The sequence below is a fragment of the Paramormyrops kingsleyae genome, chromosome 6, assembly GCF_048594095.1.
Source record: "Paramormyrops kingsleyae isolate MSU_618 chromosome 6, PKINGS_0.4, whole genome shotgun sequence".
Lineage (NCBI taxonomy): Eukaryota > Metazoa > Chordata > Actinopteri > Osteoglossiformes > Mormyridae > Paramormyrops > Paramormyrops kingsleyae.
The window spans coordinates 10050676-10191717 of NC_132802.1; the positions used below are offsets into that span (position 1 = coordinate 10050676).

The 141042-nt window shown below is 42.9% G+C and overlaps 5 protein-coding genes across 14 annotated transcripts; 3 read left to right on the forward strand and 2 right to left on the reverse strand.

Annotated features, from left to right (window-relative positions):
• Nucleotides 1-8983: 8983 nt before the first annotated feature.
• olfml3a (olfactomedin-like 3a) lies at nt 8984-16933 on the forward strand. Its single transcript, XM_023834896.2, has 3 exons — nt 8984-9344; nt 11971-12256; nt 14174-16933. Exons 1-3 carry the CDS (start codon nt 9243-9245, stop codon nt 14956-14958), a joined length of 1173 nt encoding a protein of 390 aa, XP_023690664.2. The 5' UTR covers nt 8984-9242; the 3' UTR covers nt 14959-16933.
• A 3990-nt stretch (nt 16934-20923) lies between these two features.
• syt6a (synaptotagmin VIa) lies at nt 20924-55891 on the reverse strand. 3 transcript variants are annotated; one of them, XM_072713623.1, is made up of 8 exons: nt 55617-55889; nt 36116-36497; nt 34400-34964; nt 29261-29381; nt 26962-27133; nt 24861-25011; nt 24659-24682; nt 20924-24289 (listed from the first exon to the last, which is right to left on the reverse strand). In XM_072713623.1, exons 2-8 carry the CDS (start codon nt 36292-36294, stop codon nt 24218-24220), a joined length of 1284 nt encoding a protein of 427 aa, XP_072569724.1. In that variant the 5' UTR covers nt 36295-36497; nt 55617-55889; the 3' UTR covers nt 20924-24217. The 3 variants fall into 3 exon arrangements, with proteins under 3 accessions (XP_072569724.1, XP_072569725.1, XP_072569726.1); XM_072713624.1 differs by lacking the exon at nt 24659-24682 and having other exon boundaries at nt 55617-55891; XM_072713625.1 differs by lacking the exon at nt 55617-55889 and having other exon boundaries at nt 36199-36321.
• Nucleotides 55892-107934: 52043 nt separating this feature from the next.
• On the forward strand, nt 107935-119910 carry klhl21 (kelch-like family member 21). 3 transcript variants are annotated; one of them, XM_023834943.2, is made up of 5 exons: nt 107935-108120; nt 114871-115935; nt 117544-117949; nt 118070-118142; nt 118254-119910. In XM_023834943.2, exons 2-5 carry the CDS (start codon nt 114909-114911, stop codon nt 118569-118571), a joined length of 1824 nt encoding a protein of 607 aa, XP_023690711.1. In that variant the 5' UTR covers nt 107935-108120; nt 114871-114908; the 3' UTR covers nt 118572-119910. The 3 variants fall into 3 exon arrangements, with proteins under 3 accessions (XP_023690711.1, XP_023690710.1, XP_023690712.1); XM_023834942.2 differs by lacking the exon at nt 107935-108120 and adding an exon at nt 114386-114518; XM_023834944.2 differs by lacking the exon at nt 107935-108120 and adding an exon at nt 114525-114661.
• A 37-nt stretch (nt 119911-119947) lies between these two features.
• On the reverse strand, nt 119948-127219 carry zbtb48 (zinc finger and BTB domain containing 48). Of its 4 annotated transcripts, none has more exons than XM_023834940.2 (11): nt 127050-127219; nt 125734-126464; nt 125100-125368; nt 124502-124610; nt 123721-123813; nt 123463-123549; nt 122918-123072; nt 122352-122488; nt 121078-121242; nt 120555-120643; nt 119948-120463 (listed from the first exon to the last, which is right to left on the reverse strand). In XM_023834940.2, exons 2-11 carry the CDS (start codon nt 126448-126450, stop codon nt 120122-120124), a joined length of 2163 nt encoding a protein of 720 aa, XP_023690708.1. In that variant the 5' UTR covers nt 126451-126464; nt 127050-127219; the 3' UTR covers nt 119948-120121. The 4 variants fall into 4 exon arrangements, with proteins under 4 accessions (XP_023690708.1, XP_023690705.1, XP_023690706.1 ...); XM_023834937.2 differs by having other exon boundaries at nt 124499-124610; XM_023834938.2 differs by lacking the exon at nt 127050-127219 and adding an exon at nt 126561-126895 and having other exon boundaries at nt 124499-124610.
• Nucleotides 127220-127689: 470 nt separating this feature from the next.
• nol9 (nucleolar protein 9) lies at nt 127690-139279 on the forward strand. 3 transcript variants are annotated; one of them, XM_023834934.2, is made up of 13 exons: nt 127690-128094; nt 129099-129664; nt 130407-130626; nt 132274-132404; nt 133404-133545; nt 134157-134253; nt 134360-134457; nt 134767-134928; nt 135010-135262; nt 136000-136114; nt 136434-136608; nt 137160-137293; nt 137792-139279. In XM_023834934.2, the coding sequence occupies exons 2-13, from the start codon at nt 129140-129142 to the stop codon at nt 137915-137917; spliced, it is 2178 nt and encodes a 725-aa protein (XP_023690702.2). In that variant the 5' UTR covers nt 127690-128094; nt 129099-129139; the 3' UTR covers nt 137918-139279. The 3 variants fall into 3 exon arrangements, with proteins under 3 accessions (XP_023690702.2, XP_023690703.2, XP_023690704.2); XM_023834935.2 differs by having other exon boundaries at nt 129103-129664; XM_023834936.2 differs by having other exon boundaries at nt 129127-129664.
• Nucleotides 139280-141042: the final 1763 nt, after the last annotated feature.

The window sequence follows — 141042 nt, forward strand, 5'->3', positions numbered from 1 at the left end:
AATGGCGCCATCTCGTGGTTCAAAAAAACCTTACAGCTTCGTTCAGGTTAACTTAACTGTCAGTCACCAAGGACTTCTCTAGAAACACAGTGAGTTAATGTTACATATAGGGACAAGTGAATTAGTGCCTCGTAGGAGCAGAGCCGCCGGTAAATGGTGCAGAGAATATCAGTGCCGAATAACTTCCACAACAAGGGCTACAATCTGACACGAAGTGGACGGAAAAGCTATCTGTCCTTATTCTCTTTATCCAGAACAACATTTCTGGGGGCTTGGAAACCTATTCCAAGGTGCACGAGACAGGAGGCAGGGGGACACTGGGAGGGGTGCCAGTCCATAACAGGGCACATATGGGTGATTGTACCTAATTGCATGTGTTTGGACTGCGCAAAGAAACCTGCATGACACAGGACTAACATGCAAACTGCACCAAAGAGCGGAGGGCGAATTCTCGCCCAACCTGTTTGTTGATTTATTATTTTTTAATTTATTTTAAAATCATCTAAAAAGTTTTTGCTATTGCTACTGGAGCAGGTACCGGTAGATCAAAAATGAAGTTGCACTGATATTTTTACTGTAGTTCTGTTCTAAGCTCCAGCTGCCATGTACTGAATAAGAAACTAGAAGACGGATGGATGAGATATTTTGTCATTTTAAAGATCATTTTCAGATCATGAACTCCTATGTTAATGCTGTGTATTAATTCCTATGTACCTGTACATGTACAAATAACAAATAAATAAATCATTATAAAATGAAAGTGTTTATTGTACATATATTTAAAAAGGAGCATTAAAAGGAAAGGATTATACTCCTTGGCTTTGGTTTGCGATCCAAGCCGAGGAGGATCCATCGTATTTCCAGCAGGGGGCAGCAGGGAGCTACTGAAAGTATGTGGTTCTATGGCGTAGCTGTGAGTGGCTACATGCATTTTTCAAAAATGCCATTTGCTACACTTCTTCATTTATTTTACGTGAATTTTATTAGTGAATAATTTGTTTCCACCTCCAGTTCATATTCTGTTATTCATTTTCTGTGGCTGTTGTTTTTTTTTTTTTGTTTTTTAATCAGGTAAAATAAGTTTAACCCAAGTATTTACATTTTATTTATTTATCAGGGTCAGACAGTACCTGGAGCAATTGGGGTTAAAGGCCTTGCTTAAGGGCCTAGGAGTGAAACCACTTTGCCAGTTGGGATTTGAACCGGCAACCTTCCGATCACAGATACAGCATCCAGACCTGTCAAGAAACACACCTCCCCCTAAGTCAGAACAGGCCCAGGGATTTTAATTGGTTTGAAGTGCCCCTTCTAACCACAAAATGAATATTTCACTGATGCACAATCAAGCTACGGAACAACATTACCAGAACAGCCTATTTTTTTAGTAATTATGCCAATTTGTTGCTTACTTCATTTAATGTCCATAAGATGCCTTCTGCATGATCTTGTTTCTATATCTGCCGACCGCTGTGGCCTCGAAATAGCTGGCATCTCTCCCTGTGCTGCTTGCAAGGTGCATGCACCATCATTAACTTGGGGGACGCGTTTGCTTAGAGACCCTGGGAGAGGAGGGGTTTGCTTTATCTGTTTGTACTTTGTCAGACTGAATCCTCACTCCTAGAGGTTCAATGCGCGTATTTTAATTAATGTGGTTCTATTATTAACACGAGATGAGAAATGTAGTTAAATGTGGAATAATTACAACTAGCTGAATATTCATGGCTGGCCCTGGATTCTTGCTGATTAAAAAATCTGCCCCCTCCTCTTCCTAGACTAGAGAATAATATTGTAGCCGATGAAGCAGGACAGCTGGAACCCAAAGTTCATGCTATACTGGATGCACTGGCCACTGGATAAATTGCAGAGTCAGTGGAGATATCTTTTCAGCAGTCGAAAGGTCAGCTGATTCCATAGCTCACACTGATATTGCGGAACAGTTTGTAATGACAAAAAAGGCTTTGGAACCATTTTTAATTCCACTGAAATAGACTGAGGATCGTCTCCTTTGGTAACAAATGCACAAGCTTTGTGCAAATATAATTTCTATAGTATTATGCTCCCCGGAAAATTTTAAATAACGGTACCAGACGATACTACTGGCGCTTTCAGTTCTTTCACTTATAACCACATTGACTATTATTACCTTAATGTTTAAAATAACTGAACATTTTCTTGGAGTTAACATAAATGTTATATCAAGCTAGCTATCTTATGACACACATATGCAGAGCCATGTTAAATTTGCTGCAAGAGCAAACGTGAGAAAACGCTCCATGACACAGTGATGAAATTAACTCCCGCGTTGAAATAAGGCGTTTAGAGCTGTATGGTCTTATAACAGACTGATGCTGGATTGCAGTTCGCAAATATTGACATTACTAAGGCCACATCTGTTTTTCATCAAGAAAATGCTCTCACAGCAATAGATGTTTTCCTGTCAGTACAGAGCACAGGAAAGTACTACGATTTGCAAAATTAAACATATTAGATGTGCTCTAAATTACATAAGACAGGTCTAATATAAAGAAATTCAAGCTAGTTACAGAAGACACATTGTTCTATGAATTCACATGGCATTTGTCATAAAATAAAGCTCCTGAGGTAATTGGATTTTCAGCAATAGATTTCATTTTGCAAAAAGGAACAAGTTACTTCTAGGAAATGTCCTTAATAGGGTGATGTAGGCAATTGGAAAATTAAGGGATTGAGGTAGTTTCTTCCCTGTCTATCTTATTTCAAATGGACCAGGAAGATTGTCAGAGAAAAGTCACAAAATATCATGCGTTAAAGTTGTTTCTTGTAACATCTGAGATAAAAAGAAACCACAGTGTCATGCACTGGTATTGAGACTTGTAGAAACGTCAGAAAGCACGAGTCTCACTGGGAAATCATGAGCCTTGGTAGCTATGTTTGTCGTAGTCTGTGCAACGTACGTTATCAAATGCTGAAATGAAAAGCACAAGCCTGGAAAATCGCAGCACACTGTGCACGAGTGTGAATATGTGTGCCTGTGGTGTGAATATGTGTGCCTGAGTCACTTCATAGTTCCTGTTAAGCGCAAATGTGCTATGACATAAGCATCTGGATCTATGAGGTCACACCCAAGCACTACCTGAAGCAGCTGCTGATGCGGTCATATTGGAATCTGCTTCATCAACGTGAAGGACCTCGTTGTGCTTGACCCTTGAATCTAATTCCTCGGCAACAAATGACATTTAAACACTGAAGAACAATGCCAAGAACTGTTTCACTGCAAAAAGAGCCAATACTGTCTTCCAAAACTAACATGTTCACTGTTATACATGGAAGGTCACTTTATTGAATATTTACTAGAGCTGATTCGTGGTTCTGCCTTTTCCTCATTACACCAAATAAGCATGGGATAGGTGGCCCTTCTCTCCGCTTCCAGCTCTTGAACATTTCATTATCTTATTTAATTTGCGCTGCCCTTCAGGCAAATGTCATTTCCTATTAAAACTCTGTCCATTATGGTTACGTCCTGTTCAGGAAAAACCAACTACTACCCTATGGTGCTGTTTTGATTTCAGGCCATCAGTATAGTAAGTATTAAATGCATTGTACAATATTTTACGTTAAAAAAAAAAACAAAAAAAAAAACACGAAAGATACTTTCATTCTGACGTTGGTGGCACAGAAGTATGGTTGCACTTGTCTTCTCCTGCTGCACTATGAATGCTGCTGTTTGAGGTTTATAGGGTGTGAAATGTCATTTAAAAACCGATGGAAGAAAACTAATTTTTTCCCATTGTTTTCTTTAAATCTCATGTCTGTTTTTCTGTCTCTTAATATATATGAATAGAACTGTAATCAAAACACTCTAACTGAGGCATTGTAACCACAACTATAAATACCTTATACAAAATTTCTCTTTTATTAGATAACATGAATGTAATTTAATACTACAGTAAAAATGCTCATGACCAATAAAGTATCCAAGCCTAAATTTATTGGTATCCTAAAAATTAAAAAAATGCTTTACAAAAAACAGAATAAGTGGCCTTCTTTCATTAGTTTCATTTATTAAACAGCAAATCATATCAATATATTACAGTGTACCTATGGAATTAGAGAGCTGTCGTTTTTGCTTAGATGCCAAACAAAAAAAAAAAAAGCTTGGAGAAAATTATTGGGACTTCATACCTAAAATTTGGAATCATGGCCTTTCAAAAAATGTATTACCTCTAAATGCCTTATAGAAAACCTGTTAGTTTGCTGTACTTTTCTACCTAAAATTTGCCCAACTCTCTCTGAAAATCCATGCAGTTCTTCAGTGTTAGAAGGATGCCTTCGTCCAACTGCTGCTTGCAGATTTCGACACAGGAGAAAATGGACAATGAAATAAACACTTCAGTGGTGAACGGTGCCATTCATCTGAGTGACCACTAATGAAAATGATGTCTTTGAAGTACGTGGGCATAGAACAATGCAACACACCATAGTGACCCTCACTGTACATAGAAAACAAATGCTGACATTTAAAAAAAGAAGTTGCATTGTGCCTATTGAACTGAAAGGTTAGAGTAATTAAATAAGAATGCAAATATCTAAATTCTATTAAATCTCAAGTACATATTATGTAAAATTTCACATAATTGTGTTTATATGCTGCAGTCTTCAGTTTGGTCATGGTAATGGGTTGTCAAAGAGCTGTGCGATGATGATCGATGATGGACCATCATGGTTTAGTTTAAATGTAATATATGGGAAAATGTTCTGTGAAATTTCAGTAAGAACAGTTTGTATATTTGCATACAGCCTGCTCTGGGTGCCCTCTGTCCTGTGTTTCCTGGCATTGAATCCATACTCTCAACGATCATGCATTGGATAAGCAATTAAGGAAAATGGATGGATAGATTGATTAAATGTGAACGTTTGGCTAAAGAGACAGGAGACTGTTACTTGTGAATAATTTGAACTGTAACTTTTTAGTAACAGATCTCAAGGCGTAACGGTAAAATGATATGAACTCTAATTTATGTAATTGTGTAACATGTTGTAAGATAAAGGGAAATCAGGTGACAAGACCCTTTCAACTACAATGCCCATCATCCTGTCTGGCCAGGCCTTCTGTCCTGTCAGGCATGGTGAAACTACACTTCCCAGAATTCAACATCTGTCTGGTTTCCCCAGCCTGTTCCCCTTTGCTTGTGTTTCACCCCTCAGTCTTATAAAGCCAGATCCTTCCTCTGATCCCACTGCGACGATGGATCAGTTTGTCATCTCAGCTGAAACAAGTCTTACATTTCCTATGCAATAATGGGGGGAAACATGACAAAAACTATACAAGGTTTTACAAACTCTGTAAAGCAGCCCCTGGGGTTAAGGACCGTGGTTATGGACCCTACAGTAAAATCACTCTGCCCACTGCGGACTTTGAAAAAGCAGCTTTTGCAATAACAGACACAGCATCCACGAAAGCTACGCTACGTCTTGCCCCACAAAATAATTTTGCACACAATGCAATGTCCTCATAGTATCAACCTAACTGTAGGCCTGTCTACTTTGATAAAAACCACAATGAAGTAAAATAATATGCGCCCATAATTAATACCAACAGCTAGATGAAAAATAAAATTGCTACCTGTCCGCAAACATTGCAATTTAAGCCCCAGTGCAAAAATTGCATCTTGTGGGAAAATTATAGGGATTTAAACAAGCTAAAGTGAAAATACTAAATATTGTTGATGTATAGTTGATATAATAGGACTGACTAAATAGACCCCATAAATTCACAATCCTCACAACGCAGATTATTATGGCCAGTCCATGTACCTTTTTTGCTCCCTCCCAGCTCCCAACCCAGTCCTCGGGACCCCCAGACAGTGCATGTTTTTGCTCCCTCCCAGACAGTGCATGTTTTTGCTCCCTCCCAGACAGTGCATGTTTTTGCTCCCTCCCAGCTCCCAACACATGTGTACAGGAATATTTTGTGTCTGTGATTGCTTGGTTCAGGTATTTGCTGCTCTTCATGGTTTGATTCTTGTTTGGTACAGCAACCTACCCAGTACCTCAGATGCTTGCGCCTTAAGCTGTCATTTTTTTATGTAATTTGTTTTGTAACTTTGGTGTTTTACAGTTTTCAGCTGCACTGAGCACAGTCTCCGAGGATTTATGTTGAAAATGGATATCTAGCGTCTCCTCAATAATTCAAACAAAAGCACTCATCTGTGTGATCTAATCATCGGCATTATGCACCGCTGACTGCACATGGAGTGATACACCATTTATTGTGTTGGTTCTATTAAGAAACAAAATCTCTAACATGGTATAAAGACATGTGCAACCACTGGAACAGAGTAAGCCACACAGAGTGCAGGATTTGTAGCACATGGTTGCTATGCTTCATAAAGACAAACAATGTCATGGTAGCATAACAGCACCGCAAGATCGGTAATGTATAAACAGTTTACAAAGAGGAAATGTAGCATCACAGATTAAACATACCCTTCACCAGGTCTCACAGAGCAGTCTGGGCATTGAAATGTAATTTTCGGCAGGGGAATCCAAAAGAGGCGGAACTGTGGCTCCAGTCTTCCGTTGTTGTGGGTTTAATTCTATCCATAAGTTTGTAGTTTTTATGTTATTCCCACGATTGTGTGGGATTCCACCTGCTGGTACTAAACACAGCACTGTGCAAAAGTCTTAGGGCTTCACGTTGGTATAAAACTATTATAATATGTCTGTCAAGTTTGTTAACTTGGCTATTTCAAAACCTTGACCCACTTAGCTAAAGGGTACCTCGTAGAATTATTTAAAATAAATAAATAAATTAATTGAGCTGGTGTGAAATTTAATAAATACATGTAATGGATGTTTTGGCCCTGAGGAGAAGTTCGGGAACTGAAGCGGTGTTCATGTAGCCTTATCAATAATTAAATCAATTAATTTAATTAATAATTAATAAACAGAAGAAATTCTTGTTAGTTTTTATTGTGTTACCGTTAATTTGTATATGTTCTAATCCACGATGCCGCTAACAATATTGGGCCCGAAGAAAGCATATCATATTGGGCCCACAACCAAGATCAATCCAATCACATTTCAAATTTATCAGCCCCCCCACCACACACACACACAGACATTTTACTGGACCCCCGATTGTAATGTTAAATTCTGTTTGTTTTTCCTGAGAAAGTATACATATATACATTTACTATCTACTGCTAATTTTCTTTGCCTTTTCTTTGTAGAAAAGAGTCTTGCACCCCACTGTATGTATCCTGAAGAACTGATGTCCCTCGGTGAGTATGTGAGTGTGTGAGTGTGTGCTCTCTGATGGACTGGCATTGCAGCAGGGGCTCCCCCTATCCCCTGCCGTGTGATTTTGCTCCCTCCCAGCTCCCAACCCAGTCCTCGGGATCCCCAGACAGTCCATGTTTTTGCTCCCCCTAACCCCTGCCGTGTGATTTTGCTCCCTCCCAGCTCCCAACCCAGTCCTCGGGATCCCCAGACAGTCCATGTTTTTGCTCCCCCTAACCCCTGCCGTGTGATTTTGCTCCCTCCCAGCTCCCAACCCAGTCCTCGGGATCCCCAGACAGTCCATGTTTTTGCTCCCCCTATCCCCTGCCTTGTGCTTCCTGGGCCCCACTCTCTCAGCAGGCCCGTAGCCCCGTAATGGATTAGCACTTATGAAAGATAGATGGCACCCAATACAAATGCGGCTTTATCAGGAAATACGGTTCCATCAATTTTCACAGCCTGTCAAAGTTTTCATTCCCGGATCTCAAACATCGCTGCGTGCAATATTTATAACGTTATTGTAGTTTGCTACTCCATTGTTCAAAGTGAAAACAGGAAACAGGTGTGATACTGATAGCGAGACATATGGGTAAAAACAAATTATGGATATGGACACTTTTACAAATGATATTAATTTAAAAACTTTGCAGAATCAGTGAATGGTAACTAATGTCTCATTTTTTATAATCGTGGTGGTTGTTGGAAGAGGAGTGGAATTAGAAAATAACTCCCACCCAGATCTGTGTATGGGGGGGGGGGGGGGGGGGCAGTGTCTACACTGGTTTCCTGGTACTCTGGTTACCTGCAGCAGTTCAATAACATGAAGTTAGGCAACATGGTGTCTAAATTTCAGTTGTGCACATATGTTCTCTGTCACGGACGCGGTGTGTTTTCCACACTGCATCTCCTGACTCCAGGCTCACAGGACTCTGCACTGAATAAGCAGTTGGAAGACAAATGGATGGAAAAGTACATGGATTCAATACATAGTGCAATCTGTTTATCACCCGATGACGCTATTGGTCATGTTGCATTAGTTGGATTATTTCTGTTCTCAGACTCCATAGCCAGCAGATTGTTCTTCTGATTGGTGACACTGATAAGTTGGCAATCAGCATCAGCTTATCATTAAGCTACTCTTCCCTACTTTTTTGTTTGTTTAGTTATAAAATTATCTCCAATCAGCTGTGATATATGCAGCTGGGATGACAACACGAAGGGATTTTAGCTGCTTTTTTTGATTTCACCATCTGCAAGAATATGATTATGCAAATCGGGCTTTTTTTTTTTTTTTTTTCCGCCAACTGCGATCCAACAATTTGAGAGCTGTGGCTGGCTTGGCTGCTTTAAAGCAAAACATGCATCCATTCAATAAAAACAAGGATGCCTTTGTGGAATATTTCTCTTGCCACCAATTTCTTAAGCCAGGGACTTTGGAAAGGAGGGCTTTGGTTTTGCCAAGATACATTTTCAGCTACAAAACTGCACATTCATCTAAACCATATGGAAACTGAAAAGTAAAACCGCCAGGATCTAGACAAAAAAAAAAGACCAAACGGAGGTTTTCAAAAGGAAAAGTCTTGGTTGACGCTTGTAAATTTGGATAAACATGAACATTGTTTTCACTTTTTTCATATGAAAGTCTAATCATTCAACACATAGGCCTGCTGGCTGGAAAATCCCGATGGAACACGCTCCCGTGAGAGAAGACAGAAACCTCCACGCACAGAGCCATCTGCTGGACGTGTGGCACAAAGCGAACCGGGCGGCAGACAAAGAGGCCCCTACTGCTCCTGTAAAAACATTCCTGCCAAGTGACTGGGCCAAGGAGAAACTCCAGAAGAAGTTTCTTCACCCCTCCCTCAGCTTCTCCCTCACTCACAGGCATACGGGGGCCACATAGCAGCAGGGACAGGAGGCCAGGCTGCAGCTGTTGGCCATCTGAATCGACCAGACCTCAGTGTCCGCTATTCAGCCTCGCCATGAGAGCCCTAATCCTTATCACTGCTGCCTTAATCAGTCTTGCCAGTGGCCAGAACCAGGCCCTGATGGATTACCTGGAGCGCAGGATGCTGTCCATCGAGGTAAGTGGTGCTTTACTCCCCTGGTCAAACATTACTTTCTCTAATCGCTCTGCTTTCAGCTTTTGTTTGGTGGGAGGTTCATTTCCTTCCCCCGTGGAAGCAAATTCTACGTAATCATCACTGATGCACTGTTTTAAGAGGACTAGAGACAAGGAAATGCTTTCATTTTTCAATGGGAGTAGAAATGTAATATCATGCCCTGGCTATTCCTAAGCTAACTGCCGCAGCAACTGACCGGGGAACCGTTTCGTACTGGCAGAGATGACAAAAGGCAAATTGGAAAGGTGGCAGTGAGGCAAACATAGTTAAAAGACTGCTGTACAGCCTTCAGAATCCCAGTGTTTAAGAGGTTTTCATTGCACTGCACATTAATGATACTTCTCACTGATTGTCTCTGTCAGTCAGTGTAGTCTCACTGGAAGGGCTGTTATGTCTCTAATCTCCCCTGCATTCTCCTCCCCCCACCCATGCTCTCTCCCGTAACCTGTCTTCAGATTTGCTGACTCCACACTAAAACCACCACAAACAGGGCCGCTTCTGAGACGGCGCTCCACAGCCTGCTATTTCCATTCCAACACTTGGCTTACTCAACATGATTAAAAAAAGAGGAAAAAAAAAACCTTCCTTCCTCAACCCAGAAATGAGTCACATGATGTCTTACATCACCACAATGCATAATCTCTGCTGCACATTAACTGGTAGTAATGCAAGAACATGGCAAATATATTTTGAAGAGGTTGTTGCTTAATTTAGAAGTATTACCCACCTATTTCAATTTCTAAATATCGGCATGAATTTTATGGCACCAAACACTTTTGTGCCTTTTACAGTGTGTTACAGTTCTTAGCTGGATCATATGTATCATGTTATATGTCAGTCGGACATTAACGTTTGCCGGTGTTATTAAAATGCATCCATTTGGGTGGTGAATGAATGTGCCCAAATGGTCTGGCCATTCAGTTGTCACATTTATCGCACGTAATGGTCACGGATCGCAACTGAACAGCAATTTGGCGAGTGTTTAGTAAGATAGATTAAGAGTGACAAATGGATTTTACCAAGCAGTCCTCTGCTCAAACATGTAGCTTAACGAACTTCACTTTTGAATCAGCACTTCAGTTGCTTTCACTGAAAAGTATGCATATTAAAGTACAGTATAGTATTTCATGGAATATAATTTCTGCTAAGAGCAATGAGAAAATGACTAGAAAATATATCTAAAAACTATTATAAGTTTCAAGCTTTCTTGTGCAGTAAAAAGTATTCGGTAATAGGTACAACATTCAAAGTCTACTATGAAGTACAATAAATCAAAGTTATGTTGATAAATGTACATTGTAACACTGGTTTAATTAAGAGTATGAAAAATGGTTTAGAAGTGTTGGGCATGAATATGGGTTTCATTCTTATTCTGAGTGTAAAATGATTAAACATGTCTGAAAATATTTGTTGAATTCAATACAGCAATTATAATGCTACAGCTCGAGATTGTGTCTTAGTTTTTTCACAGTAAGAACTTATATCATGTTAACTAGAATCGATACATATCATTCTAGGAATCAGAATGGAAAAATAATTTACAACAGGAAGACTAGAAAGAAAGCCTATTCAGAGAATATTGTATTATCCTCATATATCACACCGCATTGATAGATATTTTTTCTTATACCAAATTATATGATATTTTGCAGCATCCAGGGACAATTTATAATGTCCCAGGCAACACAAAATTTAATTTTTCAAATACTTGCACTTATACATCTGGAGTCATTAGCAGTAGTAAGTCTTTTAAATTGCTCTCATAGCTACAAATTGACCATTTTACCAGCATGGCAATCAGTCAGGCCACATGCCACTAAGGCTTCTGGGAGAAAATGGATGTATTCTTTTATGTTAATGTGGTTTTTGGAAATGAGCATATGTTGTATACTCCATCTCAGCTAAAAGCCTGATTCTAACCAATAGAAAACTTACTAGTAACTATATCTAGGAATCATGGATCTAAGTGAATGAGAAAAGTCTTTCATGTGTTATTTTCATTAGTGTTGCCTAAATAATGAATTCAGCAGGCAACACAGCAGTTAATGGACTGGAGCAGGTGGGAAAGTTGTGAGAGAAATTCTGGAATTCATTCAACTAAACTCTTTATGAAAGGATGGAGACTCTCTTGCGATCTGCTTTCTTCCCACACAGCCCAGTAAAGTCCTACTCACCTCCATTTCTGCTTCCCAGCAGACAGCTTTTTATGTAACGCAACGGTTTTCCCCAACATGCCCAACATGACTGCTTGAAAAATGTAAGACTTATTGAGCACAGGGACTTCTTCATATTTGGAAAAGTATGTAGAAAAGGAACAAAACCATAATCAGTTTCTTTTGTTTCTTGACAAAAAAAAGTTCCCTTCTTAACCCACTCTCCCCTACTGAGTGGAAAACGTTATAGTCCTTTAAAAGTGAGCAAAGATGCAGTTATTATTAAGCATAGAGAACAGGGAAAGTCCAGGGAAGCACATTTTATCTACTCATTGAAAAAGCATGAATGTACATGCAACACAATGGCATTTACTGCATTTTGTTTAGTTTCTGGGCTATCACTGAATAACCAGAAGAGGCTTCTTGCCTTCTAGGAACGTATCTCTCTCTGGCAGGATCAGACCAACCGGCAAGCCTCTGAGCTTCGAGAATTCAAACAGCAGGTGTCGGCGCTCCTGGAGAGCATCGAGAAGCAGAGGGAAGATCTCCGCTCTGACCTGACCAGTGTGGTGTCCCGCGTGGATCGCGTAGAGCGTGAGATGGACTATCAGGAGACCCAGAACCCCCAACCTCCCTGCGTGGATGTGGACGAGCATCTGGTGGAGCAAGAGGTGGCCACTGTGAAGGAGAAGAACAAAGTGAAGTACACCAAGCTCTCAGGTGAGTTGAGGGATCCACATGAACCTGTGCGAAGGCAAATGACCCCCCCACCCTGGACTGGGGAATGCATCTGAAGAATGGGAGGGACAGGTCAGGTTGGGGAGCATATGCACTGGTACAGTGTGTTGCCACACCCCCCACATGACAAAACATCTCAGCCAACATGTGGTCCAATCCCACCCTCCGGCAATGACAGTCGAGCTGCCACAGCCAGGTGTTACGTGGGTGTAGCCTTGGCCGGGTCCAGCTGTTCGGGTCCTCAGCAGTGAGGATCCTTCGAGTTGTATCACCCTCAGGGAAACGCGCCACATGGCTGTAGTGCCGTAACTGACGCTCCCTGACAATGCAGGTAATGCGCCTCATTCGGGACTCCTTGAGCAACCACTCATTCGACACAAAGTCAAACCAGCGGTACCCAAGGATTCTCCAAAGAGACACAGTACCGAAGGAGTGGGGCAGGTGGACATAAAGTCAGCCACTGAAAAATTCAGATATAACCTTTTGTTTTGAAAACACAGATATAATCAAATTCATACCCTTATGAATGGAGTTTTATCAGTTTGCATTAAATTATTTGTAGGTAATATCTTCATGATTGTTCGCCACTGCATTCTCAATGATGCTTTAAGGGTAGCCCAGGGTGCCCCCAGGGTGCCCCCCCCCCACAAAAACAGAATGATAGTACAATCCCACAAATGCTCTCGTATTTAGCCCTCTTTTGCCAAGCATAGTTCTCTTGATTAGAGGCCCATAGCTAGTTAGATATTTCCTTGACAGATTTTATAGATGCTGTACGTTTTCTTACTTCTCATCAAGTGTAGAATAAAATGCTCATGATGACTGTGGTGTTTCGTTTACTACCTGATTCTTTACTGCAACGGCAGTTCCGCTCATAGCACTATAACAATGTTTTACACCTTCTTTGAAGGCTTCCGATGCCCGGAGGGCCCAGCTGCTGCCAATTATCCCATGTACCTTTAAAGAACATAACCTGCTCTGTGGGGTCTTTCCTTTTCTGCTATGATATATGTGCTCTTTTTTTATTGTACTTCATTTTTTCTAGATATTTTTTTTCCTGGTAAAAACTGGGGCAACTTCAAAAGGATACAATTTAACTTGTTCACCAATTTGTATTAAATCACCTGTCGTAGATATACCGTATATTTTATGGATTTTTAGTTTTAGAACCTACTGCTAGAGATGTGAATGTGACGCCAGTTTTCAGCTTTTTATTACTCATTTAATTTCATATATTTTTTCCATAGAAAGACACTTAAGAGGTACAAAACAAAACAAAACTGACCAAATACCTTATGCTGGACACTATGCTGGTTTGGTTTGATTTGAAATATATTTGTTTAGAAGCAATGCAGAAAACAATGATTTTTTGGGTTCTGCAGAGCTAGTTCAAAATTAATCCAGAATCATAATGAGGTGCAAAATCTATACGTTTTTCCTGTCATACTGTGTTTAATCTGGATCCATCTCTGGCCTCGGTCTTGCTGTCCCGATCCTCATTACAAGCTTTTCCATGTGCTGACAGCTGCTGGTTTTCTCCCTTGAATTTGTTACGTTCTTTTCGATTTTTTGGGCTTTGAAAACGACGACTAAGCTATACACCCTGAATTTTGAAGATGGACCTGAAACAACGTTTTAGGTTCACGACTTAATACTCCTGAATGCTAATTAAAAAAAGACTAGAAATATCTGTTGAAAAAGACTGTTCTGAAGCAGGCACAAGAAAATTAAATTTAGATGCAAATCTTCTTAATCTTTCTTTTATACTTGTATGAGAATAGGGGGAAAATATTTTTTTTGCGATGCAGTTCAGTGTAACTGTACAGGGATACCACAGTTCAAATGCGATAAAGTTAAAACAACTGAACTCGCACTAAGACACCTGTGCTTGCTCCACAGATTGCCGTGACATGATCTCTAGTATCAAAGCCATGAAGATCTTGAAGAGAGCAGGCAATGCCAAGGGCATGTGGACCAAAGACACCTCAACTAGATCTAGCAAGGTCTACCTCTTCAATGGAGTTTCTGAGGACACCTTGTATGAGTTTGATTCAATTCGGGACCTGACAGCTTCCTCCAAGTTGTCCAGGGGTAAGATGATCAAGCTGCCTTCTTCTTGGGGTGGAACGGGACACACTGTCTACAATGGGTTCATCTACTTTGTGAAGGAAGGTCAGGAACTTCAGGTGATCAAGTATGACCTGCGGAATGGCTCAATAGCCGACAGCGTGGTTTTCCCCGCCGAGAACCCTGTGCCGGTCTACAGCCTGACCAGCGAGACCTATATCGACCTGGCGGCCGATGAGGAGGGTCTCTGGGCCCTCTATGCCACACAGGAGAATGACCGCAACATCTGCCTGGCCAAAATGGACCCCAACACACTGGACATCGAGCAGATGTGGGACACACCCTGCCCCCGTGACAACGCCGAGGCGGCCTTCGTCATCTGCGGCACCGTCTACGTGGTGTACAACACCAAGCTACCCAGCCGCTCCCGGGTGCAGTGTGTCTACGATGTCAATGACATGGTCTCCAGCGACAATGCCCCTCTAGTCTACTTCCCCAAGCGCTACGGCTCGCACTCCAGCCTGAAATATAACCCGCTGGAACAGCAGATCTATGCCTGGGATGATGGCTATCAGATCCTTTACAAGCTGGTCATGAAGAAAAAACTAGAGGTCTAAAACGAAACATCAAACGTGAGATGCACAAGCCCCCAGACGGCAACATTAGGGACTTTTTGGGATTAACTTAGTGAGCCGATACTCGTACACTGCCTTGTGAGTTTCAAATATGTATATACACTCACCTAAAGGATTATTAGGAACACCATACTAATACGGTGTTTGACTCCCTTTCGCCTTCAGAACTGCCTTAGTTCTACGTGGCATTGATTCAACAAGGTGCTGAAAGCATTCTTTAGAAATGTTGGCCCATATTGATAGGATAGCATCTTGCAGTTGCTCCAGGGCACGAAGCTCCCGTTCCACCACATCCCAAAGATGCTCTATTGGGTTGAGATCTGGTGACTGTGGGGGCTATTGTAGTACAGTGAACTCATTGTCATGTTCAAGAAACCAATTTGAAATGATTCGAGCTTTGTGACATGGTGCATTATCCTGCTGGAAGTAGCCATCAGAGGATGGGTACATGGTGGTCATAAAGGGATGGACATGGTCAGAAACAATGCTCAGGTAGGCCGTGGCATTTAAACGATGCCCAATTGGCACTAAGGGGCCTAAAGTGTGCCAAGAAAACATCCCCCACACCATTACACCACCACCACCAGCCTGCACAGTGGTAACAAGGCATGATGGATCCATGTTCTCATTCTGTTTACGCCAAATTCTGACTCTACCATTTGAATGTCTCAACAGAAATCGAGACTCATCAGACCAGGCAACATTTTTCCAGTCTTCAACTCTCCAATTTTGGTGAGCTCGTGCAAATTGTAGCCTCTTTTTCCTATTTGTAGTGGAGATGAGTGGTACCCGGTGGGATCTTCTGCTGTTGTAGCCCATCCGCCTCAAGGTTGTGCGTGTTGTGACTTCACAAATGCTTTGCTGCATACCTCGGTTGTAACGAGTGGTTATTTCAGTCAAAGTTGCTCTTCTATCAGCTTGAATCAGTCGGCCCATTCTCCTCTGACCTCTAGCATCAACAAGGCATTTTCGCCCACAGGACTGCCGCATACTGGATGTTTTTCCCTTTGCACACCATTCTTTGTAAACCCTAGAAATGGTTGTGCGTGAAAATCCCAGTAACTGAGCAGATTGTGAAATACTCAGACCGGCCCGTCTGGCACCAAACAACCATGCCATGCTCAAAATTGCTTAAATCACCTTTCTTTCCCATTCTGACATTCAGTTTGGAGTTCAGGAGATTGTCTTGACCAGGACCACACCCCTAAACGCATTGAAGCAACTGCCATGTGATTGGTTGATTAGATAATTGCATTAATGGGAAATTGAATAGGTGTTCCTAATAATCCTTTAGGTGAGTGTAAGTGTTTATTTTTACTCATCTAGAGAATATACTATATTACACTAATCATCCACATAGAAAAGCACAATTCATTTTTATTACATTATTTTATTTACATTTTTGTTGATAATTACAGTAATATAAAACCTTTTTTCAGCAATTTCAATAATTTTGCTACATGAATTAATTCATATACAGTACTTGCTTTAAGTTCAATAAGGAGAAGAGAGGACAAGTATAGACATGAATACAAAATACATTAAAACTTTAGCAGATTTCAGATGTTCCAGAACATATATGTTGTTGTAATTTACGTATTATTTTCCATCTCCCGTACATTTTTTCCATGTGCATCATGTATATGTCTCATATGCATACAGTATATTCTATTTATTGCATTTCCTGTGACCTTCAATAAAATCCCCTAAATCACTACAGTAAATCAGTTTTCTGTTACAGGATTCCAAAAGTGTTCCGAAGAAGTTTTGCTCTCTATATATAGAAATAATGGATTTCATTGGGAGCTGTAAATGTTAACCTTTATTGTACTTGAACTTTTAAACCTTTAAAATTAGAATCACAATTCACCTTATTGGCAAAATACACCTGCATGTTCTCGGAATTTGTCTTGGCTGTATACTTCACATGGAAATAAATAAATGGAAATAAAAATGCCAGGGTTGTCAGTCTACATGCATCTCCACAGACGTTTTCGGTAATTAAATTTACCAAGATTTATCTGTCTGCCATAGGGATTTTAGAATAAGAATAAATTTTTGAAGAATCAAATTTCATTTTTCATTTTGTTAACAAGAATAATCAGTTCTGAAATGAAGCTTAAACAGGGCTTGCAAATTTGAGTATTTTTAAAGGAACCCAGGGTTTTAGCTTCCGCTACACTAGCAGGAAGACTATTCCATACTCTAACTACATGCTGTGTAAAGTGCTTCCTCAAATCCTTTTAAAATGTTCTCCTGCTAATTTCCACTTATGACCACGAGTTCTAGTATTTAAACTAATATTGAAATAGCCATTTGGCTGAACAGCATCCAGACCTGTTAGAATCTTATAGACTTGGATCATGTCCCCCCCTTAGTCTCCTTTGCTCAAGGCTAAACAGATTCAGCTCAGCTAACCTCTCCTCATAAGACATTCCTCTAAGACCAGGAATCATTCTCGTAGCCCTCCGTTGCACCTTTTCTAAGGCAGCAATGTCCTACTTAAGGTATGGTGACCAAACTTGCACACAATATTCTAGGTGGGGTCTTACCAAGGAATTATACAGTATAAATGTAACATCACCTCCCTTGACTTAAACTCCACACACCTAGAGATATAACCAAACATTCTATTGGCCTTTTTTATTGCTTCCCCACACTGGCGAGAGTGAGACATGGAAGCATCAACATACACACCAAGATCTTTCTCGTAATCAGCTACCTTTATTTCAGTGGAACCCATAAAATATCTGTACTTTATATTTCTGCTCCCTGCATGGATTACCTTACATTTATCTGTGTTAAATTTCATCTTCCAAGTATCAGCCCAGTCGCTAATTAAATCCAGATCCCGTTGTAGCCTCTCTGCTGCTAGATTAGTATCTGCTACACCACCCACCTTGGTGTCGTCTGCAAATTTAACCAGTTTACTGTATGTACTGTATTGTTGTCAATATCATTAATGTAAATTAAGAACAATAGTGGTCCTAAAATTGAACCCTGCGGTACCCCACTATGAAAGCAGGCCCACTGCAACGTTGTGCTTCTATATAACTACTCGCTGCTTCCTCTCAGTTAAGCAGTTTTAGATCAAAGCTGCCACAGTTCCTAAAATCCCTGCAGCTTTGAGCTTTAGCAAGAGCCGTTTGTGGGGGACAACATCAAAGGCCTTCTGGAAATCTAAGTAGATCACATCGTAGGCCTTTTTGTGATCAATTTCACTTGTAGCTTCCTCAAAGAACTCAAGCAGATTCGTTAAACAGGATCTACCTCTCCTCTCCTGGCTATCTCAGAATGTTATTTGCATCCAGGTAATCTACCATTTTCACTTTGATTATAGCTTCCATTATTTTTCCAGTAATACTAGTTAAACTGATTGGCCTATAGTTTGCTGGATTACTTCTATCCCCTTTTTTGAATATGGGTGTTATATTAGCATGCTTCCAATCTGAAGGTACCACACCAGTAGATAAGGATTTCTAAAATAGTAAAGTTAAAGGTTGGCTAATAATATCCCTCATCTCTTTTAAAACTATAGGTAAGATGCCATCAGGGCCCTGCGATTTATTTATTTTGAGTTTAGCTAGGCTTAGTACCACATCAGCCTCAGTTATACATATATTGGTCATAGACGACGCTGTATTCGTACTAATTGGTGGTAAGTTACTCATGCTCTCTACTGTGAACACTCGTGAAAAATAATCGTTAAACTCATTTACTATATCAATTTCATTTTCAATTATAAGGCCCTTACTATCCTGCAAATTAGTGATTTCAGCTTTTAGAGCTCTTTTGGAGTTAAAATATTGGAAGAAACTTTTATTTTCATCCTTAGCCTCCAATGCAATTTTTCTTTCTACATCCCTCTTGGACAGTCTAATGTTATTTTTTAACTCTACCTGTAGACTTAGATACTCCTGCTTAATTTTGTAATCATTAGTTATTTTCCAGTTGTGGAACAGAGCCCTTTTCCTCCTGACTTTATTCTTAATTTCCTCAGTAAACCACCTTGGTTGTCGTTTCCTAGATTTAGTTTTGCTGGAAACAGGTATGAAGTCCTCTTGCACTTGCAACAATGTGCTTTTAAAAAAATTCCCATGCCTCTTCAACCGTTTTGCTATTTAACTCCATCCAGTTTACAGGTTCTACTTTCAGTCTCATACCATTAAAGTTAGCCTTCCTAACATTGTATACTTTTAATTTCGACTTTGCTCTTCGGACGCTAAAATTAACCTCGAATTTAACCATGTTCTGATCACTACCGTCCAATGGTTCTAAAACCTCTAATTTTCCAATCCTATCCTGTTTATTAGAGAAAACAAGATCAAGAAGGGCTTCTCCCCTGGTAGGGGTATTAACAAACTGAGTAAAAAAACAATCCTGTACTAATTCCACCATCTCAAGTTCATTTACAGAAGAGCCAGAGACTGTGTCCCACTGTATCCCAGGTAAATTAAAATCACCCATAACCACCACATCATTTTTATTACTCATAATCCTGATATCATCATATAATATTCTGCTTTCCTCTGCAGCTACATTAGGTGCTCTATAACAAACCCTGACAATTAGACCATTTGAGTTTTTAGCATCAAGTTTTATCCATACAGCTTCTGTACTTTTATTTTTATCAGTGAGATCCCTTGCCTGCAAGTTCTCTTTTACGTATACTGCAACACCACCTCCCTTCTTGCCTATCCGGTCTCTACGGAACAACGTATAACCATCCATATTATATTCATCACCATCATTGTCACTCATCCATGTTTCAGATATTCCTATAATGTCGTAAGTGTCCGATGAAATTAAAGCCTCTAAATCATTAATTTTGTTTCTAATGCTCCAAGCATTTAAATACAGACCACAAATAGTAGGCCTTTTACAGTGCCCACTTTTAATATTTATTGGGGCTTTCCGTCTCTCCCCACATAAATTCGTAACTAACCTCCCTGTCCAGCTTATATTTCAATGAAACATAATATGCAAAATTTACCGTACAATTCTGAGACTCTCTGAGCAAAGGGAATTCATTTAAAAATCACGGTAGGTGACACAAGGCAGGCATTTTGTGGCAAAGCTGATTTTGTCAGTATTGCTTTGAAGAGGACAGTTCCCGAAGTGTGAAGGTGCGCACCTGAAATCAAAAGCTCGGTGGGAACTTCCTTCAAACAATAGCAGTAGATTTTATTGTATCAGACATGCAAGCCACCATATGCTGAATTAACCTGTCTGTCTGATGTTGCTATGCAGCAGATTTTAATGCAGCACATGTAAATCTCACCAATGTCAACTGCATGCAAATATTGTATATCCCGGAGATATATCACTCCTTATATTTTAGATAGAACCATTATGCCCAACAGCTAAAATTCATATTGGAGAGTTTGGTATCTTTATTAAATAATTAATAAATAGTCTACCTTAATTTGATGGCTCTTTCTCAGAATTCATTTCAAATTGGTCACCTCCTCACCAGTTTCTGAAACATTTCCTCCCCTTCAGCAGATTCTTAACAAGGCTTCCTGTCAGTGGCGATGAAATGCTTTAGACACGTTTGCCTGTGCAGTCGCCTAAAATCTTCATTTAAGCTGGGCACAACTTCATTGCCCCAAGATGTTTTCCTTCAAAATTCATAAAGTGCATATGCATTAATAAACAGATGCAAATTTCCAAAATCTGTAATGATTTACTATCATATCTACCTCTATGCCTGCTTTTACCTAGCCATTCAAGATGCTACAGAATCTGTTGAAAATATTCTACGTAAGATGCACTTGCGTATTCTGAGCACATCAGTAATACTATTAAGTAAAAAATTTCTCATTGTGAATCAATTCCCTGTCGTGCGGAGTTTAACAGTTCAGTATGAACTGTTCTCTTTTTTTTATCAGACTTGGAGCCATGGACAATATTTTATAGCAGGGAATTAAAAACGCAGTGAAGCAGATTCATTGAGAACTGAGATTTTTTTTATTGTGCCTTTTTTAAAATACACAGACAAGTTTCAAACAGCTATATTACAAATACAAAGTTTCAATACAAAATCTGAAGGCCAGCAATTTACATGATAAATGTAAGGAATACATTACTCATATTAGGAAACACTACACTTATTATAGTTGAAGGAATAACTTCCCAAAGTAAGTTACATTTACGTTAAAGTAAGTCTGCCTACGACACTTATAATTTCTATGTGGTTTACTATCAATCACACTGTAGGTAAAAATAAATAAATGAACAAAAGAGCCTCAGACTGCAAAGTTTGAAATTACAGATCCCACAGTTTATACGCAGTCTGTGTCGCCACAATTACTCCACATCGACTTGACGCAGTGATATCTTCCCGACTGGGCATGCCCTCCCCTTCATTTTAGAGCTAACAAGTGCCAATTAGTGAAATGCCACAGTCTTCAGAGGTACAGAGTTGTCTTCTCGCTTGGTAAACCCCTGGAGCAGTCTTTACATCTTGTGGGGGAGGGAACACAAGGACACCTTTGTGAAGTCTCCCCGGAAGAACTCCATTTGGTCTTGTAATTATATGGTTTTGAGTGGACATCTATTCAGTGAAACTGTCTCCAAGAGAGACTTGATTAGCTGAAGAGAGTTTTGATGTTCAGTTGTGTTAATTTGGGCTACCTGTGGCCTCCTCTCAGTGTACACATGCTATAGTGTTATCTCAGCAAAAACAGGGGCTGACAGGGCAAATAGATCTTATGCTGCAACTAGCAGTTTGATACTAATACCTGTTAGGTGGCCAGGGTAGGTCATATACATACAGCTTCCTGAAGTGACCTTGACAAACAGGACTGCAAAACAGGATGGGAAACATTCAGAGTCAATAATCAATTTCACATTTTTAATACACATACACACACACACAAACGGCTGCATGACACTCTTCCTCAATACTCGGTGTGTGCTGATCAGAAATTTCCTCCGGAGACCTTGCTGCTGAAATATCCTCATCCACCCTGAACACTTTTTAGGGGCCAGTTTGGAGTTGGAACCGTGCCAGAATCAGATTCATTCAGCCATAGAAAACAAGCACTCATGATATGGACCGAACACTTAATCTTTCAGTCTAGGGCCAGATTGCTATTAAAACTTCAAAGACAAATTGTGTCAAATAGTTTCTGTTAATAAAAAAAATCATACTAGTTTTGCAAAAGATATGCTTTGTTAGTCTGTATTTAACTGTAAAACTGTAATAAATGGCTTACATGTCACTTTATATCAAGCCATGGTTACAAAAGCATATTTAAAGAGTATTAGAAAGAGGATTTCTTATAGTAGATGTTACATTAGGCTCTTACTACTTGGGTTATTGAATACAAAAGCTAACATCCTCAGTAAAAAGCAGGGAATCATACATGACGGCTAGTAATGTATCTGGGGGAGTTACTTCCGCCATATCAATAAAATGTTTACAGGCTGGGGAGCATAAAAATGGATCATTCATTGTGACAAATACAATTTCAAAATCTTGCAACTTTAGCCAATGACTATGACATTAAACAATATTAACAGCAACTACTTCTTCAACATAAAAGCGATGTTTGTGTTGGCTTTTACTACAGGGCAAAAATCTTCACCTCAAATATCTGGCAAAAAACAGAAATACCTGTAGTGTTACATGACTAAAGCAATTTGAAAGCTCGAAAGAAAGAAAAACACTGCGTTCTTGCCAGTGTAGTCCAGTAGTGCTTTTCCATTTTCCAGCAGATTTTCCAAGGGAGTTTCAGAGTTACTGGGTTTAATAGTACTTCACCAGACCTCACCAAATTTCACATGAACGCTGCAGCTGAAACATAATAGGTAACATTCATTTTTTAGCCTTGGAAGATAATGAACCTATACTGACGTATTCACACTAAAAACAAGAACCGTAATATTTAGCTATGTATAGTTTTATAAACACATGTATCAGTGTATTTGGTTCAGACATTGTTTCTGAATTTAAAATGGTTTGGTCTCAAACCATAAAAGATACCTTCTACTTTCTGATGACTGCACAAAAGAAACAGAAGAAAAGAACATTTGGACATAATCAAAGCATAATCAGATCATATGTAGAGTAAAAGGACAATGTGTGCAATCAGTCCAAGGTTGCAAAAAAAAAAAACATCCATGGAAAATACAGAGGAAGTAAAAACTGGCCATAAAATCGATTTGGTAAAATTATCAAAGATCCTGCACTTGCCTATCAGATGAGCCCAGAAAAAAACTGAATTTTGAACAAAACTAATCTTAAAAGGGAATTTCAAAATCATCCAGCAGTGGATACTAAATATCCACTTTTGCATTTAGTTCAAGGGTGCCATGTGTTTTTAACTATCTTTGTGCTCTTTATATGATGTGTGTTTATAAACAAACTCGAAACGTCTGTTAAACAACTTCAATCTTTTGTTTACAGCAATTTCCAAGTATGTCCAGGTATGTTTATTTGGCTCTTGTGCATTTTATTTTAGGTTCATCCTCACAGTTTTGTTTCACTAACAAAAGCCTTGAATGTTGTAACAAATCAATCCTTACTGCTACCTGTTACCTTCAAAGGTAACCAGAACAGTCAATTGGTGTAAGTATATAGTCCATTGAATGCTCAGTTTTTGAGTTCTTTTAACCTTTGCCTAATTTTAACAAAAAAACCATATAAGAAAGTTGTTCCCCTTGTCATGTCCAAGATAATCTCTCAGTTTTGTCACTGAGATGTTCGGCTTCCCTTAACGCAGCTGTGCTACAGAAGATTACGGTGCTTAGAAAAGGCTTCAGTGGCGTCTGATTCCGTATCAATTAGATTTTTGTTCTCTGAATTAGCCACAATCTTTTTTTTTTTTTTTAATTCTGAGTAAAGCCAGCAAAGAGCTCTGCTGTGCAAAATGGTGCTTCGGGATGCTTTGAAAGATCTCGGTCCAAAGAGGCTCCGAACATCTATAATTGCTTCATCTATTTCCAGTTCGCTCTGGGGCTGTTGAGGTACAACTTTTTATGTACAATGACATTGCAGCTCCACCAGATCCTCAGCTGGCTCTGGATCAGGTAGCCAGACGTTAACACTTGCCCCAGCCATTATTGGCAAAAGAGAAAATAAATAAATAAAACACTGATCCAGGATCAGTGTTAGGGAGTGCCTTCAGTAGGTGAGCTCCGCAGATGGACAGACAGACAGCAAGTTGTTGGGAAATGCGCAGGTCCCACAGTGGAGCTGAGTTGTTACAAATGCAGGGGGGCGGGTGGTTCCTCCTCATGGGCTAGGTGGGGGTTTGGGGGAAGGACAGGAACCCTGGCTGTCGAAGCTGGCTGCCCGGGCCTTCCACTGGAGAGGAACACACAGGCAGAGCAACACTGTAGAGCAAATTCCACTGCATTCATCCACTGCATTCATCCACTGCATTCATATACTGCTTTCATCATCTGCACAGAAACGAAACTGATCTTGAAACATACACACATACTATGGCGAGGTAGTTAGCAGGGTCTATATAGTAACCAGTCAACAGGGAATCATGTTTCATACATTCACAGTGGATTAGATATACATAGATTATGTGTTAAATTGTGTAATGAATGCTTATGCCACAGTAATTCCTTTAGCAAAATGGAGTGGGAGATATGGGTGAGATGGTTGGGAGATGAATGACGAGCACATGGAAAGGAAATAAAGTCATTTCAGTAGGACCCTTACCACATGGGCCAATGAGTTTGGAGCCTGGAAAGGGAAACATTCATTATGAAGCTGATGAATGACCCGTGACTGGCTATCAAGCAAGTAACTTTCACAGCAGCGACGCTCCCGTCTGAATGATACATCTGAATACACAGTACAATGCCTATTAACATTTTAGCATATTGATGCAGGCTGTGTAAGTAACACTGTGCACACCAACCTCCTTTTCCGATTTTTTGGCCTCCTGCAGGGGGTGCCAGTGAGCGATAGGTTTGCGTGGGTACGCAAGCATCTCGTTCCAGTGGTCTCTACCCAACCCCTCAGCACTGCATCCAACACGGCACACCCCGATGATCTCATTGTGGCCCACCCTGGAAATACAGAAACAGGGAGTACCATTAGACTTTAACAGAATGTATTTACATATTCCAGCTCTCACAACGATGTACTGAGCCCATCCATGTACATGAGACCAGCTGTTTAAGCAGCATGATGAATAAACAGTATATGGAACTCATGAGCAGAGCGTAATTAACATTTAGGAGGTCTGCATTAAATTATCAGTTTTGCTGGTAAAATTGATCAGTTTAAGCTGTTGATGTATGCAAAATGCACGGGTTGCCAATTTAAAAGATCCCGCAATGACTTGCTATAAGATAATAGCACACTAACTGTTTTACTGGTCAGTGGAGCACCCAAAGAGGCCACCAGGCATTCTGGGATGCATTCTGACATTTAGCCAATGTCCATGCTTATCACTGGCTTCTGTCCGCTTATCTTCTGCTTTACAGGATGAAAATGAAACCAGACAGGTCTATTCGTATTAGGCCTAAACCTCACATTTCGGTAAGCCTTTTAGGTGCGTGGGTGGGGGGGTGGGGGTGGCTGAGAGTGCAACCATATAATGGATTGCAGAGCCAGGAAGGTTCACCCCGGGTAACTTTTGGAGCATCATTAGGAGCACAGTGATGAACAAGGATGAAAAAACGACCTACAGATAATTTAATACAGGTCGAGAAAAGAGTATTAATAAAAGTGAGAATTCTTTTTGTAAAAAAAAGAGGTTAGGTAACATCTTAAGGCCATGTTTTTAGCAATTTATAAACACATTCATAATGCATTATAATACATTCACGAAGCATTATAAACATGGATATAAATAATTAGTAACGCTCTACATTAACTGCACCATCATAATGCTTTTATATTGCATTCATAAAACGATCAGTACACCGTCATAATGTATTCATTAAGTATTCCTAAACATCCATCCATCCATTTACTTCTGCTTATCCAAGGTCGGGTCGCGGGGGCAGCAGTCTCAGCAGGGAAACCCAGACTTCCCTCTCCCCGGCCACTTCCTCCAGCTCCTCTGGGGGAATCCCGAGGCATTCCCAGGCCAGCCGAGAGACATAGTCCCTCCAGCGTGTCCTGGGTCTTCCCCGGGGCCTCCTCCCAGTGGGACATGCCCGGAATACCTCACCAGGGAGGCGTCCAAGAGGCATCCTAAGCAGATGCCCAAGCCACCTCATCTGGCTCCTCTGGATGCGGAGGAGCAGCGGCTCTACTCTGAGTCCCTCCCGAATGACCGAGCTCCTCACCCTATCTCTAAGGGAGAGCCCAGCCACACTGCAGAGGAAACTCATTTTGGCCGCTTGCACATCATGTATACCTTAACATCCTAACATCCCTTAACAGCTGTAATGTACATTAATAACAAATATTATATAATAATAACAAACATTATAATTGTACAATCATGTAATGTTTGTTATTAATGTATATTAAATCTGTTAAGGGATGTTAGGACGTTAAGGTGTACTTGCATGCTGCTTTTGAATGTTCTGTGAGTGGATTATGAAGGTGCACTGAATGTTCTATGAATGCATTATGAAGGTGCACTTAATGTAAAGCGTTACGAAATAATTATAAAAGGGTATAATGCATGTGTATTAGGCATTATGAATGCTTTATGAAGCTCTCATCTATAATGCACCATAGATACCTTTACAATGCAATACAAAGCATCCTTAAAGCTTATACCAACCATTATTATGCATTATAAACACAGTTATAATGTATTATACCTTTTCAGAAATATTTATAGCCATGATAATGCTGTATGAATGCATTATTATTTGTTATAAATGTGTTTATAAATTACTAAAGACATGACCTTGATTAAAGTGTTACCAAAAGTGATATGTGAGTCATTTAAAAGCAAAGAGACAAGTGGACATGGCTTTTCATATGCGTTCTAGGGAAATCAGCCTGCTACATCACGGAAAGGCTCCCGGCGCAGGCCTTTGAAATGGGCGTACATGTCATAGTCCATGACGGAGATGTGCAGCGTGACTTGATCCATGCTGTCTGGGGGGATGTCGAAGATGATGGCTTCATTGTAGGTGGGGTTCAGCGTGTTCTTCTTGATGGTCGTCTTCTTCTTCTTCAAGCGCCGCCCGTCACATATCAGGGACACTTTCACGTAAGGGTCTGCTTGTCGGAGACAACACTGCAATGTTTTTTCCACTGCCAAAGATCTTGGATAATAATGCAGTTTTTCAGCATAATTTAAAATGAAAGACAACTGAATATCATCCTGCAAACCTGGGTAATAGGCATCCTCCTTAACGTCACCTCTGAGTTATCACAGGTTACATAAAATTAGCTTCTGTTTCTCAATTTTGTTTCTCGGCTGCAGAACTTATGCTCACATCTGGATGCCCAAACTCACACCCCTGTCTGTTCTGTTTAACCTTTTCTTTGTGCCAAAGATAAAATTAGTCTTTTGTTTTCATTGCTCACCGCTTTTCATTATGTCCATCTCCCCTCTTAGACCAAAATTAAGTCGCTGTTTCTTCCTGCCGTGCTGATTTTACACAGTTAAGTTCCTCAGCCAGAGACAGTCTTACATTTACTTACTTAATAAGCAACATAGTATAATGTATTTACTATATTTTTACCCTCATATCACATATATGGGCATGATTACTATAGAAATTCTTATAATAAAATGCTACAGCCTTTACCATAGCAGTGAATAAACTTTATTTATAGCTCAGCCGTATTTTATAGCAATTTGTTACTCTGGCAGCAGTATTTATGTAGACAAAACTGTCTAATATAATTACCTGCCTTTGGCTCCTCAACCATTCATTAACAACTGTGCTCTGTTAATGACATGATTCTCCCCTATGAATTTTAACTTATAATAATTTGCATTTCATACTTTGCCAAAGTGCAATATTTGCTTTCCCAGAAGCCTTTGAAGTGTTTATTTTGATGAGTACCAGCTTAGTATACAGTACGTGATTGTTGCTCCAGGCCGTAATGAAAAGCCCAGCTGCGCATCCGGCTTACGGAGGCCTTTTCTGGGTCGATGTCACTGTCTGTGTTTGTATTTTGCTGGTGTCATTGAATGTGAGGATCTGTGAGATGTGCGCTGCTACTGTAGCTCTCAGGATGAGGAATGGTTTGCTGTGGAGCTGATACACCAGTGGGGACAAACAAGTAACCACACTTTTGGTCTAAGTCAGCCCCCCCCCAAGTAACCACACTTATGGTCTAAGTCAGCCCCCCCCCCCCCAAGTAACTACACTTATGGTGTAAGTCAGCCCCCCCCCCCCCAAAGTAACCACACTTATGGTCTAAGTCAGCCCCCCCCAAGTAACCACATTTATGGTCTAAGTCAGCCCCCCCCCCCCAAGTAACCACACTTATGGTCTGTCAGCCCCCCCCCAAGTAACCACACTTATGGTCTAAATCAGCCCCCATAAAAACTAACCACACTTATGGTCTATGTCAGCCCCCCCAACACACCCCACCCCCAGGAATCTGTTCCCCGGGATTTTTTTCTGCAAGTGTTACACTCTGTGCACAATAAAGTCAAGATTAATTAAGTTTATTAACATTCAAGATCTGCGTGAAACCTGAGCCACAACTTGGGGCTCTGACCAATTTCCTTGTCTCTTCTAGTTACAAATACAGGCTTAATAGCTGCTGCTTGAAAATGAATTAAATCCTTCAAAGGGACAAATACTACAGGTCCCAATTGTTATTTTAACATGTATTATATTCATTATTCACACAAAAAAGAGCTAATCTCTGAAAAGTGACATATTTTTTATTTTTCAGTTTTAAGGGATGCCATCTTCAGAGAGCATGTGTTACAACCTCTGTTTTATTGAAGTGCAAAATGTAATGAGGTTCGTTTTACATGCCCTGTCTTGCTTCACAGGAGTGTAAATTATGTGTTCCTTTCAAGTAAAGACAGGGTTAACATTTTATCTTTAATCCTGGAGAAACACTGACAGATTGGATGCTGTCTGCTCTGTTTGTTTTGGCCAAAAAGTGATCCTGGGTTTTCGTTCAAACTGGTGAGACATACCGCTGAAACATAACTACATTCCTGGCTTTATTCATCGTCTTACGGTGTTGTTTGTGCTTATATAAGTGCTTTCAAGGTAATATGTTTCGGATGCATGTACACAAATAGCACGTCAGCCATATGGATACACACAGGGTGCACAGAATGAACATGTGCAGATTACGGAGAGGTGCACATGCCCCCCATCGACACAAACAAACAAAAACCCAGACGCATGCCGCTTTGGGGGTCACCTGAGTATCCCGTTATGTCCATGGCCTTGAGATTTCTGCACTTGATGACTGTCAGCGTGAGTCTCCCTGCGGTGGGCAGGTAGCAGAGAGAGAACATGACTTCCCCCAGGTCCACGCTTTCCTGTCGGACAGGAAACACACACCTCGTCACACCCGCTGCGGCCTCGTCACGGCCGCCAGATCGCAGGGTTGTCACGAAACGCCGCAGAGCAAAGTGGAGGCGCCGGGGGAGGAGGCTGAATCTGTGTCTCTGCGTCATGATGAATCACCACCACGGCTTAACAGCCCGGAAATTTATTAACAATTATCGCTGGCAGGCCTCCAGCGCAAAATCAAAGGGACAGATACTGGAATAATTGATGTATTAAATGAAAAATGTGGGAAGAAATGTGCCCCATAATTTACTACATTAGATTACAGTAAGAGATAAGAAAACCATTTACGGATCTTTTTAACGTGATTTTACACTAACCCATGACTATGACCTGGCAGACACTCATACTGTGTGTATGGATGTCAATTCAGATGTGCTTAGTCATGCTGCTTAATTGGATGCATAACATAAAAACACAGCTGTTTCTACTTATTGAGAGTCCTGTTGCTGGCAGTGTGATCATATCACTGTTGGAGCCTTGAGCAAAGCCCTTAACCCGAAATACTGATCCAGTGACAGCGGACACATGTCGACTCTGCACTCTGAGCCCAGCCTTTGCTCTCACCTGCATATGTCTGAGAGCAAGATGAGATGTGAAAACTAAGGAACTCTCATGGACCTCGTGGCCATAAGTGGAAATTAGCGGGAGAACATTTTAAAACAAATTTGGGGAAGCACTTCTTTACACAGCGTGTAGTTAGAGTATGGAATAGTCTTCCTGCTAGTGTAGCGGAAGCTAAAACCCTGGGTTCCTTTAAATCAGAGCTAGATAAGATTTTAACAACTCTGAGCTATTAGTTAAGTTCTCCCCAAACAAGCTCTCGTTTGTAAATTTCTTATGTTCTTACCTGCACTTGTGCTTGTACAATAGAAAATAAACAAATCATTATTAAGAATACATAAAGTAATTAGCAATTATGTAAAGACACCATCCATCCATCCATCCATTGTCCAAACCGCTTATCCTACTGGGTCGCGGGGGGTCCGGAGCCTATCCCGGAAGCAACGGGCACGAGGCAGGGAACAACCCCGGATGGGGGGCCAGCCCATCGCAGGGCACACTCACACACCAGTCACTCACACATGCACACCTAAGGGCAATTTTAGCAATGCCAATCAGCCTCAGCATGTCTTTGGACGGTGGGGGGAAACCGGAGTGCCCGGAGGAAACCCCACAACGACACGGGGAGAACATGCAAACTCCACACACATGAGACCCAGGCGGAGACTCGAACCCAGGTCCCAGAGGTGCGAGGCAACAGTGCTAACCACTGCACCACCATGCCGCCCGTAAAGACACCATATAATACAAATTCGTAAAACACGGTGCGTTTTTATGCTGCTGTACTAGAGTTTCAGAAGGGTGCCCATACAGTGAAACTAAATTAACTAATATAAAATAAATGTTAATAAATGTAATATATATATATATATATATACAGTATATGTTAGCATGACAAATATCCTTTAAAAAAACTTGAAAGCAAGAAGATACAAAGATATCAAAGCACGAACAAGTGATTCCTATGATGACACATAATAACTTGAAATGTTTAGGTCATGTGACTGTCAGTTGACTTACCATGAGAGTAGGCGGTGCAGGTTCATGTCTGCTGTGAACCAGATGCTGACAGATGCACGCGTTCAGGCCACGCTTTTCGCTTACTCAATCAAACTACAAATAAGAGCAAATAAGCCCTCACACTGTGGTGGTAATAATTAAAGAGGAGTGGCAGGGTGAGGGTCACTGGTCCCTGCCGCAAGTTACGGCGGGGAAACTTGCCAACCTCGACTAAAGTGTCTGCCAAAGAGTGGGGCAGGGGTGTGAGTGCTGAATGGATGTGACAGCAGTCCCTGAGGAGTTCACATCTGGCAGTCACAGCTGAAGTGCCAACAATGTAAATTTCACGTGCTGTCACAAGCCGTCTCAGCCTCATCCTGCGAGCAGAATTAGGGCTAGCGGCTTTCTAATCTCATAAAACAAACCCCACCTACCCTCCTGTGATGGACAACTCCTAGGCCCCACTGTTGCCGTGACAACTTAACGGCCCACTGAGTCTCCAGGAGATTATGTTGGGAGTGTGATTCCCAAGTTCGTCATGGCTTTCACTCAAGCCTGGAAGACGAAACACTCACAGGGTATCAGGTGTGACACTAGTGGAAACCAAGGTGAAAGTAAATACCAGAATAGCAGAATCTAAAGCATTTAAAAATAATTGAAGACGTCCCTCTCTTTTACTAATTCACTGGTTGCTGAGCCTGGGGTTGTCAGTTCCGCTTGGCTGTCCTCCTAATCTCTTCACATTGTCTGTGTGTTTACCTAAATGCCAAGGTGTGCTCTACACTGATATAGACTTTGTGTACATACAACAGGCCAAATGTATGCTTGGTATATTGATTATAATACATTATTATGGGACTGCTATACAAAAAAAGAGTTTAATTTTAACAGCAAAATTGGAGTATTTTCATAGTAAAATTTTTAGTCTAAGCTACATATCCTCCTGAAATCCAACAATTCATTTTGTCTTCATTAGAGGACCTTGTGTTTTTGCTCATATCTCTCATACCATATGCCACTCTGTTAGGTCCTGTTGTTCCTGGGCTTTAACACTTAACAATAAAAAATTCCCTGGATCTTTGTGTGTTACATCTGTATGCATGCATATAAAATTCTCAGAGCATGTGTACATATGACTGTAAAACAAATTTCTGCAAACTGCAATATTATTTTATTATTTTTTACTCATACCTTATATGTTACCTATACTGGACAGCTGGCTTAATATGAATGATTCATCCATCTCCAAGCAGTACTGGGAGAAATGGCACATTGTCATCCCAAAGGCACTATAGGGAGGGATGAAGATTTACCTCCTACCGAAAAACAAGCCTGAGACAATCTAAATGTATTTTGTAAATAACCTGGCACCGTTCCCTAAATAGATTGGACTTTCAACTCCCAGAAATTCTTTCTCTTCTTTCTCTTATTCTTCACACTGTTTATAAAAACACTGACGACAGGTTTGTCTATCAGTTTGTTTAGTCTCATTTTCCCTCTCGCACCTACTGGGTCAGTCTGTGCCATTAACTGCAACTGTAAGAAAAATGTCCATTGCCAATGCTTGGATGACTCTCACCCCTGGCAACTCTTAATGCTGCTTTTAAATTGTACCACGGTTTACAAAGACGGTGCACAATCGTCCCTCAAATGAAATTAAAAAAATAACTTAAGCGATGCTTAATTTGGCATTTGTTCAAGAATGAGCACAAGAACATCGGAATGCTTCTTCTCCCATACTCCCTTGCTCTCCTTCAAGACATACAGACACATAAAGGTAACAGCAAAGTTTGGGTTCCGAGCGCATGGTTACCCATTAATCCAGCCCCCCGGAACATATTAGGGGATTAAGGACCTTTCTGAAAGGCCCAACAGTGACATCATTCTGTCGACACCAGGAATTAAATGGGCCACCTTCCGATTACAGAACCTAAATCTGCTGATCAACACGTTGCCTCCCAATCACACTTTATGAGAGCAGTTGTGAAAATGGGCCAAGCTACTGCGGCAAATTGTCTAGGCTGAGCCAAACCAGTTCACCACCGTCACTTTAGTAGTGAGTGCAACTGATGGCTGGTGACTCGGATGTGGGCCATTTTATCGCACGGTACCTGGAATGGCCCGATCTAACCTCACAATCGCAATTTTCCCCATCCATAAATCTCCTGAAATGGCTCAATACTGCTTTCTCTACTGTACTCAGACAGCCTTGGCATCAGAGCCTGCCCCCCCATGGTTAACATATAATGGAAGCAGTGGTTCCCATGACATCTCCTCTCACACCCTAACCCCATGTCCAGTCCTTTCTGGGATATGCTCCAGGTTCAGTGCTGCCCTCTACAGGATAAGAGGATATGCTTCGGGTTCACTGCTGCTGTTAACTGGATAAGAGGCTTCTGAACTGTAGATGGATGGAAAGTTCACATGGGCAAACTCATCGCATTCTTTGATGGTCTTCCTTTAACTTCTGCAATCTCCTTTGCACAACTATCTAAGGAGTTATGGAGAATTAATAATGAGACACACACGCATATGGATACAGTTGAGAGTGAAGTTTGGGGTCCGAGCACAAGGTCAGACCATTTGTCATCCTGGGGTGATTTTGGGGGGTAAAGGGTCCTATTCAACAGCCCAACAGAGGCAAAACTATTTTGCCAAGGACAAGATTTGAACCGGTGACCTTCCAATCAAAGGTATTGAGGCCTAACCAACTAACCCTTATTAAAATAATGAGCATCACTAATTCAATATTTAGATGCATCCATCTTCTGACCTCTTAACCTGGCCAGGGTCATGGCAGATGCTATATTTAGATGGTGAAATAAGTAAATACAACTTGTCAAAGCAGTGTTTCCAGAGTTGGGTGTTTTTACAGTAATTTCATCTAGACCAGTTTAAATGCAGCATAATATCAGGCTTAGCTTTGAAGTTCCCACTAATGAATGAGCAACAATCAAGATAAAACACTCTTTCAGATTCATGATTGTCTTTTGAAATTTGAATCCAGTGCAGCCAACAACTTAAATCTGTTTTACTTTATCTCGCAAGATAATTTTACAAATCCAGTTTTCAAGCATCCTTTGTGTTGCTATTCTGAGGGAAACTTGAATCATCTCCTGCAGACATTTTTCCACAGATAAACTAAAATGTAAATTTTGTCTGACTATCAACTGTTGTTACCCTTTGGATATTTGGGTGCAGGATAAGCTTATCATATGATTTTGCCTCATGGTCTGAGCTTAATTTATTGTGGTATACTGGTATGATAGTGGTATGATAGCCATGGGACAAAATTTGTTTCAAAATCAAACACAATTTAAAATATTTACAAAAAGTGGGTTTCAGGCTAATCATGCAAAATACCACTAGCGGACAAACTTTCGTATTATGTTTATGTGAGAAAAAAGAAGTAGATTTTTCTTACTGTGGTAGCGTATTGGATGTCCTTCCAAATTGACGTTTCCCTGGAGAGGTCTGACGCTTCAAACAAATTGTCCACTATCACCTCGCCAATCATATCATGGCGGGAAAACCGGTCAAAGTCAAACACGGTCAAGTGGAGCTTCCTGCTGCTCAACTCTTCGTAGGGCACTGGAAACTGGAAGGACTCGTCAAAAGTTGGGTTCAGGGTCTTCCTGTGGACACGTGTCTGATACTTCTGCTTGCGGTCAGGAAGCAGGTAGATCTTGACGTAGGGGTCCGAGCTGCCACATAAATCTTTGGCAGGTAGGTCGAAGGCTTTGAGGATGTTCACCAGGAGAGCCTCATTCTCGTAGTCGTACCTGAGGGAGAAGTTGATCTTGCCACAAGTCTTTCCACCATTCTTGGAGGCATCTTCTGTCTCCTGCGTCTTCTGCACGTAGAGCTCAGGTTTGATACGACCGATGCTGGTGGGCTGCTCGTTTAGGTCTGCATCCACGTAGTCATTTCCCAGGTCCAGGCTGGCCACCTGCATTTGGCGGGGAAGGTGTCTCTTAAAGGAGCTGTGCCTTTGAAAAAGTCATAGGAAAATGGATTTAGGAATTAGTTGAAAATCGTCAGGTTTCTCAGAAAGCTGTGAGTCAGCAAATCTCATTTGAATTTACGCAAACCTCAGTTCCCCAATGTGGAGAGACAAAGAAACATATAAGTGAATATAAAATATATACAGTATAACATATATAAAATAAGTAACTCTTCTCAAAAACCGCATTCTCCACCATGATATTTATTGATATACACACACAAAGCTAAAAATTTCTTCCGTTTTCCCCTCCACAAATTAAAATTTGCAGCGTTATGAAACTGATTTTTTTTCCCTGCTTGTTCCTAGATCATGTGCAATATAGGCTTGTATAACAGCGAAAACATTTAGATTGAATGTACATTCTAACGATCGCATAGTATGGAGCACACATACTGTGTGTGCTTTTGTATGTTTCATCAGTTAGATATTTATAGCAACGTTAATGGTTTTGAGAGCAGTTTTTTTTTTAGAAGAATTTGTCTACACTGTCAATGTCATTAAACTAATTGCTATTTAAAAATGCAAAGCAAACATCTTTGAAAGCTGGTAAGGAAATCATTGTCATTCTGCAGAAGCAGAAAGACCACAAAATGGTAATCGTCAGAGGCATAGGGACAGGACAGCCAAGGCAGACAATTACCAGGGGCCCCGGAGCTTGGAGGGCCCCCCAAGGGCGGCCGATTGTGTAGAAAACTGCAACATCAAATCTGCTTTATTTGTGTATACTGTCTTTCATATTGAAAATAAATGGATTGTGTTTATTAAGTTATTTTTGTTGATATTATTAATTTAGACTTCATGTTAAAATAATAGTCATAAATTTTACCAAGTCAGGTGGGGTGTGTTAGAGGGCCACATAGAGAATTTTGACTAGATCCCCATAGTCCCTCAAATCGACTCTGATAATCATTATGTGTGTGTTTTTTTTAAAAAATACATATTTTTGTTTGAGTGCCCGTCCTCTTAGTTGAAGAGAGTGCTCTTATTTGCAATTCATGACTTCCCTGTGCTGACTTTAATTTATGAAAAGTGTTTTAGTGCAAATCCCCTGATCAGCCCCTAAAGCGGGCCGAAGGAGCCTTTGCTCTGGGCATTGAAGAGGCTCCAGATGGGGTGGCAGTGTGTGTGGCAGACCTGGTGGAGGAGGCGGGTTCGGTGGTCTGCCTCTGCATGCGCTGAGCGCGCCGCAGGAAGTGCTCCTTCATGGAGAGCTGAACCTCAGCCGGGATGTCCGGCGAAGTGTGGCTGATCTTCACCGCCGCCTCCAGGAAGCCCGTGGAGTCCGAAGGCTCCTTCAGCTTCTCTGTCGCCATGATGCCCGTCTGGAGGTCGCCGGGGAGGGGGCCTTCTGTGTCGCCTTCACGGGGGCAGCCCGGAGCGAAGGGGGCGGAGCCGGAGGATGGGGCCTTGTGCCGCCACGGCACCCAGCACAGCTTCCAGGAGGCGAAGGCCCAGAGTCCCAGCAGGGCCAGGCTGCACGACACACACACCACAAGCAGGAGGCCGAAGGAGAGCTCTGGATGTGGGCCAGGGGGAGGAACGGGGGGGGGGGGCGCACAATATGGACGGGCAGATGGCGACGGCCATGGCAGACGATGGAGGAAGAAACAAAGAAAAGAGCCACAGTCAAAATACATACATATACGCATTATTTTGTGAACTGTTGCACATTTAACTAAAATTAACTAATTTAATGTTAACCTTAGGATGAGAAATAGAAGTCACATTAACCCTCAATGTATATATCTTGAATTACAAAGCTAATTTTATGGGAAAAAAATGTATTGTTTCATCCATACCACACGCCATTCAGTTAGCCATTCAGATCCTAAACCTTGTAACAATGCATTATGTAATAACACCACATTATGTAATAACAAAATGCAACAAATTTTCACTTCATCATGCAATACCAACTGCATTTTGTAATTATCTGCCACATTTTATAATAGACAGCTTGAATGTAATATGTGACAAATTTCCCCACATTTTGTAATAAATCATATATTGTGAGGTTATTACAAAATGCTGATGTTGTAATTTTCATGATGATGTAATAATGCAGTGCATTATGTAATAAACAAAATGGATGTCTTCATTCTTTCTTTGTCGAGTTATTACATAATACGTTGTTACAAACCTTGATTTCATTTATGCTGGAACATAACAGTCAATAATGTGAACCTGTAAGCTGCACATTAAATTAAAGTGACATCGGGAGAATGGATTCCAGTACCTGAAGATGTAAGTTAGGCACGGGAGCATGAAATGTATATTTTTAAGATCATAAACATTTAAAAGGTAAGTATTTGATGTAATAGTGCAAGGGGAAAGTTCAAGAGTGGTCAATCTAAAACTTATTTAAGAAAAAAAACTTTTTCTCTGAACTTTATAACATTCTTAACCTTACTGTGAGATATAGTTCAAACTGTGACCACATGACATCTAGATCCAGAAGCAGGAAACTGGTTTATTAATATTTTTTATTTTTCATGGTTGGAAGGGGACAGGGTGAGTTTGGGGTCAGCAGGAAATGTGTTGCAAAACCAAATAAAAGAGCTCATGGAATAAAAATAACACAGGACAAATGTGTCAGAGCAAATCAGCGCAAGTCAAGTAAATGGGGGGGCATTAGGGATTTAGGGACCCCTGTCAAACTGGGGCCTGGATTCCTGGCGGCAAAACAAAGCAAATAATAAGATGACGGCCATCAATAGACATTGTTGAAAATGAGGAAAGCAGAAGCAAAGAAAACCAGGTCACCTGACTTCCCCGTTTTTGGAAGGGCCTCGCACCCAGTCTCTGGCCTAACAGTGTAATCTTTTTAGTCAAGGCTAGATGGAGTAAATAAAAAGTAAATAAAAAGGTAGTAGCACATGTTTACTTAATGCATTAACTAAGTGCTAGTCACGTCATATTTGTTCATCATTAATCAATCATTGCGGTTCATGTATTCCATGCTAGAACAGTTAACAGTTGACTAATTAGTTAACTAACTAATATAGTTCCTGCATTAATTATGTCATAACTTATTAATGATGAACTAACACTTAGTTACTTGTTAATTAATGCATTAAGTAAGCACATGTACTATTACATTATTTGTGTCCCCTATTTATTGTTACTTTTCAAATTATGTAGCTAAAGTTGCTTTAAAAAAAAAAAAAGACCCAAAGTGCAATTTAAGCATTAACTTTTAAAAGAAATTCTTGAATACGATTTTGGATACTCAAAGTAAAACACTGGTTTGTTTCTCCTTCTAACACCAAATTTGGAGATTCTATTCTATATATTCATTTTGTAATATTTATTTGCATGAGCATAAGTGTGTGAGAGAGCATAATATTATAATATAATAGAATAATGTAATAATTTTGGCCTGTTCCCTTTACCCCGACACTGGCTAAGGGTAGTTATAGTAGTAGAGTTGGTCTTCTGGAATTCTTCAATGACCAATCTGTTTATCTCATAATGTACAGTAGCTGACAAGAAGCACATATGATCAGTTGCCGTACAGCAAATAAACATTTTGTTAACTGCACAACATTGAAGGATTATATTGTTGAGTATTATGTGATGACTGTGTTGATTTTAACATGCATATGAGAAGAAAATTATGTTTTTTAAGCATTTTTCTGTTATTTTTTGCTTGCTATTAGCAAATAGTAAACCGAAAGTATATAAAGTAAAGAAAAATCGATAGTCTTCAGCTAATTACACATAGCAGGGAGTTACTCCCTAATTGAATTTTAGCAGTCATGTGTGACATTGATGTTACAAATCTGTAAGCCCCGTTTCATTATTCATGAAGATCAATAAAACCATCAGCATTGTGCTGTCCTGCCATGACTGTTAATGTGTTACTAAGAGTATCTCACCATTAAATTCCGGAGTAGTATTAAGCTTTAAGGCTTCCATCTAGTTCTGCAAAATTTTTGCTATCAATAAAAAATAATAATTTCAGTCATAGAGATCATGACCGGCAGTCCTCTAACCTGTTAAGCTATCAGTGGGTATTTACTCGCACACGTTCACTCACTGTCACATAGTAAGAGAAATTCACAGCCTCCAGTTCATTGGAATTGCATGTTGTCATTTTATAATTCCGCAACACAACAAAGGTCGTGTTTATTTCATTTTTTTGTATTCTGCTTCAAGTGGCAAAATCTTTAGCAGCAACGTTGTTGTGACCCTCAGTCACAAAATAAAACTATACTCGTATCTAGCTATATCAATATTTGGAGTATTGTTAATAATTGAGATATAATTAATTATTAACAAACAATAAACAGTTGTTACATAGAAGTTTAATTGGTTAAGACAAAGGGATTTGATGAACTACCTCTGTGCCTATAGCTAAGCGGATCCATCTGCCCAGCTAAAATATTAATTAAATGATCTTTTTATTTGCTTTTGTATAAAAATTACAGCAATCCTCCAGTAATCAGAGTAATTTTGAATTCCAGCCTGGTACTTGATAAGTTTAATCCCTCTGTGAAAAATAATATGCAATTCCCAGCCATATTAAACCCATGGAGTGGCTTGCTAATAAAGAGGGCTCTTTGCTAATTAAATAGACTTGGTACTTATCAATCATTAACTACACTTCTAGCTCTTTTGATATTCATTTTAAGATGACAGATAATCTACCCATTAGCCTTGGGTGTCATTTGATAAACAGCATGACACTTCTAATGTACAGCGTGCATTAAGTTTGAATATTACAAGAGGTGAGACAGGAAGCACTGATGTTATAACACAGGAAGAGTTTATAAATTAGACCATATACATTCAATAAAAGAAGATGTTTTTACTTCAGTCCTGAGTACCGTGAGGTGCGTTTGTGTTCCAATTCCACAATGTATCTGCTTAATATTTAAATATTGTAGTTCCCACAACTGTAGTATCTTACCCTAAATGTCCACAACCTACAACACAAAAACCCCACACAAGCACCTTCCACATGCTGAGACTTTTTTTTTATATAAAAAGGAACGTTAGCATTTGATTACACCATAGGGGTGTTTAAAATTACTTTAGAATTAATTGTTTTGCTTAATAATAGTCAACTGAGAAGGACAAACACAGAAGATCTGCATGAATGAAGTAGCAAAGCTGCGATTTAGCATCCAAAATTGAAAAATCTGCTTCAGCTTCAAGTCACCCTGCTTGAAAAACACTGCTACAAACAAGAAGACATGTGCGGTCACATAAACCCCAGTAATACCACAGTGGCATTTACTGGCTTTGACTTGCAGACACACCAAGATGTAATTATAGTTACGATCGGTAAATGCCCATTTTCAAAGGGACCCTATTCATTCTGGGAAACTGCAGCAATGTGCAAATCTGTCACGGGGGGTTGTCAGAAGCAGGGACTCTGAATGGGGGAAATGGGACAAAGGTCTCATTTCTATGATTATCATTTATGTGTTTGCAAAGGATAATGGCACAGAGGACCCACCAGCCTTACCATTTGGGCCCACTGGAGATATACATTGTAATTCAGAAAAGCCAGCTCTGTCGTGACTCACACAGAGGGAACACTGTTGGCCTTTAAATACATTTCCCTGATTCTGAATAACTCATTATCTTTGCCACTAGAAATTTGTTAGCCCGATTTACACTTTGACTCCCTGTTTTTGTTTGCATCGTGTCTGGTATCATCTTTCCTTTCATCAGAGCAGCTTGGATTGTCACATGATTGAACCATAATTGATGCCTGAACTGCATCTCATGGAATTTTGCCTGCATTTTGATTTAACAAATTATATTAAAGATATCTAACACACAAATGCACACAAACCCACATTTAAGTACTCCTGAGTGGCTTTCGTTTCATCGCAAGCAAAACTGTTTTTTAATGTTCTTTTATATGTTAAATTAAATGCAAATTGCTAAGCATATGTTGAACACTGCACCTGAAACCCAAGGCTGTACCTCGTAATTAAATAAGGTTTTATAGTTTTAATTATTCAGGAGCCATATGGTCGAGAAATCTGCAACAATGATTAGCCCTGGTCACTCTCTGACCTGTGATCCCCATGGGCGCTGAAATGCATATGCAGAAAGCACTCACCTTTTACAAACAATTTGTGTAATAATAATTTCCCTATTCCAGCAACTCAACAGCAGGTTGAACTTATTAAGCTTAACCCTGAAGTCGAGAGTCACTAAAAACAGCTTAATGATGTGGCCCTTGAGTGCCACAGTGACTCAGCAGGTAGCACTATTGTCTCATTCCTCCAAGGCTGGGGGCCTGAATCTCTCCTTCTGTTGTGTGTGTATAATATTTATGTTCACTGTTGTGTAAGTTGCCTGCGGCTATTTTCTCACAATGTCCAGACGCATGTAGGTTGGCTAATTCTGAATTTCCCAGCATGCACGTCTGTGCTGTGTATGTGCCCTGTGACGGGTTGGCATGCCATCCAGGGCATATCTCCCCTGGCCTGCCCAGGACCCTGTCTAGGATGAGCAGTAATAAGATTGATTGGAGGGGTGAATTTTCGGTCCCTTATCACACTTAATATGACAAATCTGAAGACAAACTGCATGCTTTTCCTCATGTTGGGTTTCAGCAAGTTGTAATGCATGACATACATTTTGCCCGAGGTTTTAGCTGCCTTCAAATGAGGTTTTCGCTGAACTGGGGATTCAACCGAATCCTGCGATAAATTGAGCAGAGTCCCTGATGGAGTGAGTGCATGGCATACACCATCAGAAAAAAGGATACCGGTTTGTACTTTTGCTTGTCACTGGGGCTGTACCTTACAATTCTGTACCTTTTAAGGGACAGAAATGGACTCCCCATGGTACAAACAACATTAATGCACCCCCAATAGTACAAAAATGTTCCTCGGAGTCCATTTCTGTACTGTAAAAGGTATAATTACCTACAGATATTGGTACAACTCGCAGACCCTTGAGGGTACAGCCCCAGTAACAAGCAAAGGTACAAATTGGTATCCTTTTTCTGAGCGTGTATCCCTACCTGGGACAAGATTTTACACAACGTAGGATTTGTAACTCTCTGTTGACTCATTTCCTTGACTTACTGTTTCTACTTTGACAGAAAACACCACAACACACATAACATTTTTTAAAGCCCGCTGGTCACATATTCATGTGTGATCGGCGGGTTTATTTTCATCTCTTTCCTCTGGTGCTCACTCAGACGGGGAATGTTTTAACAGGCAGACCCACAATACCTTGACATGAGATGCTGCTCCTCCAGGTACGGTAAAAACAGAGCAGAGCCGCAAATGCTCAGCTGCATTCATGAGTCGCGGAGCATCGAACGGAGCCATGAGCAATCGCAAAAAAATTACTTACCTGTACAAATAATCAAAACTTATACTAATTAAAGCCCAGGTTATATCTGTGGTTTTTAAAACAAAAGGTTATTGCAGAGTTTTTCAAAAGCAGACAAGTGGACATGACTGTCCCCCCCCCCCCCCCCCCCCCAATCTCATCCACCCCCCCCCCACCTTTTTCAAATGTGTTCCGCCATCCATGGCTAAACTGGCAGCATATGAAAGGCGCACCCAATCCACAACTCAGGCAATGGGGATGAAGATTACAGTTTAACTACCGTAAAATGAAAGACAATGCTATAATACTGATTTTGTTTTTATTTAGCAAACTGTTAGAGTGCCGTTTGAGTCACTATTCATCGCAATTGTGTTTACGCGATCAGGTGTTAATAATACAATGTTTCCATAATCCCGATAATTTGCTTCCAACTTAGAGACCTCAGTCTGCACTTATTGGCCGATTGTAGCGGAGGGGAGCAGAGCATGTGTCATGGCCCAGTTCCTGAGACAAGTACTGTATGCCTAATGAACCAGAACCAGCTCCCAGCGGGTCAGGGTGCCCTGACAGTGTGAGAGAGTCCTGGCGTGAGATGCGGAGCTCAATTAACAATGTCTTCCACCAAGATGAACCTGCCCTCAGATCAATCAAGAGGAATTTTCCAAAAGCTTTCATTATTGGGGGAAACGGTAGAATATATCGACGTCCTGTGGTGGATCTTTCACTATTGTGGAAAAGTGGAGCCTGGTCCAAAAAAACAAGAAAAAAAGACAAAGAGAAGCATCTAAGTGTGGAGAATCAGGTATTACACGAGTGCAGAATGAACAGGCGTGCACAACTACTGTATTTTGGGCTGTTGCTTTCACAACTTTCTCATCATTGCTTACAAATCAATATCTATTCAAATGTGACCATTTAAATGATTTTCCACTTGTTGTAAGGCAAAGGATAATGGTTCTGTTTAGATTGGAAACAAGGTACTATATATCTGGGACAGATAACGCTGATTAAAGAGGAAAGAAACCATGAGCATATTTCTACTAGGCAGTAATATTTAGCATTCCGGGAACTAATCCACTTCTACACACACTAATTAAATTGGTTTAAGCTGCTAGAAATTGGACTTCCGTAGTTTAAGAGGGCACACATTGTAATGAACTTAATGGCTTATGCAAGAGCATATCTGTGAATGAAAAGAAATGAATGCCACAAGGCTGCAGGGAATATAGTCTTTCAGTCATTTCAATTGCCCACATAACAGGCAAACACCAAATGCCAGATTCGTTCAAAAACAGACCATGTGCAATTTCATGGATCAGCAATCTGCTGAGACATACACACGCCGAAGGAATCTCCCTGTGGCTTTTAATGCAGATACAATACCATTTACACGCATGCTATTGGGCTCGAAGATTACATGCTAAAACACTTTCATCGTCTGCAGTTTTCTTACAGCCTTAATATCCCGTTCCTGTGATCATCTAACGAAAATTATACTTCAGCTATACTGCTATCAAGCTAAACTTGAATTTGCGAAGATCATGCAAATTCTGACTGTTGAAACAGGAGATTCTAATATGCTCCTCTGCCTACAGAGAAGGACTGGATTCTCAGTTTCTCTCTGCACACAGAAAGCTTGGCCATATGAAATATGTCATCAGAGCAACAAATTTAATTAAGCCATGTTGTGAAGCGGAGTCAGAGAGCCCCGGGGTTGTTCTTCAAGTGCCTTCAAATCTAACCTGGTTTCCATAGAAACCTGCCCATTACCCGATAGATGCCCACTCTCCAACTCATTATAAATCATCTCGTTCCAAAATGGTCCACCTATAAATGTCCGCCGCCGCCACTACAGGAGACAGAGGGCGAGGTGTCACACTGACCACATTGTGTGCTGGTGACATAAAGCGTCAATATGCGAAGTGACCAAAAATCCACTATCAGTGCTGTTTCAGTCTATTCATACTGCCTCGTCGTTTACACCAGGTCATGGTCAGGCCTGCCACAGAGGTCTCTGCGGAGTTTAAATCCCCATTTTTTGGTAGTTAAAAACCTTTTCACTCTCCCCTGTGCATCATAAGCAGTATAAGCAGGGCTCTGGCAACAAAGCACGATTTCAGTCTTGTGAGAGGAAGCTGCTTGGTCAAAGAAGGATTTTTGAATTGACCTGCAGAGACCTGCTTACCCACTTAGTGAGTGGACCTATTGCCACGTTTTTGTTAAATCACGCTGGTTGTTTGTCATGTCTTAATTGTACTTAGCAGTAAAATTACAACCCACCCCCGGCCCCAAATTTGCTTTTGCTCCCAACCAGACACATAGCCAAGTAGCAAGAAAATGAGATTTAGCCCCCCTCAAAATTTGTTGCCCCCCACGGCGAAATGCATTTCTGGCTATGGCTATGGAGAGTAGCCATGGCACCCCTTGGAGAACCTACCATGACACCTTCCCCCCACAAAACCTCCACCACCCATAACAAATCTTACTCTTCTTCCCACTGGAAACACACTGCACCATTTTTCAGTCTCAGGAATGAAAAAGTCCATCAGTGAATATTCTCAAGCTTGCCTCTACAAGTAGCTGAGGCCTCTACAAGTAGCTGAGGCCTCTACAAGTAGCTGAGGCCTTTGCAGGCGGCCCATCCTTCCTTTGGCCCACTTTCATGCAGAACAGCCATGCTGCTCTTCCTGTGTTTACTCTCATGCATGGCTTCTGACTCCATGTGGTTCACAATATTTCCAAGCATCGAGTTTTCACACCAGAAAAGAGCTTAAAATCTGTATGTAATCAACTGCCAATGATATTAATGTCATGAAAAGTCTGCAATACTTGCACAGAGAGATATATATTTTAATTAACATCTGCAACTGATTGCCCAATCAAAAGTCTAATTGCATCAAAACAACTCAACTGCAAATTGCTTGGAAAAATAGGAATGTAATTAACACTGTTCACTGACTAATGTCGGAGCTCTGAGGACAGGGATCTGTGCCAGCAACTGGAAGCTTGATGGTTCTAATCCCTTGAATGCCCAGAGTGATTCTGCTCCATTGGGCCCCAGACCAAGGCCCTTATCCTGCAGTTGTCTCATCCTGGGTATGATGTTAATCTACACCCAGCCCTATAAGGAGGTCCTCCAGCTTACAGGGAATAACTTGGGGGTTGGTGGTAGGATGGCATACCAGCCACTGGAAAAAACCTCACACTGGTCCATTTTGACTAGTGTGGTGCTGAGGTGTCACCGTCCCATGGCTGCACTCAGGTTCTCATCCCTGAGGTGGATTGTCATGTGGTGAGGGTGGCAATGCTCTGTAATCGGTGCACGCTCCTGACCTCCACCTTATTGGCTAATGTATAAAGGTTGATGATAAATCCTTTATCAGCCAAACGCACAAGTACAAATACATTGGAACTTGCGTCTCTGCCTTCCCCGTCTTGCTCTCCATAACTTGCGGGTGTCACAGCACAGGGTCTTAAGGGCCTTGCTCAGGGCCCCATAGACATATGGCCATTCTGTCAAGGCTAGATCTCAAACCAGTGATCTTCAGATCACAGGCACTGAGACTCAGCCTGTCTCAGCCTGTCGAGCCACTCGCCGCCCAGAAGTTTATTGGTTACATAGGAGTAGGTGTCATAGATGTTTAGTGTTTAGTGTTTAGTTTAGTGTTTAGTGTTCCAACTGCAAAGGGGTGCCTACTTACCCAGCCAGTTCCCCCATGTCACATATACATGTTTTTTTAACCAGAGAAGTGTAATGTGGATATAAAAGACATTAAGCTTGGTAGTAGTCATAAATGTCTAGGGCACAACATGGGCTTGGGCCAACTCTGCATAGGAGGACTTCAAACCTCACGGCTGCACACTCAGTCCTTGGCAGGCTTTGGTGTTCCAACATTTATGTATGTTACCCTAAGCAAAATTGCCACAGTAAGACATCCAGCTGTTTAATTTGGCAAAACTATATATCTCTTTGGACAGATGAATTGGTTTGCCAATAAAATAACAGTATTTAACATTAAAAAGGTCCATTCTCTATTCAATCAGAGAATTTCATTAAACCATCAGAAGTCCGCCTGGGTCCAAATGGAAAGCTCTGTACTAACTCCAGCTTCTCCATCAAAATGCTACATCAAAAGCAGGCTGTGTTCGGATGCACGGTAAAGACTGGAGCTGCTGTGCTCGCCTCTTTCTTCTTGCGTTCCCTTTGAACGCCGCTGAGCCCCAAATACCCATCTCTCCAGTGGCAGGCCCGGCCCTGCTGCTTTCATGCCAAAAGGAAGTAGATTTAGCTCCGTGAGCAGATATGTCCGTGGTGGCTTGGATGCCGTATGTCACTCAGACGGACGCGGCTCTCTGAAGACGCACGTGGTCCAAACGCCCGTCTGCAACTCAAAACGGCTTTCAGTGGGTGACGTGGGGCTGCTATAAGAGGATGGCGGTGGACCGCTAGCTGCAGCGCATCGCAGGCAGGACGTCTGACAGACTCATTCTCTCAGAAGCCATAAAATATCTGTGAGTACAACTTGACAATTAAACCTTGGCCAGGGTCCAGGTTTCTGCGGATAATGTGGGATTCTCTTAGCAGCTGTCCCCGCTGCCTTGCCCATGAGAACATCTGTGGGTTCCTGGCAGGATTTATATTGCCAAAGGCACAAGACCACGCTACACACTGATACCATCATTATTATTTCCTTCTATCCATTGTCAGTAATGGTTCCAAAAAATCATTTCCCTGTATTGGTGAGCCCAGGGTTGAAGACACATACTCAGACACACACATTAAGAGTCTGGAATCATCCAGACTGCATGCATTTGGTCCCTGAATACAAAAAAACTTTTTGAAACAGATGCCCGCATCTTCACTCACTTCATGAGTAACAAAAAGCAGTGAATCACTTCCTCACTTTATAATTACGCCCACTAGATGATTCTTTGATGTCAGTAATGCTACAGCTCAGCGCTCGAGTGGCTCTGTCCCGTATGAGACGAATGGCGAGGAAAAAGTACAAAATAAAAACAAGAGACACATTGTCATAGTGCTTTGTATACAGCTGCTCCATCCATCATTTAATGCTGTTGTGTTTGAGATTCAACTTTATTGTCATTGCACACCAGTTCATGTACAATGCAATTTTGCATCTAACCAGAAGTGCAAATAGTAGTATAAGGATCTTATGAGGTAATATTTATATGAGGGGATATAAATAAATTATATAAGGTTTTATATATTTAAAATATTTTTAAATATTAAAATGGTTGGCAAGGCAGCCTTAACAAATGATATTAGTGCAAAGTAGAAAATAGTGTGGATGAGACAATATTTACATGTAGGAGCATATAGGATGATATCCAGATTTTTGCAACATAAAGTATGTACAGAGAATACAAATATTCTACAGGTCAGCGATATTTACAAATAAGGTGCAAAGGATTAAGGATTGACATGAGTTAAATGCAAAGGGGATGAAAGAATATTTTATACATTATATATTGTGAGTACAGACAGTTGGAAATGATTACTATGTGCAAAACAGAACAGATGGAGGCCACAGTGTGAAAAGTATGGTCCATGGTGTGGGGGTGTGGGGAGTGGGTTAGTTCGGGGTTTGGGAGTTAAGCACGGTGATTATTGTGGAAAAAGCTGTTCCTGGGTCTGCTGGTATAAGACTTCAGGCTACTTCCTGATGGGAGGAAAGCAAACAGTCCATGGTTGGGGTGTGGGGATCTCCCATGATGCAGCAGGCCCACCTCAGACATCGCGTAGGTCGGCGATGGCTGGGAGTAGGACACCGATGACGTGTTGGGCAGTTTTCACGCCAGTTTTCCCACTCTGTCGCAGGGCCTTCCTGTCACCTATGGAGCAGCTGCCAATCCATACCATAATACAGCTGGTCAGGATGTTCTCAATAGTGTTTCTATACAAGTTCACTAGGATCTGAGGATACAAGACGGACTTCCTATAGCCTATTCAGAAAATAAAGGCACTCTTGCCCTTTTTTAACCAAGCTGGAAGAATTAAAGGACCAAGACTGATCCTCTGAGATCTGAAGTTGAATACACCTCAGTACCATTAATGTGAATGAGGACATGTCTGCTGCTTCTGTTCTTCCGGTAAGTTCTTTGGTCTTCTTGTTGAGGGCAAGGTTACAGTCAGTACACCAAGTTGCCAGATGTTGGACTTCCTCCCTGTAGACAGATGTGTCATAATGACATATCAGTCCTACCACGGTGGTGTCATCTGCGAATTTGATTTTGGTATTTGATCCATGTACGGGAGCGCAATCATGGGCGAAACGTGAGTAGGGAAGTGGGCTGAGCACACAGCCCTGCGGGATGCCAGTGTTCAGGGTCAGAGGAGACGAGGTGAGGCTGTTTAATCTAACAGACTTTCTCTGTTAGTCAGAAAGTCAAGCGTCCAGGTGCAAAGGGTGGTGCTGATGTCGAGGTCCTTGAGATTGTTGATCAGATTAGAGGGGATGACTGTAGTGTGGAAGGTGAGCTGGACTTGAGGCGAGTCAAGATCAGTCTTTCAAAGCACTTGGTGGTGATGGGGGTGAGTGGCACTGGGAGGAAGTCATTCAGCAATGTTTGTGGTTTTGAGCCACATAAGAATGACAGCCGGGGCCAACGACAGGTTGAAGATGTCAGTAAAAACTTGGGACAGTTGGTCCAGCGCATGGTGCAAGCACACGTCCCGGGATGCTATCAGGGCCAGCAGCCTTATGTGCATTAACTCTGCTCAGAGCAGCTGGAACATCAGAGATGGAAACTGTGATGGGCTGATCATCTGGGAGCAGGGCTGGTGTCCTGATCAAAAGAAGCACAGAAGTTGTTGAGCTCATCTTCTGGAATCAGCGATACTCCGCATGACTTGCCACATGCATCTGGGGTCGGCGTTGTACCTGAAGTGCTCCTCGATCAGCAGTTTATGTTTTAGCTTGGCGTTCCTGATGCCCTTTTTCAGTCCATCATGGATAAGTTGTAGGCCTCCTCAACTACAGCAGATTTATTTTCTGACGTTTGACCGTGGGCCTTATCTGTGCCAAAGCCGTTCACACTGAGGTTAGAGGCCCAAACTCTGAAGCCTTCTAATGCTCCAATGGCTCAGTCAAAATCTGCCCATTACGTAAATGAAACATCCTCGAGATTAATATGCCTCCATGTTTGCCTGTAATGCAACAGCCTTAAGGGATATTATAGGATATTTATACTTTCAGATTTGTCGACCGAAACAAATTTCTTAACTGAGCCAGTTAATTTCTTTCATTATTTCAGGACAAGGGCTTGTTTAAATGGCAGTATATAAAACATCCTCGGTAGACATGCTTGTCTGGGGTAAGGTGACAATATAATTAGTGCTTTTATGATTTACATGAGGTTGCATGGTGGCTCAGTCAAAAAGACAAGCAGTTAGGTTAATTAGTGTCTAAAATGCACTCGGAGTATTTTCCCTGCAGTGGACTGACCCCCCCACTTCTTCCCTCCACACACTGGCATAAGCTCCTGGGCCCCCGGTGACCAGCAGTTGGAAAATTGATGGATGATTTATATTTATCTTTAAATATTTTATAAAAAATAAGGTGCAAAATATTGGCACTTCTGGAGTGTTTGGTGATTATCAATTTCAACGTCTATGGCAAGTTAGCAGTTAAAAAAAAAAGTGCTTCATCAGTCCTGTCAAATTATTTCTAACAACAATGTGTAAACCAAGAGACTTCTGAACTAATTCATCATCTTGAAGACAGTTTTTTTTTTAAGATAATTAAAATGGGTAGACACTGTAGTACAACCCATGTATGACTGCCTCCAGAAACTATTATCTCATCTCATTGGATTTCCTAATTGATTGACATCCCAGGGGAACTAGTGAGCCAATCAAGAGCTTCCTTAGGGAAAGATGCATGTGACAGCCAGGAGTATGCAAGTAAAGGGCTGCATTATTCATTCTGACTCACACAGTCCCAGGGTTAATTTAAGGAGTTTTAAGTCACATGTTGTCTCAATAACAGGGAACTGCCATTCATGTAACACATCAAAATGAGGTGATTGCTCGAACCCTGAAGCTACACAACTTCTTTCCTTCCCCCAAGGACCTTCTTGATGACAAAATAAACCCCCACCTCACTGACATATGGCAGTTCAGCAAGCGATTTTCCACATAGCAATTACTTTGATTTTTGAGTGCCATTGGGCCTTTCTCAGCCCAAGTAACCTTTTTCTTTAATAAAACGTTGCCTTTTCCAGTCTCGTTGTATAATCCCAAAATCAGTTGTGATCAGCTGACCTAAGAAAACATGCAATCGGTTTTTGCTTCTTCCCCTAGTGACACTATGTAGCTGCTGATAGGCACTTCTTTGCAGTGACCCGGCCACCGTGCCATGATATGAGACATTTTCCAGGTGGCAGAGCAAGCAGGACAAGGTGCAAGGGAAGGTGGAACAGGGATTTTATGTGGGGACAGGTTTAACCAAATAGTGGAGATGTAAGAAAACTTAGGGCAGCGGTTTTGGTCTTCAATGCAAGGGAAACAATCAGGAAAACAAAACAGGTATTATTTGTAAGCTGAGGTACAATTTTCTGCGCTATTGGAAAATAATAAAAAAATAAGACAATTTCATGTCTGGGTCCTCCCCTTGTGTTACAAATGACCTTTGTGTCTTGATTATGGATTTCCACACAGCTATAGCACATTACACAAAAAATCACAGGGGTTCCATTAACCCAGGCTTAGGAAATTCAAGTAGTTGGGCTTGATACATATACTGAATACTTCAGAGGTATACAAGGCTTACTGATCTTGGAAAGAAGATATATAAAACAACAAGAAAATGCCATCTAAGCCCTGAGATGGTATAACCACAAAGGGTATATGCGATTATTGTTAGAAGTTCAGGGGATCATTATGAAGGATGTTTGTGTCTGCATGTTACAAAAATTCAAAGTCTCACTGTCTGGAGTAATTACCCCTCACCTCTATATTCCACATGCAGTACAAAACGAAACAACTAACCAGCTGCGACGTATCAGAACACACCATCACTGACTGAGGTGAGCTCTCCTCTACAAAGGATTTCTGAGATCTGACGACAAGCACTGCAACACCCTGTGTCATTGCTCCTACTTAAAGCGCCTTAGCTAACTGACATCCGCCCTCTATTTACAAGATATGCCGGAAATCAAAGGCCCCCATTTTTAAGGAATTTGGAAATGGCTGCAGTCTTACATTGAATTGTACATATTCTCAATTCCCACCTGCAGACAGACAGTTATGCTATGTTCAGTTGATGCTACTTAGTCACAATGTTGTGTTGTCAGCCTTATGCTTTTATCAAAATGCAGAGAACTTGTCTTCCAGACAGTCTACCTCTTTCCTTACACACCTTAGAGATGCAAAAAAAAAAAAACACACAAATTAACACCTTCCTGCATCTTTAAGTGCTAACCCTCTACTTTCACACTCAGCTATTCCTGGCAGAACTTACATCCTCAAAATGTAGCCGTTCTGCTACAAAAAAATGGTGAAAAAAACAGGAGGCCCATGGCACTGATCAAACAGTAAAGTTTTATATGTCTTGCAATACTTTATTGCCGTTTAAAACTCATTCCCCTTTGAGTGCATTGAACCCATCTCAAGTTTTGGTTGTTGTTATTGCATTCAGAGAAAGATACCTATTACCTGTCAGAATAACAAGCCGGCTACAAGGTCCAGCTTACAGCCTACACAGTTATCCGGTTCAAACTTGAGGATACTCATAAATAATGAGCGAGTGTATAGACTCGGACACGTAGGAAGATTTAGCGGGCCGCTAAGATCCAGGCGAGGCGTTCTCATTAACATTGACTGGAGCACAGAAAATATGCGTAGGAGGATGAGACGTAAAGGGCACCGTGTCATGATTCACCATTAGGAACTTATTACCATGTATCTTCTCGGTTGTGGTGCTGAGGATGGCGGGGTGGGTGGGAGGGGGTACTCCGTGGATTGGCAGAAGCTGACATATTTGCCCCCAACTGCTGTGCCACAGACAGCAGTAGTGAGGGCATCTTTTAATAGCTGTGTGTAGATGATGAGATCGTGCTGGTGTAGCACTTAAAAATATGCCGCAGCACCTCACCTTAGCCCTACCGGAAAACGGTTTGCTGCATGATGCTCCCAGTTGCCATTTTAGTGGTGCAACTGGGGATGATTAACATTTGTAGCGGATGACTGTGGGGAGCAGATTGGGTTGAGATCAAAGGCAGCTGGGCCTGGGTTTGATGAGCAGATATTCACGGGAGAGAACAGACTGGCCGCATACAAAGCCGCAGACATCGAGGAGGAGATCTCAGATACACGGTCTGCAATCGTCCTGTGTAAAAGACATTCTGCTGTTTGAATCATTTCTAAACTGCATTCTTTTCCCTTTAGGGAAAATGTCCCCACAAGCATGGCTGACTCTACCTTTAAAGCTTTGCTTGGAAGACCCCCCCCCCCCACTCCCCGCCAAGAAAACTTGGCACTGCTGATAGTTTCACTTCACCCACAACACAGGTAATTTGGGGGCCCCAGGCAGCTGCCTATTCTGCCTATTGCTAGTCTGCTCACAAAGATAATAAAACTAGAAATATAGATATTTCTCCTCAGTACTGGTCCAAGCTGAGGTGGCGCCCTAGGGAGCCATCACCGCCGGCGCCCCCTGTCTGTGGCAAAGTGAAATTGGCTGGCAAATCGCTGCCGCATCAAAAATTGGCGCTTGAGGATTCACCGGGCTCATATCTCCTTGACGTAAAAAGTCATCAATCTTTCACCCTGAAGAAAAAATGTTTTGTTGGCTTTCAGTGACTTTTTTTTGGATAGAGGATTAACGCGCATTAATTACATCAGAATTAGGGTCAGTAAAAAACCGCCACACGGACAGTGGCACAAATGTACACATAAAAAGTTGCTCTGAACACTGTAAGTCATTCAGTTATCTACCACTGATGGAAGAAGCAAATTTTTGGTTTATTGAATTATATTACAATTAAAGACAGAATAGCCTGCTGTCCACCAAAACCTCAACACATGTGATCGGAATTCCCAGCCTGCAACTTTACAAAACCGTACTGCTACTTTTTTCAGGACTGTATCCATGTTTTAATTGAACCTCCAAGCCATCAAGTGCAGGGCAGTTGGCTTTATCCTGACAGCTGATTGGTCGTAGCGTAAGGGGGTATAAAAATCATGCAGGAAGGCGTGCGGCATACAGCTGCATGAACTGCAACTTTGCAGTTTTATTCCCTTTTATAGGTCGCTGGTGCTTTGGCCTGGATATTATGTCTGCATTCCTTTTGTCATATTTATTAGCTTATGCTTTCGATCTATAAATAATTGATCACTTTTGATCTAAGCGAAGTAATCTTCTTCTGTATCCTATGATGTCCATTCAAGTTTGCTGACAAGTTACATTAGAATTAGTTCATTCTCTGCCCTATTGGGTGTGAGATCTTTCGGCTCAAAGCCTTCTTTCGTCCATGAAGACAGAGATTCCCATAGACGCTGAATGAAATTATTCTTACTACTCTGCAACTACATTAATAAAGTTAATGCTACAAAACGTAACTTCATAAGCATCTTATGAAGGGCCATTAGGTGGGAATTTAAAGGAACAACGGAACAGCATGTCCTGCCTTGTAATAACGCTGCTCACACTGTTGGAGGAAAATTTTGCTACACGTTCCTTGCCACAGGAAACTGCACTGGTTTTTTGTAGCGGCCGGGAATCGATCCTCGGGGCACCGCTGTCAGAACAGCACTGTGTTTATCGCCCTTGGACAAGGCCGCCTCTCCAGAGGTCAATAAGAAAGCAAATTTTTGCCGCAGATTTTCCCATCGTATTGTACCATGCTAATTGCCGGGCTGGGAGACCACACTGGGGTGATGTGAACTCACAGCGTGCGATATTTTCAGAGAGAAGCGAAGCGCGAAAGAAAAATGAGTGACCCCCCCCCCCCAACCCCCACCCCAAAACGCTTCGGCAGACCAGCGGCAAGCATGACATGATCCCACCCCCCACCATCACAGAGCACAGTCCACGGAGATGGGAACTGCAGAAAACTGATGTGGCCACTGCCGCTGTGGCTTCCGCTGCTGGGAAAGTACTGAGAGGCAGGCTGCCACTGCACAGAGAAGCGGGTGGAAACGTGCAACAGCGCCGGCAACACAAAGCACTGCGCACGACTCGCCTGCTCAGTCATTTCCAATTGAACCCCATCAGCTTGAGGCAGGGACTTTAGTGGGAGGACCATATGGGGGCTTTTTCATGCCCCCCCCCTCCCCACACACTCACACATGGTGTAACCCTCTCCTGCCCTCCTCCATGCATGCACTGCAGAAATGCACGAGATGGAGACCTGTGGATGCAACATCTGCAATGGTGGAGAAAAAAAAAACTGGATCCGCTCATAATAGACCAGTGCAAATTTACCTGCAAGACCTTTTGGAGGCGCTACAGCGCTCTCCGGGGGGGCCTCTCACACCGGCTCTGCGGCGCTGTACCTGATGCGCATCTACAAGCGCTGAAAGTTAACGGGAACAGACGCCTGAACAGAGTGAAGAGAGCGAGATGCTTACGGAGCCCATGCATACAACGGGGATCTGGCTGTACACCGCGTGCTGTAACCTTTGGTCAGGGGCCAGGCTCCACGCGACGGTACCCCCCAGTTACATAACTGCCGAGCCAAGATAGCGAGGACGCAATAGCAGGATCAAAGCGAAGGGTCTCGCGTGCCGCGAAAGACTCACACTCTGATGTTCTGTGAATTAAACGAGAAATAAAAAAAGTGCCCAATAACAGTGCGGAAGACACAAAAGTACTTTGATGAAAGATTACCGTGGCCTCACGTTTGTTAATAGAATCACATTGATCAGTCTCTCAAATGAGATTCACTTGGACAAAGCCATCGCACGCATCTCCCTGAAGTGAGCGGCAATCATTGATGAAACAAATTTTAAAAAGCCGAGGATGTCACTGCGGAGGAAGACCAGAGGACCCAACCAGCTTTGATGTAGTTGAAAACATAGCAAAACAAAAAGGAAGAGGGAGAGAGACGTAATTAACACAATAATGAACTTCATCTGCACAGGAAATAAAAGCTTCCGATAAATTGACTGCCTCCCTGAGAAGCAGGCGCACGCATGCACTGCCTCTCTGTCGCGTTCCCCCGCTCTTCCCGGGATGGGCAACCTGTTCCCATTGAGCGAGCCGGACGGATGGGAGAGAGGGCGGAAAAAAACGCATCTCCACGGCACGGGTGGGAGTGCAGCGCGGACGATCGGATGCAGTGCGGCGTTTCAGGCACTCACCAGTGGCTGGCCCGCAACAGCCCCTCTTTGTCTCCCCACTGCCGAGGCTCCCCGATCCTCGCGCTCCCCTGCTTCCAAGCAGAATGAGCTGCCGCTCAGCTCAAGACTGGGTTTCTATGGAGCTTCACGGCAGCAAGATGCTCCTGTGCTGCATTCGTCCAGGGGCAGAGACTCCACACAGCTCTGAGAGCAGTGATAGATGCGTATTCTACATAACCCCCACTAAACCCCAACGGTGTTCCGACACCCTGCCCTGTAATTCAGCCCCCCACTCCTATCAGACACACACACATGCACTCAACACACACACACACGCACACGCACACTGCTACCCTCTTCTATGCACAGTGCACTTTATTTTGCGCAGAACAATGAAAACACAAAATATAAATGTCATTAATATGACACTGAGAAAGGGAAAAGAAACAAAACACTTCTGCATAATAACGGGCACATAAATATTAATAAGACCTTGTCATGAATTTCAAACGGAATCGTGGTCAACATGCCCAACTGTAGATCTAAGGCTTGTTTACTTGTTTATTTATTTGAATCTTATGTAGTAAAGATTGGGACTGAGCAAATGCGGCTATGAATGCATAAGAGGGAGGATGGTTTCCACCTTACCCTCATTTTGTTTCCGTGGGCTGGTTCAGGGATTGTAGAGTAAGCACACACTTGTGTGCTCTGGTCCACACAATGCATGTATCATTGATTTAATAATAGGCTTCCGAGCAAAAAATCTGCCTCCATCTCCGGATCTGGCCGGGGCGACATGGCCCACTAGAGCACAGATATCCGTCCCTCATAGCCCTCATCTAGATTAGCATCAGTGCATCCTGGACTGCAATGGATGTGGGAGCTGGGATCTGTACATGGGGGCAAAATTTACTCTGCAAACAGGGAATAAATTTACTGCAAGGAGAAAAACACAGCAGTGGCCATTCTAGACCATATCAACTGGGGCTGGGGCGGCAGGCTGGGCCAGTTGTTCTGTTAGGGGGTCCAGATGCCCCTTAATGTCCTCCAGATATTGCACTAGATTACCAGCATTAAGAAGCAAAAGACAATTTAAAAACCCAATAACATACTTATGCAATACTTTGCAGTCACATTTTACAGCTTTTACAAATATGAAACTCACCCTAATAGCTTCTTTATTTCATCTTGCTTCCACAAGCTTTTTTTCTGGCGTTAACTTTGCTTTTCACAAACTGAAGCGGCTGGATCACCCGGCGCACCCGGGTTAAGAGACGGTCAAAAAAATGTGCTTACGTCTGTGTTTCACCTGTTCCCAGTGCACAAAATGTCAGTGCACATATATAAATGTAAATAATAATAATAATAATAAAACATTTATTTCAGACCCAAGTAACATACATATTTAGGGGGTCCCGGGGGGGGGGGCATGCATGTGGTCATGGGGCACTGAAACACACACACAGCACATACCGTTTGCTGTGATAAAGGCACAAAAGTTGCAAAGTCTCCCTTCTGCTCACATGCAACAAATAAAGGGAAGAGTTGGAGAGCACAGGTATGACATAAATGTGCAGCCGTGTATACCACCAATACCACCACGTATACCACCAATACCACCGTGTATACCACCAATACCACCACGTATACCACCAATACCACCGTGTATACCACCAATACCACCACGTATACCACCAATACCACCGCGTATACCACCAATACCACCGCGTATACCACCACGTATACTACCAATACCACCGCGTATACCACCAATACCACCGCGTATACCACCAATACCACCGCGTATACTACCAATACCACCGCGTATACCACCAATACCACCGCGTATACCACCAATACCACCGCGTATACCACCAATACCACCACGTATACCACCAATACCACCGCGTATACCACCAATACCACCGCGTATACCACCACGTATACTACCAATACCACCGCGTATACCACCAATACCACCGCGTATACCACCAATACCACCGCGTATACCACCACGTATACTACCAATACCACCGCGTATACCACCAATACCACCGCGTATACCACCAATACCACCACGTCTACCACCAATACTACGGCGTATACCACCAGGCCTCTGAGCTGCACCAGGCCTCTGAGCCGCCGAATCAATAGATCATAATCGGTGGGCTTTATCTCCCGTTTCTAAAAGGCTTCCGTAATAACAGACGTTCCCATGGAAGCCACAAAGGGAATATAAACATTAGAGAGTACTGATTTTTCAATGATAATGGTATTTACTGGTGTATGTTACTGCTAATAGACTGTCACAGTATGTACTGTACTTTTTCCGAAGATTAACAGAGGTACCCAGAAGTGACACACCTCAAAAAAAGTTTCCATATATATATATGTGTGTGTGTGTGTGTGTATGTGACATTTCTGGGGTTTTTCAACTCATTTGCACACTTGTAAAGCGTGACGGAGAGTCAGCAGTAAAGTGTACACGCTGATGTTAAAGGATCTTTAATTCCCTTTTTTCCGAAGTACTCTGCTGCTCCCGTTTTGGGAATCCCGACAGACCAGCCGCTCTCCAAACTGAGAACTAAATCCATTCTGATGACAGACCTCCGCTTTTACAAACCCCTCCCAAACATTACATGGCTTCAGACTGTTACTATGCTATTGAATTTATGTGCTTAATATAAAACCCAATTGTTTTGGCAATATCGAACCTCATTTTTCCTAACTTGTTTTGTCCTTTTTATTTTATTTATCTTCTGTTAAGTATGCGGTGCCATGTTTATTACAACATCACATCACTGCCCAGTTATTACAATCTATTTTATATTTTTATCTCAGTGGGTGATTTGAATAGTATCTTTTGGTGATATTTTGCTGACTGGGATCTGTAATTATTGGGAGCGGTTTTGGATGTTGAAGGTTTGCACACTGAAAGAAAAAATATTGTTTGCTTGTGTCTTATTTAACAATTCTGTTCCCTTTTCCACGGTTGCCCTCAGGGCTGTTTTGATAGTAGTTTACCAGGCATGAAATTAGCATTGTCTCTGCAAAGTGTTTCTTAAAAGGTATCACTTGGAAAAAGCAGCACTTGTGCAGGTTTAATCTATCCCACACCAACAGACGTCGTAATGGTATTACAAATATTGACTCTTAATTGTGAAGGTTATTCTAGTTCCTTCTGTTCAAACAGACCCTAAAAGTAACTCCATACTACTCACATGAGGAGATCATATGCTCTGGATGTTCCTTCTGTATTTTACAGCTGGTTTAAAATGTGGAAGGCAAGACCGGATCTGGGCTGGATTTTTAAGCAGGGATGATGCTACAAAGGCCTGAATGAGTTGTTCCTCAGGTAACGGGTCTCATTTGGGGGGTGGGAAGGCATATCCGCCTCAACATGCATCTCCAGAATGCTGACCTAGACAGAAACCTCTCTCCAGCGCTCTGTGGGACCAAGGGCTACAAAGCGTCTTTGTAGTATTGATGGATCCATATATATGCATGTATTTGCATTCATTTTTTCATTTATGGGGTGCGAGTTGGCACAGGCCAGGATTTGAGGTGATCTTCTGTCCCATGGCGATAAACATTCCAATTACTGAATCCCCTTTGGCCTTAATTTGACAAGTATTGGTTATGTAGGATTAATAAGGTCAGCTGGGAGAGACAGGGTTGTAGCATGCTCTCTGGGTTGATGTCGCAGGGCGTTTTTCGTCTGGCGTGTTTCATTATCGTTTAGGTGTTTCTTCAGTGCCGCTTTATGTTTGATCCTTAAAGGGGCAGTATCTCCGTTTTGTGCGTGTGTATTTTTCTCCCCCCTGTAATTCTGTTTCCTTAGTTTGAAATCTGTTGCCCTGTGCCTCCGTTCTGCTTATGTGATAGACCTCCGTTCCGCAAAGCTGCCACAGGGGCTAATTGTCCTTATCCACCACCCTAACTGAATTTAGCAGCCGCCGAGAAGCATCGTTTTCTCAGTGTGGAGCAGGCAAAGTCCCAGGCAGTTTGAAAATACAAACAAATGGTTGGCATGGACTCCCTAAGGCCTGCATTTTTTTTTCCTTAAATGGACTTTGATTGCCTTCACACAGGTCTCTTTTTTTGAGGAATCGTCGCTCCGCTGATTTATTTTACCAGCAGATGAACTTGCTACCGTTAGGGCGTTTAACACCCACGGCTCTTGACAGATCAACTCCAGCATGCCAATGGCCCTCGGATTTACAGGAATATGTGCCCAGAATCCGCATTAAAATCAGTGCGCTGATCCCCCTGTCAGGTACCATCGCCGGATACATCTCTCAGCCGTGTTTGGCTTGTAAGCCTCATCTTCTCAAAGAGACGGTGTCTCATGGTCATCCCAGGAACAAAATATGGTTTCATTTCTCTTTATGGAGGGATACTGGGAGAGAAACATTGGAAGGCACCTTGGGATGAAATGGGCAGCCTTCTTATAGGCAGGAGCATGGAACCCAAATCGTAATTTAAGCCGTCATTATTCAAAGGTGAGGTTTAGTAAATAGCTATTTGAAATCCTTCAAATCCCCCTACAAAGTCAAATTCTGGGGGCTGAGACTATGCTTATAGATCAAGCAGTATGGTTACTGGGAAGGCGGAACCTACAAACAGCTGGAGTGCTATGGGACACCCTCGCTCGCATGGTATTCCAAAGGCACCGGGGAGCCGCAGACTTTCCGCTGCCAAAATCTCACCTATTTTCTGCATTTTAGAGGAGTTCTCTAAACAAACACCCCTCCAGCACACCAGCCAGCGATAGACAAGTGGATTGCAGGGAAGGACATACTTTTCCTCTGGTTAGCTCCAGTACACTGGAGAATGTTTGAAGCACGTCCAGCTAAATGCGGCTCTTGAACGAACAGTACTTACTGTCCTACATGCGCAGCGAATCAACGGTTTACATAGGCAGGACATGCTAAAATCTAAGTGGACATAATAAATGCCTTATGCTTGAGTCCCTGTTATTTGAAGTGACTTGGAAACAGCTGCAGTCCTGACAGTAATCACAGCCGGCTTTTCTAAAGGCGCTATTTAGGGGTGGATGCAGGGATGTGTTCTAATACAAAACAACATTGCCCTGGGTCACCACTGGATTGCAGACAGCATTCATCATTTTCACTTACGTCAACAGTTATATGAAGACATTGACCTTGTTTAATAGAAAACTGCACCAGTCCTCCTAACACAAAAGAAAACAGTTCTCTTTCAACCTTTTCAAAGTCTTGCAGGGCTCCACAAGATGGGGACGGGTTTTGAAGTTCAAAACGTGGTTCAGAAACAGAATTTGACTTCTAACTGCCGGAACTTTGGTTCAAAGGGTAGCAGAGTCGGGGGTCTGAATACCCTTTTGTGGAGTTTGTGTTCATCCTGTTTTATGCGGGTTTCTTCCTGGTACTCCAGTTTCCTCCGGTAATACAAACACTTGCAGTTAGGCTAACCATTCTGTCTAAATTGCCTGTAGGTGTGTATGTGTCTTGTGGTAGCATTATATACAGGGTGTACCTCAACCTTGTGCCTTATGCTGCCTGTGTTAGGCTACAAACAACCCTGGCTGGGATAAATGGTTAGAAAATGGATGGATGGATGGACAAATTACTGCCTCAAAGCGAATCTTAACTCAGCACCAGTTCTTTGATTGATGTGCCCATTTTGCTGTGGTGCCAATTAATTTTTAATTTCCTCAGCTAATTTTCACTCTTAATCAACTTTCTCAGGCAAACCATTTGAAAATTATTTCCCTAAATGTGCGTCGAGTTCACATGTAAGTCTCTACGGATGGATCGCCTAGGGCAGAAGGTGGGAACATGTGCTTTATCCAGCTACTGCTGTGCTGCGATTGCTCTGTGCCCTGGGGCAGATCCGTGCTTTGCAGTGAACAGCTCGAACACCAGTTCTGGGAAACCCAGGGAAAGCAGTTCTTTGAATGATTTCACAATGGCTGCTGCCATTTTAAGTGACACACCTCTGCTCCTCTGGCCGTCATTCGAACGTTAAAAAAACCTACTATCCACAAATTGTGTTTTTAATGTCGGTCTTGAGAGTACACTTGTAATGACTTAAAAGCACTTTTTTACCGTTTACATCAGTAATGCCACTATGTTACATAAAAAAATATGCATCCTTAAGGCACAATTTCAGTTTGAGATGGAGGGGCATTATTTTGTTTTATTTGCTTTTTAGGTGCAAGAAGGAAGGTAAATAATGCATAGTGCAGCAAGTATTCTGCCAATTTTGATAAATATCCAAGAGATGGAAAGTTTTTATGAAAAATGTTTAATGAATGAGCAATTCAACAAACTGTTGCAGATACTCTTTGAACATTCTTACACCGTGTACCTATAACTTTACAGTGTTCTGAAGAATCTTTATCCTTATAACTTTGAGATGCTAAGGTGTTATAATATCTGCAATGCAAAAGATTTTTTTAAAGGCTAAAGGTCAAAAATGTATTGATTAGCATTACAAAATTATTCATGCACACCTCAGTTTGGAGCTATAGATACTGAAGATGTGTATCTGAATGTTATGCATGTATTTCATATACACTCACCTAAAGGATTATTAGGAACACCATACTAATACGGTGTTTGACCCCCTTTCGCCTTCAGAACTGCCTTAATTCTACGTGGCATTGATTCAACAAGGTGCTGAAAGCATTCTTTAGAAACGTTGGCCCATATTGATAGGATAGCATCTTGCAGTTGATGGAGATTTGTGGGATGCACATCCAGGGCACGAAGCTCCCGTTCCACCACATCCCAAAGATGCTCTATTGGGTTGAGATCTGGTGACTGTGGGAGCCATTTTAGTACAGTGAACTCATTGTCATGTTCAAGAAACCAATTTGAAATGATTCGAGCTTTGTGACATGGTGCATTATCCTGCTTGAAGTAGCCATCAGAGGATGGGTACATGGTGGTCATAAAGGGATGGACATGGTCAGAAACAATGCTCAGGTAGGCCGTGGCATTAAAACAATGCCCGATTGGCACTAAGGGGCCTAAAGTGTGCCAAGAAAACATCCTCCACACCATTACACCACCACCACCAGCCTGCACAGTGGTAACAAGGCATGATGGATCCATGTTCTCATTCTGTTTAAGCCAAATTCTGACTCTACCATTTGAATGTCTCAACAGAAATCGAGACTCATCAGACCAGGCAACATTTTTCCAGTCTTCAACTGTCCAATTTTGGTGAGCTCGTGCAAATTGTAGCCTCTTTTTCCTATTTGTAGTGGAGATGAGTGGTACCCGGTGGGGTCTTCTGCTGTTGTAGCCCATCCGCCTCAAGGTTGTGCGTGTTCTGGCTTCACAAATGCTTTGCTGCATACCTCGGTTGTAACGAGTGGTTATTTCAGTCAAAGTTGCTCTTCTATCAGCTTGAATCAGTCGGCCAATTCTCCTCTGACCTAGCTAGCATCAACAAGGCATTTTCGCCCACAGGACTGCCGCATACTGGATGTTTTTCCCTTTGCACACCATTCTTTGTAAACCCTAGAAATGGTTGTGCGTGAAAATCCCAGTAACTGAGCAGATTGTGAAATACTCAGACCGGCCCGTCTGGCACCAACAACCATGCCACGCTCAAAATTGCTTAAATCACCTTTCTTTCCCATTCTGACATTCAGTTTGGAGTTCAGGAGATTGTCTTGACCAGGACCACACCCCTAAATGCATTGAAGCAACTGCCATGTGATTGGTTGATTAGATAATTGCATTAATGAGAAATTGAACAGGTGTTCCTAATAATCCTTTAGGTGAGTGTATATCATGTATTTAAATTGGAATGACAGTCTGTTTCTTGCTATATATACTTATTGAGATTTCCTGCTCTATAATTTAAGATTTGCTCATATAATTCTGTCGCTTATATCAAGGAATCGGCTTCTCGTTTTCAGCTTTTGAACCTTGAATTTTGATGATTTTCACTTTATAAGGAATTGAGCCACGCAAGAGAGAGAGACTTTGACCTACTTCAAACATCGTCTGTTTCTGTCAAACCTGTGATTTCTCTGCCATATCTTAAGAGCTGGTAAATGGGCAGGAAATCACATGCCATGAGTGCCAAGAAGAGAAAACACTTTTAATGAAGGGTTTTGAGAATCTAGGTACAGTATCAGACAAATGTCTGGAAACACCTACCCATACAAAGGTTTATTTTATACGATTCTCTACATTATTTTAGAATAATTATGAAGACATCAAAACTATAAAATAACATGTATGGAATTTATCATTGACCAAAAAAAACAATTGTTGGTGGGGGGAGGGGCAGCTCTGTGGGTTGGGACTCAGAAGGTTGCTAGTTTAAATCCCTCGGTCGGCAGAGCAACCCCAATATTGGGCCCTTGAGCAAGACCATTAACCCCAGTTGCTGCCGAGACTGCCGGACCCTACTGTCTCCTCTATGCCAATTTGACTTGGTGGCCTCCTGGGATGCTTTTCCAGTTGTCTGGAAGGAGGTCCCACATACAGTATATGCTGGACACTCAATGCTGATTTCCCTTCACTCTCTGGTCAAACTCCTCCAAAACCATTTCTACTGTGTTTAGGTAAGGTGACCAGGTCATGTGATGCGACACTGTCACTCCCTTTTGTAGGAGGCTTGGCGTGTCCAAACTTTTGACCGGTACTGTATATGCCACCATCGCGATGCTGGATACTGACATTGAGTAAGAACATCCAAGACACATTAATCCAAACTGCACTTTTTCCTTTGAACTCAAGATGCCGTTCAGTCGCTTGACCCACTGCTCCTTCGGCTGATAAGTGGCTGCTGGTGTCACTTCCTCTGGATTAGGCTGCAGTGCTGGCTCAACATAGATCCTAACAGTTAAAGTTGCAGGAGGTGGGAGCTGTACTTTACACTGTTCGTCCGAGCCTCTTTAACAAACTGACGCCTTACTTACTGAATCTCCAAAGTGAAAATGGCTTTTTACGTATTTATTGGTATTTAAATGGTTTCTTCTTATGTATTCAAGCCTTCCAGCCAATGGCTTACTTTGCCATATTGACAAGCTTCCTTAGATATTATCAGACACAGCAAGAGCCATTTGTCAAAATGCCGTTATTGCTTCTCCAGCTTGGGAGTGAAGTTCAGCAGCCGCAGCGATGTCACCAGTATTTTCACGCATCATTTCGGATACTGAGGAGTCAGGCTCTGAGAGAGAACCATAAACCTGCGGCTTATCTCTGCTCCTTGGGAGCTTTCGGCGACAGCGTCAGCAGAAGATGCCTCGCCGGGCTCCGCGCAATTGCTCGCCTTGGGTTGTGGGGTCACGGCTCATCTTCTCGATTCCCAGGATTAAGCCGTGGCTTTTTATTCAATTTCCCCCCCCATATTATCAGTGCCTCCTCCTATTTTTGGCCGACGTACCCTCAGGCAAATGGCTCTTAATGGTCCTCTTCAAAAGCAGAATACATCTGATTCCCAGAAATGGAGGTGTTAGCCTTTAACACGGCTATATATTCTCATCTATCCAAGAGTCAGCTCACCCTAACAGTATGTCAATAAATATAGAGCCTCATTTCCATGACATATGCAGCATGCAGTTTACACCCCGCATCCATAATGATGCCCATAGATGTTTGTGAATCACAGCAGCCCCGGAAAACAAGCAAAAATTACTTTCATTTTTAAAATAAGCTGGACAAATAATAAAATGAACACCCCTGCACTTTACCATGGAGACCAGTTGCAGTTGCTGTTAATCTTTTAAAGACATCACCTTCAATTTTAAATAATAAATGACATATTACATAACTCATTTTTACATGGTCCAGCAATGTCAATACTGTTACACTGTTAGTTTTATGTTTTTATGAAATACTCCAGTTTTTCAGCTGATAAAAGCATAAACTCTGCAGTACAGCATATTGATCAATGACCCATATGACTTATTTACTTTTCCTTAGTCTGCAAGAATCCTCTGTGAGACACCAAACCCACAGACTGAAAGGAGTCAGAGTTTAAAACAATAAACTAACAAAGCTGATCAACTATGGTAAGTAAATGGAATTGACCATCTTTTGGAATCATCCATCCATCCTTCAACCACTTAGTAAGTGGAGGTAAGCGGGAGGTCTGAAGCCTGTCCTGGGGATTTAGTGTATAAGACAGGGTCACACCAACAATGGGATGCTAGTACATTGTTTTTTGAACAGCATAGCCTGGCCTTGTTTGATCTGCCCTCGGTATCTGAGAGTGCCAGCCCCTTGTGCTACTCCCGGTAAGGTAAAGGTTCGGGGAGGGAAGGTGTGCCCTATGCCTAGTGGTATGACATATCAAAGACTGCGTTTTGCACTCCGGCTGGGTTGTTTGAATGGAATCGATACCCTGCGGGCTTTGTAATGACCCCATCACCTTCCAAAGATTAATGCAGTGGGTATTTGGTGACTAACAATGCCAATCATTGCTTCTCTACCTCAATGATATTGTTTTTTTTTTTCTTCCATGGTGGAGCAGCATCTGCAGAGTTTGGATGTGGTACTGAGTTGTCTTCTACAGGAGGGTCTGAAGGTGAGGCTCTCGAAATTAGTTATTTTCCAGCAGGAGGTATGGTACTTGGGCCATGTGATATCTGAAATGGGTCTCTCCACAGATCCAGCAAGATGGCTTTTGAAGGGGCCAGAGAGCTGTTTCAGGCTGCTGCAGAGTGCTGAAAGAAAATATTCAAGATGGACCACGGAGGGAGGGTCAGTTGGTATTTTTGCAAGACTTCAGTGCAAGGGGGCATAAAATCCAAGACCTGTGGTGCTCTGTGGCATAACGAATCCTATAGGTGCCTGAGGAGGGTGGATCCGCATATATCAATGTACTTAGATAAGCAGACCAAGGCCAGGCAAGTCCATCATAGCCTGTTGAAGGTTGTGGTCGGAACAAACTCCCGCAAGTCTCCCCCAGCAGACCACTCCCTGGGATGCCAACTTGGGAGGGCAAGTCGTCATGTAATGGTGACCTGTTGGTCCAGAGGCATGAAGGTCCTCCAGTGACTCCCACTTTGCCATCTGCCAGACCAGTGACAATGAACCAAACCTCCCCTCAGTTGCTGTCTTAACAATCTGATATGGTTCCCATGGTGCCCTATCTTCAGTGGTTCCTCACGTGGTGAGGACAGGCCAACCATCAGTGTCTTTTGCTGCCCCATCAACCAATTACCCTGACATGAAGGACAACATTCCAGTGTCCACCATCTCTCATGGCCTGTGGGAAAATTGGCACAAGGGGCTGCAGGCTCTCTGGATCCTGTGTCTGACGCACTGCTCTCTTTAGGCCCTGGAGTCAGCTGTGGTACCTTCAATTTGTTTTTTTTATTCCATTTTTGGGGTGACGATACAAGAAGGGGGTAGATTTATGCCACTGGCAGGAGGCCCTTTTCTTCCATAGCTGCTGATAACCAGTGGTTATTGATTTTAGCATGTGGTCAACTGCAGTGGGATGTTCCGTTCGTTAGAGTGTGTGACCCCACTAATTGCGTGTGCATTGCCCCCTGTTGTCTTTCTCAGTAGCTGAGAGCCCCCAGTCGATGGTGCATTCAGGTGGCGATATCTGCTTTTCTTTGTGCGGGTTTTATCTGTACATCACTGGTTCTGGTTCGTTTTTATTGTGTGATTTGCAGTGTCTTTTGCATGAGACACCTCCCTTATAGCAGCTAGTCCAGTCTCAGCTCCGGATATTATCCTTGCCCCTTCTGAATGGAGTGTGGATTGCATTCGATGGTTTTTATTATTTGTGTTTTTGGTCATTCTGTATTTTTCTGTTTGGTCATTTTTAATAAAATAAACAGCAGCTGCACCCACATCTCCTACTTCATAGTATAAAGAACCTGAATACCTTTTCGGTTATTGGCACTGATTTGGTAAATATTTCCTCGGGTGAAATTCCCAAGGTGGTGAAGTCAGACTTCATACAGGCCGATGCCCAGCAACACCCACCTAGTATGCAAAAAGAGGTCGCACTTTGCTTCAACGTGGTTTTTTTGGACACTACACAGAGGCATTTCAGCATGTTGCCTTCCTCAGTGTGCTACAGACCATGTACAGTCCCCATTTAAATAGGTGCATCCCTGCAAAACAACCGATGATGACACAAGAGGTGTAATGAACAACACCAGGACATCACCAGACCACACCCCAAAAACATGGTGCAACAGTAGATGATGTGAAAGGTATAACAAACCAACGGAAATATGTAAAACAGATGAAATATCATCATGAAATATATATATGAAAACAGGTTAAAGAGAAGTCGTCATTCATGCTGTTTGATGCTAATGTAATTTTAAGTGAAAATATGCGAGGCTTCTCTTCTAAGAAGGTGGTCTTCTCCAACCCCCCCTCTAGGGGACTGATTGATTGTCTCTAGACCCATAAACCACTGCAGTTACAGTCAAGACCTGTTGTATTACAATGTCGGGCCACTGGAGACAATTCGTTACTATTGCGGATGCCACATTTGCGCTCACATATTCTGGCTTTAAAGTGACGGTTAGTCTTTCCGACATAAAGTAACCCACACGAGCATGACAGTTCATGTACAACAAATATGGAGAAACATGTGATTCTCCCTCTTACCTTAAACAATTTGTTCATATGGGGGTGTATAAAAGACCTTTCTGTAAGCATGTCATTGCAAACTACACAATTAAAACGTTTAAAGTTGCCCTCTGGCATCCTGAAGGCAACTTTAGGGAGGTGATCTCTCAAATTTGGAGCCCTTTAGTAGCAAAGCCGCGGCAGATCACGGAAGACCCACAGTAGTGACCCACATTTGGGGCACCACACACTGTTTTTCAAAGTGTAAAAGATATGGCCAAAGGTGGACACAAATGTAACAGGTATTAGACCTACCGGACCATGTTACGCAATTCATCATTTCAGAGCTTGGAATATTACACACTAGATCTAAGCTGTCCCGAACTACGGCGTTATTATAACCCCTGTTCAAGAATCTCTCACACAACCTTCCAGCTTGCATCTCAAACACAACAACACCCACCTGCCACATAAGCATACCATATCCCCCCCATGTGATATCAGTTGGTGCCAGAGGGCCAAAACTTTTCAGAGTAATAAGCTCTCGATGCAGCAAAAAGAGGAAAAGTTTGGCTCGGAAATCAAATTGTAGTGCGTGTCTCTGTAGGTTAGAATTGATCGCATGGGTGTTGGTTCAAATCCCGTGATTGGCAGAGTGATGTCACAATCGAGCCCTTGAGCTCAGTTGCTCCAGGGACTGTCTGACCCTTGTCACTTTGGATAAAAGCATCAGCTAAACAAATGTCATCCAAAATATCTCCACTCTATTGCAAATAGGACGCAATTTATGCATGATCAGCAAGCGTTTGATTCAACTTAAACCAGTAGCATATTAATTAATATAGAACGTTGTGCAGCAGTTTAAATGCCCCTCTAGGGCTTTTTTCTTTAGCCTACGGTTGCCATTGATCCTGTATTCTGGAGTTGCTGTATCCGAAACTTATAAAGGAAGCTGCACCCGCCCCCCTACGGTGTTCCATCGCATCTGTTTCCATCCTGACCTGCGGATGCCCGCAGCTGCATGGTCCTGCACACCTGCGTGGCAACTCCTGATCCCCTTAAGCCCCCGCTAGCTGCTCCCCCCCCACCACACTCATCCTCCGGTGAGCTTAGCGTGGTGCCCTTCATGTGCCGGGGCAGGCTGCTTAAATTATTCACCTCCCAGCCCGATGGGGTTCCGCACCCCTCTGATCCTCAGAGCAGGAAGCTGGGGCGTGTGGTTGCCACCCACAAGGGTGGATGCAGGCCGAGTATCCTGTGCCATTTGTCTACGCTGGCCTAGCGTGCCGGCGCTGTTATTTATTCATGAGAGCATATTGCAGCAGGGGCCATGCAGTTACAGGAAATGGGCCCTTTCTTTTTTGGCAACCTGTGCGCTCTGATCTTCCCCCGAAATGCTGTGCCTGCCAAAAATGGCAATTAAGAGGCAGAAAGGGCATCGCCATTTCGGGCCCTCGGGCTTCAGTTCCCCCTGCGGGCTCTTTGGTGATCACCATTCTAGCAGATTCACTCGCGTTGCTTATTAATTATAAGCGTTCCTACCTGTTGGGGCCCTTCCCGTTATCCCTTTCCCCACCATCAGATCTGTCGGACCCCACCTCAAGTTGGGCTGGAATAAGAGGAAGTGTAATGTAACCGGATGCCCCACGGGCTACATGAGCCTGACCTTTACGCAGGCTGAGGCCTAGCCGGGAATGGCTGGCGATGTTGACGATGAGCTGGGAGCCAGCAGGGCCCTGATCTTTTTTGTCCGGGCGTATGTGAGCATGATTCCCTGGCGTGTAGCCTCCTGACTCCGCCGCGGCTCAGTCAAGAATTGGCAGCCTCCTTTAAGCCTCCAGCCTTTTCAGCTGAGCCAAGCGCAGTACTCGGTAATTTGGCCTATTGCCTCGAATGTGTGATAAAGACACCAAGAGGCTGCATTATTAAACTGTACTATTCCTATTTACTCATTTATCTTTCTTACAAATACTGAATCTGGTCATAGTCACCTGGAGCCTATCTCAGACAGCAAGGCCCACAAGGCCAGTCCATCACAGGGCATATTTACACTCATAGGAGTTTCATTTACACAAAAATGTTCTGAGGGCAGAGTGAAAAATGATTGGTTCACAGAGATAACCAATCAGATTAAAGGAGGTGGGTCCAAGCAACTAGAGAAGGCGGGACTAACCAATCAGATGTCTTGGTGTTTCGCTGTTTGGGGTTATGGGTCTGAAATGTGGTTAACCAAAACAGTAGCACAAAAATGATAACCAAACTTATTTCAGAGTGAGGAAGAAAATTCAGGCAGATTTACTGCCATTAAGGAAAGAAGCACAGTATTCTTGGTCACCTGATTGGTCGTGGTCCCTCCTTCCCTCCAAGATGGCCACGCCCCATCACACACAATGCATGTTCATAATGTAACTAGAAAGGGCATCTCCTGAAGAAAATATGAGATTGCTGTCTGCATAAAAGCTCAAAAGTATTCAACCAGCTGTCATCCACATAAGCCTTCTTCATCCCCTCATCCTTTTTATCCTTCTTTTTTCTCATTTTTAATAGGAATTTTTTAATGACAATAAGGATGAAAAAGAGGGATGAGGGTGCAATATCATAAAGAGAAATACAACACATCACTTTAATGGATGGCACATTTGAGAAGTGGAGCAGAGTTTCTATGTGGAAAAACTGTAGGAGGAGAAAAAATGAATTAAAGTCAATGGGAGGGAAATAGAGGGATGACAAAAAGGGATGAAGGAGGGTTGAATGGACAAAATGGACGTGTGCAGCAAGTTTGGGGATTTCATGTCGAAGACTGACTTAATGGAAGCAGTTTGAAATATTGCTTGAAAGAAGGTTTAAAAAGAGGGATGCAAAAAGAGAAATACAGGGATGCAAAAAGAGAAATACAAGCACACTTCTCCTTAATGGGTGGAACATTTGGGAGGTGGAGTTTCTAGGTGAAAAACTGTAGGAGGAAATAGGTGCCAAAATTCTTGAAAGAAGAAGAAATAATAATTTAAAAATATATATTATTATTATTATTATTATTAATAATAATCACATGTGCACAGCAATCACAATAATACAACTGTAAAGCTGCTATATAATTAAGTACGAACTACAGATCATTTAATGTTCAATGTAACTGCATAGGCCAAGAGTTTGACCATAAAAGGCGCAGAGAAACTATTAATTTTAAGAGCTCTTTGCATAGAGTTGGGTGTTTTTTTTCAGGTTTTTTTTGTTTTGTTTTGCTGCCTCCAGTGAAGTGATTCATGTTGTGTCTGTCCAGGCTAATGTCCGAGGAGCTATGGGAAGCACTGGGCAGCCTAATGAACGATCCAGTGATGCTAATGTCCTCTCTCAGCGAGATGTCGGGCTTAATGAAAGCCAACAAGAGATGGAGACAGATGAAACATGAAAGGGGTTAAAAAAAAATCTCTTCTTTCCGCTGCCTTTATTTCCAGGCCGACGCCTACAGTACGAGGGGGAGAGACAGGCCATCGTTGCTGTGATTTTCTCAGGTGATCGTTTGAATAATCGCTCACATTACCTGCAGCGTGTTAATTACGGGGGCCAGGCCGCTCCCACTAAACATGCGACTGATGAGTTCTGATTGGCAAAATCGCGGGGGCCGCGCGGGATGGCAGCTGCTCCCCTTCGCCGCCAGCAGGCGTCCTCGTCTCCAGTCTCACAGCTCTGCCTTTAATTGAAATACAATCAGCACGACCCAAACATAAATTACCTCCCTCAGCCCGGTGGCCATATGCCGCGAAATAAACAGGCCTCCTGCTTAAAAATGAACGCCATCTTCACTGCGCAATTATGCAGCCTTAAAAAAACACAAGGAAGCTACTTCTTAGTGTTACACGCTCCTGAAAATGGGGCGCAAACAGTCACACACTGGGGGGATTTGCAATCCCTGTTGTAGTGGATGTTCTCGTTCCCCAGCTTTTAAAGTTCACAAAATGAGAGGTTGAACTGCTATTAACACGTCCCGGAATGTGCCAGGAATAAAAAGGAGGTTACTACACTGATTTTACTAATCGACGGATATCCACAACGGGTGAATTTCCTTAAATATGTAGAACACATTTTTTATCTGATGTAAGTCTAACAGAAATTTTAAGCGACAAAGTGTTTCAGTTCCATGCAGGGGACTATTTCAATGTGTCCAATAATAATGTGAACTTGCACATACATTTCTTTTTATCTGACAGCTCTACATTGAGGAAGGTTTGACATTTATTACAATCCCGGGCACTTTATGACCTGAAAAAGTCGATTCCTTTTTCAGTAAGCCTTTCCCAGTAATAGAAAACAGCTTCTGTTTAGCCTTCCACTGGCACAGAAGATTCACGTCAATGACTTTATAACACACAGTGACATTTCATGTCCTAATGGCTTACCCGCAGAGCCAATTGGCACAGGAAACTTTGTTTCCATTTGTCTTGTGATGGTAAAGCACAGCGACACAGAATTTTGTACCTAAACACGTGGCTTTCTCCATGCTCCGTAACCCATTCTTCCAGAAGCATAGACAGATTATCCTGCCTGCATTTATATGGAGAACATTTCAGGGAACCCAGGCAAATTTATTCTAAAAGAATGCATTGCATGTCCTGATAACTGTCAGAACATATAATATAAACAGATTCATGAGATGTGCTTGCTTTGTTACTGAGTAGTAAACCTGAACACTATTTTCACATCATACTGTATATTTTTAACTGCCTGTGACCCTGATCTGGATAAGTGGATGCATGGATATTTTAACCAGACATTTTTAACTATGCATGATACTACAGCAATTTCTTAGAGTTATAAGGTACATACAGATGAGGTCCAGCACAATGTAAACATTCTTTAATGCCAATATGTACGTCCCATCCATAAATGCACTGCCGAAATTCGCTTGTGTTTTGCAAGGACATGGTCAATTAAACAACTCGCTAAGGTATGACATTAAGAGAAATAGCTAAACTATAAATACTAATCAGCTATTGTGAATGTTTTCCTGCCTGGAGACCAATTGTTGTTTGTCTCTTACCAGACATTCTGAGCTAATGAAGGGAGGCAAATAGACACAGGCAGAGGCAGCAAGAGCTTACAGACAATGCACTTATTCAAGTTTAATTCCAATCCTCTCATTCGGGCTCAATTTTAAATTGGCACAAGCATGTTTAGAGTTTATTCTCTTCTTACGATTCTGACTGTTTGTTCTTCATTGCAAATGAGTTTAATTCAAGGTGCATGTGAAGGTAATCACTGTCAGAGACTGCGGTATTAATTTGTTATAGATACACCCTTGCTTTCCGCTTTCCTGTGCTCATAAGCCATTTTGTTGTGCATATTCCTTTTGGGTGGTGGTGGGGGTGGGAGGGGGGGGGCACTAGAACAATTTAACAAGATACCATATTCAGGCGACTTTTTGCTGTCAGATGGACTATTGAATGCATTTTATTATTTACTATCTTCATATAGCTCTAATTTAAGTGTAACTATATTAGTGGATTGATGACTAATCGTACTGGCTTTACGTTTCTCAGGAAAAGGTCCCAGCTGTAAAAAATTTGTAAAACCTAAAAAAAAAAAAAAGCATTTGTGATTGATTTGGGGAGCATTGCCTGACACACGTGCTGTTTTTTACAGATGTTTTGAAAGTTAAGCCCCGAGGAATGAGCTTTGATCACTCGCTCACACCCCCCTGGCTATTCAGAAAGGCATTTTCGCGGCTGCTGTCGTGCGGAGGCTGCTGTCGCGCTGGATTTAGCTGCACGGAGACATGACACCTGCGTGTCAGGAGTCGTCGCGGCGGGCACGGCCGGCACATAACGCAAGATGAGTCTTCAGCAGACAGCTCACATCTCATTAAAGAGTGGCTCCCCGTCAAAGTCACTGTTATCGCACCTACAAAGTGTCCTGTCGAAGTGGCAGTGTGTTCGACAGATTAGCAAATACCAAGTATCTTTCATGAATCTGTATCCATCACTTTATTCCAACCAGTAAAGCTTTTTAACTGATGAAATATCCATCCTCTATACCCACTTGTCATATGTGAGGCCACAGGGGTCCAGAGTCTAAACCACAATTAACAGGCATAAGGCAGGGAACTATCTAGTGAAGGGTACCACACCATCGCAGGGCACATACACCATTCACGTGTATATCTACAGACAGAGTAGCAACTCCAATTCACCTTAGCATGTTTTGGGTTGTGGAGAACTAACAGGAAACCCCACAACAACACAGGTAGAACATGCAAAGTCCAGACATGCAGAGCCGATGCAGAGAGGTATGAAATAACTACGCTAGCTACTACACAACTATGCATCATAAACAACAGCAGTTTTCCTTGAAATACTCAGTCAAGGAAAGTTGTCAGCTTTTATCAAGGGTTTAAATGGCAGGATGGTTAAATAAAAGTGCCATAGTGTTAGCTTTTGTAATCTATCCATCCATATCCTGAATCCAACCTTGAAAATTTCCTTGCAAAGTTTTTGCGCAGTGACATTTTAGAACATCTAAACACCTTTGTGCATTGTTATTCATAAAGACACTCTTTTGGAGAGGAAATAGAAACACTGCCAAAGAAGGCTTCAAAGATATATATTATGGCTGTGGTTATTTAGTAGACACACTGTAGCCCATGTCATGGTTATAAAGCCTTATTAAATTGATTTGTGTTGCTTTTCAAAACCAACTGAGACCTCTGTGAAGTTGGCAGTGTGTAAATGTAATATAAAGGACAAACAGAACTGCAGAACAGTTCTGAAGGACCTCATGCAACTCCTGAGCATTTTGGTTGGCCGATGCAGGTGTAATGTTTCTGATATTTCACCCATCACTATCCGAATGAACGCAGATTTACAGTAAATGCATGCAGGAAACTCTTACATTAACATTATTTCGACTATCTGCTCTCACGGATGACACATCCTAATTCTGAAACTCAGATACAATGATCAGAAGGCTAGCATCGTGACAGCGTGACCTATTCACATTCCGAAATCCGGCCACAATCGGCGATAGGTCACAATGCTACCTAGCGGCACATGGACTTCTGACATTAGCAGGAGCGTTACCTCCGTCGCCGACGTTGGAGCTCTGGTTGGTTAGGAGAGAAAGAAATTCTTGACAGGTGTCTGAGTCCAGGAATGGGCTGTTTTGAAGACAAAGGTCAAGAATCAGGGCCACCGCCCTCTGACAGAACACATCATGCTCCTGGCCGGTGGGAGTCATGCTCCCCTCTGCATCCTTCTGCATCCCAGTCATCCAGCAGTCTATCGATACAGAACATAGGAAACAAATTTGACTTGCCTTCTGCTGCTTCTTTGTACCTTCTGAGCTGTTTCTCAAGCATGTGCACAGGAGAGCGAGTGTGTATGTGTCAGCCTGTCTTGATGCGTGTGTGTACACACGCACACACGCACGCTTGTTTTTGTGTGTGGGCTTAACGAATCACTTGCTGCCCTCAGGTGTTCCAGAAACAAAAATATTGCGTCAGATTAAATCCATGCTGAGAATTGAACACAGCAAATGAGCCTTCTTGCCCTCCCCCCCCCCCCTGCCACCTTCCAAGTCGTGGCTAATGTCTCCCCCCACCCCACATCTCATTAGCAGGCGTTTGTTTTTCTGAAGTCCATTCCCTTGTGGTGGGTTGGGGGGGGTTGTCCGTAGGGGGGGGGCTGAATCTCCCTTCTGCGTTGCTCCCCAGCTCTCAACTCCCGGTACTCTCCGAGTGTGGAGTGCCTCTTCCCTTGCAGCTGAAGACGGGCCCTTCCAGAAAGCCTTTGCAGTTCCTGCCTCCTCCCTGTGCCTGTGAAGGACGCGAGTGTGTGTGTGCGTGTGCGTGCGTGCGTGTGCGTCTCTGCATTTACGCGTGTGACCCGCAGATCAAGCCGACAAGCATTGTTTAAACATAGAGGGGGGAGACGGAGCACCACGACACACTTCCCCTCCCCCAACCTTCCTCAGGGGGGGGTAACTCTGATAGCGCCTGGCAGCTCTGGCCTCCTGGTCTGGTCAAGTGCTGCACTGAGATGTTACAAACACCGGCTTAGAATCAGAATCAGAATCAACTTTATTTGCCATGTACAACTGGGGTACAAGGCATTTGTTTTGGTGTAATTGGTCACATCAGTAAAAAAAAAAAAGTAAATGACAAAAATATAACATAACAAAGAATAGTAACACAGAGCAATAACTACCCAGCAACTATACAAGTATGCAGTCAAGACATTTGGGAAAAGTGCAATGGGACAAACTGCCCAGTCTGTCCAATGCAGAAAAAAATGATAGAACAGAAACAAATTATGATCAGGAAATCATAATACAGCTCTGTGATACTTATAAGAAACCTTCAGTCTGTTGGAACAAAACAAAAAAAGAAATATATGGCTTAAAGATGGTAATTAGATGTACAGGTGGAACTGCTACAGGCAATTATTTGTTGATTTAATCTGCTCATGTTAATAAAACATGTTGAAGGATTTATTGCTGATCTATGCACAAAACACATTACATAAACTATGAATTAATGGATCCTTTCCCAAATTTCCAAAGTTTTTATTTTCTTTAATTAAAAATGTTTCATTTTGTAAAGGGTTTAATCTAGATACCTTAGGGCATGACGTGTTGTTGTTCTCCTAAGTTCTCCACTGGCTACAGCGCTTCGGTGCTGACAGCCCCTCGCGTTTCCCTCCCCCTGAGAGCGGCCGGCTTTGCCAGGCCCCACAGGTACCTCCCTGACAGGCATTGCTGTAAAGCGATAAAGGTGAAGAGAGTCCACCTGGTGCAACATGAGTCTACTCACTTTCAGTAGGCGTCCTCACGCCACACAGCTTATGCAACTCAATGGGGTCCGAACCTGCATTCTCACTGCAGAACACACTTTATGAAACATAATGGAACCTGCATTCTCACTGTAAATCACACTTCATCGGACAGGATGGAACCTGTGTTCTCACTGCAGAACACACTTTATGGAACATGATAGAACCTGTGTTCTCACTGCAGAACACACTTTATAGAACATAATGGAACCTGCTTCTCACTGCAGAACACACTTTATGGAACATGGTGGAACCTGAATTCTCACTGCAGAACACACTCTACGGAACATGGTGGAACCTGCCTTTTCACTGCAGAACACACTGTACCTTCACCAGCAGGCTACTGAGGCATGACCGTGCCCCTGAAAAATTCTACCAAGCACCCTCGCCCCCCGCCCCAGAAACCATTGTCCATGCCCACACACTCATGGACGCCCCCTACTGTCTGGGCCCCTGAAAGTCATCCCCTTTCTCCCCCATACCTCACATGCAATTTAATTAAAACAGTTTAATGTAAAACACAATGAGGCCAAAGGAAAGCAAATGGACTTATGTTTCCACAGATCAATGCAGAAGAGAAGTTGGTTTACAGTTAATCCTCTAATTGAATGGAGACTTCTTTTGCAGCACAAACCTTTCCTGCAAGAATTTTTAATTGACTTTTGTATAATGGAAATAGCTAGGATCAAATTTTCACCCTACCTTTATCACCCAAAGGACTCTAAAGCCTGTGGATATGAGAGATAGGATGCTGACAGAAGCCTTACTGGGGACATTCAGAGCTTCTCCCCCGCCATATTTACCACACCGAATGCTTTAACTCCATTAAAATGTTGATGCTCTCTTTGGAGAAGCCCAGGGCTACCTAGCTCTACCATTTCTCTCACCAGGAAAGATCTTCCCATCTTCTGGGGCTGAAGGAGATCATAATCCATGTTTTTGTTGCCATGGGTAACTAATAATGAGACTGAGGTGTCAACAAAATCAACATAATTATTTTAATTCATGCCTGATACATATGTCCAGGAAATAAAAAAACAAACACGCCATCTTAAGATAATTCACACCCCTTCTTGCCTAATGGAAGCCAAAATAAGACGATTATGAGGATGCAGGAGGAGAGTGTCTAATGCTTACTTGCATTTTTTAATGCTGTGTTATTTATTCTACTGTATCGTCTTGTTTAACAGGATTACTATATGTGATTCTTGTGCAAAAAGAGCCTGCTACCTCATTTTGTTATGCATGCAGCCAATGACAATAAAGTCAACTTTGACTTTGCTAATTTGCATTGCTGTGACGCGATGGACCTCAAAACATGTATACAGCACCTTAACCAAAGTATTTTCCTTCCATAAATCTGCCAATGTGATAACGGAAGTCACTCTTTAAATCAAATTCCCCACTATGAGTAAACCACCTGGAAATTTTCTTCTTTTTGCCTCAAATGTTTGTCAGAAACCATTAGAGAATCCACTACTACATCTGGCAAGTTGCATAGCACTTGTGTTTCTGTAGGCTTTCCAAGTGTTTCACAGAGAATAGGAATAACTATTGAGTCCTCATTCTCTCATTTTTAGTTCAAGCCTCTTTCTCATTGAGAGAACCCTCAGCTCTCAGGTCAAGAGGATACAGGACACAGAATATCAATTACAGGGGCCATTTTGAACAGCCGTTTTATCACTTCATCTGTCGCTGCTGATAAACTCTGAATGTACCTATATAATGTTTACTCTGCTGCCAATGGATGCCCCATCTCCCCAACCATAAAGGTACACAGATGTTACAAGTGGACCGAAGCATATCATTAGCTACATTTCTGTAGCCTCTGGCAACAGTTACCGAGTATGACATGGCAACAGGCTAACGTGATAAAAGTGGAGGTAGTTCTTATGATACATTACTTGGAAAGCTTTCTATAGAGTAGTGTTCTCATGTGCATGGTTGTTACATGGTTTCCCTTGAAATATGCCCATATTGGATTTTTTAACATTCCTAATGGCTTCTTGCCATGAGACCTTTAGAAAATCCTTTATCTAAACCAAATCTTTATTCTGCAGCAGTCATTAGTTGAGTACAAATTCTCATTAATTTTGACCTTTGCTAAACTCTCCTCCCTGTCTCCTTTCATAGTCTTTCCTTTCTGGTTAATGTATGTGATGCGTGATCACATTAAAGGTTTTTCTTCTATGTGCCCTTGCATCTGGTACTTGTACCTTTACCAAGTATATTTTACTGGGAGAAAATGATGTCGTGTCCCCCTCTTGTTTCCACCCAGCCCTTCCATATACTAAGACAATTTGCTCATAAACGGTCAAATTGCATGTTCCTCTGCGAAAGGGTAATGTTGTTTGCTGAAGATCTTATTAATCCTAGCTAATGTAACTTCCATTAGGAAACAAAAACATTCAAACCAAAAAAAAAAAATAAAAATAAAGACTTATATTCCCCCAGGCACACAACTTTCCCTGCCTGGTCTCTCCACCACGTCATGAGAGTGGTGGGTTAGCCACCAGGAGAACATCTGAAACCATACTACAGGTATCGATTTGCCATCTCAGGTTCTATAATGTTATCTGAGGAAAACGGCCTGGACTGTTTCTTACACCCCAGGCTGATTTCTTTATGATTCATCAGAACACTTGGCCTCCTCTGGGTTCACACTTCACCAATGGCACCAAGCTGAAGCTAAACCACATACGGAAAGTGGACCAACACTGATGGCCATAGGTTAGAATGGGAGTTTAGGGTTGGCAGTCTGGGGTCTTACAGGGGAGTCTTTATCAACAATATGGAGCCATTATTGATCCCAGGGGGAAATTCTTTTGCAGCAGCCAATACAACCCTCTGGAAAGTTTGTCTTGCCCGTTATACACAAGATGGCAGATTACACATTCCAGTTATCTTACTCCTAGTAGCGTGCTTCTGAAAGTGCTCTCGACACACTCTCTGGTTACTCTCTCATGCACTTTGTTTTGGTGTTTCTAGCCTCAAAGTCAATTTCATTTCCAGTGAAGGATTTTTAAATCCTGATGGGCTTTTGCCGGAGCGATGCACCGCTCATGCCTGCCACAGTAAATCGCTTTGATTGGTTCAATTCCCTAAATTATTAATGAAGTAATCTGCTGGAATGGCCTAGCAGTTCTAGAAACATCCCATTGTTTTAGCACAGAGCCCCATAGCAGGCATAGGTTCAGTGCAGCACATACCCATCCCAGTTTGTTTAGTGCCGTTGTAGCAGGTGGTCAGACTGGAACTGGATGAGAATGATAATATGCAGAATGACTGAAATCACTGTCTATTCCTTTGATGAATCAGAAATTGTTTAGTTTGTCTTTGTTTTGTCCCTCTCCTGAGAGTCAGTGACCCATGTCACTTCCCATAAGCTCACTTCCTACTGGTCAAATTACGCCTCTTTCAGTGTAGAATTAGGTATAAACTAAAGCATAACTGACATGACCAGTCAGAGGTTCTTCGGGCAGCGTCAATATCAAGCAATTTTAGTGAACATTCAACACATTCCCCAAGATCCTGTACAAGACAAGCATTTCGATCTTTGGATAGAGAGACAGGCAGGCAGGCAGGCAGGCAGGCAGGCAGATACTGTAGATAGATAGATAGAGAGACAGGCAGACAGACAGACATACAGACAGATAGATAGATAGATAGATAGACAGACAGACAGACAGACAGACAGATAGATAGATAGATAGATTGATTGATTGACCACATTGACAATTCAGTGTGCTTCACCACTAATACATTAATCCATCTTACATTATCACTTATCCAGTATGATGTCACTGTACATGGGCCTGCAGCCAATCCCACGTATCCCAGGCAGTGAACACTCTGGACGACATGCTGCTCCATCACAGAGACACACTCACACGCCAAACCCAGACAGCCATTGCTCTGTCACCTAACCTACAATACTGCTCCCAAGATGGTCAACACAATTATGGTTAAACTTTAAAATAAAGCTTGAATTGCTGTGCTCTGGCTGAAAGTACTCTTGAAAATCACTATTATCACTTATCAGAAGACAATACAATCTATCATACAATTTTATATTAATAATCAGAACATAAACTGAAATAAAACAAAGAAAAAAACAGGCTTGATTCAGCACAACTAGCTACTAGTTGTTTCTGCATGTTAGTCATATGTCAGCTATACCATTAATAACATTATGCTACTGTTATTAACTTATAATCAATACAATCAGAAAGAACATTAGGCACACAGTGCTAATGTATGTATAATGTATGTATATTGCTAATCACAAAGTATATTTACTTGCTAACACGGCAACAATTCTACCCAATTTCAGCTACATGCTCAACACTGAGAGCCCACTTTTCTGTAATTATCTGTTAACTTGCCTGTAACAGCATGACCTGGGTGAAATCAGCACTATGCCATGAGCCAGCGGGGTCGCGCAGTGCCACACGGCCGCCGCAGTGGCCCACAGCCGGCGCAGTGCCACACGCCCGCCGCAGTGCCACACGGCCGCCGCAGTGGCCCACGGCCGCCGCAGTGCCACACGGCCGCCCCAGTGCCACACGGCCGCCCCAGTGCCACACGCCCGCCGCAGTGGCCCACGGCTGCTGAGCCATCAAGCCGCCCAGCTGCAGCCCCTTTCAGGCCCTTGGCTTCGACTCAGAAGTGAGGAATGAGGAAATGGGCCAGCGTGGGGCTCGGAGGGTCTGGCCTCTTCAGGCCCTCAGTCCCACGAAAAGCTCCAGGGGTGTCAGACAAATGGCCAGACCCCATGCTTGGACCCCAAGCTTTACTCTAAAGTGTGTGTATGTGTCTCAAAAGAGAGAAGATGGGATGTGTACAAGGGCCATTGCTGTGCAGCTATGGTGAGGAGGAGGAGGTGCTGGGCCTGGAACTGGGAGCCGGGCTGTCTACCTTGTTTACAGCACTTCCTTAATGTTTTCTTATAATATTCTTTTTTATTGTGCTGACTTGGAGACAGTGCCAAACAGAATTTTCCATTTCTTTCTTTGTTTCTTTGTTTCTTTCTTTCTTTCTTTCTTTCTTTCTTTCTATATCTATCTATCTATCTATCTATCTATCTATCTATCTATCTATCTATCATTTTTCACTAATAAAGTGTCTTGCTCCTGAGGCTCCCGCTCTGCCCTCATCCTGTCACATATCATTACTTTTTTTATTAACATAAAGACAAACAAGAATCACCAGGTCAATAAAATCACCATGAAACGTGCTGTCAGCTACACATTTCATTACCAAAAAAGACAGGAAGGCGAACAGGCGGCCGGAATCTGTTGTCATTCTGTTTTACACAGTATTCTGGATTTTTTTATTATTATTATTTTGAATATAATTGTGCTTTATTACCATACCAAATAGCAAAATGCTATATTTAGCCCAATCTTGTCAGGCATTTGCATATTTTTTTAACCTCAGTTGAGGAGGTCACCGGTAGTAAAGCAGGGGTCTGCATGCAAAATCACTTCCCTGTCGATTTTTTTAATGATGCATGTCCCTGAGGGACAGGGCTGCAGCTACAGGTGTTAAATTTGATTTGTGTTGTTTGAGCTATTCGCTCAAAGCAATGGTAATCAACCATTGTGTCCTTGAAAGCTGCCTTTCTTCAAACCACGAGTGTCTGCTTCTCATCTGTGTTATCCACCAAAATGGAGCCTCCTAGTCATAAAAACAAACAAAAGGAGTATAAATATTACCAGACATATATATTGCTAAATCAAAGATGGTAACCACATAAGCTCTAAATTAAACCACCTATATGTCTGGGGTCTTCTAGTGAATTTGAAGAATCTTGTAGAGCAGGCCTGGCCAATTAATTTTCTGTGGAGGGCCAAATCGAAGCTTTAGCGCGTAAACAGGAGACATTTTTAATGCTTATTTTCATGTTCTTTGAAAGTCACAACAGTAGACTTGGTTTTATTTTGGATAGGCTCGTTTTTGCCTGCCAGTATGAAAGCGGCAATTTGTTGTGCGAATATTTTTTTCATATGGCCTGCAGGCTGGTTTTTGTCCTGATCTGTTATAGAGGATTAACCATTATTTACTGCTTTTTGGCAGTTTGAATGGGCTGGAATTTGCGATTTTCTTAAATCATGGTGAACAACATGACTGAAATGTTTGCTGAAAGGAGTCCGATTTGTCCCACTAGTCCCCAGAGCGAGGAACACAGCTGCACTGGTTATATAAGGCAAATTTGGACAGCTACCTTCCATCTGACCAGCCTTCTGAATTAAGCTGCTGGAGAAAGTTACACTGCAATTACGGATGTTTGAATAAAAGCCTGTCTAAGGTTGCTGTGAACACCTTGGAACCCTGGCAACCTTTCAGGGGGACATTAAAGAGAATCCGCTACTGCAAAGTAAGCCGGATCGTTAGACAGCCATTTCTTAAGGCATCTATCAACTGAAATCTTAATCAAAAGTGCATACATTACAGGTCACTTTGGTGTTTTGCGTGACCAGCTTCAAGGTCGCAGAAGTGATACGTGAGAAATGCATCTTCTGCAATGGGAAAGTTTTATGGGCGGGAATAAAATTTATTGCCGTTCTTTTAAGCTCATCTGCTGTACTGGGTTTCAGTAATAAGTTACTGCATTACTTAATTGCAGAATGGTAATAGTAATGGATGTATTATTATTAAGTGCTATGTGGCAGCATTTCATCAAATATTGCTTGTATTGTTGATGTTATTGAGATGAAATGTACATAAATGTATATTCTGTGGAAGCAAATTCCACGTGGTAGCACCTGTTTGGGCAGCTTGCATGTCCTCCCCTGTGTTGCGTGGGTTTCTCCGAATTGCTTATAGTTTACATACTGTGATGGACTGGCCCCCTGTACCCTTTGCTGCCTGGATAGGCTTGTACTAAACATATGACATGGTACTAAATAATTGGCAGCAAGATCAATGGAAGTAAATTTGAAAAGGTTGTATTTTAGTAGTAGCAGTAGTACTTTATTGATCCCGAAGGAAATTCCAAAAAAAGCTACATCTCATAGAGTGTTCTCTTTTGGACAGTTTTAATCACCACTAATTTCAGTTTTCAGTTGTGCATTATTGGGTTGTAGGCCATATTTTCTGGCTCTGTCTTATTTGGAATCATCAACATTGATAATCTGGGAAGAAAATGAAATTAAAAATGAAAAAGGTTACCACTAACAATGGCAGATCTATAATTACAACATCTGACATTTGAAAGTGATGCTGAATGTCATCTGATCAATCTTGTCTGTAGGATTGCCTGGAAAAACATTGTTTATGACCGAGCTGTACATCTCTGTCCTGGTTGTGGAAAAGGTTTGGTGTGCAGAGTAGAAATAGTACCCAGATTCCCCATAAATCCAACAATCATTAAGCAAACCAATGCATCTGAATAACAGGCATTTCAGTGCACTAACGAACCGTGCACCAAGCCACAGCCCAACTTTGTCAGCTGTGAGAGTAATCCACAATAAGGATACTGAAGTCTGTACTGAGCTCCAGATCTGCCCCCCCCCCCCCCCACCAAGTCATGGTGTCGGCAGCACCATATCACACTACAATCACGAAGCTTCTGAATGTGCCACCAAGAAAATGTGCGACTGCTTCCTGACCAAGTGCATCCCATTCCGCTGCAGTCCATCCAAAGCACTTTACAATATGCTCACGTAGACGCCAGAAAAAAAAAGTGCAGCCCCCCCCTGCGGCCACATGAGAAATGGACCTGGAGAACCAGAAGTTTCCCATGGGCCATGTGGCCCCCTTAAAATATGCAAACAGCCCCGGGTTTCAGTGGGATTTCTACTCCAGTTGTGAGAGGAAAGTAAATCGGCCTGAGCTGCTTTCAAGCATCTTTGAGGCTGAATGGTGTTTCTGCAAAGTGGGAAGTAAGTGAGAGACTGCAAACTATAGTGGACCGCATGTGTGAAGGTGTACAAGCCGGGGATGAAAGCAGCATCTGGATTAGTAAGTATACAGTGTTCATCAGGCCACGGGGAGCATCTGTTTTCAAATGTTACGATTTCCTCTAAAGGTCGGCTCATTAGTGACAAAGGAAAGGATGCCGTTGTTTCTTTGCATTTTCCCCCTCGCTGGGCTGTCTCCAGTACACTGTGACTCACAGCTTTATCACACTCAGTTGTCCTTTATTAATGGAAAGGACAGCCTCAGCTGCACATGTCACTCCAAAAGATTTCTGCCTGGAAGCCAACAGATTCATTCCACGGGCTATTTTAGTTTCAATTTCAAATCACAAAGCGGATGCATTAAAGCAGTGTGACTGAGAAGCTGAATCTGCATTACTACACAAATGCTATGCTTACTTAATCCACATAGCTTTTATTATTTACAAAGCTGGTCAAATATAATCAGTCAATGCAGTTGTGGAAGAATTGGCTTAATCCAGTGGTTCTCATTGCGGTTTTGCATTTATTTTATTGAGTTTCTGTGTGGTGAACCGGTAAATTCTATCCACATGGATTTACATGTTGATGCACTCCTGTCTTTTAACGCCCACCCACATGGGGCACAGATTTCCCATCATGCTCAGCGCTGGACCTAAATCCGCATTTTTTAAGGGGGGTCTTTCGTCTTTCTTGCGGGGGGTGGCTCTGAGGCTATTTCTCACTGCATTATGGCAGTCACTAGATCCGAGGTAGGCCTTAGCGCACATTGACTCACTGTTCAATGATGGAATAATGAATACTACGCTTTGCAGATGCCCTTTCCGATGCGTTATCGCACAATTTGCTAATCAATTTTTACCCTTTCATACAGCTGGATTTTAGTTAATGTGGGTTAAGTACCATTATCAAGGGTGCGGTACAGTGTTCCATCCCCATATATGAGCACAGGGACCCCCCTGGTCGACCCCCTTAGAACAACAGTCACCCCATTGTAACAACTGAAACTAAAACTAGCTATCAATCAAATAAACAGCAAAAGTATTTAATATGATATTCGATATTTGGGAAAATACCACTGATAATCACAAACGTGATTCGACAGACAGAAAAACATTTTTTATTGAAGTTCAGTAGTGATTCTACTCAAATTTATTTGACAATTTATACCTCATTATGATTTTCATTTTCATTATTGATGCAATTTGTCAAGTGGACTGACTACAAGAAAGATAATGTGGTGTGTCCTCCCTAACCTGCAGGTGACCTATAAAAGGGGATGTAGGGACAAAGCTAAGAAAGTAATTAAAGATTCCGGCCACGCCACCAGCGGCCTTTTCTCTGGGCGGCACCACAGCTGCCTGAAGGCCCAAACCGAGAGACTCAGGAAGAGCTCCTTCCCACAGGCTGTCCGTATGCTAAACGGCGGCTGCTCATAGCTAACATGCCACTTTTCACACTTTATACTATCCCTCACTTTGCTTTTTGCATCTTCCTGATCACTATAAAGGATTCAAAGGATTTATTTATCATATGCAAGGAATGCAGTCCAACTACAACCTGCAGTGAAATGCAAGGTGGCCAACTCCGCCATAAAAATAGTGAAAGCAATAAGACATAAAAATAACAGCATGAAAATATATAATAAGTAAGGAACAGTGAAGTTCTATGGGGATACAAACGGCAACGAGGAGGCAGGGAAGATAGACAAGGAGGGGTGACATGAGGCTTGAAACTTGAACACTCGGTACACATTTGTGCATTAAATATTAATACTGTATTAAAAAATAAAAAACAAAAACATATAAATGCATTTTCACTGTGATTATATTCTAAATAATCAGTTTTGGGAAACGGATCACTATCTAGATTCTTTTTCAATATTTGATTGCCCAGGTTATTCATCTGGAAACTATCTGTAATACATTTTTTAAATTGATAATTTAGTTCAATCCCTCAAATGGAGGTAGAGTTACTAAGATAGATAAAACACTGTTCCTTTTATATAATTAAGATTACGCAACTGAACAAGGTATAACATAATAAACTTGTTATAATGCTATTGGCTACAACAGCAATTCCTATAGTGTTTTAGTCAAATAGGTTATTATTGCCCAATATTAATGTGAAAAATACGATTTCTATTTTGACGTTAAAATATTACCATGCATTGGACAGATGGATTTAGAAAATGGATGAATGGTATATCACTCAAGCCGTGTCTCGAATTACATAGTAACAATGTCATAATATGATAATGGTGATTTCCTGTGCTTGACCTTAATGTAGTTTTCAGTCTTCCAAATGTTTATCCAGTGCAGGGACTTGATGTGCTTGGAGGCCATTCCCAGTAGCACAGGGCAGGGGAACACCCTAGATGGAATGCCGGCCAGGCACAGGGCACACATCATAGGTACACAATTTAAAACTGCCATCTTACAGGGCGGCACACACATAGCATGCTCAATCAGCATGTCTATAACCAGAGTTGGGTCATTCAGGTCCAGAGAGTAAAAGTCCAGACCAGGATTTCGTTTCAACCAACCAGTTGGTTGGTTGAGAGAAAATCCTGGTCTGGACTTTTACTCTCTGGACCTGAATTACCCAACTCTGCCCATAACTGCTCAATTAGCAACAACAAAAATAGGGAATGAAATAAAAAATGTAAAAAAAATCATTAGTACAGTTCCTTTTGTCCTTCACTCATCTACGTGCCCTCAGCCGATTTATAGCAGTGAATATTCATCCTTTATTTCTGCAGATTCACATTTGTATTCCTGTCAGCCTGCCTTGTCCTTCTCCCAGCATCATGCACGGATTTTCACTCTGGTAACCCGGTCCCCTATGGATTAAGGTGCATGCTGGCTTTACGTGCTGATGGTCCTCTGCAGTGAACTACTCATTCAAGCGATGCATAATGATGCATGGATTCTCACTGATGCCTCTGAGTGACCTCACACTATGTTTGAAAACACTCGTTTGACTTTTCATTTTCTTACATCAACCTTGGATGTTAGAATCTTCGACGTACTACTCACCGTGGCTACTGGTCCCATCAAGGCCATCATAATTTGCCACTATAATCCATTAGTGTAATTCACAACTCTGGCACTATTGCGCAAATATTCATATTATAGAAAGTATCCCCAATTTATGAACTAATTCATTATGATAGATGTATTCTATTATACATCAAGACATGCCTATAAGAATATGCTTTGCCATTATTGGAGATGTATCTGGCATGATTTACAGACCATTTCACATAAATTATTAAGGGAAAAAAAGATATTATTCACATCAATGTACCAGCAATTCATCAATTATAATTTATCATACTCTCACCATGTAGACTTCCAGTGTCCATGTGGAGGCACACTAGAAAGGAGTTTACTTGGGACAAAAATTGGGTTGTTCATCAAAGAAATGTATCAAAGGGAATATAGATCCCAAATGCTTAGAGAGAATAGAATGTGTTGAAAGAACTGCAAATTCCAATTCCAAATTCCTTTGAGTTTTGACTGCTGGGATTTTCATACTAAAAAAAAATAGCCACCAATCATTATGTTCTCCATTTCCGCCAGTGTGGACTCTGTTAGCCCATGAATGAATCGATCCTACTGGTAAAGTGACAGGATACAACCAGGAGTAAGACATCAGGAATCAGATGAATGACTGGCCTCAACTTATCCCAGATGCATGATTAGATACCTTGTGGTTGCAATCTTTTTTTTATTTGTTTGCTTTTATAATAAGTTCCTCCTTGGATGTATATAAGAACCAAACCTTATTATTTGTTTTGTGGTTCACATTCTACCCAGCCTGCCAGAAATGTGGTACATATTGTGAGCTAAAGAAGGTTAAAAAAAAAAAAAGGATAAATTAAAATAAGTTAAAAGCCACGTTCCAATCTGGGTCTCTTAAGGAAGGAACAGAATTCCATTTCACTGTGTTCTTTGCAGTAACTGACTTACAAACATTTCAGTTTTGTAATCTCACAAGTCAGATGCTCTATGGACAAAAACCTGCAGTTTACAGGAAGAAACTGTCATTGTTCTGTATGTTCCTGTACTTTGCCTATCTGGACTATAGTCACAGACTCCTGGTAAAAATAGATTATTGACTAAAATCCCAGCAGTCTACTTCCTACATTGCCACAGTATGCTGAGGTCCAGCAACAGGACCGGCAGGGCAGGTAATGGCCAGGGGCCCTCAGCTGTGAGGGGGCCCCCGAGGGCGGCCGATTACATAGTACACTGCAACGACAAGTCTGCTTTATTTGTCTATTCTGGAACACTCTTCCACTAGCTTTGTGCTCTGCTGAGTCAGTTGACTCTTTTAAAATACATCTTAAGACCTTCTTGTTTATGAAGGCCTTTGAACAGAGCTGAGTTAACGCTGCTTGGGCTTTATTCTTTAATATATTTTTCAAGCGTTTCTATTACTCATGTTTTTTCATATTGCGCTTGGTATGCTTATTTTTATTGTTACATTTTTTTGTACAGCACTTTGTGACTTGTGTCTGTGAAAAGTGCTTTATAAATAAATTTTACTTTACTTACCTACTATTCTGCTTTTCACAAAGATGAAAATAAAAGTCTTTATCAAATTATCTTTGTTGATATTATAAATTTATACTTCACAGCAAAATAAATGTAATGTTTCACCATGCCAGTATTTTGGAGTTTTTTGTCCCTATAATCCCCTCGGACAGTGTATATGATGAAGTGACCTGAATGTGTGTGTGTGTGTGTGTGTGTGTGTGTGTGTGTGTGTGTGTATGTGTGTATAGTTTTTAAACAAGGGGTAAAAGCTTGGGCCATGTTTGACAGAAGTGTGTCATAGCTGAGCTATGGACTTTAAAAGTAGTTTATTCTATTTAATAAGGGCTTGAAAGCTTGCTTCAGCCACCTGGGCAAAGTTAACAAGGAACAGTAGAAGACATCACTGCAATTAGAAGGTGTGATCATTGGTGCCAGAATGTGGGTAGGATACAGATGTACAGTGGGTTAGTCAGCAGGACAGAAGGCATGGGGAAGTACAGGTGCTGATTCTGTGTGAATCCACCCCCACCATCAACTAAAGACACCCTGAATTAAACTGATGTCAAATAAGGCAAAAAAACACTTTGTTATCTTTCCCTCTTTTGCTTTTTAAACAACACAAAAATGTTCCTGACCTTTTATGACCCCTTGACTATTATGCATACTACAGTACATGAATGTAGCATATTAACATAACAGTGTCCCACACGGACGAATAATTTCTCAAAGGTTGTGATCCTGACATGATAGCTCTGAAATGCCGTGTATTATAAATAAATATATATTTAAAAAAATCCAATTAAATGTGGACCTGTTTGGTGCTTAATTACCAAAATGTATCTATAACAAGCACAAATAAATATCAAACATTTCATTTTCTTGTTTTTTATTACTTATAAGCAGGGTATGAGGGAAAAAAAGTAAGCAGATTGTCTAGTACATAAATTAATTAATAAATGTGTAATTAATCCAAATAATTTTCCATTTACTATGATTTACTGGTGGCAGCAGAATTATTCATTTGGCATACATTTTTGTTTATAATTAAACATGCCATTAATTTCCAGCTATATTAATCATCTTTGATTAATAGCATGGGAACAGACCTCTTGTTACTGTGATTCATAAATACAGCATTTTTATGTTTAGTAAGTGCAGTAAGTATAACTTGCATGCATCTTCTAGCCTTTCTGTTAGCATAAAGCAATAATATGTGATTCAATATATATTTTCCAGTATATCTGGCTATATCAATTATCGTGGAAAATAATCATCCTCAGTTTAATCACTTTGAATATCAGAAAACAATTTTATATCTCTGTCGTCTCATCCAGAATGTCTGCTTTGTGTCCTGTGCTGTCTGGGCAAGGGTCTAGTCCGCCCCTCAAACCTGTACTGGATGGATGGATGGATGGATGGATGGATTTTGTATGTACAAGCTACAGTACAAGTATGAATAAATCCTAAAATTATACATACACAGTACATATAAATCCTAAAATTAACAAGTACTTTCCAAAAACATTTTTATAGCTGTAAGATATTTACACATTTGCAGTATACCAAGTGCCTTAATAATATCAAAATTGAATAATATCAATTATCTTTTGATCTTTGTTTAGCATATGCTTTTAACCAAAGCAAGTGTAGTTGAGGAAGCATGGTCAGATGGTCCCTGAAGCAACTGGGGTTTAAGGGCCTTGCTCGAGTGAAATCACTCTACCGATTGTGGGATTAAAACCAGCAACCTTCTGATCACATGCACATGTGTATACAGTATATTGTTTATTTATTCTAAATATGGAATTGTTTGTATGTTGGAAATATGGCTGATTGTTGCAGTCAGTGTAGAAGGAATGCTTTTTTAGCGTCTTATTTTTTTCACTTGTCGTTACCTCATCACAAATTGCACGGTGGCCCCAGAGAAAATGACTTTTCCTTGTAGGCATGTGGGGCCTGGTACAGAAATGTTTGTGCACATGAATCCAAATATGGTGACATGACCATAAAGAATCTTGAATACTAGAGGCGGATCAGCTGAAGCAGTGTGAAGTGCAGTAAGAGCATATAGCAGAAATATACTGCAATGGGGCAAGAGCACATAGCACAAATATACCATAGTCGAGACTCATAGCATATGGCACAAATATACCATAGTGGAGACTCAGAGCATACAGCACAAATATACCATAGTGGAGACTCAGAGCATATAGCACAAATATACCATAGTGGAGACTGAGAGCATACAGCACAAATATACCATAGTGGAGACTCAGAGCATATAGCACAAATATGCCATAGCGGAGACTCAGAGCATATAGCACAAATATACTGTAGCAGAGACTCAGAGCATACAGCACAAATATACTGTAGTGGAGACTCAGAGCATACAGCACAAATATACCATAGTGGAGACTAAGAGCATATAGCACAAATATACCATAGTGGAGATTTAAAGCATACAGCAGAAATATACCATAGCGGAGATTCAAAGCATATAGCACAAATATACCATAGTGGAGTAATAGCATATAAATACAGTATACTGTAGTGAGTTTCTGAACTAAACACTTTATGCAATTATGCCAAGCAGCTCAATCCTATAAAAAGTCTTCTCAGCCTGGGGATTTGAATATATCTGTAGTGTAGCATAACTACTTAACTAAGCCTGACTTTCCACACAACCAGACATCCTTTTCTGTGAAATTCTGATTCATCCTTTCCCAAGGATTTTGTTTCATTCACATCACTTGGTGTTTGTGTAAGACATGGACATTTAATTCAGAGCTATTTATGGCTGACAGTAAAAAATGACAAAAACTATAACTGAACATTTTAAGCTCTTTTGGACGCAGAGCCTACTCCCTGATACACTTACACTGTAAAATAAAAAGCATGAACATTTTTACCTTTATGAAAGAAGAAGACAATTATCTCTAAAAAAAAAAAAGTATTACTCTATATGTGCAGCAAGCTGGTAATGATACCTTAAAGGGACGGTGCCTCTATGATGAAGTCGTTTGAAAGGCAGTTAAGCGATTCAAACAAATTTAACTTGGACAGCACCAAGAGAATTTTTCCCAGCTTTTGTGTCTGTTTTATGAAAAAAGAAATGTATTGCTGATGCTTCAATAAATTCAGAGGCACATTTTTATTGAGTCATAGTAGTGAGGCTGAAATTGATTCTGGATTTGCTGAAGGCAGTCATATGCTTATATCTCATGCAAGGGCACAAAAGTAATTGCAGCCATGTGAGACCCTACATGAGCTGAGTGTCTGAATTGTTATTCTTAACGATCGATCTCTGTCCTTGTTAATGCGCAATTGTTAAGGTACCGGATCTGGCCCCTCTTTTCCGACTTACTCCGCTACATGCAACAGCAGGCAAAATATCACCTAAAGACAGAGCTGCCAAACTGTTTTTAAATAGGTGGGGGCATGAGTTACATAAGCATCCCGAAGTCTCCTAGTGTCTGATGCTGTGATAGTATCAGCAGATGGGATCAAAACGAGCCCTTTGGCACAACCTCAGCTGCGTCACTTCCTAGGACCATGCGGAGAGCTGGTCTGTTGCTGAACGCCAAGAACATATTTATATTGTTACCATGGTTCGACCACTTAGCGAGCCTCATTTAACCACCCTGATAAGACACTGTTAGAAGGCAGAAGTGCAACAGTGCAGTGTGAGGAACCAAATGCAATTATTAAAAATTACACCAGTCAAAATCACAGGCAATAGGAAAACTCTTTGTAATTCACTCTGTTTAAAGAAATGTAACGGGGTTTAGAATAAATATGAGAGCAGTGCTGTTGTGTTTAAATGATGGCCAGTCATGAAGGCTGCCTGCGGACGTGTAGCGGTTTGATTAACCGAATCACAGATTAAAAAGCTGATTCTTCAGAAATCTGGCAGGCGGTGAGTGACTCAGACATTCTGACAGTGCTGTTTAACTCATTCGACTTCTGAGGGGGGGGGAGCAGTTTGGAACACGAGCCGGGCTTCAGTATCCCACAAAAAAGACCATGGAGATGGATATATGAAGAAATCAGAAGCACCTTGACTTGGCTCTTGGAGGAAGATCATTTATAGTGTGGGAAGGAGCTGAAGAGAGATGTTTGCACAATGGCGTGGGGCAGGTTGTGGGGGGGGGGGGGGGGGGTTCTGTGGTGTGTTGGCACATTAAATGGCAGCTTGAGTATTTTTCAATGAACCAGGAATAACGGATGGGGACACTCCTTATGTGTCCATCAGAAATACACACAGAAAATAAGAGATCGGGCTGTGGAAGTGGTTTATGGAGATGTTGAAGATTATCTAAGAGGCTTTTGTGGTGATTGTCATCAGTGATGAAGACCAGCTTGAGGGAATTGAGGCAATATTAAAGTGGCACAAACTCCGCCATGATGCCACCCAACCGTTGTCAACTGATGGCGAATATCCTATTCACTGAACACACTTTCCAAAACAAAACAATAGACAGAATGTCATCTTTCTGATCTGATGTAATTCTATATAAATATGCTTTCCACCTATAAATACTTGTACCTATAATTCAATTATAAACCGATGCTTAGAATGTGGCGTTTCCTTACTTAGTTTCCATGGTATCTCATCTCTCCTCCTTCGGTGATGAAATATGCAGCGGTACATTAACTAAATGCAGCACATTTCTAAAATGCACAACTAATGGCTGATGCATGTTGTCATGAGGGTACGATGTTAAAGGAAGCACTAACAAAATTGAATCCACACTTAATCTTAAAGATCAGTTTCCTTATAACAAGAAAAACGTGTGTGAATAATGTGTGTGAATTTTCATTTACATATATGCAAATCATCAAATGGCTATTTTGCTACATGCAGCATAATTGTTATTTGCATTGCATGGTTCCTCACGGCAATGCAACAGTTAGTAGACATGAAGTATGTCTTCACCCACCGTATTGCACCATATGTGAACGTTTCGGATGGTACTGACCACTGTGCCCTCCTGTCCCCAGGCACTGAGCTGCTTAACTGGGTCAGGCGCGGGGTGCAGTAAGCTTTTTTTTTTTCTCCCCATAAATGCTGGGTTTCGGTGTCGTGCACCGCGGTGCCAGCTTGGCATGGCACCTCGTACCAGGTGAGTCATGAGCCTCATCCCATGCGGCTACGTTCATGCCTCACTGCACCAGGCCAGGGCCAAGCTGTTCTGACGCTGTGGATTCCCCAACCCCATTTGTTAAACCAGGCTCATCATGGATTATGCTCCTCCTCCATTAGCCTGACCATTGAAGGAACTGGTTTTTTTTTTCTTTCGCTTTTTGTCGGTCTGTAGTACGTTTTGCTAACCGGTTTATCGATCACAAGAATCAAAGCTGGGCTTCTGCTCTGCAGCCTTCTGCTGTCCTCGTCGCTGTCATCTGGTTGTTAATGGGAATGGCTGTTGGTGACAAATGCCATGTTTTTATGGATGCGTACTGACAGGATGATGAAGTTTGGTGGTGCCATAAAGGCGCGTACGGATGCCTGCTGAGGATTCGGCATGGCAGTTCTGGGGAGCTGGGGGAGATGTTAATAGATGTTTTGAATTCCCAACACATAACAACAGACAGTGCATGAAAAATGAAACTGAAAAATAATGACATGCAGTTCAGTGTAAAGGACCAAGGCTGTAAGAATTTTCAAATGGAAAGATGCATTTTCATGAGTTCTTGGTTGTGATGTTTCTTCAATGGTATTTAGATCATCTTCCCTGTTTGAAATGATTATATTCAGACATATTTTAAATCATGGCCAAACAACATAAGTTCACTTCACTAAAAAATGTACCAACTGGGAGGAGACGTCTTGAAACAAAGAATTTTTATTCCCCTTGTTCCTAAATTGATGACAGGCTGTGCGAAACAAAGACAAAGTTTGCAGGGAAATCTGCATCGACCTCTTGAGACTGGACTTTCTGATATATATCATGTGTCCTTTCCGGTCATCCTTTAGATCTTGGGAAACATTCCCATATTTGAGGAGATTAATCAGAAGAAAGCAAAGTAAGCAATAGATTACGACCAGAGCAACAGCTTAAGACTCGATTTTCTTCCCGATTGGGGGATTTTGCAGGTTTACGCTCACGCCGCAAGACCAGGCTGAAGGGAACGTGATCAGACTTCTCTATCGACGGCCCTGCGATGGCTGTTTAACTAGGCCCAGCATCTTCTATTGTGCCTGAAGCTAAACCACAACATCAAAGATACCTTTTCCACTAGTGCTACACTAGATCCATTTACTTCTCTTAATGCTCTTCTTTCTCTCTGCCATTGAATTAAGCAGCATGGTGCTTCATATCTCCTGAGGTTCTGAGTACACAGCCGTCCATTAAAATGAACAGATACCTCTGGGTAACTCCATTACCTGCCAAGGCACCTGTAAGGGACTTATTCAGTATAACACTACTAAGAGTATATTTCGAAAGGTGGGAAAAAGTCATATAAGAGTAAGTAATGATAATACATTAGAATTAAATAGTAGGTGCTCAGAGAATTTCCCGTTAGGGCTTGTTTTACCTCACTCTTTATTTTCTCACTGTGAAAAATAGCAACTGCTAATGACAATCAGTCAGACTGCCGTTTACCAAGTAAAGCATATACTGGCCCTTACTGACCCATCTACATCGTTTGCCTACAGCTGCTGCATAACATGCAGAAGCGATGTCATGCTGTCTGGTTAGCACAGGGCACACCTTGCAGACAATGATCCCGTTCACAACTTGATGGACGTCGGATGTCTGAAATGTCTGTAAATGTTTGCTGAACTGTGAAAAGGGTTTTATGTTTGTGCTGTCTTCAGCTACCTTAGCTGCCTGCAGGACTGTGGTTTAGTCTCTTCAGGTGACACTGGGTGGACCAAAGGGGATGAAAAATTAAACAGAGGGCTTAGGTAGTTAGTTATTGGTGGGCTGCTCCTTCTATGGCCAATAGAACTTTCCAGCAAGCTGTCTTCAGCTGCCACCCCAGCACTAGCATCTGCCATCTCACTCTCTGCCTGTTCATTCAGCACCCTATTCTACTACCTTCCTAATTTCCCTCACCTACAATCTACAGCTGTTTTCACATTCACATCTGATCAGCCCTGAACATGGCAACCTTCCCCTGAACCGCCACAGCTCCAACGATGGTCATCACCAGAATACTGAACAGCTGCCACATGTTTCCTGTAATTAGTCACTTGATTGAAGTCCAGTGCTTCCCTGCCTCATTGCAAAATATTGAGTCACTGTACGGTGCTGAGCAGTTTCCTTACAATCTCTGTGTATAATGTGTGCTTTTGACTACCTGGATTGCTGATTCTTGCCTTTGTGATCGCCTTGCTGATTGCCTCTACATTAGCGACCCACTTCCCACACCTGCATTTGTCTGTCTGGATTTCCCCTCTGGCTGTGGTTGCTCCACTGTTTCCTTGGTTTTGACTCTGCTTGTTACTGACTACGATTTAATCCGCCTGATTAAACATCGCATCACTCTGCACTTGGATCTCCAAAGTCCATTAATTACAGCTGTACTATTGGCATCTAGCTGTCTGAACATAATTAACATTAACGTGGCAAATGCACAAATAATTACGGAATTTTCTTCATATGCTTAGGGAAGAGTAAAAACTTCACTTATTGCCACAGGAGACTGAGATCCTACGTGTATAAGGATGTAAAAAAGGGTGAATTATTAAGTTCACAAAGCCCTGCAGTCTGGGTTAGGCTACCATTAGTCTTATCATCACATTGATACAACTGGATTCACTGTACATTAATAATCCATAACCTATAAATCACTTCTGACAAACATGTCAAATGAACACATATGGAAACATATGAATTCTTATTTTTATTGTGTCTTTCTATGTGATTTATACATTTCATGTATGTATTTTACATACATTTTATTCTATGTGATGTCTTGTATCTGGACATAAAAGTTTGAATGAATGAATGAATGAAGAGTTCCAACATTACTGGACAGTAATGTACAACATTCCCTGAGACCCTGTACTGGAAACGAGAATGGAAGATGGATGGATCTATAGAGTTCAACACTCACATATATTACCCATTTATACATTGTTATTCTGTTATTATTCTGTATAGCACTATTAACAAGACTGCCTTCAGTAGAGTATTGTATAGTTCCTGTTCCTAGAAAGGGGTAGTTTCCCTACCATGGGTTAGCTAAAGCCTAAAGCAAACTATGATAAGTGACAGGGAATGTAATCTGATCTCTCACAGTCATGAGTTCTGTGGAAGAGACACGGAGGTTTGGTTAAGGTCCAATGCGGAGACAGGTCTCACAGCCCCACCTCCAGACTCCCACCTGTCTGCCTGCGCGTCACGTCAAACAAAGCGCTTAACAAAATTGAAGGCAAATCTTATAATCTTTGGAAGAGAGCCAAATAATCACTGAAGATTGCACAAGGCCATGGAGGTCGGGCTGTGAGGCATCTGTGCTGAGCTTTGGTAGACGGTATCATAAGCTGCTATGCACTCAAAAAATATTTTAACAACAAAAATCATTGTCAGTCTGCTGTTTAAGCAGCCGTCAGAAGAAGTACATCATTCTTGTTTATAAAAAATCTTTGCACTCCTAGGTTTGGATGGACTAGTTTAATTAGGCCCTGTCTGGGTCATGCAATGACAGAATACGCCAATTTAATAAACAGAGCCAAGCCAGTGATTCAGAGCAGAAGGGCACACCTAAATTAACATTATTTAAGGATAACCATCTATTTAACGTGGCACCAAGCTGGCCAGCAGTGTTGATCCTTACTCAAAAAACATCAGGCTGCATTTTTGCCAGTAATGCTTCTACAAGAAATTGATTTCTGGGTCCTTAAAATAAAAAATAAGGAATGATAAATGACAAACAGTGTACCGACAAGGTAATCTATACAAATGTTTAGTCTAAGCACTTAAAATATCCATCCATCCATCCATCCATCTATCCATCCATCAATCCAATCATTCACTCATCCAACTTTCAACCACTTTTCCACTACAGATGGACCTGGATCCTATCCCAGGCAGCACAGGGCAGTAGGCAGGGGCAAACTCTAGATGGGATGCCAGTTCACTGCAAGGGCACACACACAGTGAGCAGTTTAGGGACACTAATTACCCTAAATGCATTTTTTGCTTGTCCTTCAGCATGACATGTGCGTAACGTGAGGAAAACAGCTCAACTCCACCCACATAGAGTGGGGGAGGAACTTGAACCCCCAACCTTGGAGGTATGAGTCATCACACCACCCAAATCTAAGGGCCAAAAATATACATCCCCTTTTTCACAAAATGAATGAAAGGTCTGAATAATTTTTCATGGTGCTACAGTGTACCTAAGGATATTCATTATTTTTCTTTGTTGAACATTTGATAGACATTCCGCCTGGCATATTTTGAATACATAATTTGTTTTTCTTCAGGAATAACACATTCTCTTCATTTAAAACGAGATGATGATGAGCTGCATTCAAAGTGCAACTGGAAAAATTCATATCTGCCACTAGTCAGAAAATAAACAATGTTTCGTGCGCCCAGCTTCTCATTTTGTGTTTAAAAATATTATTTTTACGGTTAGAGTGCAAGTGAAAAGTTTTAAATTACAATTTAGTTTCTAATAACATCTTCCACCAACCTTATTCGATTTCGTTCTTTTCTCTGCATCACGCGATAATGGTAATAATCGTAATGGTAATAATCGTAATGGTAATAATCGTAATGGTAATAATCGTAACGGTAATAAACAATAAAAAGCAAGGCATAGAAGTGAATCAGAATCAGAATCTTTTTTATTCGGCAAGTACAGATAAGTACAAGGAATTTCTTTTGGCGTGGGTGGTATCATGACATAAATAAAACACACATACAAATAAACATCTAAAAGTAAAGATACAAGGATTTTTTTTTTACAGGAGATGTGCAATGCTGAGTCAAGCATATGGACATTATAAATAAAGAAATAAATAGATAATGGGTGGGTGTAATGTGCATTGTTATGACAGTTTTTCATGGGTCCTTATTTAGAAGGGCGATGGCCTGGGGGAAGAAGATGGTCAGGTGACAATTTGTTCTTGTGCTCAGGGATCATATTCTTTGCTTTCACAGGGATGGAAGATGCTGGAAAAAGGAGTGGCCAGGATGCAGAGGGTCAGACATTATTTTTTTGGCTCTGTTCTTCATCCGAGATGAGTTCAGTGCTTCTAGAGGGGGGAGCTGACAGTTAATGATCTTCTCCGCACATCACACTATGCACTGTAGTCTCCTCTTAGACTGCGATGTTGCGGAGCCAAACCAGACACAGATGGAGGATGTAATAATTGATTCTGCTGCAGCCGTGTAGAACTTAGCCATGAGCTTCTGCGACAGCTTAAATTTCGTTAGCTGACGCAAGAAGTATAAGCACTGTTGGGCCTTCTTAGTGATGGAGGTGATATTTGTGTCCCACTTGAGGTCTTTTTGGATGGTGGTGCCCAGAAATTTGACGGTTTCAGCTCTGCTAACAGGAGGTGGTGCTGGGGGATTTTCCGGAAGTCAGTGATCATTTCCACCATTTTTTGTGCATTCAAGTTTAAATTGTTTACATCACACCATGACACCAGTCGACTTACTTCCTGTCTGTAGTTGGACTCATCCACATTTTTTATGAGTCCAATCTGGGTGGTATCGTCTGCAAACTTAAGGACTTTTACAGATTGATACTGTGAGATACAGTCACTGGTGTACAAGGAGTAAAGCAGGAGTAAAGCAGGGGAGAGAGAATACATCCTTGTGGTTCACCAGTGCTGAGGAAGATGGGATCTGAATTGTGGTCACCTGTCTTCACGACCTGTTTCCTGCCAGTTAAGAAGTCATGGATCCAGTAGCAGAGAGATGGTGGAACATTGAGAGACATCAGTTTCTCAAGTAGTAGATGAGGGTTGATCGTATTGAAAGCAGAGCTGAACCTGAGCATAAGTCTGAGGGCTGTCGAGGTGTTGCAGAGTGTAGTGCAGGACCATGTTGATCACGTCATCAACAGATCTGTTTGATCTGTAAGCAAATTGTAGAGGGTCCTGGAGTGAGACCCAAGATTGCAAAAGCATACAACAAGTTTTTAGCAGTGTATCTGCATAACAACTGGGGGAAAAATAAATAAAATTTCACATTAATGTATTACGGAGCCAATTCATACTCTGTTTCTTTCAGTAGTTGGGTATAAAATCATGAATGTTTATCAGGGAAGTAGCAACAGATGAGCGAAACATTTGATGCAGACGGAATATTAGCAATACCTCGAAATAAAGTGGGAATTTAATACTCTCATTTAATACTCTCATTTAATACTCTCGAGACGAAGACTCCACTTCTTAGCAGACGCCAGTGTTCTTGGCGGCTATATCACGAGTGAGGGCCTCGTTCCCCTGCCGTGGTGTCACATGGTGCGGATGCTTGTGGAGGAGGCCCCGATGGTGATGGATACCCGTCCTGGGGCAGGCGACAGCTGGTCCCCGCTCCCCCTCATCCGCCCCACTAGCTCACCCGGCCAAGACAAGGTAATGAGGCGGATTTCGGGACCTGGCGACACACCCAGCAACGCATGATCCTGCAGGATCCCTCACGCCACAGTTCTCTACAAAGAGATGAGCGATTCCACGACTGAACGTAAAATCTTATTACTTCCTTCACATGTTTGCAAATATGGTTTGTCTAGTCTTCAACAAGTGGCTTAATGCAGAATAATGACTAACATAATGGTTAGGTAATTTCTAGATTCATGTCAAAGCCAGCAAGACAGTCTCCTATAAATCGCCCCGACCTGAATCGGCATTGATATTAATGTCCTTGAGCATCCCATCAAGATCTTAGCTGTCCCTCCGAGAGATACTGGCTTGCAGCAGAAACATTTTAATCTCTTTCTATTAAGCTTGGTAAGCACACTGGAGGAATGAGGCAGAGGGCAATCAAAATCCCGCTTTTCCCCTTGTTCTCTCTCTCTTTATTTTTTTATGCTTAATTTTTTTTTGCAAATTTGTGGGATCAGCCAAGTTTTTTGGACAAATATATCCGGTGTAATTATATCCATTCTATATTGGCAAAGCCTGAGCTGGACTTTGCTCTTAGCTTCAGGGCACAGCACTGCGGATTTGCTGTTTTATTAAAGAAACAATTTCTGAAATGAATTCACCTTGTGCGCGCCGCTCGCCCGTTTCTCGGACCGCGGCAGCGGCGCATACAAGCGCAAACTGCGAATTTCTCCCATCTCCCTGAAAACACAATAACCATTTCCTGGGAGAGGCCCAGGCGTGGTATTTTAATTTATTCCCGACTCACGGTAAGCGCACGCGGTGATGAATTGATTTTCCATAGCGTTCGCACTGGGATTCAGTCTCTTACCCTGTCTCACTTGAGTGTAGTATGAGGTGTTTATTGATATTCCGGCCCACACTCCACTTTAACCGTAATATCAATAATTTACACTGACTGGGCTAAATTCCTATAGGTTTACACTCAGCAGAAAGTCGGCTAATTCAAGTTACTGGCAGAGCTTTGTCATTAATCACAATTATAAAAACAAATGGTCCATCTTCTGTGATGCAGGTGTGTTTCTGAGACATCTCCATTTAGCCTAAAGGCAATAATTTTGGATGATGCATTTTATTTATCAACCATTTATTTAGATTAACATATGACTTTGGAAATAAATATCTTGCTCTGGTTTTGACTGACAAGTCATATTTAGTTGAATCACACACATAAATTACCCTGTAGCCTTAACATGATTTACATAGTTACAAAAATTACATCAGTTGCATAAAATCGTCCGTTTCTGCTAGGCCTTATTCACTGATAATGAGACCAAGTGTATCTGAGATGAGATTTCGGATGAGTTCCTATCGGACAGACATCAAGCACCATATGCAGATCTCCCAGAAAGGGATTATAGATCCTTAGTATCCTCAGTGCTGCACAATCCAGCTTTGTTGAAGTTTAATTGTGTTTCTCCCTCAACAAAACAATGACACAGGCACAGTGGTAGCTCATCATTTATTTGATTTATCAAATCTTCTGCTGTATGATGTTATTTTTTAAGTTGTTCCAGTCTATGATTATATCAGAACCCCATCATTACGTAGCACTGGATAAAATGTAAAAGCCTTCCACCGTAACCTTTTTACTGTATTGCGCAATCGTGCCCGTGTGGGTCTCAGTAGTTATAGGGATAAGCTGATAATCATAGTGGATCAGTGGATATCTGTATGCTTTATTCTTAACACCCGAAGGAGGGCGAGGAATGAGAGTGACACTACTCTGGAGCATATTTATACCTGGCATTGAGTCTGTAACACACCATTATTAAACGCCTTATTATTTAAATGTATCTATTTCTCGTCAGTTGACCTTATCTGAGTTCTGCGAGACCTCATTTAATAGTGTCTTGGTGAGCATAAAAGATGCATTTCCATAATGCCGTAGACATCGAAATAGGCAACTGAAAAGAAGCGGTGGTCTAAGTACAGCGGAAGATGCCACCTAGAGGTCTGAAATGGAAATGCCACTTCTCTTTTTACAATAATTATTGATAATCTGCCATTATGGATTATTAAAAATGTTATGTAATCACCAATATGTTGTCACGAAATTTTTCTGCATTTTGCATATATAATACTATATCTTGCAAATAAATAAAGCGGAGAAAAACTACATTCGTGTTTAAATTACTTATCAATGTTCTTGAAACAATGTTGTACAGCACATAAAAATTTATTTTGCAAAAGGTAAAATGTTGCATATGAAGTATGAATTCTTTGCAGTGTTGCATATGCATATTTTATACATCATATAACTAAGACTTACTCCCTGTCTGTATATATGTATATATACTGTATATATAAATATGTATTGCAACAGCAATATACATATATATATATATATATATACACTCACACATATACATATATATATATATATATATATACTGTATATATATATATATGTGTGTGTGTGTGTGTGTGTGTGTGTGTGTGTGTGTGAGTGATGATTTGACATTTAAAGTGGCAACTGATTCAGCCGAAAATTCTGAATTTTAGCTTGGTAATTCAGCAAATGTTTTTTTGTTAGGGATTTCTGCCACCTTCCAGAAAATCTTAAACTTAACTTAAATCTTAAACTTAATCAGTATGAGGTAGACCATAATAAAAGGGCCACAATGAAAGTCTCAACCTAAAATTTTATACTAAACTGTAATACCTAAAATAATAACAGTTATATTCTCCCTCTGTACTCTGAAATGTAGTCTTTATACAGTAATTTTTGCTTATCAGTCAAACGATTCACAAACATTAGATTATTCATTTAAACATTCTCATAAAAACAAAGCATTAATGAGACTTCCTGCTGACTTTGCATTTACACACACACACATATATATATACACATATATATTCATTGCTACAACCAATTCACTGTTCTTAGTGCAAGTTACACACATATTCAAAGTCACACACTAAAGCACATCAATTGATTGCAGAAAGGACCCCCCTAAACAAACAAACGAATGATAAACAATGCGAAATTGGAGTTTTGGGGCCAGACTCCTAAGTGCACTGAAAATTGCTCCCTTCCTAGACACATGATGTTTGACACATTCAGAGTCTCCAGAGTTTTAGTGAACACATCCATATAATTGCATTACTTAAAGGCACAGAGTGTCATAGATTTTGAGTCAGCGGCATTAGAATTTAGGCAATCCGGCCTCTCAGCACCTGCCTGTATCTGGGTTCGAGGGGATTTTGCCTAAAGGCCAGTGAAGGCTGGCACATAATCGCTTGCAAATTGAACAATTTATAAGTTGAAAGAAAAATAAAATCATCTTGTGGAGGAGAGAACAGCAGCATTCAAAGAACACATGGGAATGAGGACACTATCTATAACTGACAGACACCTTCAAATACGGCAACATATTAAATTAAGGAATTTTACAGAGAGGAGAATTATGGAAATTCTGACAGGCCGAATGGCATCCATAATGTAATGCAACATTTCTATAATAAAATATTTCACTGAGGGGATTACATAATTATACCATGGTGGAATCTGGAGCAAAACAAATATTTGCATTCTGGGAGCCTGAGGAGAAGGTACATAGTAATGAGGTTGAATTAGCATCAAACTATTAATTAGTTGGGCTGGGATTTTGACCACCAATCAAAATGCACACAAGTCTTGAGTGATTCGCTGAGAAAAATCAGGAAAAGCTCAGAACCCATGTCTGTCTAGTTTTGCAAATAAGGCAAATAAGCCAAAGGTGAGCATTTATTTAGACCTGTGAACAGTTACTTACCTGAGCCTACATTCAGACAGTACTTTCTAACAGTGGCATAATGTTGTCTTCTTGAACGCCCATGAGATTTGGGTTTTTTACAGTTGACATTCCAGAATATGAGCTTGTGTATAGGTGACCATCATCACATCATATAGCTGAGGAATTTCCTGGTAGCTTGAATTAGACACACTTTCTACTCAATATGCAGGGTGTGCATGGTGCCTTTCATTTCAATGTGTGTTATTTTGGAAGTGTTGACCTTCAGTTGACATGACACAAAAAGGAAAGACTCAAAGACTGGCGTAGGGGTAAACAGAGAGCGGCTTTATTAAACAAAACACAAACAGTAATGGGGAAAACAAAACGGGACAGTAAGGGGTCCAAACGGGAGAACAGAATACAACAGGGGGAAGGACTTAGGGTCAGATGGAGATCCAGGAAGACTAGCACAAGGACATATCCCAAGTCCTTCCAACCTGGCCAGGTAGGGACCGGGGAGTTGGGAACTGGCCAGGTGGGGACCGGGGAGTTGGGAACTGGCCAGGTAGGACCAGGGAGTTGGGAGCTGGCAACCTCTGGTAGGCCCAAAAAGGGAGGCACCCACCTTGTTGCTTGAGCAGAAGGTGCCAACAAAGCTGGAGCAGGGAAGGAGGACACTGCTGAGACCAGAGCAGGAGATGAGGAAGGTGCCAATGGGATGGCAGGAGACGAGGCAGAAGCTCTAAGTCCTTTAGGTGCGAGGAGCACCAACAGGCCCTCAGGCGAGCAAGGTGCAGCCGGGGCCCCGGGAGGCGACAATGAGGCGGCAGGAGGCGAGGCGGACTAGAAAACTGGTGAGACAACAGGAGGCGCCCAATGGGACTGCAGGAGAGGAGCGCCCTGGTGAGGATGATGCTGATGAGACAGTAAGAGGTGAAGAACACCCCGGCATGGAGCACTCCGGCGAAGCTGCAGGTGAGGAGCACCCTGGCGAGACAAGGGGGCTCCCAAGAGGACCAGTCTCGGTCAGGCAGCGGAGGATCCAGGGGCCGGTCCGGTCACTGGGGAATCCAGGTCAGGGCTGACCATGACACACAGAGTATGTGCTTCGGAGGCAATGCAGAGAAGGAGATGGGCTCTAGAGGTGCAACAGAGGCAGAGACGGGGTCCGTAGGCACCGCGGAGGTGAAGATGGGCTCCGGAGGAGTTGCAGAGGCGGAGACGGTTTACGGCGGTGCTGCAGTGGCACAGACGGACTCTGGTGGAGCTGTGGAGGCGGAGATGGGCTATGGCGGCACTGCAGAGGTAAAGACCGCTAGCCTTTCACCAGCCTGTTGGGCTACACAGAGTGCTTCGAAGGGGTAGCTCTGGAGCAGGGCCAGGCGTGCTTCCAGGAGGGTGAAAAAGTCTGCAGCTTCAACTGGAGAGACGACTGGCCCATCTCCTCTGGAGGTAAGACTCTTCCGGGCAGTTCATGGGCGCTTCAATTCTCCTGATCCAAAGGACACACTAACCTAATTTTGACTTACACATAGAAAATCTCTTAAAAAGTTTAGTTATGACTAAGCTCTTTTACAGGAAACTCATTTATGTTAAGTCTCATTTGATATACAGTTCAAATGAGCATTGCACTTGTTTCAACAATTAATTAGTAATGATGACTGATATGGAATTTACATATATTACCTCACAGCAAAGACACAATTAAGAACACCACACAGCCGATAATTAACAGTTATTCTGAAAAGGGGCACTCTAAGGAGGTCATAATGGGAACTGCAGTACGTACTTCACCCTGGTTCCCAGGCTGGAGCTTCAGGATGCACATGACACGATTTCTGAGCTTCAGATTTAAACAATAAATACTTTCCCCCCCAGGAGACATTACAGTTTCTTACAGTTCAGCAAATTTTGCCATATCATATGAAGAAAGCAAACACCTAGAATTGCCTGTCTCTTTGCTTTCTTTAAAATTGACTTAATTTTTTAATTTTGTTATTAGTACTTTCTGATTAGTACACTAGGCACATATCCAAAAATGAGTGATACGATACTATAGACAAAAGGTAAAGAAGTTCTCTTTAATTTGTGATTGAAAATGATAATATTCTAGGTACTTATAAAATGAATTTGTGTTGATTGATCCACAAGACAGCAAAGCCTTATCATTACCAATTCCTTCAGATACACCATCCGCAGCGTTAGAGACATTTAATGTGTATAACGATCGATGCTGAACGTAAAGAGAAAAAGCATCTGTATGATATTAGTGTGAACTCCTTGTCATGTTAAGATGTAGACGAGTTTTGTTACATCCTGAACTCATGGGGAAACAGACTGTGCCTGCAGGGAACTTCACGCTTAGTAGTTTTATTAAATAGCATGAAACTTATTTACGGTCCAGCGCCTTGTCATTTTCATTTAACGTTTGTAGGATTGCAGCTGTACCGACACATGCCGGCTATGTTCCTGGTAGGCCTGCGTTTTGCTAGAAGATACTGCAGATGAATGTCCCAAGATGAAAGATTGCTTAAGATAGCAAGATGATTTATAGCTTTCATGGAAATTAAAGATGATAATCTCAAAACCAATATCTTTGAAGCAGTAGCCTACTTTATGTGGTGCTTGATCAATGAATGCCCGCTTGCAGAAATTCATGCAAATATAATTCCAAACTTGATACATCAAGTTACATATTATAACTAGTTCAGAAAAGTGGATAAACTGTATTTATTTTAACAATACCAAAGATGTGGTTCAAAAATGAGCTAAGTCGAAAATTTACATCTAATATACTTATTTGCAACGACGCCAGGGGGCGACACAATACAAACGGATGTTTTAATGGCGGTACAGAGAAGAGGATTGTTTTCAATGTGTAATAAAAACTAATCAAGTAAATTAAGACTTTCACTGTAATTCGCAAACCGAAGAAACAAAAACTTATATTGCTACATAAGGATCGGTAAACTTGTACAGAACTGTCTACTATTTATATGTTTTATTTTAATCGTGAAACATTAAATTTCTTTTAAAAAATAAACAGAAACATTCTAGCGACCACCCTTCGGTTTTTACGTTTCTCAGCAAAGCAGCGACCAGACACCGAGAGGTGAAGGGTCATCGGCCACTTACGCGCCACGAGCCCGAGCCTCTGCCGCCCCGCGCATCTGGGAGCGCGCACGCAGCGGCCGCCGAGCCGCCCAATGGTGAGCGGCGCCGGCGCCGCCGCCGCCGGGGAGGGGGGCGCGAGTCCGGCCTCAGACAAGCCTTCGCGGCTCGAAGAGAAGTAGAGGTGTAGACCGTAGCTCCGCGGTAAACTTTATTCCCATATGAAAGGAGCGTGAAGATAAACGCAGAATGCCATGGCGGTGGACCAGTAAGCGGTAAACGGCAGTTTAATTTGGGTAAGTGAGAATGACACGCCGCTCTCTGGTTCTCTCCTTTTACCACAGAGACCCAGTTATTGTGTGCGGAGCAGCCTGCTTGTCCGACATGGACACGATGTCTGCGCCTATTCTGGGTTCTATAAGCGCGTTTCAAGTTTGTTTTTTCTTCTTCCGCGACCTGAAATGTTCAACCCTGTATCACGTTTGTTTCTGCCGGTTTTGTTTAAGAAGCAGGAAGGGAACTGCGCTTGACAGGGTTTACAATCTTTGTCATCCACTCCGGAGCCGTGCGTTAACTGGATGGGGGGGATTGTCAAAATATTTCGAGGCCTAATTAAATTGTCCAGTAACATAAAAATCGATCGAGCTGCATTTTTTTTACTACGCAACGCTGGACAAAGGATACTATGTCACCTCCAAACCCTTTTTCTTTTTTCTTTCATTTTTAAAGAAATGTTCTCATACAAGCCTAACAGCGGTGACACGGCACAATAATTATGCGAGCATTCATTTAGCACGGTAACTTACATTTAGAGATGGAGACTGCCTGCAGCCCCGAACTCATACTTATTCACTACAGCTATTAATAATTCTTCTTAATAAACCAGAAATTCGCCCAGGGGAGTTTCCAAGAAGACCCCAAGCTTAGAATGGGTTTCTGTCTCACATGAATCCTAATTAAGTAAATGACACACAGTGTGCGTATCTAATTCTTAAGTTCTATGAATGGTCAGTTAATTATAACGATAAATGATCCAAGAAACATGGTTCTCCACCTTAGATGTTGGGTTTCAGTCAGCAGTCAGGTGAGCGATATATTCTAACAGAATTGCTATTATATCAAAATCTGGAAGGAAATTGTTTGATTCTTTATACCATAGAAAAGGTCGTTAATTTGCATGACTGCAGTATAACAGTTATAACAAATAGTTATAACAGGTTAAGTTGCATTTTAAAATATTCTCTTTGGTTAAATGTATGCAGTACTGTGCAAAAGTCTTAGGCAGGCAAAGAAAATGATGTTTAGATTATCCTCGTGTTGGTGTAAAACTATGATATTATGCCTGTCAAAGTGTGTCAGTGTAGCCATTTCAGAACCTCTGCTAAAATCTTCCCAGTATTTGCAGCGACCATCCAGTGCAGCCATGTATTTTTTGACTTGGCCACTATAGCACACCTCATACAGCTAGTCAATCTGTCGCTGACTTTTTAAACCAATTAATTTAATTATTTAATTGAGCTGTTGGTGAAATTTAACAAAATCATGGAATGGCTGAGGTGCCCCTGAGGAGAAGTTTGGGAACTGAAGCGGTGTTCATCTAGCCATCCAACTAGATATCAGTAACTTTTTAGAAAACAGAAGAAACTATTACTAGTTTTTATTGTTTTACTCTTAATTTACACATGTTCTAATGTTAAATTGTGTTTTTTGTTGCTACTCAGATAAACAGCCTTAGGCAGTCCAAAGAAATGTTTAAGACTTTTGCACAGTACTGTACGTGTATCAAAGTATTAATCCTCATTTTGTGCTTTGTGATGTGGGTAATGCTGTGTTAAGTTCATGAGAATGGCTGCATTAGAAATTGCTGTCTGTGTACTCCAGTATTGGCATAGACTAAGGGCCAAATGAGTTCTGTAAGACTATCCATAATTAAGCTTTGACTACTATTAGGGACTGTTGATTAATTATATTGTTAGCTTGATCAGCTAACAAATGTTAGCTTTGTCACTGTATATCTGACAGATTGTGCTGTGCCATTATGTTGTTCTGCAAAGTACACAAAATATAACAATCAAATAATTATAAAAACTGTGACTGAATTACTCTGACAGTGGCAGAGGCGTCAAAATTTGCATCCCAGTCTGCTTACAGAAATTGCTTTCATGGCACAATAATGGGCTCATTTTTGGGTGCTTCCAACTATCTAGTAAACAATGCTATTGTCTCCCATTATTGCGGGTGTAAAAATAAATAGCTAGAGTTTACTTTAGGGGGCACCACTAGGCTGTTTGGTGGCAAATGATTGAAGTTCATTGGTCATCATAGTTAATGGGAGTTTGTGAACACCATGGAACTTGACTGTATTTTGTTTGTGAGGATTCCCACACGCTCTGCCTGTGTAATGGGGTAACTTAATTCAAGCTTCTTGGTTAGTGAAGAGCTTGGTGGCAGCTGTAGACTTTGTTTCTCCATAAGAGGGGTTAAGGAATGGCCGTTACACTTGAACACAGAGATAAGTGGCTTCTGGAAACAGCGGAATGTTGCCTTCCTAATGCATTGAGTTTCAGGCTCCCCAGGAATTCTGCACTGGGATTTCTATCTTCCCTAACAGCTGGTTTTAACAGGGTGTGATTAATTTCTCTTAATTACTTGGTCCCCATAACATAGGTGGTGGTGGGGGTTCTGTAAGATCATCAATTCTATTGCTGTGTTTTCACGAGGTTCAAATTGGTTGTGATTTCACTGGGCAGCAGTGAAATTCAGTTTAAAGTGTGTGTGTGTGTGTGTGTGTGTGTGTGTGTGTGTACTGAGTTGTTTTCATTTATTGTAAATAGTGAGCTAATGATCTGATTTAGATTCACTGTGATTATGTAAGCTTGTTTTCCAGATATACAAACTTTAGGTTGAACTTGACTTAATTCTCGTCCCTTATAATTTTGTCTCACACCTTGTTTCCAGAAACTGCATTTCATAGCCAAATGAGTAAATTTTCTACAAAAATCTACCCCATTTATTGTTCCTGATTTAGGCTAATTTGCCCGATGTTGTGGCACATATCTTGCCTTAGTGTGTATTGCGTAGCTGATTTTCGGTTTGATCTAGCCTCCACTATATTAACAAGAATGGAGTTTCATGTTTTCCTGCCGACAAAATAATTTCATGTTATGTTCTGGTACTGGGGCCCTGAAGTGTTTATTCCTGAAACGGCCATTGTTTTTTTTTTTTTTTATTAACTCACATTTCTTAATCATCTCTCAGTGAAATCATGGAAAGTGGCAAAAAGGTACAGTAACTTCATGGAACCACGGGGATTGAGTGGAGGAGAGGAATGTAACAGCTGATAGATTTTGTCAGCCCTTCTCATGCTTGCTCCTTTTGCTGTTTTTTTATTTTTATTTATTTTTTTAAACTGCCGTTTTATTTTGATCACACCTGCAGGCCAGTGCAGTGGAGTGCCGTCTTCTCCTTTCAGTGCATTGATGTTATTCTCTGGCCTTTCTGTATTTATGCCACAATTTCATGCTTGCTCCTTGAGATTTGGGTCTGTCTGTGCCATGAAGCAACCCCATGTGAGAGAGGAAAGTGGCTTAGAATCATTTACCACGGTGCTGAATCCATGCATCCCTGGGATCCCTGCACAGAGTACATCTATTTTTGTGTATCTCCTGCTTACAGATGGTGATGGAATCATTGGTGTGTAACTTCCCACTTGAACTGCGTAAAACCGTAAAATGACTCATGCTTTGCTTTGGGTGCTGTGATCTAAGCTGATTCCTCCACCCCCACCCTCCACACAGAAACACATACCTTGACCCCCAACTTGTGTGTCACAGGGGTGACTCCCAGTGGGCTGGTGAATAAGGTTTCCCTATCTATAGCACATTGGTTCACCGGGTGGGGCAATGTCAAGCAGAGTGAGTAGGAGACGTTCATTCCAGTTGGGGGGTGGGGGGTTGGTTCACAAGAGGGAGGGATGTGGGGTGACAGTGTTCCTCCTATGCTGGTCATCCAGTCTCCACATAGAAGCCACCCTTTTCTGTCCCTTTGCTGGGGCTATCAGTTTCAACCATCTATTCTCGGATTGGGTCGGTAAACATGTCTGGTATTTTAAATGCAAAGGCTATGGTTGTTTATTGTGGATGAGCTACAGAGAATGATTTATTTGCCGTTCTGTGTGTTTTTAAAGTTGGGTTTCCCCATTTTCTAATGGCTCTTGCATTTTTTTTTAATTCTGGGTTGTTGATTTTGTTCAGCACTATTACAGTCCACTATTGCATCTAATAGTGGAACTACCATCATTATACTCTGTGGTAGACTTTATTGTTCGTGCTTGTGAGAAAAAGCAGTATTTAAACAAGATATGGGGAGGCCGCTTTAAAGCGGTTTGGTTTCAATCCCATGAAGGGTAAATTGTGGACTTACAGTATGAAGGACATGGCCTGGCCTGTAAGAAGGTTGCTTGGATGAGATGTTGGCACATCAAAGAGCCATAGGAACTCATCAATGTCCTTAAGGCTCACTGACAGCAGGGATGTTTATATAAAGGCAGTGACCTCAAACCTCCTCAAACTTTGTGAACTTCAGATTGTAAAATAAGAAATAAGTTATGCTGTTTTGGTTTCTTAAAGGAAGCATGTGCAGATTAAGTCAACTCTGCAATTTTCCATGCAGCCGGATGTTCCTAGACCCAGCGGGGGCTTAGGTCCCCACTCCTAGGTACAGCAGGATTATCTGTCTGGGGTCTTTAATATCTTTCAGCTATTAGCCATGCATCCTTAACCAGCGGTTTTTCTCATTTGTAAAGCTCTGTTGCCTGAACGTATCAGGATAAGCTGGGAATTATTTCAGTCTAAATATGAGTGACCATTAGCACAAAGATCAGATTTATGTGATTGCTTGTTCTCAGTAGGGCAGTTAATATGCAGCTTAAAACTGGCCCCACCCCAGGCTATCATTAGCTTTTATGATAATGAGAGCTTACTGAGCTCTCTCTTTCAGGAACAGCCTTGGCTTGGAAGCAGAGGCTGACACCTTCCTCGCCACCTGTGGGTTGACAGGCTTAGGGCGACGTATCGTTACAGCCCAATATAAGCACAGAGACGTCATTATTCACTTACTATGTGATGTAATATAACCTCTAAAAGCCCTAAAAGGTTTTTCTCCTTTAAAATTGCCTTTCATGAGATGGTTTTCTTGGCACAGGTCCTTGACAGTCCTCTTCGGGAGTCCTGAAACAGCTCTATCTTTGCGGCTTGGTGTGGAATGTGGGTTTGGTCTGCTGAATTATAGCTGCCGAAGGCCTGTGATATGAGCTGCTGTTCCTCTTGGTGGGTTTCATAAATTGTGAAGCTTACAGGTGTGAATGGGCCTGAGATGATTTGAAGGTTCTAGATTGATGTGTCCAGCAGAGGTAGCCCACTGACAAGATTAACAAGCATCTTATATTCTGAAGTAAATGAAATGGTATCCCTTGGAACTAGTAAGATTGTAGTTGGCGAAACACTAGTTCTTAAATGTGTTTGTGTAGTTTTTCAGTGAGTTGAGATATTATTTAGTGGACTACATGAACTTGGCAGCAAACTGAGTAGCCTTTTTTCCCCCTCCCTCATGCAGGAAAGCTGTGCATCTCTGTTTTTATTTAAGGACTGCAGTCTTAGCATATTTGGTTCTGGAGAAGACCGTGCTAATTGTCATTGCGCTCCTGCTGCAGGATTTCAGTCAAGACCGATGTCGGCACTATGCTTTGAAGTGTTAGTAACTGCAGTGTTTAGCTACCGGCGTAGGCTGGAAGGTCACACGCCTAACCCGGCCATGCTAATGATATCTCAACAAACAGGGGCAGCCCCCTGTTTATTCTTATAAGAAAATACAAAAAAAGATCCCTGTGTTTCCTGTGTTCCCCTTTCCCGTTCCCTGCTTGTCTCGTCTTCCCCTCTCCCTTTCCCTTACCTTTCTGGCGATCCCCAACCCTAGACTGGGGATCGTAACAGAAATGTGCCGTAACAACTATGTCGCTTGCAGCCCTCTGCACACACATTGGTGCCTGCTCTTCTTGGGCCCACCCTCCTGATTCAAGGTTCTGTTAAGGTGATGAAAAATAGTGCATGAAGAGTTGGTGGTTGTTAGGGGAAAGGTCAGATACTGGCATTGGTGACGTAATGACGTAATGATGTGAAATAACTTAGTTACGTTCTGTGCTCCTTTACGTAATGGTATTAATGGATATTTTAGTGATTTGGGTCGCGGGGAGGGCTTGCCTTCGCTCAAGACATTTTATAGGCTACCAGACACTATTAACGCAACACTGTTGTTGACAAATTTAATTTGGGAGAACCATTGAATGTGGTATGCGTCTCTGGTGTAAATGTACATCAGGGGCCTGCCTCTAAGAGAAATATTGTGAAGGCAGCTGGATCTCAGCCCGTGTTTTTTAGGGGCTGATTCATAAGGAAGGGGGTGGGCAAGTCGATGAAATCTGTGCTGTGTGAGTCAGGAGGGCATGAGGTGTAGATTCCCCCCCCCCCTCCCCCAAATGGACACTTCCAGAGTATTTATAGAGCCGAGCACAGGCAGGCTCCCTTTCTTAAACACAACTGCTCATATTCACCACCGACCATTGCCTTGCAACTTCCAGAACATTCGGTCTTCTCAGTGCTGGTTTCTGTCTGTCTTTATCTCACAAAAGGTTATACAGGTAATTATCGTCTGGCCTCGATTTAAAAAGGAACTTGTTTTTCATCCACTGGGAACTTATTTGATCTAGATTCCTGCAGTAAGACTACGCAGAATTTCTTATAATTTTCTTCTGAGATGTCAAGGATCATGCCTGTTCTCGTGGTACGTAGGTGGTACACATCTTGTCTCTTTGATGTTCCATGGTGACTTTTAAACGACTACATTTAAACACTGTAGTAATGGAATAATGGATGAAGTGTAATTGGATGTTCCTTGACAGATCATTATGAAAATAATACAGTTTTGGTGCTGATTTACATCAAGCCTGTGTATTTCTGTCCTGTATGTTGATCCCTGACCTCTGCCCCCAGATGGTCATCATCTCCTGAGCCCTGCAAGTGTCACTGCGATGGAGAAGCCCTCCGTTCAGACGCAGCCATCCACACTGCCCTTCTTCGACACCTCGCACGCCTTCAACCTGCTGCGGGGCATCCACGAGCTGCGTGCTGAGCGCAAGTTCTTCGATGTTACCCTGTGTGCTGAGGGCCGTGAGTTCCCCTGCCACCGCACGGTTCTGGCAGCAGCCAGCACCTACTTCCGCGCCATGTTTGCCGGCACGCTGCGCGAGAGCGCCATGGATCGCGTGGTGCTCCATGAGGTGTCTGGCGAGCTCCTGGGCCTACTGGTGGACTTCTGCTACACGGGCCGTGTGACGGTCACGCAGGACAACGTGGACCTGCTCCTCAAAGCTGCCGACCTCTTCCAGTTCCCCTCTGTCAAGGAAGCCTGTTGCGCCTTCCTGGAGCAGCGCCTGGATGTCTCCAACTGCCTGGAGATCCAGGACTTTGCGGAGGCCTATGCATGCCGGGACCTGGCAGCGAGCGCCCGTGGCTTTGTGCTGAGGAATATCGTGGAGCTGGCGAAGGGCAAGGACTTTGAGAAGCTGCCCTGGAAGCGGCTGTTGGAGTTCGTCTCAGACGACGGGCTGTGCGTTGACAAGGAGGAGACAGTCTACCAGCTTGCCGTGCGCTGGGTCAAAGCCGACCTTCAGAGGCGCCTCCACTACTGGCCTGAGCTCCTACAGCAGGTCCGGCTGCCCTTTGTGCGGCGCTTCTTCCTCCTGGCCCATGTTGAGAGCGACCCATTGGTTTACCTCTCGCCCCAGTGCCTGCGGCTGGTCAACGAGGCCCGCGCCCTCCAGTCCAGCGAGTACGACCGGCATGACCAGCTGTGCCACCGGATGCGGCCGCGGCCCTCCACCGGCCTGGCAGAGATCTTGGTGGTGGTCGGGGGCTGCGACCAGGACTGCGACGAGCTGGTCACGGTGGACTGCTACAACCCCCAGACAGGCCAGTGGCGCTACTTGGCCGAGTTCCCAGATCATCTTGGGGGTGGATACAGTATTGCTGCTCTCGGAAACGACATGTACGTCACAGGTAGGTGTACAGGGAAGGTAACGGCTTTGCACCACACTCATCCTCATAATTTAATGGCTCAAGGAACCTAAAACACGATAAAAGATCATTAACATTAATATATTGTGGCCGTCCTGAAGAATCAGTGTTTGTTCGATGCCTGTGTCTTTAAGGATCTCTCTGGGCTTGAACACCAGTGGTTGCGCAATGGAGCTTAAATATCAAATGTTGCTTGGGGGGAGGCAGGTGGGGGTTGTGCGGCATCAGGTTGAGATCTTGTTGTTTTCCTTGCTCTGCAATCCAAAAGCCTTGAGCCTCTCCAGGCCCACGTGTTACGAATGGCTGGGCGGTGAATGGGTATAAATAAGCTTAGCACAAGGCGGGGGGAAGAGAATCTGTGGGACACGGCGTCCTGCCAACGCTGCCATAGTCAGGGGCCTTGCTGTCCTTGGGCCGCTGCCTTCTCATGTGGCCCTTGTTGAGAGGGCAGCTCTGTCTTAGGGTGTACCACCTCTCATGTGCAGAGAGGCTGTAGCTTGGGTTGTGGGCTGCTTTAGAGGTTTCCCAGAGACATTTCAAGTTTGTCACATTCACAAACATAGCGTGTAGATGTGTGAAGAAAAATGGGGGCGATGTGTGGCTCAGCGGGTGTGGATCCTGTGCCTGTGATCGGACTGTCATCATTTTGAATTACATAGTGGGCAGCGTGATGTCACTGTTGGGCCCTTGAACAAGGCGCTTAACCGTCAGTTGCCCCAAGGACTGTCTGACCCCGCTTTTCTCAAAAATGTACATTGCTTTGGATAAAAGTGTCTGTTAAATAAGTAAAATGTAAAATGCTTTGAATGTCTTGATTTGGTATCAACCACCAGCGTGTTGTCAGTCTGCTATGACGGTTTTCTACGATGCTCGAAATTCAGGACATGGTTGTTTTGTCACAGGGGGGGCACTAAGGACAGGGTGGATGAATCTGGTCCTGTTACAAAAGCAAAAGCTGCTACTCCATCCCCAGCGAGGCTTTGTGGGGTGGGGATAACATTACCAACACCCATGCAACATAAAAATAGCACCTGTTCTCTGGTGGACCGAATCCAGATAGGGAACAGCCCATTGCTCAAGTGCCCTACTGGCCAAGGCCACAGGTTCTAACAGAGCTTATGCCTGTGAAAGGGCCTTTTTGTAACGGTACATGCCAGCATGGTGTACAGGAACCTTTTTTAGGCATTGTTTTTATCTGTCTTTTAAAACAGTAGGATGGGGCCCCATTGTGAATGTGTTCTTGGAAAATCAAAGGCACACTAGATGCTGCTTTACACTCATCTATTTATTCACAGTTGAGGGTTTGAATCCTGCTCATCCAACATGTGTGTATGGTTTGCATATTTGTTATGTGTTTGCATGGGTTTCTGGTTACCTTCTGCAGTCCAAAAGACTAGCTGTATGTAAGTTAGGTGAATTGGGGTCTAAATTGACCATAGTGGAAAATTCAGAGCTTTGATAGGTAAATTGATATTGTTTATAGCCGAAACAATATTCACTGTGTGATGGAGTCATTTTCATACATTTCAGGTTAGTTAATTTGAATGCAAACAATTTACCATTGGTTTTCTGGATGCCTCCACTTGGTAGGGGGCTCCGATGGATCTCGGCTCTATGACTGCGTGTGGCGCTACAACTCAAGCGTGAATGAGTGGACAGAGGTGTCGCCCATGCTGAAAGCACGGGAGTACCACAGCTCGTGCGTGCTCAGCGGCCAGCTGTACGTGGTGGCATCAGACAGCACGGAGCGCTACGACCACTCCCTTGACTGCTGGGAGCCCCTGCCGTCGATGCTGCATGCTATGGACAACTGCTCCACCACCGCCTGCAGGGGGCGCCTGTATGCCATTGGCTCCCTGGCCGGAGAGGACACCATGGCCATCCAGAGCTATGACCCCAATGCCAACCGATGGGCCCTGGTGAACTGTGGCCAGCTGCCACCATGGTCCTTCGCTCCCAAGACGGTCACCCTCAACGGCCTCATCTACTTCATCAGGTAAGGATGGGTTCTCAGTGTCCGGAGTGAAGATGCCATTTTATGCGAGAATACTGAGACTAAGAGCGATCAGAAACATGAGCATGATATGTCTGAACCTCTCTCTCGCTTCTGACCCAGGGATGACTCTGCTGAGGTGGATGTCTACAGCCCATTGAAGAATGAGTGGGACAAGGTCAGCCCAATGACCCAGGTAAATACAACTCTGTCAGTTTAACATGTATGTCTTTGAACTTCAGAATGTCAGAAACCTTAATGTCAAAGTGTGTTTCTCATTCATGGCGCCCTTCCTTGCTCCTGAAAGGTCCATGTAGGAGGCAGCGTTGCAGCGCTGGGCGGCCGTCTCTTTGTGTCTGGTGGGTACGACAATACCTACGAGCTGTCGGATGTGGTGGAGGCCTACGATCCAGCCACGTGCTCCTGGTCCCACGTGGGGCGCCTCCCCCAGCCCACCTTCTGGCACGGCAGCGTCAGCATCTTCCGCCAGTTCATGCCGCTGGTCCCCTGCGCCTTCGAGCCCATAGACGCTCCAGAGAACGCCATCCATATCCAACGGCACCACCGCCACGTGGACCTGCATGACCACCACGAACACAACCGAAATGTCCATCCAGCCCACTGAGTGTGGGCTGCCCTGTGGCGCTTATCCCCCACCCATCGCTATCCCCATCAGTCGTGTTTACTGTGATGACGTTAGATGGCGTGTTCTGCACTTTATGGCCTATCCGACGAAACTGGACACCACCTGGAACTGCAAATGGCTGACGTTCAGTGTCTGCTTCGGTGTCTTGGCTAAATTACCCTTGCTTCTGTGGAATTTGCAGCGAGGAACCCTCAATTCAGATATCAGCAGTCAGCAACCAAAAAAAAAAAAAAACGGAATGAGAAGCTGTAATGAAGGAAAAAAAAACAAATTTGCATTCGTACAATCGACCATGGATCTGGCTGTGCATGTGCTTAGCATTATCTTAAATCAGGGAGAAGATTCCTTATAAAAGGTAATTAAAATAGTTTTAGTACGGCTAACCTTTTTGAGGTTTGAACTACTTTTTTAGTAGTTATTTTTATAGCCATGTTGTGTATTTTCGAATAGCTCACTTAAACCTACACATTCCTAAAGTGAAAAGTGATTAATGCTTCCAGACTGAGGGAAATCGCTGTACCGAACTTTGTGGAGGGGGCACTGAGGCCTGTCCAGAGCGTTACCATTTCAGAGAAACCTTATACGGTCGGGGCTGTCGGGATCCAGTCACGAGGCATGCAGCCTGAAGGCTTCCGCTGTTTGTCAACAATCAGCAACATGGATCACATGCCAGAGGGGGCAGTGCTGGAGCAATTACATGCAAGGCTGAGATTGTGTCCCCACCCCAACCAAGGCACTGCCTGGGACTTGCGACACACAAGACGATTCCTCCCCCGCTCCTGGTATTCCAGTCCCATTTTAAAACCTGATGCAAATCTCCCAGGCTTGGCATGGCTACGGCCGCACTTTGGCCTGCATGCAGCTCCTGTTGTGTCCTCCTGAAGTATTCCTTATGGGCGTGGATGGCTTGTTATTTTTATAGTAAATTATAGTTATTTATGACTATTTATCGGTGTAGCATTCTGTGAGGGGGTGCGTAAAGAAAATCGATGTTGCGTTTGTACCTCTTCTCATTCTCACGTATCAGTAGAGCTGCTATTCTTCCAAATAAGAAGCAGTAGGTGTCACCGTTTACATAACTGGAAGTAACGATTTCGCTCCCTGTCATTTTTTTCAGTACAGTTATGTCATGCAGCAAAACTGGTGCATTGTACAGTTTACAAGAGCAGTTGAGCTGCATTTTGTGTGTTTTTTTTTCTTGCATTAGAGTTTTTTTTGGCTGCCTTGTTAATCAGCTGTGTTCTGGGTGTAAAAGTGATTGTGTTTACAATAGTGTCACTCAATAAAGATCCAGGCAGGCCTCCTGTCAAATCACCAACCTCCTGATGTACTCTGTGCTCTGTTTGTAGACACTCTCACTGCACACTGTCCTTTATTATCACAACTGCCAGTATTATACATAAAAGGACCAAACGTGGCAACCAGTTATTTAAAAACGGCAACAAATTTTTTTTTCGTTTTTTCCCCTTTTTTTTTTGCAAAGTTCTGCCCCATGTGATGCCCCAGTGACACCAGCAGATGGTCCGTCCTCAGCCCTTATCTCCAGTCCCATCATCGGGTAGCTCCACCGCAGGATGGATGGGGTAGGTTCCGCCCACCAGCAGGGTCTGCTCCATGACGTCGGCCACGTTGAAAGACTCCCCTTCCTCCACGGGTCCCGTCCCCTGGCTGGCCACCACCTCCTCCACCACGATGGTGTCGGGCTGGATCATGACGCTGATGATGTCGCCCGTCGGCGGGCTGTCCCCGTCGGGCGGCAGCAAGGCCACGGTCGCCTTCTCGTCGTCCACCACAACGTTGCGCAGTCGCCTCTGCCGTGGGTTGTAGTTCTCCACGCGGTTGTGGATCTGGGAGTGCCGTCGCAGGTGGGCCTATATGGATAAGAGGAGGAGGCAGCTGTGGGTAAAGAAGACCCTTTGTTGCTGCATATCCAGTAGGTGGCACCCTAACAAGCTTTCATACCTGTCTGGTGAACTTGTAGCCGCACTCCGTGCACTCAAACTTCCGCATGCCTTTGTGGCGTCGCACGTGGACCCGTAGCTGCTCGATGGCTTAGGAAAGATGCAAAGGCAGGAAGTTAGATCTGGGTTTGTCCAGGTTACCATCAGCCCTGATTAAAAATCGTCATCCTAGGGAAATACATAAATTGTTACCCCTCGATTGCAAGTCAGATGAATGAATAAAATAAAAATGCAGGCTTGAGTGCATCTGGATTTGCCACTATAAACAGCTTTTGATATTATCTATCCATCCATCCTAAAAAACAATTATGAACCTACCATTTAATTCATTACGAGTAAAAAAAAAATGCTGAATTTGGACCACCAAAAAGAAATTAGATAAAACATCCTTTAGCAGAATTTCCAAGATTTCCAAATTTGATAGGCCTAATAAGCATAAATAATAGGAGTTCATTGTGGTGAAACACACACCGAACCGGCCGGGTGACTGGAGATGCCCCTTGGCGGAGTGGCGGCCTGCTCACCCTTGAAGGTCTTGGTGCAGATGTGACAGTAGTGCGGCCTGCCCTCCTGGTGCTTGCTCGCCACGTGACGGAGCAGCGGGCCCTTCTCCGTGAAGCGCTGCTCACAGAACTCACAGTGGAAGGGCCTCTCGCCCGTGTGGGTGCGGTGGTGCTTGTCCAGGCTGGCTGCAGGGGAAAGGACACGGACACACACACACACACACACACACACACAAACACACAAACGCACATGATAAATCTAACCATGCAGGAGGGCGGCACACCTTGTTTAAAACCTGGGTGCAGGGACATGGGAGTATAGTATCCTGTTCCACACAGGCGTCTGTTTATACAGGGAACACTGTGCAGGTTCAGTCACATTTGGCACACATTCCACCTCAGGACTTGCCCTCCACCCCCTGAGAAAACATTCTAGGCAAACTAGACACTGATGATAAATATTTGTTTTTTTTTTTCTTTTTAAAGCCACAGATCACGACAGTGAGGCAGTAAGGTCGTGTCAGTGTAATATGTGCTGGGAGTAAGATTCCAAATAACCCAAAATTCATGTGCAGTTCATATTCTGACCATGGTGTGGCGCCAGTACAATTCCCTCAAATAACACACACACACACAACACACAAGTAAACAGAACAGATGGCAGGTACGAGTCAAGATTTTTCCCCTAGTGCTGCTCAAGAACCCCCAAAAACCTTCAAAGTATTGGAGCGCTTTCAAAACATTGGCAGCGATGATGTGCAAAAACCAAATATTCGAGAGGGAGAGAGAATTTTTTTTTTTTTTTTTAAGTCAGCTAAAAATTTGCACAGGTACAGTCATGCAACACGTAACAATGTTTTGGTCAACGACCAATCCATAAAATTATGAAGCTGAAAAATTTCTATCACCTAGTGACGTTGTAGCCCAACACTTTACTCAAGTGTTTGTGGTAATGCTGGTGTAAACAAACCTAATGCTCTGCCAGTTGTATAAAAGTATAGCACATACAATTATGTACAGCACATAATACTTGGTTTATGCATTTACTTTACTCATTATTTTATAGTGTACTTTTTACTTTAAAATGTTAACTGTAGCCTTGGTGTATGGCAGGCTATACAATCTATGTATAAGTACCTTCCACAATGTTTACACAGTGACGAAATTGCTTAACAATGCATTTCTCCAGAATGTATCCCTGTTGTTAAGTGACACATGACCGCAGTCGATAGTCATAGCTCTAGTCCAGACAGTTGACTCTTGGCAAGAGAGTGAGATGCATGAGATGTAGTCACCCTGTGTACGGAATGTCTTCCCGCAGAGATGGCACTGGAAGGGCTTCTCCCCAGTGTGTGTCCGCAGATGCATGTTCAGGTTGGCCTTCTGGGTGAATGCGTGGTTGCAGAACTCGCACACAAATGGCCGCTCGTTCCTGCAGGGTGATAAAATGCATTGTGGCGCTGTATCTGTTCCCCAAGCCGCATCTCCGCTCCCAGGAACACTCTATGGGCTAGAGGAGCACCTCCCAGGAACACTCTATGGGCTAGAGGAGCACCTCCCAGGAACACTCTATGGGCTACAGGAGCACCTCCCAGGAACACTCTATGGGCAAGAGGAGCACCTCCCAGGAACACTCTATGGGCTAGAGGAGCACCTCCCAGGAACACTCTATGGGCAAGAGGAGCACCTCCCAGGAACACTCTATGGGCTAGAGGAGCACCTCCCAGGAACACTCTATGGGCTAGAGGAGCACCTCCCAGGAACACTCTATGGGCTAGAGGAGCACCTCCCAGGAACACTCTATGGGCTAGAGGAGCTCCTCCCCAGATCCCCTCCGGCCTGCCGCTCGCCCCGGACCTACCTGTGGATGGCCTTAATGTGCATCTGCAGACCGTTGCGGCTGGAGGCCCGGTGGCCGCACTCCTCGCACACGAACAGCTTCTCGCCCCGATGCTTGGAGGCCTCATGCAGACGCAGCTCCGTGCGCGACAGGAAGCACTTGGGGCACAGCGAGCACTGTGGGAATCAACCATTCAAAAGATTTACAAGTACATTGAAATACTTGCCTATGTACCTCCCTACAGACATTAACAATAACAATAAATCGCAAATATCAGAATATTGAGGACAAGTAATATATAATATGCATGCAGTATACAGTACATGAGCTGTCACGATTACTCGATTAAACTTGATTACATTTTCCTACTTGAATACTCAGCAATATGGCGGAAGGAAGACTGTGCAGAGCAGATATGAGTCCGAATAGAGCGACAACAGTGGGCAACTCTATATAAAAATAAACTGAATTTAAACTATTATAATTGTACAGGGTCACATAAGAGGAAATTACACAAACTCTATTACACAAACATTAGAATGAAAACTGCAGACAGCACTGCTCACCGCATGGGGTTTGGGGGCCCCATGGACTTTGATCAGGTGAATCTTCAGGTCTTTCTTCTGCATAAACTGCTCTGGGCATGATGAACACTGACAAAGGAATGGGCACACAAGCATCATCGGTGATGTTTCTGAAGCCAAATAATAATAAAAAAAAAGAGGTGTGCCTCATAACATTTTTCTAGGGACAGGACCTCAAGCTAAACATCTGCCTGTTGGCACATGGAGATGGGGGTGGAGGTGTCCACAAGCGGCGCTCACCTTGTTGGGCATCTCTCCCGTGTGGGTGACCGTGTGAAGCCGTAACTCCAGGCGGCGCTGGAAGGTCATGGGGCACATGGAGCATGAGAACACCTGACATCATCAAAGAAGATGTGACGAAAAAAAAACACATAACAATCAGTAGGGGTGTATACAGGGGCGGGGTCACAGGGGTACTAGTCCCAGCTGAAAGCTGATTGGCTCCCAGAGTTCAAACCTCCCCTGTCACCAGTTCAAAGCATATCATTGGTTAGTGATAAGGTTCACTCCGCTGTAAGAATTATGGTGCCTTTAATGCCCCCCCCCCACCTTAAAAAATATCCTTGAATGCTCCTGACAATTGACAAGAAAACCAGCTACCTGGAAATTTAGGAATCGACACGCATCTGTCTCTGCCTCTCATGCATCTCTGCCTCTCATGCATCTCTGCCTCTCATGCATCTCTGCCTCTGCCTCTCATCCATCTCTGCCTCTGCCTCTCATCCATCTCTGTCTCTGCCTCTCATCCATCTCTGTCTCTTTCTCTCATGCATCACTGTCTCTCATGCATCTCTGCCTCTCATGCATCTCTGCCTCTCATGCATCTCTGCCTCTCATGCATCTCTGCCTCTCATGCATCTCTGCCTCTCATGCATCTCTGCCTCTCATGCATCTCTGCCTCTCATGCTTCTCTGCCTCTGCCTCTCATGATTCTGCGTTATCTTGCTCGTTCACTAAACTGTTATTTAAACCCAGAGGGGGGCAGCAGCATCCTATCCAGAAGTCAGCACAAGCTCACCACCTCCGTCCGTCTCAGGCAGTTCCGGGCCTCGTGCTCCAGCAGATTCTCCTTCCTGTAGTAACACTTCCCACACTTGGAGCACTCAAAGGGCTTCTCCCCGGTATGGCGTCTGAGTGACATGGAGGGTGAGGAACAGTCAGGCGTAACACAAGGGCCACCAGGGTCAGCTGCTCGTTACCTACATTGTGATCTTATCAGTTTGCTTTTGCATTAACAGGCAGTTGTATGACAGCTACTACCTGTGTTCAAATTGAGGACAATCTGGGGGACCTCCATAAGAAAATATTCATCTGGGAGCGGGGGGGGGGGGGGGTCCCTTAAAATGGTCATCTTACAGGATTCAATGCTCCCCACCCCAGGTCGACAATTTTTGCCCGTCAAGGAACCCCTACAACATATCTGACTCAATTCAAACACCACTATCACCTAAACATATTTAAACACTAAACCAAAAACCTCTAAGTTTTATTCCTTTATGAAATAAACATATTTACACTACCTTCTGTCTGTTGGTTTCTAAATGCCGTACATAAGACCTCATGCATTAACAGGAGAGCTTTACATGGCAACAAGGAACCGATTCGGCTTAGATGCTCACCGGTTGTGCACTTTGAGGTAGTACTTGCTAAAGAAGGTCTTTTGGCAAGTGGGACACTGAACAGACCCCCGTTTGGGGTCCCCCCCAGCCTGCTCGCCATTCTCCTTGCTGATGGCCTTTCTCCGGCGCCTGCGCTTCACCTGCTGGGGGGCCGGGCCCATGCCGGCCAACGAATGGGGCATGTACTCGTCATCAGTGTCCTCCTGCCCATCCACCTCGCCACAGTCTTCATCCTCCATGTCGTTGGATGGCTGCTCCTTCTGATACACCTGGCAATGGCAGGAAAACCGGCAAGCACATGTCAGGCATCTATTTGGCAGATGCTTTTATCCAAAGCGAAGTAAATCTGAGAAATCAGGGTCAGACAGTCCCTGCAGCAATTGGGGGTCAAGCAGCAGTGAAGTCCCTCTATCCGCCGTGCATAATATCATCCTCACTAGTCATGCTGAAACAAAAGCATCTGCCAAATAGATAAATGCAAACAAAAGAGAAAGTTTCACTGGCTCCCGACTTAAAGTTTGAAGGGAATACCGATATATTTTGTACATGAAAAAATGATGCCTTAACTGCTTAATCTAACATACAGACAGTGTTTTGGCTTGATCACAATATACAAATATATGTATTTAGTTACTTCGGATTCATTCACAGGCTGTTCAAAGTTCTGGTCACTTGCTTCAGCACCATCCGGCCCCCTCTCCACGGACATCGGCTCCCTCATTCGGGTATCTGGGGGGGTGGGACTTTCCCGGAGTAAGCGAATGGGGCCCTTGACCCTGCGACCGGAGCGTGTTGTAGTTGTGACAGTCAGTTGCTTAGGCACAGAGTTGCACACTTTTGGCCTAGATTTGGATTTTAGCCTGGGCCTAGGGTTCCCCCTAATGGGGACGTCAGGCTTGGAGGTGTCCTTGGGAGAAGCGCCATGGGAGTGTTCCTCATCACCACCACCCTTCCCGTCTTTCGGACCTTGGGGTCCTTTCAGGCATGTCATGTTACTGGCAAACTCCTGACATATCCTCAAGGCATCTTGTATAGACAGGCCCACTGCAGCGCATTGAACTTTTTCAAGGTTGGCAGAGTCCAGTTCGAGCTTTCCCGTGTACACAAAATCCAGGAGCAGCTCCAGGCCCTCTGTGGAGCAGTCGTCCGGCAGACAGTACTCCATGTGTGACGTGGAGGTTGGGCAGGCGCTCTGGAAGATCTCACTGAAACAAGCCAAAACGTTGCGATGCACCTTGTAGCACTTGCCACTGCCAGTGCTGAGAATAGCGTCGCAGAACCTGCCCAGCGCCCTCTGCTGGTTGAGGGAGGACAGCAAACGCTCCGCATGGGTGTTCTCCAGAGGAGCCATCTGGCCCTTGAGAACTGTAAGAGGGCAGAAGGGAAAGTAATCAACACCACCGTTAGTTGTCACTCCTGAGTAGACGCACGTTATAATTAAAACAATTCAGCAAAGCTTACCCCACGACGTAGTGCAATATTTTCATTTTATTAATAGTAAGCTGCGTCGTTGCGATCGCTTCTTATGACCAGTTATATTTTAGAGGATAATTGCAGTTTTAAACAGGTGTTCGACACCAAAGTAGTTCTACGGGTAATATAACCGCTCTGTCAAACAGGGTTCGTGCAATAAGTGACAGAACACCAAGACAGCACACGCCATCGTTGGCTCAGAAGTTACATTTAATTATTAAAAAATAAATATGTTATCATCCGCATCTGTTACGCGTATGCACGGTTGGATTTGTGAGATATGCGTGAGGGAGGAGGGAATCGTAATGTTGCAGACGGAAAATAAATCACGTGAATTGTTCATCTAAAATAAAATATAACTAGCTGGGTACTTGTGGCTATCCCTCCCTCGACGTTTGCAACGAGATGTATGTTTTTAAAGACGCTCCCTTAGCCTTCATTTCAGGGGATGAAACAACAACTGATATATACACTTACCTTATTTTGGCCGGTATAAATAGGAATCGTTTTTTTTAGCTTGTTAGCTGTCAGGTTTTGTAAAACAAAATACATTTAATTCTTCTCTAGATATCATGAATTATTTTTTTCAGCTAAAAAGGAAGCCATATTGGAGCGGAGACCGGATATGACGTCGTCGGACGGTAAATTGAAGTGCTGGTCTGGAGCTGGCTGAAAAAAAGATATGTCGGGCAGTGTGGAATTCATTGCTGACATTATGTCGAACATTAAGCACTTAATACCAAATTCTATGCAACATATCAGCACTGATCTAAGATTCTCAGAGCAGCTTTCATATTTTGCACATGGTAAAAACCAAAAGTGCGCTGCAGTTTGAAAGTATTTTCCACGTAAGCATCAAATGTGGAAAGATTACAAGGGCTATTGTGTGTCCAAATTTGGCCGACAGATTGATTTCAGCGTTATGCTCTTCAGCAAGACCTTTAACTGCAACAGTAACTGGCTGCCCCTGCTTTCTCAGTCGTACGTCGTTTCATTTGAGAGTGTCTGGTAAATAAATGTAAGACGTTTCTTGCGCTTATTTAACATCCTGATCGCCGAGGGTGTTGTAGATACTGCTGCCATCCACTAGGGGTGCTCATGCAGAAAATCGCAAGGAAACAAAAACTTCGGGGAGGTTATTCACTGTCCATCATTTTTTCACGCGAGCGACGCTTAGGAACGACGTTGTTCCGATTCGTATTTTAAACGGGGTTCGGTCTAGTGTTTAAATCGGCAGTTAATTTCCTAGGCATTTATGTATTTGTGATACTGTCGCAGGTGAACTTCGGGGAAGTGCATTTTGTGTGTAAATATACAGGTCGCTGGGCTGAATGACAGTGCTGGTTGGCCAAACGAGCCGTGTAGCGCGGCGGCGGCGCCTGTGTTACACATGGACCGAGGCGACACCGCGTTTGCTCCTCTAGCTGCTTTACAAGTTACCCTATCCTTATAGACGGCATACTGATACAAGAGAAACCATAAATGCTGGCTACAAGACGTTTCCGTTTTATCGATTAAGGAGGTAAGATGTTTATGATTAATAAAGAAACTATTAACGGGGCAACTAAGGTTCAGTAAATCACAATAGCATGCAAGCTAGCAGTCGAGAGAGGTATTAAAAGTTGGTGCAGCCTTAAGAATTTACTCGCAGCAGCCCTACTTTTCTGTTCTAATTTATGCATTGGCCTTTAAATTTGGTTGGTGCCAGCCGCTGATGTAGTATTACAAATTATATTGTTTCTCACAGTTTCCTTAATAACGTTGAAGTTAATGTTAAAAGCTTGTATTTAGAGACGTCCCAGCATGTCACATTGGAAAATTAACACATACGTTGTGTGCTCATTATCCATGGATCGCCATGTTTTTACTAGGGTCGTACGCATTATGGGTATGCATTTTTTTCTTATTTGGCTTCAACGCATAATCTAGGTTTATGTTCACAGTCCCTTCGTCTTAAGTGTCAGAACATTCTGATTCATAAGTTTATTTTCCTGCCCTTTACCGTATTCTTTTATCCCAAACCTGTTCAGATGGTATTTTTATTTGTCTATGCGTAGCAATAACACCTGTCAGTCAAATTATACTCTTTGATTAATGTACCAAAACCATTTAACAAGCGTGTCTGATTTAAATTATTGCAACCAAAAAACAAATGATTGCCCAGTTTTCCGTCAGCATCCGTTAATTTATTACCGCATATGGTTATAAAGAGTATAAAGGTGATGTAGAGAAGATTGTCCTTCCTTTGGTTAATGCAACAAAGCCCCAAAGACTCTGCTCAGGAAATGGGTACTTAATCTTATCTGACCGCTTCATGAATCCTGAAATATTGGGTCAGATGACAGTTTGGTCACAGTACTGGTCAGTTGTCATAATCAATGACACCGCCTTGCTTGTGTATCAGCATGAGACCCTCAAAAAATAAATTTACTTTAATATATGGCTGTACGGTGCTTTGCGAAAAGGACTGGGGGAATTGTGTGAGTGACATGGCTCCTTTATTACTTGCCTCTGGTTTGTTTTTAGTTAGAATTTCAGCTTGTTCCTTGGACAGCAGCAGGCAAGACATGAAAGTGCCGAACAGCAGCATGAAGGTCTGGAGGAGGCATTCAGGTGAAGCGCGGAGGACCAAGAAGAAGAAGAAGCATCTGTCCAACCACCGAGCCACGCTGCCGTGCATGCACCCCCAGAGCGTCAGCCCCGATTCCACTCTGGCTCAAAAGTACCATCAGCTGGCTGCCAAGGGGCACACTACCCTTAAGAGACTGAAAAACAGTGCCAAGCCAGTCAACTCTGCCCACAGGCACGGGTCTCCCCCGGAGACCAATGAGAAGCCTAGGGGTGGAGTCGCCTCCCTCTGCCACACCAATGGGAGCATGGAGGCTGACCCCCAGATGGATGAGTACTTGGAGGATGAGGAGGATTGGCGCTCCCTCGCTCAGTCATTGCTGCATAATGGTGCAGATGGGTCTGCCGGCAGCAGGAGTCCACCGGCTGCTCAGCCTGACGGCCCGGAGGAGGATGCCGTCCAGTTACACGCTGAGCTGGACCAGGGCCGCAGTCGGGCTGTGCTGGTCTTGCACCAAGGGCAGGTACCTAAGCTGCTTACACCCCGTCCTTCTTAGCAGTAGGTCCCGGCCGGTTAAAAACTGAAAATTGGCCCAGGTCAGAATATTTCATTTTGATAACAGAAAAATGGCTATCGAGGTAGTGCCCTACTTTCATTTCCAGTCTAGAGTTTTGCTGTGGCCAATCAGCAAACGCTTAAACTTTTTTTGGGGGTGAGGGGGAGTCTGTGGTACGGCTGGGCGATATCACATGGATATTATATGGCGCATTTATGAGATAATTGTGGGTGAATTTGTTCGATGTGTTTTGTCGAACAGTCGAAAAATTATATATGACAAGGCATAGTTTGGTGAAATCATACAGCATAGATTTTGCCTATAAGTCTCATGTTGTGTTTGTCTGCACCTTTGTTGCATGGAGGTTCTGTCATTTTTAGCTTCTTGATCTGAAAAACAGGCTAAACAATTCTTGCAAGGTGATGATCCTGTCGATCTGGCCCCTTCAAATCTGGTCCCTGATTTCAAATCCAGGCCTTGTTTTCAGTCCTCCCAGATAATTAGTTTAATAATTACTGATTCTGATTGGCCACAGAGACTTCACACCTGGCTCCCAGGTCCAGGAAGGTTGGAATCAGCAGTGCTCAGACCACGTGGACCGTGATTTAAATAGCCCTGCTGTTGGTTCTGCTTGGTTTCTTTTGCAGCAATGGAAAAATGGAGCTTTGAGTCTTGCCTGATGAATCGCAAACCTCTCTCTCCTGACCAGAGCTTGACGTTCCGAGGGAGGAGCCTACTGACGTGCCTGTACGGGAGGGTGGAGGTCCTGGGCTTCACCATTGAAGAGGGTCAGCAGCCCTACCCCGTTTTCTCTCCACCCACAAATTGCCCTCTTACCATCACTGCTGTTGGAAACTCCACTGCCTCTAAGACCAAGAAAGAGCGCAGATTGGAGGCTAAAGGCATCATCCGCAAGTACCTGCCATCAGGTAAAGGCTGGCTTTTATGTAAAGCCCACCACCGCCCCAATCTCTTGTTGTGCTTTATTGGCCTAGTGGTACGATTTATGCTTAGGGTGTGAGAGGTCCCAGGTTCAAATCACTGCTAAGCCCTAGTACTTTTTTTGGGGGTGAGGGGGGGTCTGTGGTACGGCTGGGCGATATCGCATGGATATTATATGGCGTATGCGCAATAATAGCCAGGGCTTCAGATCAAAGGCGAAGCATTTGGCTGGACACCAGCTTTTCGATAGTATATGAGCATTTATTTATGCTCAATATTTGGTAAACGGCTAAAATATTAATGAGATGCGTTTTGTGACACCAAAAACTTAGTAATCTTTATTAAATTTGGTTAGCGGAGCACTCCACATCATGCTATTTTGGTATACTATGTGTGGTGTGTACTATGTGTGGTATACTTTAGTGCGATTTGCACTGAAGTGTCAGTAAAGAAAGGAACAGCTCAGTAGCCGCGATCTCTTTTTAAAAGAGGAGATCTTGCAGATGAACAAGGTAAAAAGATGTTGGTTGTGTGGTGGTACTTCTCGCAGTTTAAAGTCTGACATGTTTATTAAACATAAGGATATGCCGAATTTCTGGGGCGTCAGAAGCATTTTGAATGTGGGGGGGGTGCACACTGGCATAAAACTAATATTTTATGTTAAATGGGGGGGGGTCCAAACGAATAATTATGAAATGTGAGGGGACACGTCCCCCTCAGATTTAATGGCGGCTACGCCCATGTCGAATTTACTAACTTTTGGGTGTCATAAAATGCGTCATTAATATTTTAGTCATACTATTAATCTGCTTAACAAATTGTGGGCGTAAATAAATGTCTATATAGTAATGTCTGTCGTCCGGCCAAATGTTTTGCCTGTCATCTGAATCCCTGGTGATTATTGTATCGATATGATATGGCCGGCCCTAGTCTGTGGCTTAGTGGATTAGGACAGCGTGCCTGTGACTGGAAGGTTGCGGGATCACATCCCAGGCTCCACAGAGTGATTTCAGTGTTGGGTGCTAGAGCAAGGTTCTTCCCCCCCCTAATTGTTCCAGCCAATAGCTGAACCTGCTTTTTTTTTTTTTGTTTTTTTTTGTTTTTTTTTTAAGTGCGTCTGTTTGGGTAAAATCATCTGCTGAATAAATTAAATGTAATGTCATCCTTTGAATAAAAGTAGTCCAGTTTTGGCATAGAACGGTGGCCATTCACTAATATTTGCAGATGCTATCTCCATTTAAGTTGTATCAGTTCCTAGTTTCATATCTTCGGTGAAAATGTAGTTGTGTCCAAAAATAAGTTTGTAGAAGGAACCATAATACAAACAAAAAATCCTTCATTATCAATTAATTTAATGAGAATAGGCAATGCATATACAACTTAAGGGGGCGGAGTCCACAATAATCTGAATAGAGAATTTCTGTGTCCACAATGTAAAAATTAAATAATATTGTATTGAAGGTTGAGTAGTTGGCTTCTGACAAAATTCAATATGTACTGTATAAGTATGCGATTTTGGATGCATCCCTAATCATCTACTGCACATAGCTAGTGTGCTGTCCTACAGATGCATTGTGGGATGTGTGAGAGTCCTGCAACCCTGAAGTGGATTGTTCCACTTAATTTTCATATAGAATCACGTAAGAGGCTGCAGAGCCAGGTGGATTCTGAGTCCTGCGTGGTCCTGCTCGAGCCCCTGGATACCCCCCTGACCCGATTTCTTGCCAGTTTACCGGAGCACCGCGACCTGTTCGGGCTCAGTTCGGTGAGTGGGGTTCCACATTCTGCTTCTGGCTTCCCCTCAAAAAAGTTTTTCTGTTATTGTTATTGTAATGTGTGCACTGATGTTGCCATAGACATGCTACAATGTTACCTCAGTACTCAAACTCATTAGAACTCGAATTCCTTAAAAGTTGAACCAACCAATTCGAGAAAAAATGACCTAGAACTCAATCTGAATGTCAGGAATCGAACCGTGAACGCCGACCTAAGATAACTTGTACGCCCGGGGAAATGAGTCACGTGGCACGTCTCTCAGTGGAAACAAAGGGTAACACTTCAGTCTCGCATTCACTGTGATAGCATCGTGCATGTTTACACTAGCTGAATACGTATATTTAGACAGTAAAAATGCATTTAGACAATGATAGACAGTAACAGTAATTATTAAAAATAAAGATTTCTTATCGATTATTTTACTATCATTAATAATAAACCATTAATACATTTAAGTATAATATTTTCAGGCCAAGCGGGAACGGAACAGATACAAAGGTGTAGATGTCAGGGTATCGGGGAATACAGGGTTTAATTACAAGTAAGGCAGGCAAAACGCAGACGGACAATACAATGACCGGACTGGGGAAACAAACTGAAACGCAGATGAAATACAGAGGACTAATGACAACAACCAGAAACAGCTGATCATACGGGGATTCCACACGGGGTTAACGAGGGGGCGTGGCACACGGAAGGAGCGGACGATCGGGGCAGGACTTCACAAATTATTGTTTTGGTAAATGTGCTTAGATGTGTTTAGTACAGTATATGCTCTTGATTTATCCTGTTTATTTTGTTTTAAATGCTAAAAAAAACATATTTAGGTGTAATTTTTGGGGAGCCGGGAACCATTTAATTGGTTTTCCATTATTTCTTATGGGGAAAATTCGGTCAGAACTCAAACTTTTTAGGATTGGAACCCAAGTTCTGAACGGACTAAGTTCAAGTTCTGAGGTACCACTGTATTCTGCGATTGCTTTGACAGAAGGAGATTGTGGAACAGTGCTCCATTTTGGACTCTCCTCTCTCTGGTGTTGGCTTGATCCCACTACGAGGCAGTGAGCATGGCCTGATGACATCACAGAGCTACAGGAATGCCATGAAGACTCTGGTCAATGCTTGTGCAGGTAGGCTGGGACCTACAACGACCATTGAATGCTTACGTTGACCTTGAGACTAAATCCTCCAAGCTTAACAGGATATGCTGTGCAAGTCATGTACCCTAATCTGTGCTTATTCTTCCTTTGATCTGCACAGATGAATGATCTTGCAAGAAACCAAAGGGTGTGACATTGTAGGACTCATGCTTTTACATTTGCATTTTATCCTCTAACCTAGTGCATCTATTAGTGTTTTTATCAGGTGATAAATGTCAGTCTCTGCAAGTAAAGCAAGTAAAAGCTCTTTTAGTTTGAAAATGTCACTGGGCTGTTTATTTCACAATAGCCGTATTCCTTGTCTTTTTTCCATCAATTTGACACATATTTCAATTGTTTTTTCTTGTATTGACTTGTTTAAACCGATACATTTATCTCTCAAAAACACAAGTTTTATTCTTGGCATGTTAGATAAGCAAATTTTTACTTTTCATTTTGATCTCTCTCAATGGAAGAAAAATGTCAATAAAAAATTTAAATAAGTCAAATATAGTAGCAGTTTCTATGTATGCTAAATGCTATACTTGAATAATTGGTGAAGAATAGAGAGTGATGATCTTCAATGTGCTCTCTCCCTACAGAGGAACCTGATGGCTGTCCTGTCATTCTGATCTGTGGGGCTAAGAACACAGGGAAATCCACCTTCAACCGCCACCTCATCAACACGCTGCTGAACCAGTAAGCGGACTTTTTGGTTGCATCAGTCCATAACCTCAGAGCGTTGATGCAATGCTGATTTATCATTGAATCTCCTTCTTATGGCATATCCCTGTGCCACCCACAGCACGGCCAGCGTGGACTACCTGGAATGTGACCTGGGTCAGACTGAGTTCACACCCCCTGGTTGCCTGTCTTTGTCTTCAATCAGTGAGCCGCTGCTTGGTATGTTCCCTCCCCAAGGTCATAGGTTATGGTGGGGTCATAATGGCTGGAGAATCTTGTTTTAATTAGGCTCAATGCTAGTTTGTCACGTCTTCTTGGTTGTTAACCGCATAAAAATTGGACTGTGTGTAACACAGCACCACTGGTTGTCAACCCACAATATTTGTACCCACAATCCTTTGCAGAAGTTGAGGTTATTTTATTTGACTCTGCTTTCTTTGCTTCATTGTGTAGGTGATACATGTCACTCTTGGTTCTCCTCATGTCTGACGGTTATCCTGCTTGTCTGCTCTGTTACCCGCACTGCAGGAGCCCCTTTCACTCACCAGCGTTTGCCACAACACATGGTGTATTTCGGGGAGAGTTCGTGCGAGAGGGACCTGGACCGCTATCTTGACTCGCTCAAGTTCCTGTGGCGTCTGTACAGCCAAGAGACCCCTATAATCATCAACACCATGGGATGGGTCAAAGGTTAGCCAGCTCGCTGCGGCCTTCTTATGCCAGTTAGCAGAGAATCGGAAGGACCTCAGTGTCTTTGCTTCCTCCCTGCAGGTTTCGGCTTCCAGGTGTTGGTGGATCTGATTCGTCTGTTCAACGTCAGTCATGTGGTGCAGCTCAGCTATGGATATACCACCCAATGCCCCTCCCTCACTCCCGCCTTCCTCCAGTCTGCCCACGGCTGGCAGACCCGCCCTCCAGCTCAGCCTGCCCTTGGGCATGAGTTAGGGGAGCAGGAAACCCCGGAGGGTCACGTGCTTCTCACCGTCCAATCAGAATTTGAGGGTGCAGGCACCACAAGCAACATGTAAGGATTTGAATATTAGTGCTTCTCTGGATCTGATAGACATTGTATGCTGTTATCTGAACAAAAACAGCAAAAAATACACTAGTGGCTAAAATTGTGGAAACAGTTCCATTTGTTGGAGATTGCAGAACATTATTCCAGCTACTTATTTCATCATCCAATGCATGATATTTGGAACATTCTTTGATCGTTTATACACGTATTCATGCAGTAATTTTTGTGTAATGTGTAAGTTTAATGCCAAAAATGCTTTTGATCACTAGCATAGTCAAGTTGTGTAGCCAAGTTGGATTAAAAGCTAGTTGAGCGAATCAAATGCCTTCTTGCAGTTAACACCCAGTAACGTTTGAAAGTTCACTAGGTAGTGCTTACAATTGTCTTACTGAATTAATAAGCTTGTCTGCCCATGTGTTGTGCAACACAGAGTCAGAGCCCTGTAGTAATGAGCAGGATTTGTACTTTCATGGTCTAAGGCAGGGGTCTTATGGTCCTGGAGAGCTACCGCCCAGTAGGTTTCCTATCCTACCCGGCTTCTGATGAGCCACAGCTGTTCTCAGGTAAATACCAGGATCAGGTGCGGTTCATCAGAAGCCAAGTGGGACAGAAAACCTACTGGATAGTAGCTCTCCAGGACTGGAGTTGGAGACCCCTGGTCTAAGGCAAGACCAACTCAGATCGTCCCATGCGGATCCCTCCACACCCCCCGCCCCCTTTCAGAATGGTACATTCTATTTCAGGATGTACCACCGTAGCAATATCGTCCGTGACCTGGCGCTGCTCGCCTACTTTAGCCAGCTGCAGTCGCCTGACCCAGAGCCCATCCGACCCCTACACTGCTTTACTCCGTACCAGGTGAGGCGGCATCCAATCCCAAAACATAGGACGCCAGGGAAAGGATTAGTAATATTTATACAGGAAGTGCCCCCTGACTGGCTGATGAGTGAGGTGGCACGGGAAGGTTCATTGATATTCATAATGGAAATGTTACCTGATTGGCCAATGAGTAGAGTGGGGGGGGTCATTAATATTCCGGTGGTACCCGATTGACTGTTGTAGCACTTGCTGTATGAATATTAATGATCCTTCCCCTGCTGTCCAGCGTTTCACAAATTTGCCACCATCACGGCCTGATGCTTCCTCTGTGACCCCCCCCCCCCCCCCCCCCCCTCAGGTATCCATGTCAGCCGTGGCCATGCGAGTGACGCATTGTGAGGTGGCCCCCGCCCACGTGCTGTATGCTGCCAATGGCAGCCTGGTGGGCCTCTGCTGCCTGGAGGAGAAGGTGGGGGGCGCGGGGGGGCCTGTGCTGCTCTCTCAGACCCCCATCTGCAAGTGTATTGGCTTTGGTATGTACCCCCCCCCCCCCTTTGTGAGTGACCATGTGAAGTCTGCATTTAACTGTATTCTGGCAAAACACTGTAACTGCATTTTTTTTTAATCAAAATTCAGTTATTAGAAAATTTGGGTCTCTTAGCCTCTCTTATCTCATGCCAGGATATTTTAGTTCAGCTTCACTCCAGTCTGGAGAAAAGTCATTTACCTCCATACTGCACATACGGGTGGACGGTTAGAAACCTCCAAAAGCCCCTTTTCTCAGTTTCTGCATTGGCATAGTTACTGTGTTTTGCCTTTATACTATAGCATCGTTATTTCCACACAATACAAAAAAAGAAGTTTGTTACGGAATCATTTTACACAGTGGTTTTTAGGTGGGTTTAATTCAGAATTCATGATTTATTTCACGTTCCAAAACCCAAGTAGTTCAGTGCCTTAGCAGGTTGTCTAGGAGTAACGGCCGTTTTGACGTCTTCCTAATCTAAATAAATGGTTGGGAATCATGAAGCGCACACACAGGTTCACCTCCCTCACACGGCCAGTCTCTTGCTGACTCACCCAGGTGTCCTGCGGGGGGTGGACATGGCCCGCGGACTGTACTTCCTGGTGACCCCCGTGGCGCCCCCTGTCCTGCGGCAGGTGAACTGTCTCCTGCTGGGGGGGATTATGCTGCCGCATACCCTTCTGAGGGTCCAGGTGAGGATCCGCTCCGTAAAGCTGCTTTTGTACAAATGAGAGGAGAGACATCTAGCGGCCGAACTGCAGCGAATCACAGGTCGTCGACTCGGCGCACTGGGGTACTGAGTCTTGTCTATTTGGGAAGTTTAAACTCCACCAATCTTAATGCGATGAGACGGGGCAAAGCTCTGCTTTCTGTGCTAGCCACTGTGGTTGGGGGTGTGCCCTATGAAAGTGCTGGGCTTTCGTCTTGATTGATGACAGTCTTCATGTGCGTGAGTTATTGCTTGTGTGGTTTGGTATGTGGGATTATGTGTTGCTGCCCTCGGGCAGGGCTGCCTCTCTCAACTGCATCTGAGTCAGTTTTATGACTCGTATGAGTGACTGAACCTGTTTGTGCATGTGCCGCCGTCTTCACCATCAGAATTGCCACATGTGTGTGTCTGTGGCTGCGTGCACACCTCCCGTCTCGGTTGTGGTTGTACGTGCGCCGATGTTCATCCGTCTCCGTTTCAGCCTGGAGTCCAGGGGGAGAAACCCTACATCACTACGGACTACAGCTTCGAGCTCAGCGGCGCGGGCAAGATGAAGGTCTTCAAGGGGCTGTTAAGACGGGAGTACATGGGAGGGGGTGCTCACTGACCCGGACGGGCAAGGCAGTGAGAAGTGGTGGGGGCTGGTCCAGAGACAGCAGAGGAGCCAGAATACCAGAACTTCTGTTTTTGAGAGCACGACCGATGGTCGGGAACAGTCATGAAAGTGATGTATCCACACGTACAGTAATCTAAAATTTCAAGTCATCGGTCGTGATGAGGATGAACTTGGGGGTAATGGCCTTCATTCTGGATCTGCTCGCTGACCGACTCACTGGACCTTCTGGTGGAGGCTGTTTTCACCTTTCATGACTTCAAGGTAGCATGACATGAATGACACTGTTGTTTTGTGCCCTGGTAGAATTGGATTCTGACCTGTTGTTTGGAAACAACATTCAACACACCCCACGTAATGAAAATGCAGTGGAAGCCTGAGTAGAAAGTGAGTGTGATGTCACTTCTCCTCCCCCCACTTCTGCTCAGGATGGTTATTGTCGATGTCAGCCCCCGAATTTGCATCTTTGCTGCTCATCTTGCCAAACTTATGAGTAATGGTTCTCTGACGTGAGCGTCCGTGTGGGTGGAGTGCACATTATCGCATTCATCATGTCACCAGTGCTCACTTTCTAAAGCCCTGTCAGATATACAAATTGATGGTCTACCCTTAGATTTGACTTTTCTTTTTCCATCACCTTCCTTCCAAATGTGGTGTTTTTTTTTTTGGCCCCCGCCTAGTGACCCCATGGTGACCCGCATCACCCGAGGGCGCCGTGTGCGAAGTCACAATGATCACTTTTTTCTTCCCATTTGAACTGAGTGCTCCGGTTGAGATTCGTCCACTGACGTTGCACCGCGCGTCGTGCAGGACGACCACCTCAGAGGTGGCTGTGAAAGCCATAGTTACCCGTTTCCTTCTGAAGCGCGCTCAAAGACATCCGAAGGCCTAGCAGGGAGGAACTGCATCGCAAGCAGCTATTTCCCGTGTGACCAGCCTGCACTGGACAAATTGCCTTCGTTTGTGATTCGGATCGTTGTGAAAACAGGCAGAGCTCTACAAACTCTCAAACGACTTTAGCGATGAGAGAAGTGTTTCTGGATGGTTCCCTGTCACCTGCTAACCGGCTTAACCCACTTGAGTACAGTAAAATAACCCACAAGGAGTGGGTTAACCACCAGTGCTTGGTAGTTCATGGTAATCACACTTCCTGAAGACTTGTTTCTCCTGTTGCTTAATTTTGTTTTTGAATGGCTCTTGACACTGGAGGGGGACTTTGTTACACAACCTGGATGACTCCAGACTTTGGCTGCCTGGACTTCCGTGTCAACATTTTTTTTGTCTCTCTTTTTATATACATGTATGACAGGAAAGGGGAGGGTTCTTGGTATAATAAAGCATTTTCCTTGTTCAGTTTCAGGTTGTTTTATAAGTGGGTATTCATTTTAAGGAGGAATAAGATGCAAGATTAAATACTGTCACGCATGAGTGGTACTGGTGTGGGTGGCATGGTGGCACAGTTGTTAGCAATGTCGCTTTACACCTCTGGGATCTGGGTTCGAGTCTCCACCATGGCTCCGTTTGTGTGTAGTTTGCATGTTCTCCCTGTGTCATTTTAAGGTTTCTTCCAGGTCTTGGATGTGTGAGTTTGCCCTGCGATGGTTTGGCTCCCCATCCTACGTTGTTCGCTGCCTTGCGCCAGTAGCGTTTGAGACTCCAGACCCCCCAGCAGCCCTCAATAGGACAAGCTTTAGAAAATGGATGGATGGAATGTACTAGAACACCAGCAGCGAAATGAAATTTGCTGCTAATTGAGTATTTCAAGGTTGGCATTATATCTTGGTGTTAATTATTCTAATGGTCTGGGGGTAGAAGCTTCTCCTCAGCCCCTCCATTCTGGTCATAAGGCTCTGGAGGTGCCTTCGTGGAACTGTTAATGACATGGGTGGTGAGTGTCTGCTGCTTGATGCCCTGGATCTACATCACATGCGTGTTTGACCTGGTGCCGCCCTGTCGCCCACTGTGGGGCTCTGAGATCCTCGGAGCTGCGGCCACCACACCAGGCAGTGACGCTCCCGGAAAGCACAGATCCTGCAGAAGCGCTATACGAGGTGTGTTTTTTTTTTTTGCAGCAGCATAGAGGAGCTTTTCAGTTTCCTCAGGTGATACAGTTGCCTAGTTTTCTGCACCAGGGTGGACATGTGGGTTGACCCTGTCTGGTCTGACGTACCTGTAGCTGCTGACCCTATCCACCAGATGTTTATTTCCTCTGCTGCTTCATGATCATCTCTTTGGTCTTATAGATTTTTAAGTCTAAGTTGTTAACCTGGCACAGAGACAGCTCCTATATTTTGTCCAGGTATGCTGTCGTCTCCGTGTTGGAGATCAGCCCTCCTATCACTGTGCTGTGTGTGACTGTGCAGTCAATGTGTGTACAGGAAGTAAAGCCAAGGGCTAAGCCCACAACCTTGCGGGGCTGTGGCACTAAGAAAGAGGGTATTGAGCCAACGACCCTCATCATCTGTGGTCCAACGAGTCAGGAAGTTCAGAACCCAGACACAGAAAGAGGTGTTCAGTTTTAGGTCCTTGAGCTGCGTGACCAGCCGAGGAGCGACTATGGTGATGAAGGCTATTCTGCGCTCGGTTGTTCTCGGTACAGGCACAAGCAGGGAGCCCTTGAAGCACATTGGGACGATGGAAGCTGATCTGATTTGATAATCCATAAGGATCATTACTGTGGCTCATTTCCGTTAATGCGTCCCGGTCAGGGTTATGGACGGTCTGCAGCCAATTCCATGCAGCACAGGGTAAGCAATGTTTCTCAACCGTGAACCCACTCTTGGGGACTCTGCAGTCCATTTTATTCCTCGCACCTCCCAGCACACCTGAACCAAACAATCAAGAACTCCAGATGCCTAGTACAGGTATGCTGGGAGCTGGGAGGGAGAAAAAATGTGGACACGTACACACATACTCAGTTGTAAACTGAACGATTTAAAGATATGTTAGCTTTCCAGCATGTGTTTGGCCTGTGGGAGGAATCTGGTGTAACTAGAGGTAACCTGCAGGACACAAGGGAGAAGAGATGAGATTCTAACCTCCAAACCCACAAGTGTGAGGTGACAGTGAGTCACTATCAGCGTGCAAATATCAATATCTGTATTTATGGAGGCTGACAC

Bases quoted from the DNA above. Each gene is read 5' to 3' on its own strand.
- zbtb48 (XM_023834937.2), bottom strand. From the start codon at position 126,450: ATGGCTCCTCTGGAGAACACCCATGCGGAGCGTTTGCTGTCCTCCCTC. The intron at 125,369-125,733 runs GTAACTAAATAC...TGCCATTGCCAG, and splicing joins AGCCTGTGAATGAATCCGAA to GTGTATCAGAAGGAGCAGCC. The intron at 123,550-123,720 runs GTGAGCGCCGCT...TTCCTTTGTCAG, and splicing joins CGGGAGAGATGCCCAACAAG to TGTTCATCATGCCCAGAGCA.
- nol9 (XM_023834934.2), top strand. From the start codon at position 129,140: ATGAAAGTGCCGAACAGCAGCATGAAGGTCTGGAGGAGGCATTCAGGT. The intron at 134,929-135,009 runs GTTAGCCAGCTC...TCCTCCCTGCAG, and splicing joins CACCATGGGATGGGTCAAAG to GTTTCGGCTTCCAGGTGTTG. The intron at 135,263-135,999 runs GTAAGGATTTGA...ATTCTATTTCAG, and splicing joins GCAGGCACCACAAGCAACAT to GATGTACCACCGTAGCAATA.
- olfml3a (XM_023834896.2), top strand. From the start codon at position 9,243: ATGAGAGCCCTAATCCTTATCACTGCTGCCTTAATCAGTCTTGCCAGT. The intron at 9,345-11,970 runs GTAAGTGGTGCT...CTTGCCTTCTAG, and splicing joins GCAGGATGCTGTCCATCGAG to GAACGTATCTCTCTCTGGCA. The intron at 12,257-14,173 runs GTGAGTTGAGGG...CTTGCTCCACAG, and splicing joins GAAGTACACCAAGCTCTCAG to ATTGCCGTGACATGATCTCT.
- klhl21 (XM_023834943.2), top strand. From the start codon at position 114,909: ATGGAGAAGCCCTCCGTTCAGACGCAGCCATCCACACTGCCCTTCTTC. The intron at 117,950-118,069 runs GTAAGGATGGGT...CTTCTGACCCAG, and splicing joins GGCCTCATCTACTTCATCAG to GGATGACTCTGCTGAGGTGG. The intron at 118,143-118,253 runs GTAAATACAACT...TGCTCCTGAAAG, and splicing joins AGGTCAGCCCAATGACCCAG to GTCCATGTAGGAGGCAGCGT.
- syt6a (XM_072713623.1), bottom strand. From the start codon at position 36,294: ATGGCGACAGAGAAGCTGAAGGAGCCTTCGGACTCCACGGGCTTCCTG. The intron at 34,965-36,115 runs GTCTGCCACACA...ACTTTTTCAAAG, and splicing joins GAACCCGCCTCCTCCACCAG to GCACAGCTCCTTTAAGAGAC. The intron at 24,290-24,658 runs GTAAGGGTCCTA...GTTCCTCTCCAG, and splicing joins CAAACTCATTGGCCCATGTG to TGGAAGGCCCGGGCAGCCAG.